This window comes from Rattus rattus, chromosome 6, assembly GCF_011064425.1.
Source record: "Rattus rattus isolate New Zealand chromosome 6, Rrattus_CSIRO_v1, whole genome shotgun sequence".
NCBI classification, from domain to species: domain Eukaryota; kingdom Metazoa; phylum Chordata; class Mammalia; order Rodentia; family Muridae; genus Rattus; species Rattus rattus.
The window spans coordinates 25,247,513-25,389,648 of record NC_046159.1 but is presented as its reverse complement, the minus strand read 5'-3'; the positions used below and the strand labels follow the sequence as shown (position 1 = coordinate 25,389,648).

General features: G+C 49.7%; 2 protein-coding genes across 2 annotated transcripts; one reads left to right on the top strand and one right to left on the bottom strand.

Moving 5' to 3' along the window:
- Window positions 1–1,600: 1,600 nt before the first annotated feature.
- On the top strand, window positions 1,601–19,515 carry Slc6a12 (solute carrier family 6 member 12). The gene is made up of 15 exons (XM_032905751.1): window positions 1,601–1,626; window positions 2,225–2,454; window positions 6,337–6,470; window positions 7,776–7,938; window positions 8,682–8,769; window positions 10,043–10,175; window positions 11,643–11,777; window positions 12,928–13,031; window positions 13,434–13,558; window positions 14,617–14,729; window positions 15,147–15,284; window positions 16,024–16,126; window positions 17,628–17,728; window positions 18,100–18,270; window positions 18,995–19,515. Exons 1-15 carry the CDS (start codon window positions 1,601–1,603, stop codon window positions 19,136–19,138), a joined length of 1,908 nt encoding a protein of 635 aa, XP_032761642.1. The 3' UTR covers window positions 19,139–19,515.
- Window positions 19,516–28,249: 8,734 nt separating this feature from the next.
- On the bottom strand, window positions 28,250–123,673 carry Iqsec3 (IQ motif and Sec7 domain ArfGEF 3). The gene is made up of 14 exons (XM_032905750.1): window positions 123,048–123,673; window positions 95,435–95,518; window positions 80,736–81,006; window positions 64,141–65,246; window positions 62,139–62,300; window positions 45,176–45,298; window positions 44,637–44,803; window positions 41,447–41,586; window positions 40,300–40,425; window positions 37,970–38,069; window positions 37,688–37,849; window positions 35,359–35,451; window positions 33,568–33,617; window positions 28,250–30,073 (listed from the first exon to the last, which is right to left on the bottom strand). The coding sequence occupies exons 1-14, from the start codon at window positions 123,581–123,583 to the stop codon at window positions 29,609–29,611; spliced, it is 3,585 nt and encodes a 1,194-aa protein (XP_032761641.1). The 5' UTR covers window positions 123,584–123,673; the 3' UTR covers window positions 28,250–29,608.
- Between the last annotated feature and the right edge of the window lie 18,463 nt (window positions 123,674–142,136).

The window sequence follows — 142,136 nt, the reverse complement described above, 5'->3', positions numbered from 1 at the left end:
GACTTCAGAGGCCGTTAGAATGGGATTTGATAGGGGATATTAAGAGCTTGGTGTCTTTAGTCCCACACGAACTCTAAAGTTGACCTTTCATGGTTGTAACTAGCAAGTCTGTGTGAACTTGACTTCCTGTCTCGTGCGGTGTTTTCAGCTCATTCATTATGTCTTTTTTTTTTTTTTTTTTTTTTTTGCTTGTCATTTATCGTTTGGAGATGATTCAGGGGCCACTCTGCAGGGTGCCAACAGTTTCAGTCTGGGTTCAGGCTTCACTGACTGCTCCCGGCCCTGAGCATCTGTGGGCTATAGGGGGGTTCTGCAGTCTGGAGCCCCTGTCTCCCTGCCTCTTTTCTCCCTCGTGTCTGAGAGGCTGGAGCCTGGAGTTTGCACCAGCCACCTTCCTATGCTTTTCCTGCACAGAGCTGGCAGTAAGAAGCTGAAAAAAAAATCCCAATGCCAGGACCTCACCCTGCTGTGCCTTTTCATTCCTGGGATAGCCTGCACCTTCCAAATCACCTTCAAAATTTTCCACAACCGTAGCTGGCTCCTGCCCACGCCTTTCTAACGGACTTGGGCTTGGGCTGTTGCCTGGGTTAAAAGGACCAACAAATAAACATAGAGTCTTCCTTCATTAAAAGACTCCCTTGTGTCCTGGAGGAGTGTGGAGTACACGGTAGGCCCTGAGTGTCCCTGGAGCAAGGGCCAATGGACAGAGCTTTCCTGGCAGTCTAGGCACCTCCTTCTTGGCACTTCTCTGGGAGTAAGGTCCTTAGTGCCATCAAGATGATCAGCTGTATGGAGGCAGGGAGGGGAAGGCAAGCGTAGTGGCTTCCAGATGCAATTGACCTCCTGGCGATTGACAGGCAATAGGGACAGAACACAGAATGGACAGTGGCCCGTGGAAGCTTGGGGAGTGCTGAACATTTTAAAGGGCGGGGGGAAGGGAATGGCAGCAGCCACAGTGGGCGGCTCCTGACAAGCTGTTCTTGTAAGAGATGGGCGCTCAGCATCTTGAGGTCATCTTGAAATGATCACCACCCATGTGACCTCTCCTGGCCCTAGGATCTCCTACGTTTCTCGGGACAGACAGACATAGAAACAGCCTCCCTTGAAGGTCTACAGCTGGACCTGATATCAATCCTGTCCTTGGCTGGCCTTACTTAGAGGCCCCACCTTCTCCCTCCCTCCCAATCAGAGCCCACACTGAGCCAGCTCCCATGTTTACCAGGCCTCCATCGATCACAATTGCTCAGGAAAGGTCCGTGAGCCACCTCGGCCACACCTGCCCTTTAACCCAGCTGCTCTGGCAGCCTATGAGCACTTCTGGTCTGGAGGCCAGAGGCCAGGTTTCTGTTATTCACAGTGTACTGGAGATCTGGACAGAAGGGCCAGCTGGAGTGGTGGCCGGCTGTAGAGATCAAAAGGGATCTGAGCTATAATGGGGTTCTAATCACAGCTCTACCCCTGGGTGGTGTTGTGCAAGTCTCTGACCCCTGAAAGCCTGCTCTGTCTGTTGCTTTGTCTGCCGAAGACTTGGCAAGCTAGGATCTGCTCCCTGTTGGCTCAGCCTCATAACTCTGAGAGCAGACTGTCACTTTAGATAGAAATGTCATCGGGAGCTTGGGAAGAAAGGTAATATGCCAACAGAAAGGACTGGGCGGGAAAAAAATCAGGGTGAAGGGAGTTGGGTGTGCAGGGTGTGTTAGTATGTGTGCATGTCTGAGTATGTGCGTGTGAATGAGTGTGTGTCTCTGTGTGAATGAGTATAAGTATGTGTGTGCGTACTGTGAGTGTGTGTGTCTGTGTGTGAACGAGTATGAGTGTGTGTGTGTCTGTGTGTGAATGAGTATGAGTGTGTGTGTGCATTATGTGTGTCTGTGTGTGAATGAGTATGAGTGTGTGTGAGTATTGTGTGTGTCTGTGTGTGAATGAGTATGAGTGTGTGTGAGTATTGTGTGTGTCTGTGTGTGAATGAGTATGAGTGTGTGTGAGTATTGTGTGTGTCTCTGTGTGAATGAGTATGAGTGTGTGTGTACGTACTGTGAGTGTGTGTGTCTGTGTGTGAATGAGTATGAGTGTGTGTGTGTGAGTATTGTGTGTGTCTGTGTGTGAATGAGTATGAGTGTATGTGTGTGTGTGTGTGTGTGTGTGTGTGTGTGTGTGTGTGTGTAACAGTCCTCTTCTTCCCTCACCAGGTTTTTACCTCTCACTGTCCTGCCTTACCTTACAGGGTCTCCCTCTCCAGTATGGACAGAAAGGTTACAGTCCATGAAGATGGGTGTCCTGTGGTCTCTTGGGTCCCTGAGGAGGGAGAGATGATGGACCAGAAAGACAAGGACCAGGTGAAGGATCGAGGCCAATGGACCAACAAGATGGAGTTTGTGCTGTCAGTGGCTGGGGAGATCATTGGGCTAGGCAATGTCTGGAGGTTTCCCTATCTCTGCTACAAGAATGGAGGTGGTGAGTTCATGCTCAGGCAGTGTGGTGGGAAGTACGGTGCCAGCTGGGCTACTCCTTCCTTGGAAGTGTGGTCAGATGGAAGGGGGCGCAGCCATAAATCTGGAAGACTCCTGTTGGGGCCCACCTCCTTCTGTCGTCTCGTTTCCTTCCTTCTGGACTGGGGTGATACAATATCCAGGACTAGGTGAGATTTAAGTGAGGCAGTGAGCAGAAGCACGAGGCCTGGGTGTTTCAGCTTCTGTATCACTCCCTGTGGATGATAACGGCTAGTGGGGTTCATTCATTGGTCCATCCATTCAGCTCTCGTGACCGCAGGCCTCTCGTGAGCCATGGCTCTGTTCTACATGCAAGCCAGAACTCGGTCTGTGCTGCATCCTGATGAAGGCTGCAGATCACAGGCTAGAAACACACATGGCGTGGTGTGGGGATGAGTGGAGTGACAGAGAGGAAAGGGAATGGGTCTCCTGGGCAGCATCTAAGCGGACATGAGACTGTGGAAGTGTCACTGGTGGGATTCATTCTTGGGTCTGGAAGCTGGTTCTTCCTGCACAAATGACTTATTGTTATTATAAATGTCAGCACCTGCTCCAGGAAGAGAAAACACACTTAGAGACAACCAGCGTTTAGAAAAACCTTCTAAACCCCTTTTTAAAAAATTTAAGCTGATAAATATCCAGTAGGTATGTCCAACCTTTTGGCATGGGTTTGCCATTGGTGGAGGCAACCTCTTGTGAATCAAAAATATTTTTTAAAAGAAGTTGCATCTGCATTAAGAGTTACGTGGCCTTTTCAGACCACTCCCTTGACAGGATGGTCTAACGTGTTAACGTGAGCTGAAAGTTGGGGCTGGGTCCTGTAACTAGAACTGTCCTTTTTTATGCGAGAGGCTTGAACGCTGTGGGTTTTGACATCAAAATGATTCTGGAAGTGTTCTCCCAAGGCTACCAGGGGCTGACTATGACTGGGAAGATGGGCTTTCGCCTCAACCCTTTCCTCTCCTCTTTAACCCTTTCATCTCCTCTTTAACAAGAGAGGCTACTCAAGGCCTGGGCTCCCACCTTGGAGTCACTGGTTTTAGGGATTCTAGAAAAAATAACAAGAAGGACCAGGGGTTAGTTCTTCACTTATTCCAGACAAGCTGGGAATAGATTTATATGAGAACGTGACGTCATAGGTGAACCCAAATGTCATTGTTTTGCTTTAGGCTAGAAGAGTTCTAACTCCTTGTGATAACAGGATCCACCTCCCTCTGACTGCTGGCCTTACTTGATAAGAGTTCATGCTTTATTAAAATATGTAGACAGATTCATTGATTATTCGTTAATGAACACAGCCCTACAGAAAGAATAGCCTTTCGAAAGAGTAGAAAAATAAGAGGGAATTAGTATGAGGTCATCTCTGGCTGTGAGAAAGTGGAGTCCCTTAACTGAAGCATCCTTAAGAAATGCTTCATCCCAGACAGAGCCTCCTGTACATCTTATTGCTGCCTCTGAGGTCCAGGGGAGAGCCAGCAGCCAGGCCATTGGCTAAAGCAGGCCGGAGCAGAGGAAGGGAGAGTCTGAAATAGCCTCATGCTGAGTCCCCAGTGGCTAAGGTCACCACGGACAGTGTCAGGCAGCCTCTGCACACGGCTGGATACACGGCATGAGCTGTGGCCAGGCGCTGTTCCCAGGCTAGTGTTAGATCAGCCCGTGTGAAGCAGGACATTTGTAGCGCTGATGTGTCGGAAGCTCAACAGAAAGCCATGTGCCAGGGATTCCCTGTCCCATACTCAGAACCAGCCTCCGTCCAGCCCCAGAGGGAAGGGCCTGTGAGCCACGTGCCCCCATGGACTTCCTGTGATGGGCCCTCCTTCAAAGAGTGGAATCTGTACACAAGGGGCATTAGTGAGTCTTCGTTTATTTAAACATTTTCTTTCAACTTTATTTTATTTTATACGAGTGACTATTTACCTGCATGTGTGTATATGCACTCCCTACGTGCCTGGTACACATGGAGGTCAGAAGAGGGTGTCCCTGGAAATGAACTCATGGATAGTCGTGATCTGCCCTGTGGGTGCTGAGAACTGAACCCAGATCCTCCGTGAGAGCGGCGTATCTTTTAACAGCCGAGCCACCTCTCTCCAGCCCCGTTAGTTAGCCTTGAAAAGGGAATCATGATGCTGGCTATGGCACGAGTGAATATGAAGGTACAACCAATGAAGCAAGTGTAACAGGATAAATGTTATGGTTCCGTTCACGTATTACATGTGAGATGCCCAGAGTAGGCGATTCAGAGAGACAGGAAGTAGGATGTCATCCACGGGGGCAGAAGAGGCAGAGCTCATCTTTAATGCATGCGGAGTTTCAGCTTAGGATGACGATAAAGCTCTGGAGGCAGACGCACAGCACCGGAAACACTTTAGTGCTATGGGAGCGTCCACTTATGAAAAATGTATAGACTTACACTGTGTAGACTTTAACATGTACATATACACCAGGAAACGAGGAATTCCTCAGCAATTATGCCTAACGAAATCTGTACGGAGGAGCGAAATTGGAAAAGTGTGTTAGGAAGAGGGCATTTATCACCATAACAAACAAAACTAAGCACAAATCTGAAAGTCCAGTGTTAAAATACCAACAAAATACTGTCCCCCGCACTAGAACATTCTACGGGTGCTGAAATGGTGTCACGTATTTGTCGACATGAAGAGGCTTGTGATATGAATTTTAAAGCGGTGGTTGAATAACATATTGTAATTTTTGTGAAGAAGAAATGTGTGTGCTCACAAGGAATCTATAGAGAGGGGGCCGGCCTGTAATCCCAGTACTTGGGTCGCTGAGGCAGGAACACCATAGGATCAGGGCCAGATGGACGACATAGTGAGATCTTAGCTAACGATAGAACCAAGCAGATTCTGAAGAAAGCACTGGGGTACAGTTCCATGGCTGAGCACTTGCCCGCTGTGCACTGGAGACCCTGGGTTGTCATCCTACTGTCAACCTGCAAAAGATGGGGAGGGTGTGAGGGAGGGATGGATGGAGGGAAACAGGCAGGCCAGCAGGCAGGGAAGCTTCTGGAAGGATATACCTACTCTGTGCTTTCTTCCCCTTTGGGCTCCCTGGTTTTCCTCCTCAGTGTGAGCGATGACATCAGAGTCACTATGGTGTAGCCATACGTAATAGTCAGGAGTGAGTGAAGCCTCAGGGTTAGGATACCTGGTATGGTGTGTTTGTTTCCACATCTATACCTTTGTTCTTGTGTTTTCAACCTGGCCTCAGTTTCTTTATCTGTAAAGGGGGATGAGAACAGTATCTCCTCTGTGGGAGGTTGACCTGTGAGGTGAAGCTCAGAAGAGGGTCCCGCACAGAAAGCACCAACAAAGTGCCAAGCTGCAAAAGAAACCTCTCCCCAGGAGGGACCTCGGCAGCTCCAGCTCGGCAGGGTCTTGTAGGATTTGCTGCAGGGCGGGCAGACCAGACAGCCCAGGGATTGGAAAGTAACAGTCAGTGAGAAAAGAATGCTCTTAAGCTGGCTTTGTCTGTTTGCTTCTAAAATGTAGCCATCTTGATAATTTAATAAGCATATGGAATTATGCAGAGCACAATGCTTCCCTTTAAGACTAATACATGATTTGATTTGTAAAGCACAGTAAATAGTTCGTTTATTTGAGCTTCCGTCTCAAGTGTCATTTCTTTTCCTCCAATGACTTTGCCTGACTTTTTGGGGGCCCGTGTCAGGATCTTCTGCTGGGCACCCCTGCTAGCATAGGCGGGGCAGAGGGAGACCCTGTAGGTCTTGGGTGAGGCAAGAAATGAGGGCTGAGGGCAGAGATGCTGGAGGGGGGTTCACAGTCTGGGAGCAGCTGTGGCTCAGACTGTGCCTTTCTTTCCCTCTCAGGAGCCTTCTTCATCCCCTACTTCATCTTCTTCTTCAGCTGTGGCATCCCAGTGTTCTTCCTGGAGGTGGCACTGGGTCAGTATAGCAGCCAGGGGAGTGTTACTGCTTGGAGGAAGATCTGTCCCTCCTCCAAGGTGAGTGCCACCTCCCCCTTTCTGCCCTTGGACCTACCGTGCTGCCTACCTCTACTCATCGTCAATGTTCTTGCTTTCCTGTTCCTAGGCTCACTGTCCATGCAGACTCACTCGCCAGACTCCCCTGCCCTGTGCTATGTGAAATCAGCCTCTTGAGGCTAAAATTTAGATGCCCAGGGAGAAGGGCGTGTCAAGAGAAACAGTATAGAATTCTAGGTACCAAACTAGACATGGCTGTTGGAAGATACAGCCAGGAATTTGAACCTTAACCTTCATCTGGTCCAAGGAAAGTAATGTCTCTCGTCTGACTCTATATCGTGACCCAAACAGACCTCCAAAGACTTCACGGGCACAAGAATGCTGTTGCTGATGAGAGCCAGCATCTGTGGAACCTGGCTGTGTCAGTGTTCATGTGTGCACTTTGTGAGCATGCCATGACCCCGGCCTCCATGCCTCCCATGACCTCATTCCACAGATAAAGAAGGCTATTCACGGACAGTTTAAACCAGGGCTCCCTGAGCTCCTTTCTTCTTGCCTCTATTAGGGACAGCTTACTCTTCTCTGTAGATCTGTAGTGTGGACACAAGCAGCCGAGGTATCTTTTACCAGCTTCCCTTAGTGGCTTAGCCAGTTCCGGGGCTGCAATAGAGGGCCCAAGGGGTTCCTTGGCTCTGAGAAACCCCTTACACCTCGGATGCAGAGAGGGCTCATTCTTCATGCTAGTCTGTAAAGGACTACCAGGGACCAGGCTGCCTGGGTTATTTGTCCAGAAAGGAAGCAAACTGAGTGTACCTTACAAGAACTGGGTACCCTGGCTACCTGATCAAAGACTGGGGAACGGCAAGGCTATTTGCAAACTATATCTCATGGGCCCGTAGCTGGCCTCTCATAGTATCCGGGAGCCCTCTAATAGGGCTACAGCCCAGCATAGCACTGCGGCTAAGGTCACTGTGAGGATTTCCCCAGCATGTTTCCACCGATGAGACCAGGTTCTAGCCACAGCCCCCGCGGCTTCCAATGCTCTTGCCCTGCTCCCTCTTGCTTTGCCACATTTCAATTTACAAGTGATGTATGATGGTGACAGTCAGGCAGGAGATGCTGGAGCTAGAGCTGGAGACGGGGATAGTGACAGACACAGAGGGGGAGGGGAGAAGCAAATGTTAGCCCTGAAATGGGACCATATGTAAGATAATGAATTTACTCCATTTTCCTCGAGAAGATGAAAGGGACTTTGGTGTAGGGGCACATGTGACCGACTCGCAGACCCTCTGTGAAATCCTTCTTTGCTTATGCTGATCTCTTTAGCCCTCTCTCTCTGCTCCCGCAGGCATTGGCATAGCATCTGTGGTCATTGAGTCTTATTTGAACATCTACTACATCATCATCCTTGCCTGGGCTCTCTTCTACCTGTTCAGCTCCTTCACCTGGGAGCTTCCCTGGACAACCTGTACCAACTCCTGGAACACAGGTATCTGTGTGTCAGCCCTGCTCATGAGGTTGGTCCATGGTGGCTGGGGCCAGAGCTCATCGCAGTCCGTGCCTTATAGCTGAACCCTGTGGGTTGTGCTTTCAGTTCTATGGGCTGGCCCTTCTGGGTCGCCGTAGAGCAGCCATTCTTGGAAGCAGTGGGGCTGTCACATAGCTACAGCAGGCCTCCGTTTAGTAAATGTTCCAGGGCACCTGTCACGTGTCAAATGCTGTCAATACTAGGTAAGGGCAGAAAGGACCCCACACTGTCTGGCTTGGCTGTGGTAGAAGTTGATGAATCAATGATGGGTAGAGAGAAGCGGTACGGTAATTACAGAGTGACTGGAGAAGAATGAGTCCATCTTGAGAACAGTATGAGGGAAGTTCAGTGCAAGGTCTAGGTTCTTTGTCCAGAGGTTGAAAAACCAGAGTGGCACAATGGGCAGGCCAGAGGCAGGCTACTGATGGGAGCTGCCCATGTGGGCTGCGCTTGTCTGCGGTCCATACTGGTCTAGAGGACTTCAGTGTATTCATAGGAATGGTCGGACTCACCGGGAACAAGAGCAGGGGACACAGGCTATACAGGGAGGAGGAGCGGGTCCCACTGATCTCCTGACTCCTGAGGAATCTCTTGGGCCTAGAAATGGTGAGATGGTCTGGTTGATAGGTCAGAGGGTGAGGGCAAAGGCATCTTTCCTCATCTGGTCCCTAACTGATAGACATTCCCTACCCTGTCCCCTACAGAACATTGCGTGGACTTTCTGAACCACTCATCGACCAGAGCCGGGAGCTACTCTGAGAACTTCACCTCACCAGTCATGGAATTCTGGGAGTAGGTCCTGGGCCTGGTTGTCATGTGCCAGGGGCCCTAAGAGCAGAGATGTCTGGATTATGCAAACTTGAACATCAGTGGTGCATGCTTAAGACTCTGCATTCTTTCTACAACTACCTCTGCCCACTGGACCGATATCACTTAGGGATCAGGGAGCCTTCACACTCAGCCTTGATTACTACCCATACCTTCATACTCATCCCAAGCCTTCACATGTCTGCTTCCACTCTGCATCCACTCATTTTCATGGCTGTCTTCTTACGCCATCTGCATACCCCACTGCACCCACACATCTGGTCCTCCGTCCACAGAGTCACAGAAAACACCTCTATTATCTTCTGGCGGCTGGCTGTGTGTCGCTCTTCTAAACCGTGTTCATTGGTATCCAGTTCATAGCTTGACACTGACTAGCATCTGCACCCCGCAGATGGGCTCACTATTCACTCTTCTGCATGATGATGTACACCGCCATGCCTACAGGCCGTGTATACTGCCTGCTTTTCCTTGCGGTCTACTGTGTCCTCACACCGATTTACTCTGCACACATTCAGTACTCTCCTATCTGCCCACGCCCTGTCCCCTCCCCCATTCTGGGTTATCTGAGCTCTCTCCTAGGCAAACACATCTCCACCCTCATTTTTAGATGGTAGCACACTTCCATCCCGTCCCTCTGGTCCTGTGTCATCTCTGACTTCCCTCCACATGCTTACATTTCCTCCTCCTCCTCTTTTTCTCCTCCTCCTCTTCTCCTCCTCCTTCCTTCCTCCTCCTCCTCCTCCTTCTCCTCCTCCTCCTTTTCTTCTTCTCCTCTGTCTGTCCTCTGTCCTCTCTCTCTGTCTCTCTGTCTCTGTCCTCTGTCTCTGTCTTCTCCTCTGTCTGTCTCTCTCTCTCTCTCTCTCTCTCTCTCTCTCTCTGTCTCTCTGTCTCTGTACAACAGAGAGACCTGGGGGTTGTTTAGCTCAGTGGTCCCTTGCCTCTCTCTCCTCTGTTCTCTCTGTATCTCCTTTAAAAAACAAAAAAAAAAACAGAGAGACCTGATGAGTTAGACACAGATACCTGTGGGATTACAGTGGTTTAGTCTTTTAACAGCCAGGGGCACTCAGACCACAGGTGGGAGCACGGCATGACCATGGAGAGGTTGGGGAGGGCAGAGATGGGACAGCCCTAGAGAGTGTTATCTGTTGGGTCAGCTCTGAAACAGGAGATTTGGTGACAGAGGCAGATTGTCCCCTTTGGGTTTTTGACTGGTTACTTATTTTTCCCAATCCCTTAGGAGACGGGTTTTGGGTATTACGTCAGGCATCCATGACCTGGGGTCCCTGCGCTGGGAGCTGGCCCTGTGCCTCCTGCTTGCCTGGATCATCTGCTACTTCTGCATCTGGAAGGGGGTCAAGTCCACGGGCAAGGTAAGGTATCCTGTGTCCTTGTGAGTACTTACGGTCACTCTTGAAAGGCCCTCTGGGAGTACAGAAAGAGCAGTTAGGAGATATATATTTATATAAGAGCAGGTGAAGTTGCAGGAACATGGGGATTTAGCTCAAAACAAGGGGAGACTCCCCCTCCACCCCAAGAGATTTCAAAAGATCTGTTTAATCTAAGTACTATTTAGAGCAAAATAAACTATAAGAGTCCCACTTTAGGAGATCATTGGTTTCCAAGCCATTAGCAATATGGGGGTGGGGGTGTTTCCTACTCTTCTTTGCATGTTTGTATCTGTGTATCTGTCTCCATAATGTATGACAGGGTCACATATTCTTATGACATGCCTGTTGTATTTAAATGGGTCATGACGAAGAGTTTCCATACAAATTAGCAAAGAGAACTGTCTTTGGGTGGTAAGTGCCAATCAGTGAAGGGGCTTAAGTCAAGAATGGGCAGCACTGGGCTTGCTCTGTAGTGAGATTTCAGACCTGAGCTTCATTTCCAGTCTGGAGATGATCCAGGAATGATGTCTCCTACTTCTCAAAGACAAGATTGGTGGCCCCGAGTGTTCTGATTTAGCTAAGCACCTAAGGGAGGAGAGGTTGATTTCAGCGTGGCGTTCCAGGGAGTGTAGTCACGGTGGCGAGTGTGGATCATGACTATGGTGGTAGGAACTTGCTGCTGCCGGTCATTACATGATGGTGACCAGGAGGCAGAGAGTTTGGGTGGGAAGCAGAGCTGGGCTGAAACAATCTCCATCCTTGTCCAGAACTCCCACAACTTCCCAGCTTAGCACCACTAGCTAGGAACTAAATGTTCAACATGTGACCATGTTGGGGACATTTCACAACTCAATGGTGATACTCCTTCTTCCCTGGGCTGTGGTTCAAAGAGGCCACAAAAGTAGAGATAAGAGTGATGGAGGTGGTAGATACAACAGACAGACACAACGTGGTCAGGACAGCAGGGGATCCCTTTTCAGTCTCCAGGATGCTCACAGGCCACTGCTGCTGCCTCAATTACAATCTGGATTGCCCACACATTGCCAGCAAACCTGGCCACCTCCCTCCTGGAGAGGCACCCACTCTCAGGGGCTTAGGGAACGGCACCCAGGATGGTGGATGGAAGGGACCAGGTTCTGGACTTAAAGTCCTCTTTGAAAAGTTGTGGGCTGGGAGCTTCGTCCCCTCTCTGTCTTCTCCACTTGCCCTCTCCCCCTCCTCCCCTCCCTGCTGATGTGTATCGCACTCCGCTGGGGAGTAAGACCCGCTGGAATGTGTAACAGGAGGTGTGGAAAGTTTCATATGCTCACCATCAGCTGACTGTATGAGCTCCCCGTTGGATGTGGGACAGGCAGGGGCAGGGCAGGATGACCACTGGAGACTCCCTAGCTCCCCGCTGCTGCCTCCGTGCACCCATGCCAGAGGTGGCTTTGCCTGCTTGTCTTCCAGGTTGTTTACTTCACAGCCACTTTTCCCTACCTGATGCTGATTATTCTCCTGATCCGGGGTGTTACCCTTCCTGGAGCCTACCAGGGCATCGTCTTCTACCTGAAGCCAGACTTGCTCCGCCTCAAGGACCCCCAGGTGGGCACCACAAGGGGATTGTTAACGGCTACAAGTGCTTCTCAGACTATACAGAACTTTCAAAGCCTTCAATTGCTTTTCCTTTGGTTTAAGAGAAATAGATGTTAGCTGGTAAAGAACTGGGTATTAGAAGGACTGTTTGAAACACGAATGGAAGTCGTTTGAAATCCCACCACGCCATTAGCATATTAGTTTACTTCCTCTCCTCTCCCTCCCCACACCAGGCAGTGTGCATATATTAACACAACTGAGGTAATTTCATTTAGAAAAGCAGATCCTTTTGACGTAAATTATATTATGCACTTTTCCTTGCTATTAAATTCATCTTTAAATGTCATCTCAGTGCCTGTGTAATCTTCCCGCCAAACCTAATTTATTCAACAAAAATATCCCGAGGGCCTCTTCAGAGCTAGGTACTGCCTGGTGCTGGGGCCTAGCACAGTGGAGAAAATGAACCATCTCCCTGCCCTGCTGAACCCTGAGCCCCAGCCTCCGACACTGAGGTGATGTCCACTTTTAAATATACATAGTATCTGGGGGGGATTGTCAGGACACCATACCTACGGGCTCTCAGGTCTCTCCTTAGAAATGGATCAGTCTTTGTGTCTGACCCAAGCTCCTCTTACTACCAGGTTCACTAAAGCATCTCTAGATTGCTTATACCTGCCACCAACATCAGGGTTTTCTTTTGTTTTTGTTTTTTAAACAAATAGTTGTTCTATTGTGTCCACACAGGGGGCAGTGCTAAGGAAAAAGTCGGTCATTGTTAGCACAGGTACAATATTTGTGTTCTGAATATTAGTCATCTGAGGAATTGGTTCAGCACCCCATCTCCCACCCCAGTTCCCCATCCCCAGTGTGTCCCTCACCAGCCTGGGACTTAGGCCAGAGAGCTCCTAGATCCACAGTGGGAATGAAATAGCCCACGGGCACTTGATACTTCCTGAGTATCCCCAGAGCCAAAGCAGAAACGGGTCCTGCCTATGGGAAGGTGGCATCAGAGAAGGGGGACAAGTTACAGGGCAGTAGGATGCAGGCACGATCTTGTGCGGGACATTAAGAGGTGGGCTGTGCTGTAGGGAGGAGTTGCGTTCTGTTAGCCACAGCTCTAGGCCTGGTTGCCTCTACCACTTTCTCGGGCCTCATGTAGGTGTGGATGGATGCGGGCACCCAGATCTTCTTCTCCTTTGCCATCTGCCAGGGGTGCCTCACGGCCCTGGGCAGCTACAACAAGTACCACAACAACTGCTACAGGTAAGAGCTGCCTGTGTGGCGCGGGAGAGAAACCCCGCCTCTGCGGGAGCAACCAACCCCGCCTCCACGGGAGCTACCAACCCTGCCTCCACGGGAGCTACCAACCCCGCCTCCACGGGAGCTGAGCAGGGCTCTGTGGACAACTTCCCAAGACTTGGCTTCTCTCCCTGGCTTTGCTGGTCTCTCTCCTCTTGCCCTGACATCTGGTGTTTGTTTCGCTGGGGCCATATCACGCTCCCTGCTTCCTCATCTTTCTTTCCTGTCTTTCCATTTCTCTACCCCGTCTTCCTCCTTTACCCTCCTTTACCTCCATCTTGGATTTGATCGCTCCTTCTTGGGTTGCCCTTTCTCTTCTCCTCTCTCTCTTTTCTTCCCCATCTCTGACCTCACGTATCCCCACAGGGACTCCATCGCCCTCTGCTTCCTGAACAGTGCCACCAGCTTCGTGGCTGGTTTTGTTGTCTTCTCCATCCTGGGCTTCATGTCTCAGGAGCAGGGCGTGCCCATTTCTGAAGTGGCTGAGTCAGGTAAGGGACACCCTCCACATGCCGCTTGGGACTCTAGGGAAGGAGGGTCAGAGAACAGACCCCTCCTGAAGAGAGGGGAGAGTCTCCAAAACAGAGCTAGGGACCTTTTTTTATTTTTTTAGCTTGGGGTATGTGTATGGGAAGTTGTGGGGCATAAACAAAGCTTTTAGAACCGTGAGAGAGCAGAGAGGGAGGAGAGAGAAGTAAGCAGAAGATGGGAAAGAGGAGAGGATCAGATGAGAGAGAGAGAGAGAGAGAGAGAGAGAGAGAGAGAGAGAGAGAGAAGAGAGAGAGAGAGAGAGAGAATGTCCAAGTAATCCTAAGGAAGAGCACAGAGTTGTACTTGTTCCTTTTAAACAGCTCCATCCACTGACATGCCTACACACATAGGCACACAGAAGTGCTCACAAACATATACTCATGTGAACACTCAAAAATGCTCAACACCCACACAGATGTTCACAGACACACAGACATAGATACACACAGAAGATCATGGAAGTCCATGCTCAGATGTTCACCAGCACACACAGATGCTCACAGAAGCACATGGATGAATTTAGCCATTTACAAAGAATCATATGTATAAACACACACACACTCAGACATTAGTAAATGAACACAGAAGCACATAAAAATCACAGAAATCCACATTCACAGGTGCTCACGGATACACACAGATCCTCACATAAACTCAGGGCACATGTAGATGCTGACAGGCGCAGAATCTCATAGACCCCACAGATGTTCACAGACACAGGTGCCGACATAGACACCTGTAGACAGAGGCTCACAGCTGCACACAAACACTCACAGAAGGTCACAAGTGCTCTCGGACAATAGCAGACACACATAGACATACATACACAGACGCTCGCAGATACACATTGATGCTGGCAGCACACAGACCCTTGCAAACACTTATGGCACTCACAGGCATGTCAAGACGCCCACAGATGTCCCCAGGCACTCCTGGGTGCACATGGTGCTAAGGAGAGGGCTCCTTTTCAGGTAGTGAGTGGTCTGGAGTCCACCCAGCTGTGTTGTGTGCCCGGCAGGTCCTGGACTGGCTTTCATTGCCTTCCCCAAAGCAGTGACGATGATGCCTTTGTCCCAGCTGTGGTCCTGCCTCTTCTTCCTCATGCTCCTATTTCTAGGGCTGGACAGTCAGGTATGGCAATCTTGTCTGTGGTCCCTCTCGCAGCTTCTGCTCCTCTTGGTGGCACTTTTCCTCACGCGTCTTCTCCCTGACCATGGATCAGAGGCCTCACTCTGGTTCAAGCCTTTTGCCTGGTGGGTGTGAAAGGGCTACCACCATGCTCCACAGATGCTCGTCCCCAGCCTCATGGTCCAGCCCCATTCTTCCTAGCCCTGGGGTGCAGAACCTCCCCCTCTTTCAACCTTCCCTCCTGGGATTCCTTGATGTGAAGTTGCAGCTGAGGGCAGAACTGGCTTGCCACTACCTCTGCTCCCCAGCATCAACACAGACAAATAGGCCAGTGCACAGCAGGGTCATGTAGGGGCAGTGCCAGGCAAGCCCTGTGCCCTGACTGCACAGCTCTCTTTCCCCTACTCTCTTGGCCCACAGTTCGTCTGTATGGAGTGCCTGGTCACTGCTTCCATGGATATGTTTCCTCAGCAGCTCCGAAAGAGAGGCCGGCGGGAGCTGCTGATCCTCGCAGTTGCTATCGTGTGCTACCTGATGGGGCTCCTTCTGGTCACTGAGGTGAGAGGACAGCGTGGGGACCATTCTTTCCATCCGCCCAAGGGCTTACGTCCTCTGTGCTCTTCTAGTAGTGAGGTTGAAGGTCCCGCTCACTGGAACACTGGAATCAAGTATTGTAATGAAGCACACACACACACACACACACACACACACACACACACACACACACACACACACACTTAAGCACAAGGGGGGACTCAATGGGTTAGGTGACAGCTGTGTCTAAGCTATCTATTTCGGTTTCTGTGAAACGCGTGAATCTGCCTGTAACATCGCTGGGCACGTTACTTCCTGTGTCCCTTTCCTCAGGCCAATTGGCCCCTAGGCACATTTCCTTCTGTGACAGCAAGGAAGGCTGTTTCTGGTGCCTTTCCCAATTCAGCCAATCAGGCTTTTTCTTGAGTTGGACAGACAGGTATTCAGGCTAAGACCCTTCCTTAGGCTTACAATATTAGAGAGGATTAACACAACCCAAAAGGAATGGAGTGAGGGTACTAGTTCCACCAAGAGGGGATACTGGGCAATAAATAATACACTATCATAGGTCTCGTACCCCCAGAACTTCGAGAGTATTAGAGATTATTGTGAGGCTGATGATAGTTCCTGATGGCAGAACCAGGCTGCATGGACTCCTGGTAATTGTAAAACCTCTCTTCTGGGCAGAGCAGGGCAGGGTGGGGCCGGGCAGGGCAGGTCCAGGCAGGTGCTAGCCCAAGCTCAGCTCCCTTCTCCTCCGCAGGGTGGGATGTACATTTTCCAGCTCTTTGACTACTACGCCTCCAGCGGAATATGCCTACTCTTCCTCTCCTTGTTTGAGGTCATCTGCATCGGCTGGGTGTACGGTGAGTGGCTACGGAACAAGGTGCCCCAGGGCTGCTGAGGGCAGGCTCTGTCCAGGATGGGTGTCTTGGTTGGGATGGCCTGATTCCTTTTCCTAGGACTGTCAGACATACCCGGAGGCTCAATGTCTCTCTTAGACTTAAGTCAAGGGCAAAACAGGCTTCCTCCATCAGTGACATTCCAGTCAGAGGGGACCTTTAGGGCCATTTGGCCTGACATTTTCCCCATGTCCACCCTCAGATTCCTTCATTGTCTTTCCAACAGCCAAGCCACTTGTGCCAGCTTTGTTGAACACTGAGCGCTCCATGGACAGTCCTTGTGCCTTCAAAACAGTTGTCCCTGTTGCTATTATTATAAGTGGCTTTCTTGCAGGGAGGTGATTCTGTCGTGTCTGGACTTCCAGGGATGGCTTAGGTCCCTCAACACTGATCCCTAAGTTGCAATCCCAGTGCCCCAATGTCTAAGCCATTGTCATAATTAGCAACAGCTGGGGGGGGGGCAGGCACTGCACTGTGCAGGTCACATGGCATTTCAAGATCTACACATTGGCCTTATGCAGTGAAAAGGCAGACTCAGAACAGACACTCTTCAGCCTATGCTTGCACAGCTACTAAATGGAGGTGCTATTTCCTGCCCAGGTCTGCAGGCTCCTCGGCAACAGGTGGGGGCACAATGCTAATGTCACAAGGCCCAGAGCAGAGAGAATAAGTAGATGCCCATATTAGGGTCACAGAGGAAGCCTGATCAGGAAGGGTCTTACTTCACGACCTTGGTGTTCCTTTCCTGTCCTTGGAGCTGACTCTTCTTCCCACCCCAAGCATTAGATATCTGTCTAACTCTCTTGTTCTCAAAGGCCCGCATAAATTCATCAAGGAGGCAGACATTCTCCTGACAGTATTGGTCTTGGAGCTTGGGCCTTTAGAAGTCAAAGCTGTAGCCCCTTGAGGTTGGCATTCAAGTGTCAGTGGTCACTGGGCAGGCAGTGAGCATGGGTTAGAGGAATCCCCCATTCGTGACCACCAGTGAATGGTTCTTCACATCCACGGAGACTGGTTCTGCCTGAAAGAGGGCCAGTGTGAACGTTGACATAAGCAAAGCCAGTCGACGCCTTCACTAAGCGAAACCCAACCTGGCAGTGCCCAGTGTGAGGAATCCACAGCCCTGGAATCAGGAGCACTGTTCTTTCTATTCCTGGTACTTTTCTGGCTTTTCTCCCCTCTGCCATACAGGTCAGTAAAGATTTGCCAGGGCTGGCTCTTTAGGCCTGGATACTCCTGTGAGCATAGAACAGATGCTATTCACCCTTAGACCGGACAGCAGAGGCTGTTTCAGCAGCCTGTGGGGAGGTAGTAGCTTTTGCCACCGCTGCTGCTGCTGCTCCTCTGAGGCCAGGATGCACTCCTTCGTTCACCATGATACCCTTTCTGTCACGGCTGGGACCCGGGGGAGGAGTGGGAGTCTTTCCCTCTGGTTCTCACCTTTTCTCTCACTCTGCTGGCTCAGGGGCGGATCGTTTCTATGACAACGTGGAGGACATGATTGGCTATCGGCCATGGCCCTTGGTGAAGATCTCTTGGCTCTTCCTGACCCCTGGTCTTTGCCTGGTACGCACTTACCCACTGCGATGTCTCCCTCTTGTCTGCAGAAGGCTTGGTCTCTGAGAGCTCTTTGCAGCCTAAGCAGAGGAGCTGGTCCCAAACTCTTCCTTTTCTACTGGGCCTCTCATCCATCCACATCCTGCTGCAGCCCTCTCTCACAGCCCCACTTATTCCGGCAGGCCTCTTCCTGTCTGTCTTGAGCTTCTTAAACCTATGCTCGCCACCCGCCTCAGACCCTGTGACCGATGGCTCAACAGAACCGTCCTGTCTCAGATGCCCCTCAGTGTGGTTGGGTGCTCCTCTGTCCTTGGCTGTTGGTGCAACCAGGGAGGGACTCGGGGTGGCTCCTGTCTCACATCTGCCCCTCTCCCTTTTAGGCCACCTTCTTCTTCTCCTTGAGCAAGTATACACCTCTCAAATACAACAATGTCTACATATACCCTTCTTGGGGATACTCCATTGGATGGCTCTTGGCTTTTTCCTCCATGGCCTGTGTACCGCTCTTTATTATCATCACCCTCCTGAAGACCCAGGGCTCCTTCAAGAAGGTAGGTGGCCATGGATGTGGAGGGGACCCAGTGAAGAAGGCCCCCGAGGGAGTCTTAGGCCAGGATCATGTCAGCTGTCTAGATAAGGAAGCCCTGGGGTTGTATGGAGATCTTTGGGGCCTTTAAAGACCAGGCCTTTGGAATCTTAGGTTCATAGAATCTGACATCAGGTTGACCTTGAAGGCCAGCTAGCCAAGAGTAAAGTGCTTAATGGTTAATGTCATGTCTCATGGTCATGCGGTCATGGTGAGGTCAAGATTCCCAGTGCCCATCACCACAGCTACATTCAAGGCAGGAAAGGGGAGGGAGTTGACACACCAAAAACTAACATAATGATGTGACACTTAGATGACTGAGAAGATACTTAAAGGGGCATATAATAATAGTAATTAGAAGGGTAGTAATGAGAATCATAATGTTAACTTATCACTTGCCCTGTGCCAAGAACTGTGTCATAAGGTGTCTCATTACCTCCATTTTACAAATGAGGAGAGTGAGGGGACAGAGGGATGGAATTGCTACTCGAGTTACCTGGGATCGCCTAGGTTGTCTTAGTCAGATCTGGAGCTCAAGTTCATACTCCTAATTACGTCTCATTGTCTGTTCTTATCTCACCCACCCCGAGGTTAGCCCTGAGTGTCTGACTTTGTTTCTGGGGACATACCACAGAGAGCCTCCTCCTGCCCACCCCAGTACTTACACTCCCTGCCTCTCTCACCCTTAGCGCCTTCAAAGACTCATCACACCAGATCCCAGTCTGCCCCAGCCAGGGAGGCGTTCACCTCAGGATGGCTCCTCTGCTCAAAACTGTTCCACCGCTCCAGTCAAGCAAGAACTCATTGCCTGGGAGAAGGAGACACATTTGTAGGGAGTGCCAGAGGCCAGGCGACTCCAGAGCCAGGAACCTGGTCAAGGCTAGCTCCTCCCAGGGAGAACCTCTCTTCCACCCTGCTGAGACCTCCCAGGTCTCTGGACACCCCTGCCAGTCTTCGTTTGGCTGGGACAGCCTGTCACCTACCAGTCCTTTCCAGGTGTGCTCCAGGAATCTGTTTGCCAAGACTTTTGAACTCAATGTCCTGACTTTTTGGACTTAAAAAATGAAGAATCAGAAAGGCAAAGTGATATTTTCAAGGTCATGCAGCCTCTCAGAGCCCAAGACCTTCCTTGGACTTGCTGCTCTCTGCTGAGGAGAACCTCCAGCCTCACCCCTGCAGCAGTTAACAAGCCTGTGTGGATCACCCGCTACTACACGAGTGCCTCTTCCTTGTCTCACTCCACTTCAGCTGTTGTGTGGGTGGGAGGTCACCTCATGCAGGCGCTTGGGACTGGGAACATACCTTGTTAAGTTCCCATCTAGCCTCTACCTACCAAACTTCTCTCGGATCTCTACCTTCTTTTCCTGGGTGGTAGGTCTGTAGGCAGGAGTATCATCATCATCATCATCATCATCATCATCATCTTCTTCTTCTTCTTCTTCTTCTTCTTCTTCTTCTTCTTCTTCTTTTCTTCTTCTTCTTCTTCTTCTTCTTTTCTTCTTTTCCCTCCCTCTCCCTCTTTTCTCCCTCTTTTCTCCCTCTTCTTCTCCCTCTTCTCCCTCTTCTCCTTCTCCTTCTCCTTCTTCTTCTCCTTCTCCTTCCCCTTCCCCTTCCCCTTCCTCTTCCTCTTCCTCTTCCTCTCCTCCTCCTTCTATTCCTCCTCTTCTCTTTTCTTCTTCTTCCTCGCTCTTCCTCTCCCCCTCCTCTCTCCCCTCTCTCTTTCTGCCTCTCCTCTTCTCCCTCCACCCCTTCTCTCCTCTCCTTCATCCCTCTCTCTCCCCCTCTCTCTCTGTTTCTTCCCCTCTCCTTTCATCTCTCTCTCTCTCTCTCTCTCTCTCTCTCTCTCTCTCTCTCTCTCTCACACACACACACACACACACACACAGACACACATTTCATTCTTTTCCTTCCCTGTTTTTTTTTTTTTTTCTGGTCCCTTCCCAACCATTCCTTCCCACTTGCTAAATCTTACAGCATAGCCTCTGGGTTCTGAGGATTTCAGGAAAGCAGGCTTTGGATGAGTTCATGGTAGGCTTCCAGAAGAGAAGGAAGGTGAGGGAATAGGGTCCCTAAGACTCCGTCCTGGGTACAGAACATTACTCCCAAGAAAGAACGCATAGATAAACATCACCCAGAGTCCAGTTAGAGTGACGATCCATGGCCAGCCTCACCCGTGTGAGCTCCATTCAGGTTGCCTCTGAGCCTTCACCTTCTTCTCTTGAGAAGGTGCATCTGTGGACTCCATGTACTTCAGTTGCTCTGGCTCCTGGCAGCCCTTCCTGTCTCCTTCTAGACTGTTATGTATACCTTGCTAATCCTCATTGGATCAGCTAGTGAGGAAAATAAGAGATCCAAGAGAGGAATTCTTAGAAACCCTGCCATTGAAGCTGGGTGCTGTGTTAAGAGTCCAGGCTCCTGCTTTGGGGTCAGTACAGAGCTCTTTTCTGCCCCCTTGTGGCAGAGGAAAGCAGAACTCCTTTTTAGAAAAACATATTTATTTATTTATTTATTTATTTATTTATTTATTTATTTATTCATTCATTTATTTATTCATTTCTGACAAAGCCTAGAGAGCACCCTGGAAATCAGGTTTGGTGCCTCATTGGCGTCTGGACCATGGAAGGTAACGTCTGTGTGGACACTGGCTCATTTGTCCTCTTCCGGTCTGTCCTTGGCCTCTCCTTTGTCTTCCCCTTCTTGGGTGCCTCCAGGGCTCTCTGACTCACTTGCTGTCACCTCACTTTGAGGGACCGACAACCTTTGCTTCTGCCACTCTCTCTGCTCACATATCTAGCTCCCTGGTGACCGAATTCACATTGCTTCTTTGTTGATTTAGCTGCTCACTGAAGTAATGCGGGCCGATTGGATCTGACAAGAATGAAAAGCTTGTTAACCACCCATGGAGAGAGGTCAGGAAGGACACATGAGCTCAGGAAACAAATGTAATCGGCAAAGCAGGTCTGGCAGGTCATGTAGGGGCTGGGACGAGCTGATGCCCCAGGGCCAGTGTTCTGGTTCCACCTCCTGTGATAAGTGGGGTTGGGTCTCCCACCTGGTCTGAGGAGTCTGTCTGTAGGTCACACAGGAAAGCGCAGAGTTGCCCCAGACAGACTGGAGGCCAAAGCCTGAGTCAGGTCTATCTGCAAGAGCAGTGTTCAGTTCCATTGCTGTGACAAGAGTCTGCCAGGACTGAGGCAGACACATTCTGAGACTTGCTCTGTCCATTTCAATCTCAGGAGCCTGGCCCTGAGGCCAGACCCCATAATCACTCCTCATGACTGAGGCAGACCTGTCCATCCTGGCAGGATGTTCATCCATGGGGGTAAACAAAGGGACCTCATGCTTTCCTGGCTGAGTTAGGGCTCTACTGGAGGGGTAGCATTTGTTCGGCTGCGGAGAGAAAGGACTCAGGGGACACAGGAGCTGTCAGGACAGCCCGGGAGCAGCCAGCCATCAAGAGATCTGAGTTCTCTGCCTTTTTGTGGCTTCAATTTCATTCTTTTGGGTTTTTCACACAGACAAGTGAGCTGTCTGGAACTAGTCACCATGTTTTCCCCATCAAGGCTCCTAATTTCTTTCTCCTGTCTTCCATCACTGGGTGCCTGGAAGTGGTGGCAAGGCAGAATCCTGCCTCCTTCCCAGTTTTGACAAAAATCTTAACGTCTCACCACTGAGTGAGACTGTTGGTACAGATGTTTGATGGATAGTTTTTATTAAGTGATGGCGTTTCATTGGCTCCAATGTCGTCTTATTTATAAGTAATAATAATAAGTGTTGGGCTGGGTGTGGAGGGTGCAGGAATGAGGATGCTGAGGTAGGAGGATTGTGAGTTCAAGGCCCGTGGGGCTGCAGGTGAGAGCATGTCTCAAAGATCAAACACTGAAAGAAAACAGGAGAAGAAGAGATGAATTTGACTTGCTTCTTTTTCTGCATCTGTTAGATGAACCTTTACTCTGTTGACATGCTGAAATATACAGATGGATTGTTCTAACATTGAGCCATTTTTCTGTTCTTGGGACGAACCCAGCTTGGTCACAGAATGCTGGTTTTTGGCCACTCAATATAATTTTTGTATGTAGGCTCATCATATAAGGCTCTATACTCTCCTTTTCGAATTTTGCTCATGGGCAGTGAGGAGAAGAGTCTTTTTGTTCTTAAGGGTGTGTTGGGCTTATAAATAAGGAAGCTGGGGCTAGTTTTGTCTTTTCTTAAGGGGTTTGTGTGAGATTAGCGCTCTCTGCTCCCTGGGTATCCATGGAAGGCAGTCACTCACCAGGGAGAACTTTGGGGACTATGTACACTGACTTTTAAAAAACGCACTGTCATCTGTCTCAATATGTATTTCCCCCTTTCTTTAGGGTTTAAAACAAACAAAAACTCTGGCAAGTTTTATTAAAGAAAAAAATGTCTCCTACTTACCTTTCTCCAGTGTGTGCTGGCTTCTAATAATATCAGGAGCCCCCAGATCAATGGCAGCCAGTGTGTGCGTGCTATAGAATTTTCTTCATGCTGTGCCCAATTCAATATTATTGCCGCCGTGTTGACGGGCAATACCTCTGATCAATCACTGTGTTAGCTTTCCTCTAAGCTGGACAGTTGGTGAGCATGAACCTCTGTCCTTTGACCTCCCTGATCATCTTCAGAGGCTGTTCATAGCCCAGCATGTACTTTGTGCTGCTAATTAGTTGGAGCCTAGGGTTGATCACCTCCAGAGCTTGTTTCTTTTGGCCGCCATCTTTCTGCCTTACGTGTAGAACGGCCCCCAACCAAGATGGCTGGCGTGTGAGAAAAACTTTTGGTTTTCTGAGAAAGGGTCTTACTAGGTAGCCCAGGCTGTCCTTGAACTCACAGATCTCTTGCTTCAGCCTTCCAAGAGGTGCAGGGATTGAAGGCATGCACTACCATACTCAGCTTTCTTTGGTCTTACATTTTGCTAAGACCTTTTGGTAGTTATGAGTTTACAGTTTCTTTATAGCGTTTGTTTGCAGCTCTGACTTCCGTACTCGCTCACTGACTCAGCCATGATCCATTTTAGATGTCTGTCAGCTTCATTGGCCATCAAATGACCTTCCAGATCTTTCTATTGCCTAATATTTTCTACTTCACCGCTGCTTCTGTCTTTTTTGTGCATTTCCTTCTACTTATTTTGGATGATCCTGATGTTCCTTTTCTGATGTATCCACAAGAAGGAGAGCTAGGCAGGCATGGCGGCTTGCACCCTTAATCCCAGCATTTGGGAGGCAGAGGCAGGTGGATTTCTGTGAGTTCCAGGCCAGCCTGGTCTAAACAGTGAGTTCTAGGACAGCCAGGGCTATGCAGAGAAACCTTGTCTTCAAATAGAAAAACAAGGATAGCTAACCCAGTTAGTTAAAGTAAGTATCCCTGAAGATCCTGTGTGAAAGAGGACACAGCTCTCTCACCCCTTTTCTTCTTCCCAAGGGCAACTGCTCACAGCGCAGATGTCTTGTAGGCAAAGGAGATAAGGTTTCTAGGAAAGGAGACTAAGGCATGTCTGCCCAGGAGGCTTGAAACACGGGGGTGGGGGTAGGGGGTAGGTGGGTGGGGTGGGAGTAGGGGTAGGTGGGTGGGGTGGGAGTAGGGGGTAGGTGGGTGGAGTGGGAGTGGGGTAGTCAGGTCTCTAGCCTTCCCTGCATCTAGCCATGGTTTTCCTAGAATCTAGTGAGCCCAAGGTCACTCAATCTTGAGGTTGTGAGAGCAGGAAGCCCTGAGTTGCAAGGCGTTGGCTGGCTCTCTAGGGAGCAAAGCCCATGACCTGTTGGAGGGGGGTTGGTGGGGGTAGGGCTTGGAAAAGCTTCTGTCCTTCCTGCTTATGTCTGGTGCCTGTATTCTCTGGCCTAATTCAGGATGGAGTTTTCCTGCTGGGAACAGTTCCGAACTTGCCCCTGTTCCCAGTCCAGATCATTTAACCTTTTTGCTTCAAGAGGCCTAGCTCTGGGCCTGGTTGCCTACCTAGGAAGAAAAGGGGGACAGTAAAGAGCTTTGGTTCTTATGCCCTGTCCTGGGGCCCCAGTGCTCCCCGAGGCGATAGCTCTCCACCCTCCAAAGGATCTGCTCGGAGGGATGGTGCATGGACCTTGCTTCAGAGAGTCACATGTGTGTACCCTGAGATGGGCTGTTCTCACAGTGTCCCCTCACTCATCCACAGCTGGGGCCTCTGTGGTCGTAAGAGCCTGTGGGTCAGAGAAAGGAGTTGGTGGGAGGTGAATGAAGAAGGCCAACGGGCAAGGTTCTTGACAGGCTGACAGAACATATGTTTGCCCAGAAAGAATGACTGTGGATACCTGAGGGTCAGGGCACTAGGGAGCTTCTTTCATGAGGGTTCTCTGTTAGCAGGCATCCGATTCATGGAAATGTATCCTGCCCTGGCTAGGCCTCACCTCATCAATGTCTGCCTTCCAGCTCCACAGGGCAGTCCGAGTCCCACAGCAGGCTCATTCCCCAGCTTCGCCTCCTCCGAGCTATCTGCCCACCCACCTTCAGGCCCTTCTTCCTTTGGTCCGGACTTCTGCCAATCATCTGATCTGGATATTCTAAAAGGCCAATTCTATGATTTCCTAAGAGGGTGTTTTTGTTTTTATCTTTGTTGTTGTTTGTTTTGTTTTGTTTCATGTTTACACCCTAGTGGAATTTTTTTCAATGTAGGTAAGTTTATATGTCAACATAGATCCTTTGGCAGATAACCTTGGTTTCGACCTCCAAAGGATGCGTCTACTCTTCCCTGTAGATGTAGTTTCAGATTGCTTCGTTGACCTTGACCTGGATGAGTTGTCCTCTTTGGACAGTCTCTACCCACTTTAACACCCATCTCCACCACCCCTCCTGTGTCACCATGCTGTTGGATACAGTTGGACGTTTCTTGTTCCCGTGGACTTGGCCTGGTGTGGCCTTGAGAGCAGAGGGTTGGCGGTAGTGATGTGTGTTCCTCCCAGCCTGTCAGCTGTCAACAAGTTTACTGTTTAATTCACCAACTGGGGAACCAGCATCTTATTCACTCTAAGTCAGAAACCCATAAATTCCTGGACCCCTGGAAGGTTTCTACATCAATCACCAATGAGTGAGTCCTCCATGTACAAAGTGTCATCAAAGACACTGGCCTAGGACAGACGAACCCAGAGACTCCATTAGAACATTCTGGAGGGTATCTTTTCTCCTGGACCACACTGCAGGGGCCAGAATGTCGGGAGAGTGGAGCTGCCTGCTAGCCTGCTTGCATCATTGGTCTTGAATCCTCTTGGCCTCAGGCCCTCTCCCAGGCCTAACCTTAGCTGAACCCCTCCAGGATGCTCTCAAGGGGCCTTCTTCTGCTTTCTGGGTCAGAGAATTCTCAGGATGGGAGAGGTCCAGGCTGGTATCTGCTGCTTCTGGAATTTCCCATTTCCTGGGAAAGGGGGAACTTATGTTTCTGAAGGTTTTAACAGAAGTTTGTGGAAATTACCTATGGGGCTGTATAGATGTCTGGGTCTTCAGAATTCAGGGCATTTTGCAGGTACCAATCACTTTCTGCCTCAGAAAAGATTCTTTGATGCATGGCTGAGGCCCTTTCTTACCAGAGAAATCACCCCCAGTGATCTCTTGCCTTGTCCTAGGAGCTGAGCTATGCAACATCCCTGGCTATGAACACGCATGTAAACCGTCCCCTGCTAGGCTTTTACTCTAGCCTCCTTGACATATCTTTTGTTTATGTCTTGATACCATACCTTGGTATATATTCCTAGGTGGATGGGACTCACTATGTATCTCAGGGAGGTCTCAAATTTGTGATCCTCCTGCCTCAGCCTCCTGTGTGCTGGGCTTATAAGAGTTAGCTACAGTGTTCATCTCTGAATCCACCTCATAGCCATTTGACTGTTGTCTTCTTCCCAGAACCTTGGATTCTTGTTCAGCTCCCAGTGGGAGACTTGGCACATGGAAGGGCTTTGGAAATATTGTCTCACTTGTACTTAGTGACTCTTGTTCAACAGTGTCCCACAATTCCTTTCACCCAAGCCCGTTATCCTGGCTTTGTTAATCTATCCTTTAGATTAGTGTCAGACTTTGGGCGTGAGTGTCGGTGAAAATCAGAAGCAGATGGTCAGGCCTTGCTCCCCACTGGATGCACACCTGTATTAGTTGGGATAGAGGTGGGCTGTGCTTACAGAGCAATTTCTAGCCTCTCGAAGCTCGCCTTGGTACCCACCCACTAGCCAGTACCCCATAAAAGTGAAAGAAACAACGGACACAAGTTTGCTCAAGTGACACAGTTCAATAGAATCTCTAAAACTCTAGGAATTGAACAGATAAAATACCTCTGGGCTATTTTGTTACAAAATATTTGCCATTTGGATTAGTTACTGAGTGCGGCCACCCTGCCTGTCCCCAGAGAGCTGTCACTCCATCTGGTGAGGGGTAAGCAGGGAGGAGAGGTACCTCTGGAAAATGGACAGCTGATGCAGGGACGGACAGATGGATGACATCAGGAACCTCTACTGGGTAACAGAGACATCCTGGCACACTTTGGACATTGGGGTGGGGGAATCAAAGACCCAGGACTAATACATATTTGTGGGAGCAAGACATCTTTGCAGACGAAAAGACAGACAGGCCAGCTCCCGGGAAAGGCTGCCAAGACAGGACTACTTTAGGTGGGATTGCCTAAAAGGAGGTAAGGAATCTGGTTTCATCTCCCACTTGATTCTGGAGTTGGGGCCAAATGGATAAACCGGAAGAGGGGCCCAGGCTCCCCAATAAGGCCTAGAGAGTTGACAGACCGGGGCATCTTAGGGCGCTTGGATCTGGGAGCTTAGCTAGCACTCCACTGCTCCCTTAATTGTGAGACAACTGGAGTCTCAAAAGCCTCTTTCTGGGCCTCTACCAAAAAATGGAGGCCCTGCCATGGCGGGTGGGAGGATTCTTCTCCCAGGTCTCTAGGGACTAAGATACAGGTGAATCCCACCATTTGAAGGTTGGCTGATGCAACACACACGAGGGCTCTAACTTCGCCTGACCAGTAAGGTGGGCCAGTTCCTTCCTGCTCTGGGCTATTGGGGCTCAAAACCCTGACAACTCAGGGCTGCTCCATGCTAGGACCCCAAGCAGCGTGGCTTCCTGTGCAGGACTTTGCTCTGCCTAGCAGGGAGTGGGTGAACTACTGTAGCAACCCTAGCGAGGTAAGCCTCTGCCTGGAGGAAAAGTACACAGTGCTGAGACTCTGGGTTCTCAGAGCCTGCACAGGTGGGCCAGCCCCCAAACCTCTGCTGATGCTGGAGCTCATCTGAGAGCTCATCTGAAAAGTCGGGCTTCAGCTGAGGTGGGAGGGACAGAGGGCACTGTTAGCAGGAAGCCAGGTGTGAGCAGGGAGCAGGGCTTGGCAATGGGAACTGGGCTATCCAGGGCTACGTCCCTTTTATCAGCCCTTGACACCATGGCCTCTACTCCAGAAACACGCTTAGACACATCTATAACTCACACTCCTTCACACCCCACGTCCTTCATATTAGCCATGAATTCCCCTCTATTTCAGTGCCCTCCAATCACAATCAAAGCTTTGTGCTTTACCTAGTCTCGAACCTTTGTTCTCCGGCCCAGATGGGTGAGGTGTCTAAGCAGGGCACCTATCTGTCAGCTGTTCCAGTCTGACGGATTCTGATGATTTTCTGAAATATGGGTGCTCCAGGAGGGCCCAAGGCAGCCAACTCAGAAAAATACAGGCAGGGAGCCTCTGAGGAAATAGTATATTGGCCACGAGTTACAGGAATAGGACAGAAACATCCTGGGTGTCATCATAATGACCTCTGGGTGAAAACGCACACGCACGCACATTCACTCACATGCATGCACATACATGCATGCATGTGAAATGGGGACATTTGGCCCCTCTAAAAGCCTCCTATCTGATTCAGAGTACTGAATCTTGGGGTAGATAGTAGGGACCAGGAAAAGTCAATTTACTTTTGACTATGGCCACGTTCACTGTGCCTCTAGCCTCTTGGGAAACTTTAAAAACAGGCTTTGAGGAGGAGGACATCTTGAGAATGGTCAGAGATTGCTGTTGGCACAGGACAAAGGAGGCTGGCCTGACTTGTGACAGGTGGTCCCTGAAAACAGCATGAAGGTGACAGCCCATGATGTCACCCCTGAAGTCTGACTCTGGGGCTGCCTCATCTGTCTGGGGCTCTGTAGGGCCAGGGCTACCTGTGCTAGCAGACCTGGCAAGCCGACAAGCTCTCCCTGCTCAGCTCTGTCTGCAGTTTGGAAGATCCAGGAAGTCTAGGCCACCCCTGCTGGAAGCCAGCGTACATTTTCCAGGGAGGAAATGTTTCAAGGGTAGGGCAACAGGGGTGGCAGAGTGACTCTGGAACCCCACTGCTTTGCCTTGTCTGTGTACACAGAGGCCGCAGAGTCAGACACCAGGAAGTCCTGACCCCAGGCCCAGTCACACCTCTGCTGGCCAAACCAGCATGCCATTTCCTTTGCTTCTGGTTCCACAAGGAAGTCATCAACCTGGTTCTCACATGTGTTTATGGATAACTGCCTGTGTACACTCAGTACTGGCCAAGTGTTTAAGGCTAGAGAACCAAGAAATGTTCTTAAAAAGTGCACTTTGCAGACATTACCTCATCGTCCCAGGGCCATGTTGAACTGACCCAGATAAACCTGAATACCCCAATTCCTTCTCTTTCTTGGATCTTTCCTGGGTCTAGGGGAGGCAGGAGAGCAGACATGGTTAAGGGAGCCAACGTCCCTGGGGAGCTAAGAACGAGTTTCCTGACTGTAGGTTTGGATAACAGGACACAGCAGACAAAGCTCCCTTCTCCTACTATGTTTAGACCTCTCCAGGGAGCCAGGGATAGCATTCCTTGATTCAGCTTGGTCATAGATACACCTTATGCTGGGGTAGCCTGCCCTGTCCTAGGGTGTGCTGCTGGCAGGTCCAGCCTTTTGCTCTTGTCCACTGGCCCAAGACATGGACACTAGTAGACCAAGATGGTCAGCCCATCAGCCCCACAGGCCCCTTGGCTCCTTCCATGTACAATCTAATTAGGGGAGCATGGTGAACACAGAGGAGAAGGCCCATCTGGCCATGTGGCACCCCTGGAGAGAGTGAGAAAGTGGTATGTTTGTGGTGAGGTACTCAAATCACATAGTGAAGGATGGTTGGGTCAAGCAAACCATCTTGCCAGGGCATTCTCTTTCCACGACAGTGACCAGTGGACAGGAAGGCATTTTGCCAAGATGTGAGGAGTGCCAAGGAGCAGCCCAGATTCCTGAAGGACAGCCCACTGGAACATCGGGGTGCTAAGGGTCTACACCAGGCTCCTGGAGCCACTGGAGTAGCGGCGCCGGAGTAGCAGAGAGCCTGGTGGGCAGAACTGGTGAGGGTGGTTGTATGGGGGTGGGGGTGGGGGCAGTGGAGGCTGGTGGATGACCTTAACTGGGGAGCCCGGACCACGCAAGGGTGTGGAGCCACAGGAGTCTGAGGAGGATGAGGCATAGCAGGACAGAGCCTGGCTCAGCAGGGGCTCCATGCGGGCCAAGCAGGGTTTATCCAGGACAATGACCTTGACAATTTGCTGGCACTGTACCAGGGTGCCTGGGGGTGTGGGTGGTGGCAGTGGCAGTGGCGGGGGCTGCTCCCTCAGGGGACTAGGCTGTGGGTCTGGTGGCAACGGTGGTGGTGGTGATGTTGGTGGTGATGGTGCTGGCGCTCCCCTCTCGACCCCCAACTTGGGGCTGTGCTGGAACGTTTGAAGCCTGTTGTGAATTGACACCTAGTTTAGAAACAGCCAGAGAAGCATGAAATGTTACCACTAATTCCCAGCTGCTGGGGCTGGCCACCCAAGCCTCCCAGAACCTCCCTTCAGACCTCTCCTGCTCTTCCCGGCTTTGACCCCGCCCCACCCCCCATCTCCCATCCCCATGCTGGTCTCTTCACAGGGAAATGGCTTCTCAGACCACTCTTTTGTGGTAGCATGGAGAATACCAACCACCATACTACAATTTCACCTCCTGTGAGATGATTCTGCAGGGCAAAGTCCTCCCTATGTACTCCCTCTACCCGCTGCACCTGAGAAGCAGGACCATTCCCCTTGTGTCTCAGGGTGTGATTAAGGAGGAAGCCTCATCACTACCATTAAGGTGCCCAGAATGCCAGGGAACCTTGAAGGGGGTCCTGTGGACCTAACCTGCCCTGTCCTACTATAGTCCCTGAGGCCTTTGCATTTGAGAGATGCTGAGATAGTCAAGGGCAGAGTCAAGTCCCCATTACCTTCCTGCCCCCCTTAAGCTGAGAGATGGAGAGCTCCTATCTTGATCCCCATGGGTCAGGAGCAGGTGGTCAGGGCAGACTCATCGTAAGAACATCATGTTAGAATTGCTGCCCGGGCTAAAACTACTGCAGTGGCAGCCTTTTCCTTCCCACAGACACTGAGGGGCATTGCGTCCTCAGGGCATTGCTTCCGAGTCTCCAGCTAACAGGCTTCCGGGTGCCAGAGATTCTCACCCAGAGAAATGCATTAGCATCAAGGTGGGTATTGGTGCTAACACATCCTGACTCCCACCTGTGAATCAGAGAGCCTGCTGGCAGGCCCATGATTCTTCAGACACTTCTAAGAAGACCCTTCTACCATGCTGGCCCTGATTCCTCTCGTTAGACCCCTGTTTGTGGTCTGTCGCTGGTGCCGGGGCCTCTCCTTAGAGCCATGCCATGTTCTTGTCTGTCTGTCTGTCTGTCTGTCTGTCTGTCTGTTGGTCTGTTTGTCTGTCTGTGTCCAGGATGTTAATAACTCTTCTAATAAACTCCTTATCCCACAGCAGTCTGTCCCTCTTGAACCTGCATCTGAGACCCATCATGTAGGCCTAGAAGTATGAACACATCTAGCGCCCTCTTGCTAGCAGAAGAGGCAGAGGAAATGGACCCGAGGGGATGAGAATGACGTAATTCTTCATCCTCATCCTTCTGTCTCCCTAGCTGGTAGCTAGCTGTGAGACACCACCATCTCTCCAGACACATGGGCCTTGCAGGCACAGTTGGGATCCTTCTCTCTGGAGATGCTTTTTCCTGGACCTGTCTATCCTCAGGTTCCACCTTGTAGGGCCAACTTCTCAGGCACAGAGGGGTGGGCTGAAGCTGCAGGGGAGAAGTCCTTACTCCAAGCCTGGGCCAGAACAGCTCACACTCTCTCAGAACCCCAGAGCAGCATTTACCAGTCCTGTTTACTGTCTAAAACTGTAATTTCAGAGACTTGCCCCCTCCTTTCCTAGACGTGTGAAGTCTCCCGTGAGGCTTGCTAAGTCGTCACTAAGATCCTTAAGCCCCAGCTCCAAAAGCAGTCAGTTACAAGGCTTTCTTCTCCCTCTTCTCCCTCCTCCTGGGCAGCATTCCCCAGGCTGGAAATCACCCTAGATGTTCAGAGTTCTTTGCTGTTGAGACACACAGCCAGCAGAGGGCATGGCCGGCATCTCTGTCCTCTCAGGGGATGTCATAGGCAGAAGGGCACGTTACCACTGCTAATGCAGGGCACAGGCTAATCTTATATCTACCAGGATTCTGAATAAGTCTCCAGGAGAAATGGCCAGAGACCACCTGACCAAGCTCATCCCACCCCCACCTCACAGCACCCCTGTGCCTAGTGCACCAATGTTGGGCTACGCAGCCCAGGCCAGTGAGCCTTCCTTCTCCCTCATCCATCCATGCCGCCCACAGCCTTGGCCTGCAGACAATTTCCATTTCCTCCAAATGAGTGACAGTCCCACCCCAGCTCAGATCCTTTAAGATTCAGTAAGTGAAAAGTCTGAGAGAGAGGGAGAGAGAGTGGGGGGGGGGGGAGGGAGAGAGAGAGAGAGAGAGAATGAACATGAGTAGCAGTCACAATAGCTCAGAGAAGATGGAGGAGCGCCTGCCACAGGGGCTTGGCCAAGCAATGCCAGAGGAGAGGGAGCTAGGGCCAAGCCGAGAGGCCATGGGGTGGCCAGATTGCCCTCTGTTTAAGGAAGCAGAGGCTGGCAGGATCCCTGGAGCTAGCTGGAGGGGCAAGGCAGCCTTGCAGATAGCCATGTGGCCCCTTTGGGCAGCTAGGAGGGAAGGGGGGTACCATATGGCTGGTCCTCCCTGGGTAGCCCCAAGAGGATGAACTGGAGGGCTGGTGACTAGGGTTATCTGCAAGGCTGAGAATGGGCAGCTGCAGGAAGATGCGGGCGCAGGGCAGGGGATGGAATACCCACCCTGGGGGCTGTTCAGCTGCCGGGGCGGGAAGCTCCTCCGGGTAAAGGTGCCTCCTCCAGAAACACGTGGGGGGTAGGGTGCAGGGACAGAGAGAAACTGAACTCCCAGGTATCCTGTGGCTCCCCAGGGCTTGGCAGGCTGCTGGGTGGGTATCTCCCTTACATGTAGGGGAGCCCTCCCGCTGGGGGGCATGAGAGAGGACTGTCTATGAGCAGCTGGTGGTCCTGAAGGCCTGGCAGCCGAGGAGAGGGTCTATATGGGAGGCAGTGTATGCTGCCTTTAGGGGCTGCTAGAAGCCAGCTGTTACTTCTAGGTTCCTGTCCCTTGTGGCTTGGAGATGGCATCCTCTCCTCCAGTGAGGAGGGTCTTTAGCTTGACCAGCTCATCCCCCAGGAAAACCCAGGTATCCTACCTCTGCTTGGCCTCCTTTTCTCCTGTGCTCACCCCACCCCAGGGCCAGCTTTCCAGAGACTAGCTGTTCCAGGGAGAAACTCCTTCTCACTGTCTCAACCCCGGTCCTCCAGTTTCCCCAGGAGGAATCCAGATGTCCCTAGGAATGATCATGGAGAACTTGGCTTTGGGATGACTTTGGGAGGGAGCGGGGCTCCCTGTTTAAGGAATGGGAGGACCTAGAAAGGGACCAGTGAGTTTCTGACACGGCACGTATTTGGGGAATAGCGAGCAGTGTGTTGGGGTGGAGGGGCAGTAGGTGTGCAAAGAGCGTGGAAGGGAGGGCCGCTAGTGTTCGTGGGTTTATCTCCCCGGGCTGGGCTGGGGGTTTGGCCCTGGAGGGCAGTGGGCCGGGTCGGCTGGCTGGCTGGCTGGGGAGCAGTTGGGCAGTGCTTGTGGCTTAACTAGGCGCTGGAAGAGTGTTACCCATGCTAGCAGTAACTTTTAATTGTATCTCTTGAAATTGGTAAAATGGTGAGTCGGGCTGGGGAGGCATTGATTAATACCTGAGAAGAGAAACAACAGAGATGTGAGAAGAGGGACAGGGGGTCACAGGGTCACTCACCTGGATGCCACCAGGCCTCCACTTACCTCCCCCGAGCTCTCCGTCGCTTTCTCTCCTGCCATCGCTTCCCTCTTGGCTTTGAATGCAAACAGCACAGGACTCATTCTCCACCAGTCCTGCCTGGAACCCTTGGCCCTCTTCCTCCCCATCCGGCATCTCTGCCCCTCTGGCAGGCATGGGTATCAAGACTGTAGGTGCCACGCACACTCCACTGGGGAACCGCCTGGCATAGCAGGCGGGGTATCAGGAGCCTCACCTAGGAGCTGTGTAATTTTGGGTAGGGTGCTGTACCTCTCTGGGCCTCCACAGACTAACAGGTCCCTGAGATTCTTTCTGACATTTGTACAGGGGAGTCATTTTCTCCCGGTCAAATCCTTGCCAGTATGATCTGGGAAAGGTGGGCTTTGAGTGGGCCCTGAGTGGGCGCCATATCAATCTGCTTCCTTTCCCCCATAGGTCCCTTGAAGGAGGGGCTATCATTCACTATGGTCACTGTGACTTAGTGGTATTGTAGAGTTTTGAGGATCTACGGACCCATGGCACATCCACCATGGCTCTTGCCAGCCAGAGTGGCTAATGGCCTGTAATTATGCCTACAGCTTCTCACCACTGGGTATGCATCAGGGACCCTGTGGGCCCCCAGGAATGGCTTGATGATGCTTCCTGGCTAGGGTCTGCTTAACCTGAGCTCCTTGAGTTTCTTACTCCCCATCCCCCGGATGGCACTTTTCAGCCCTCTGCTTCCCGAAGTGCACGGGAAAGCTGCACAGTCAAGGATGCCATTGGCAAGTCCCTGGAGAGCTCCATCCCGATCTGACAGGGGCTTGCAGCTCCCACTAGAGAAGTTGGAGGGATGAGTAATCTCAGCTGAGGACGGATGGTAAAATCCTGGCAGCCCTGAAGGTGAGTGGTGACCCATATCCCGTGCCCTTAGAAAGTGAAGGGGGCTATAGGATTAGGTGGGTGGTATTCAGTTCTGGCGACGTAAGATGCATATGGATGACATCTCAGAGAGATGCTTTCCATAGCAGAGAGCCCGGAGCCTTGCTGGGAAAGGGAATGGTATTTGTTGGCTGGTCCCTGGGATGCTGTCTATCCCTACTCTGGCAATGGGACCAGCGGAGAGATACTTGGGACTGTAGGACCACTGGGTTCTTAGCTTAAGCAGCTCTTCTGTGCCTGCGGATGCTCAGGCTGCTCGCTCTGTGACATGGGTGTTGGATGCTAAACTGAACGTATAGGCTAATGCACGAGATGTGCATGAGGTTTCTGAATATCTCCTGTTTCTCTTCTGATTTCTCCGTATTTGGGGTTATGCGGTGTGTGTGTGTGTGCACACGCGTGCAGAGCCCACCTCCCACACTCTCTACCATGGGTAAGACTGAGGTAGCTGGCAGAAAGGACAGAGTCAGGCAAGGCTGAGCAGGCTTCAGGGGCTGAACAAAAGGAATACTAAATCCTAAGTTCTCTCTGACTCCACTTGGCTAGAGAGGAAATTTAATCTGAAGAAACCACTTTAAATAGACTTTGAGGCTCGTCTGGATTGAAGCCAGGCTCTTGGCCTGACTCCAGGAGGCAAGTAGTGACATTTTATATACAGTCCTGCACTTTGGGACAATTTACAAAGTGGATACATTTCTCTGTCACCTTCTCCCACACCGAGCTAAGAACTACAGGGTAAGGACACAAGTCTGGAACTTCTCCATGGAAAGAAATAGGGGGAGAAACAGCGCAGCCCCTCCCAAAGCCCCCCAGAGCCAGGTGTGGGACTGTGGTGACCTCTTCGTGGACTGGGTAAGGGAATAACCCAGGCTCACCTGTGGGTGATCCTTGCTTCGACTGTGGGTCCCCCTGGGCTCCAGCAGACCTTGCAGAGAGTGTCTTTGTTCCCTGCTGCCTCTCCAGTTCCCCTAAGGAAGGGAGAAACATGAACAGAGGCAGCATCACAGCCTGGCCCTGGTGAGCAAGGGGATGTGGGGAGAGCAAGAGGAGGTGAGGAGAGGCCTTCCACTCTTACAGCAGCTTTGGGAACACTGAGAACCAGTTAAACCTTTCTGGCACCTCTATCTGTGAGAGACGATGATGGCCAGATTTGCTTGACTGAGGGGTCACGAAAGACTGGTGCGGGACAGGAGGTGGATTGCTGGGATTGGCGCCCCTACCGATGGTTCTTAGGGAGGTTCCTTAGCCTTTTTAGTCCTCACACGAGGAGACAGATGGGCTCACTGTCCAATGCCATTAGGAAGATGTCCTGAGGTGAAACTGAGGAGTCCTTACTTGGACAAGTTTCCATGCATTGGTATTAGGACTGTGGGAGACAGTGTAACATAGTCCCTAGACACAGTTGGTAACATCTAGTCTGTCCACCCACAAGTAGCCGGCTCGTCGCCCCTCCCCACAGCTGCTGAACTTCCTGCAGGATGTAGTTCAGTGCTTCCCCAGGAAGTAGATTCCATAACCCGTGTGGCTGGGACACTGGAGCCTCTCCATACCAGTAGCTATCCAGTTTATTCCCCCAGTGGCTCTAGGGAAAGGTTAGCTGCCATCCGTGTTGATTTGACAGGAATTATTAAAGCATTCTCTCAGCTTCTTGGTTCCATGGGACATGATTCAAGTTTCCTTTATTAAAAGTATCCACTTGGGTTCCATTTGCTGTTTCTCTGGCTGTTGAGAATCCGGGGACACTGAGTGGTAAGTGCCCACACCAGCAGTTTGCCCGCGTTCCCTGACCACACCATCCCCCACGTGCGTGCTGTCTTACTCAGCTCAGCGTTAGTTGCTTGCTGGTCCCCAGGGCCCTCCTGGCTTTGGGGGAATTTGTGCTCTAATTACACCCGAGTCCAGGGGGCCTGGACATGTTGTTCTCTGTCACTCACTGTGAGAACTTGGACTCCCCTTTTCAGCTTTGCTGGCCTCAGTTTCCTTGCTTGTACCAGGAAGGGAACAATATGCGTACCTGGGAAGTTGTAGGAATTACATAATGGGTCCTGTTGCCTGCCCAGGGCCAGTCAGGCAGCAGGTACTGAAAGGGCAGTGTCTGTGGTTCCTGTTTACCTCCTCACTGACTCATCTTCTCTCCTGCCTTCCTCCATGGCAGGCCCTCTTCTGTCATCTGCAGTCACCCCACTTTCCTTCATTTAAGGACCAAAGGCCAGCCCTCTGCTCAGGCCCCTCTGGCTTCCTTGTCCCCCAGTCAGCTGCAGAGGCTGTTTTCTCCCCCACCCGTTGCTGCAATGGATTCTGACTGGATCTGCTCTGAGCATGAACTTCTGAGCTGCTGCCAGGACAGAAGGACAATGCTTCCCTCAGCAGACCCGAGGCCAGGTGGGCAGTGGCTCCCGAAGTAGTTTGGAGCCATTTGTGATGTTCTGACCCGGAGAAAAGTAAATCCAGTTCAAGATACACCTTTAAGAATGTTCAAGGATGAATAGCCAAACCGGGTCCTGTATGTAGCTCGCCCATCCCTTGAATAGAATTTGTTTGGGACACCTCTAAGTCCAAGAAAACCAATGTTGTACAAAGCCGGCATACATTCAGTGCACCCCGGGCCCCAAGTGGCAACTCCTTCCTGATGGGTTTCATTTTAGCCCAATTTTGAGTGTTTTCTTCGGAGATTATGCACAGAACCTCCTACTTCAGTCTCATAGTAGAAAGACCATGGGCTAAGCCACAAACTCAGCTTTAGATGCCACTTCTGCCTGCCTGCTAGCACTGGGTACTGTCTCTGGGCCTCAGCCCTCAAAGGGGACAAAACAGCTCCCTCCTAGGCTACAATGAATATAGGCAGAATCTCTCTGAAGCGTCTCACGCCTGGAACTGGGTTCGCTCTGCCTGGATCAGCTCCTTTGGCTGTCCCTTGGCCAACACAGAAATGTTGTGGGTGAGAAAAGCCCGTGTGCGCCCAGTAGCAGCTAGCAGATGTGCGTGCACATGTATGTGCTCTGGGAGGTGGGGTCACTTCAGCTGTGAAGCCATCCCACGATGGGACGGGATGTTGCAGTGGGCTTAGGAGTGCAGGGGAAGGGAGTGGGGCTCATGTTGGGGCAGTGCAGACACCACAGTTCCCAGGAGGCAAGGGTGGATGTGTTTCCAGGCTGCCTTTGAGGACCCCATCTCCCTGCCTGGGGAGTCGGGGACCATCCTTACATTCTATCCGAATCTGCTCCAGCTCTGTCACCTCGGCGATGGACTCCTTCAGGTCTTCCACGAACTTCTGCATCTCGTCGGAGCCCAGGGCGCAGAAGTGCAGCACCTGCTTCTTCTCGGAGCCCGAGAGTGGGGTCGCCACGGTGATACCGTGAGAGTAATCTGGAACCCAGTGATAGGCCACCAGTGAGCTCCCTGCATCAGGGAGGCTCGGGCAGCTAGGTGCAGGGAGGGCTGGTGTTTGGGGGGGGGAGTTCCCATCCTCCAGGCCCCAGGACTCACACTCATTCTCAAAGAGTTGGAACCGCATGCCTAACAGGCCGACCGCCTTGCAGAAGGTGTATGTGAAGGAGCTCTTCTTCTTTGGACACAGCTTGAGAATCTGCCCGGGGGGAGAGACAGACACAGGTGAGTGGGCTCCTGTAAATGCTCGTACATAGGCAGGCCACAACACCCAGAGCGAACATTGCCAGTAAACAAAGACGCACACCCATTCGCATCAGAACATCCCCCCTGGGAGGTGCATACACAGGGGCCGTCACTGATTAAAACCCACTGGAATCCATTAACTTCTGCATTGGAAGTCCCGGCCTGTTAGTCCTCTCAGATCCAGCCTTTACCCCACGTTGGCTTTATGCTGGCCTCCCAGTGTCCTCCATTTGTAGCTTGAAGCAGCCCAGCTCAGTCCTATGACAGCCATTCCCCTTCTGCGGCTCTCCCTGCAGCTTTCTGCACAGCCAGATTCTGCTCCTTATTTAAGTTAACCCAGCTGCTCCTTAGAGAGGGCTTCCTTTCAAGATCCCATTAAACCCACAAACTAAGAGCAAGCCCCAAGTCTCCTCTGCCGCCCCGTCACTCTGTCCCACCACCATTTTACAGATTTCATAGCACCCCTCCCATCCGATATGGTTCCATTTGTTTTCTTTCTGTCCTTTCCTTTCTTTAAAAAAAAAAAATTGTTTCTGCCTAAAATGAAAGATCCTCTCACCAGCTGCTCAATATGTAAACCTATATGTTATTTAGTACCTCTTATGTGCTGGGCCCTGCGGATGCAGAGGGATGGACGTGAAAGAGCTCTGTCCTTGAGGGGCCCATTGGATGGCAGAGGAAGATAGCTAAGAACAAAGTCCCTCTGCCCACCCAGCAAAAGCAAAGCAAGGCACAAATGAGGTAATTTCAGAAACTTGGATGTGTTTTGATGAAAGTAAGATAAAATTAGAAATCTAAAGTTCTCCGGGCAGACTGCCTTGCTTGGGCAAGAGGCCACCTGGGAAGGCCACATTCAATTAAAGACCTGCTTGAAGGGGAGGGAGGGAGGGAGCAGAGGTCTGGGCAGCGGGCAGCAGCTCCTGGGGTCAGGTGTTAGGGCGATCCAGGGGTGTGCGGCAAATGAGCTCAGAGACCTCTGAGGTTGGGGGAGCCTGGGGCAGAGATGGGGCTTCTTATCCTGCTGAAGCCTGGTAGAGGGTAGGCCCTGATGTGCACACCAGAAAGGTACCGCTGCTGTGTGGAAGTGGCAGGAGGGAGACAGGAGGGACTGAGAGGAGCACTTTAACATCCTGAGTAATACAGACCATTTGTACTCCATATTGCAAAGACAGAAAGCAGTGTGCATGAGTGTGTGTGTGTGTGTGCGCGCGCGCGCGCTGGTTATTATCATCACTGGCTGTCCACACACACTGTCAGTGATTTGCTTATTCTGGGTTAAGCCCCTCCCCCTAGACCCAATGCTCCTGCGGGAGTAAAGGGCTACTTAATACAAACAGTATCAAGTGTCACTAAGGAGCATCGCTGACTAGCATAACTAGACTCAGGGCTTCAGTAAGGGCCTGAACACAAACTTCCACAGCATGACAGAAGAGGGCAAGGGGGAATGAACAAATCCTCTGAATGACTGCCTGACTGAGGGGCAAAACTGAGCTCCAGACACTGCCTGTGTCCCCAACCCCCACATAACCTGCTGTGAGGGGATGGATGCTAATCCTGTCTTCTCAGATTGTTCCCTCTGAGTAGGGCTCAGTTTTCACCCCTTCCTAATGGCTTTGGTGACTGACTACAGAAGGAGGACTTGGGCCAGATCGGCAGGATGGGAAGAGTGAGAGGTGCCTCTGTGGGATCCTGCATAGGTTTCCCTGTGACTCATTTATGGAGAAGGGCCGAGAGGACAGCTCTAAGGAACTCATTCACCTCATTTACCATCCCTGCACAGTGGGATGGATGACTGATTTACTAATGGAACACCTGCTTTCAGAGAGAAACACACCACACATACATATACTATCCAGCCTCTCCCTGGATAGTATGGGACAATGGCCTTCGGACGACCTCCAAGGCAGGACTGTGGCACCAATGATGAATGCCTCACTCCAGATTTTTGGTATCAAGAGAGGCAGGTTGTCTAGGGTCTGGTTCACTTTCACATTGAGCTGTCTCTGTGCCTCAAGTTCACGGTGTATCACATAGGAACCAGCGTATCCCATATCCACAATTGTAGTCTTGGTCCACCCCGCCCAGTGCGTCCCTGCTTAGCCTTGTCCTGCTCAGTCCCAGTAGGCAGGGATTCAGGAGAGCACCAGCTTCACTTGTCCCCTGCCCTGGCCTGTACTGCTCACCACCAGCAGATCATTGAAGAGGAACACTTCTCTCTGGTGGGCGGCTTGTTTCTGTAACTTGTTCACATCGGTCACCTCGAAGAGCCGGCTACAGCAGACCAGGCGGCGGTGTGGCATGGACAGCACCTGGAACCCAGATAGGGCTCTACAGTGAAGCCCCCAGACACCCCAGGGCCCTCTTCCCGGCTAAGAGCACTATTTTCTAGGGAGCAGGCGTGGGCTCTGCTCCTGCGAGAAGGACAACACTTGACCCTGGACCCCTCATCTGGGGGCCGCTATCCCCTTCATAACGCCTCTGGGACAGCATCGGAGAAAGGATTTGTTATGCTCGTGTAATGAGATCGAGGGATGAAGAACAGACATTGAAATAAGCCTTCAGAGTGCTCAAAATCTACCACCAGCCTTTCCCGGGCTGTGACTACGCATGCACGAAATCCTCACCCGTCTCTTTACTGCACACCCATGTGCGAGCGTGCAAGGGAGAGGGGAGTAAGGACTCTGGGATCTGCTCCAGCAGCTGAAATATCAACTGTCAGCCCTGGCTGTAGAGGCTGTGCAGGGATAGCCTTCCCTGCAGGGCAGGAGGGCCTTCACAGGCGGCTCACAGCCCCCCACCCCCGGGGAAGGTCATGAAGCTCCCCTGACTTGCCTGCACTCACTGTAAGGTGCCAGCAGCAGAGAGAGCCACTGGGGATGCTTAAAACGCACTGCACACTAGAACACGTGTCCTGGGCCCGGGTTGCCGCAACCCACAGTCTACGCAGGTCATTTCCTGCCTGTCTTCTCATCTGGACCATGCAGGCATTTGTACTATCCACAGCCTCTTAGGAAGGGTTTCCTAAACTTCTGACTGGCCATCTACGTGCTTCAACCTTACATCACTGGCCAGTGACCTCGCCCTAACAGCAGCGAGGGCAAAAGGAATGAGGAAATTACACAAAGGGGAAAGGGCTGAGTGCCCGACACACAGCGCAAGCTCACTCCACGGCTAATGGAGAGGAGACTTCGAAAGGGGAGGGAGAGGTTGGGGCGGGGGGAGATTTCAGGAAGAAAGACAGGGCATGAAGTGAAGATGGCTGGCTGGGTAGCTCACCACAGGAGAGGCGGTCAAGAGCTCCAGGGAGTGCTGCTTTATGTGGGCACTTACCGTCTTCATGCCCACGATGGACTTCTCCACCTTGGTGACATATGTGACATGGTCCTCATTGGACTTGAGCTCCTTCTGCTGGATCCTTTCATAGATGCCTACCACCAGCTCCCTGGGGATGTCAGCGCCGTCATCCACACCTATCAACATGGACGGGCCAGAGCCTCAGACAAGAGGGACACGGTTTCCCACCACAGTGAAGCACTAGGGAGGTGACGGCTTTGATTGTGTTTTGTCTCCGACCTTTACCAACTGGCTCCGTACTCCCACCAAGGGAAAGATACACTTTGTAGCCACGTCTGCTAATGTCCTCTGCACCAGGCTCCTAGGCCTCTTTCCTGTTTGCTCCAGGCTCCTGCTAAGGTCTTTGCTTCTGCTCTTCTATCGTCCTCTGTGTATTTGCCTTGACCTCCCCCTGTGTCTCCCCTCGAGCATGAAGAGCACGTTTTAGCCTCTTTGGGATGTTTTTCTCTCTGGGTTTTCGCCTTGCCTTTAGCAGGGGACATGGTGCCAAGGGGCTTGTGGAATGGGTGACAGGAATCTTCCCTCAATGGGAGCTTAAGAGCAGGAAGCAAGCGGGGCCAATGCCTGGCGGTAGCACAGACAGGAGACCCTCCCCTGTCCTGCTTCCCAGTGTTTAGGCTGCTAACCTTTGGCGAGCCAAAGAGATACTGAATGGAAATAAAGAGTGGGCCGACGGAGTAAGGAGCAGGAAGAAGATGTGAAAGGTAAGGCTGAACATCTTCCAGAAGGAAAAAAATATGGCGGTGTAGAAAACTGCTATAAACAGTCAATGAAACAGGATTCTGACACCCAAGTTACAGGAGTTAGGGGAGTGGTAAGAGCATGGAGAAGTCACGTGATCAGTGCAGCTCACTGGTGGCTTCTGTATCCATAGCCTTTCTTCAACCAATTGTCAATGAAAAGCATTCCAAGACCTGCATTTGTCCCAAATATGGGCAGATGTGTTTCTCTTGTCTTTATCCCCTAAAGTGTTTACACATTTACGTGGTGTTGGGCTTTATGACTCATCCAGAGATGACAGAGTATAAAGGAAGGTGTGTGAGGGATATATGCCAGAGTGCACACACACATGCACACACACAAACATACACACACGTGCACACACACGAAAATATGCACACACACAAGCATGAAACCTGAGCACCCAACAGGGTCCTAGAGACAACTCCTTGGAGATGTGGAAGGATAGCCATATATCAGAAAACTTCACATAGCTGGACATGTGTTTCTAGACTAAAATGATTGACTCCGAACTACAGTGGATGAAAAAGCCATACCACTGCGAAAACTCTATACGAAGACAAACAGCAGAAGAACCTATAAGCTTTCCGACGTGGAGGACAAATAACCTTTCAGAGGCCAGGATGGCAGAAGAGCAGTTCTGGTAATGCAGAGCGGGGTGGAGCTCACGTCTAACCTACATATTTCCAGGTTGGATTCTATTCCAGTTAGCTCTTAATAACCCATGAAGGCAGAAGAAGGCAGATGCAGAATTTCGGTGGCCAGTTTGTCTCTGATGTGTCCTTTGGGGAATAGCTAGGGAATGAGAAAGCTGAGATGTCCAGGGACCAGGCAGGCAGTACAGGAGATGCCAGGGTGACCCAGGCACGGAGAAGAAACACCCCGGGGCACAGCCCAGATGTGAAGCACTGACACTCAGGGTCTGACAGGTGTTTTAGTGGTGGAAACATAGGAGCCAAATTGAAAACAAAGGGAAACATCAATCCAAGGAAGACAGAAAACGGTAGCCATGGTACTCTGAAGTGTCCGCTTTGGGCTGTGTTTACTCAAGCATTCCTATCCCGCACTGGTTATAGTGGCAGTGGATAAGAAACATGGTTAAAAAAAACCCTACAAAATAGAAAATTTAAACAATGCTTAAAATAAAAATTTATTAAGTAAAAATCCTCAAACATTACAGTATATGCACTGTGTGAGTCCATTTCTGTACCTCAGGGAACGAGAAGGCTACTGGACGTCACCAGCGGGCATGACCGTGGTAAGCTCAGACAAGTGTCTTAGGCGAGATGGGCTGAGAGAGAAGGTTCTGGGGTGATGGATATGGCTAGTTAGCACACGCAGGAGTGACCACACGGTGTCTGAGATAGAAACTGTCATATTTATACATCTTATATGGTCTTTGTTTATAACGAGGGATTGGAAGACAGAAACACCATGTCATTTATTGACGTGGAAGGAACACTAAACACATAGCCAACAGGCTGGGCACATAGCTCAGCGGAAGGGGGCTTGTCTAGCATTCCTGAAGTCCCTGTCTTCTATCCCAGCACCGTAAATAAATCAATAAACGACTGAAAACAATTGAAAGTGCGGCTCGAGGGAATGGCAGGTGACAGGAGCAGTAGCAAATCTTTTTCAGTAATAAACCTTGTAGAATGATTTTACTTTATTAAATACACACATGCATAACTTTGATTTTTTTTTTGTTTCATCTTTTGGAGACCAAGCATCATACTCTAGTCCAGGCTGGCCTTAAACTCACTCTGTAGCCTAGGCCAGCCTCTAACAAGCAGCAATCCTCCTGCTTCAGCCTCTCATGTGCCAAGGATTACAGGCGCTTGGCACCACACCCAGAACTTTTGAATTGTTTTCTTAATGCCCAGAGCTCTCAGTGTTACATGCATCATACGCCGATAGGTTTGGTCTGGTGCCTGTGAGAGATGCCTGGTATTGATTAGAAAGGTTGCTGGATGCTATCAAGTAACTGCAAGGCTGAATTGAAAAAACAAAACAAAACAAAAAAAAAACAAAACAAAAACAAAAAACAAAAAACAAAAAAACACCTCAGAACCCGGAAGCTTTATTCGCAATCCTTTCTCACTTATGTCACGAGGTGAGAAGGGCTGGTCCCACTCAGACACCAGGCTAGTACCAATGACCCTGAGGTCACCCGGTGGGGATGGGCCGCAGTACACAAAAGGCAGACGGTGTTGCTATAGGGCCCTGTTGCTTTGAGTAGGGCTATGGTACCTAGAGACTCTGTTTGCTGGAAAGTAGGCAACTTTCCCAGCCTGCTAGGGGCGACTGGGTCCTCAGGGACAAATAACACCTGCAGTTAGAGCTCATATTCACGGGATTAACAGGAACAGGACTGGACTGCTCTGTGCAGCGCCCTCACCCCACCCACCCAGCCCAGCCTCCTTACCTCGGAGGTTCCGGATAAAATCTTCCAGCATCATCTTCCGGTCAGGCTTGATGTTGGGGCTGTACATGTCGGTGTTGAGGAGGATGATGGCGAAGGCCAGGATGAAGATAGTGTCTGGGTTGTGGAATTGTTGCACCACCTCAGGATTGCACATGCAGTAGCGCTGGCTGGCGGGGGATGGGGAGGGCAGAACCATGAGTTCCCTTGTCACAGCTCTTGAAGGATTTTGGTATCAGGGATGCCACTGGCTGTCCACCCTCCAACACCCACCTCCCACTTGTGCTTAGTAAAATAGGCTGTGTGTAGGTAACCAAGGAGCATCCACTGGGAGGGTCCCATGTGGCTTCCAGCTTGGAGGAAGCCTCATTAGAGGTTTCTGTTTCTCTGTTCTATTCAGCCCAGCTTCCTGCCTATAGGAGAAGGGCTTCACCGAGCCGTATCTCTGGGCCCAGACTCCTGGCAGCTTTTCTTCACTACTTGTTTCCCAGGAATCAGGGATGCTTGCAGGATGGGGAGAGGAGCTGGAAAAGGGCTCTCACCTGAAAGCTTCTATGAGTCGCTCTACCTTCTGGGCTTCCCCTTGCACACGGATGTGCGCTTGAAACTTCCTCAGGGCTTCATCCAGCTCCATGTTGGAAAAGTCCATCTCATCCACCACGCAGCTGAGGGCAAGTGGAAGAGGGTTGTGAGTGAGTCGGTCCCTGTCAACTCCTCTGGAGCTGGGGTGAGGTGAGACCATTCTGAGGGGTGGGGAGACCTGGCCTGTTTCTAGCCAGAGATGAACAGAGGAAGAATCTTAGAGCCTTGCTTACCCCTCTGGGGTCTCCTCCTAATAAGCCAGGGGATGTCTTTCTCTGCCACCTCGCATCTCATGCAGCAGCCTGAGGAAGTGAGCCGTTGTCTGCCACATCTGCCCCACAGACAAATACCTGCTGCCCAGAGTGATGAGCGGTTCCCTTGCACCACCAAGGGCAGGGGAAGCTGAGCTCAGACATTTCTGTTCTGGATCCAGGTTCTCCCTGAGCCCAGGAGGATCTCAGGGTTAAAAACCACTTGTAACTGGAATGAGCTAGGCATGGTGGCTCATACGGTCCTAGCTACTAAAAATGTTGCAGCAGAAGGATCTCCTGGGTACCATGATTCTACCTCAAAAAAACAAAAACAAAAACAAAACAAAACAAAAACCCAAAACCAAAATAAAAAACCAAAAAACAACAAAAAAAACCCAAAACAAACAAACAAACAAATGGGGTGGAGATAAATATTATATATCATGTATCTTACTAAGATGGATGGGAAGTCCCTTCCTCCCCATCAGAGTCTCTGCATGGGTGAGTCTTTCCTGGATCCCCTTTGTGATGGTTTGAATTTGCTTGGCCCAGGGAGTGGCACTATTTGGAAGTGGGGCCTTGTTAGAGGAAGTGTGTCCCTGTGGGTATGGGCTTTGAGAGCCAGTCTCCTGCTGTTTGCCTTTGGAACAAGATGTTGAACTCCCAGCAACTCCTGTGCCATGCCTGCCTGGGCTCTGCCATCCTCCTGCCTTGATAACAGACTAAACCTCTGAACCTGTAAGCCAGTCCCAGTTAAATGTTGTCCTGATAAGAGTTGCCTTGGTCATGGTGTCTCTTCACAGCAATGTAAATCTTATCTAACACATCCGTTTCTTAGGCTGCCGGGAAAGGACAATGCCTGCAGAGTGTTCTCCCTGTTTGATCAACCCCCATCCTTCTGCCCCAGTGTCTTCTTGGGTGTTCTATTCCCAGGGTCTTGTATGGGGTGGCAGGAATCTGGGCGTGGTCATGTTGCAGACATGATACTTCCATCATTAGACCTTCCAGCCTAGAGAAGCTTATCACAATATGGCTGCCACGTGCCCACAGGCTTCCAGAGCTGACATCTGTCATCTCTGTCACACCCCATCCTAGTTACCTCCCTATTGGCTCCTTCACAGCCTGCCCCTTATCTGCTCAGCCCACTTGGCAGAGAGCATCCCAGAACGATGTGGGCATAAGTCACCTTGTCCTTCAAGGCTGCTCCCAGCGGTGAGCCAAGCATATAGCCCAGTAACCAGGACTTATCAGGTATCTACAAAGTGGCCACCCGAGGTGTAGACAGGCTCTGAGCAGGACTCTTCTCTTTCATGATCTTGGAAGACCCAAAGTTCTTCAACTCCGTTGCCAGTTGTCAGGAAAAAACTAAGAACTACGCCATAAAGCAGAGATCGGGGCATGAAGCTGCGTGGACTCTGCCATCCCACTGCAGAAGTAGGGAGAGAGATCAGGCCAAGAGACTGCAAAGAAGCAGTGGTGGTGGTGGTGGGGAGCAGGAGGAAGCAGGACCCTTCTTCTTTTCTCTCCCTGCCTTAGGTAGCCATCCATAGCCACCCTTGGCTGAGCTTGCTGGGTTCCTCTCAGGCTTGTCTCAAGCTCGTCAGGGTGGGTGGGTGGACGGAGCAACAAGTGCATGGGGACAGGAGGTTTGCCAAGCCTGAAAATCAGTCTGTGCTGGAGAAGGCTGCCTGGATGGCAGAGCCTCCGAGTCTGCCCAGGTAGGGACCACTCTGCTTTCTCAGTGGAAACCTGAGTGTCTGCTTCTGCACTGAACTTTCCTTAGCTTGGTGTGAACAGCAATGGAGCATCACAGGGTCAGTGGGTGCCCATGGCTAAGCCCGGGCAGGAGCCAGGCATCGAGCCATAGAGTGTTGCTATCCTGAAGAAGGAAACAGCCCTAGCAGGATCACAGAGGCAGAGGAGAGACAGAGCTCGTGTGATATAGATACAGAACCGAGGCCAGAGCCAGACATGGGAGGAGACAGCCTTTGTAGCATGAGTCTTGCAGCCGGAGCCACAGAGAGGGGGGCCAGGGAAAGCCAACCGAGAACTGGGTAGAGACAAAGAAGCAAAGAGGTGATGGAAGAAGAGTGAAGAGAGCAAGAAAGCAGACAAGAGAAGAAAGGGGAGACTGAGGAAGGTGGAGAGGAAGAGACAGAAGTCAGGTAGGCTCCATGTACTGGGTGAGCGGCCTGAGCGTGCAGGAGCAGAGAGAGTGAACACATTGTACCCTCTTACTGCAGAGCTGTGAACCCTTATAAGGACAAGGAGGAGGTCTGTGGGCTCAGCTGGGCCAACACTGACTACAGGTCCTCTGAGGCCCAGGCTGGCCCTTAGCCATAATGAGCTGATATCTGGTGGCTTCCCAGGCCTGGCCCACAGGTCCATCTCTACCCTTCTTTCCTCTCTTTCTGCTGTGGTCTCCTGAACACTCTCTTCCCCTCCTATGTCTCTGCAGAAGCCTCTCTCCATGTTCCTCTGCCCCCAGAGCTCCAAACCAGGCTTGTATCCTGCATGATGGAAGCGGCTGCTGGAATCAGGGCTATATGGGGGAGACAGGGAGGAGGTGGCAGCCAAGGGGTTGGGATCTGCCCAGCAGAGCACAATGGCCTACTTTCCAGTTCTCTACGCAGGTGATCTACAGCCTGCTAGCTCACCGGTTCACTGGCTCAGGGGCTGTGACTCCAGTAATGAGCTGAGGGTCTAAACTGTCCTTGCTCAGGAGAAGCAGTCAAATGAAACATGGCTCCCAGACCAAGACAGGGGTGGGAAGACTGCCATGGAGCCAGAATGCCTCTAATTCAGAATCTTCTAGGCTGTTCTGAGAGCCCTGAGTTGTGAGGAGAGGGTATTGGTTAAAAGGCAGCTCTCTGGACCCTCTCCAGATCCACCGAGTTAGAACATTTGGAGGCTGGCCTGAGGATCTGCATTCTTCAGTCAGCTCTCTGAGTGATGCTTAAAATGGGGGAAACCAGGGACTGAACTGAAGCAAAGGGTAAGAGGAAGCTCAGCCCATTGGGAGCTTTTGAAATGTGACTCTAGCCACTGCCGAGCCCCAGGGACCAGACCTTCAGGGGAAGGTGCTTTCATCCTCCAAGGCTATCAAGATTACTCTGTGGGGTTGGTAAGGGACAGAGGGCTAGGATTTAAAATAGGTGCAGCATCACCCACTCTCAAGACACCGTGCAACATCAGTGGTTTATGTTTCAGATGTATGAGTGTTTTGTCTGCAAGTATATACACATGACATATTTATGCAGTTCCATAAGAGACCAGAAGAGGGCGTCAGATCCCCCTGGAGCTGGAGTTACAAGGCAGTTATGAGCTGACGTGGGTGCTGGGAACTGAACCCAGGTCCTCTGCAAGAGCAGCAAGGTCACTTAACTACAGCATGGCGGTTTGATAGTAGGTGCACTCCTGGAACCCCTTACAACCTGGGGAGAAAGCCTACTATTTTCTGGCTGCAAAGCCCTGCGGGGAGGGAAGAGAATGGGCTGAGCCATGAGAAAGCCCTCGCTCCTCCCCAATGGTCACACAGCCATGAGTTAGCCACGCTGAACGCGTAGGACCTGCCCCATCTCAACTCTGGCATTCCCTGAGCAGGACACAGAGCTTACAGCCCACCACGATAGCACAGTTCAATACCACAGATGCTCCCAACAGCAGCAGACAAGGACACGGCACTCTGGCTGACATGGAACTTGTCTCCCTGTGATGAGCAGTGGCTATCCCACCTGCAATTCAGGAAGTCGTTCTGTGCTTTCCCGGTGGGGTCTGTGTCCCCATCTGTCCGCTCCAGTAGACACTCATCCTCAGGTCCGTCACCCGTAACCCTAACGGCATGGGTTCCTTCAGTGTGGATTTTGCCTGGCACCTCCTTACCTTTCCCTTTCCTCACTTTCTTCTCAATGCTTCTGTTCTGTATCATCTGCCAGTGCTTAAAATCCCCCATCCTGTCTTTCTCTCCTGGAATCGATAAAGGAAGCAGACTATTGATCAGTTTGCCAAATCTTATTGCTGCTGGGACCAAGGGCAGTAATCTTGCATCCCTAGAGTCCCAACAGTCTCCTTGTCTCTTCTCATCTCCTAATCTTACACAAAGCACCTCTCCGGTCACCTAGAGGCTTGCCCTGCACTTACAGAACTAGGGGAGCAGGCTTCCCTGTGGTTCTGGGAGGCTCCTGCCTGCTGGGGCTTCCTGGTGTGAACATGGGGCAGTAGCCAGGAGGCTCCCTTTGGAGCCCTGCCTATTGGACGTTATTTCATGGCTTGTTGTATGTTGAATATGAGACGTTTTCCTCAATCCCATGTGCCTGAGTGCCTGGGTCCCATCTGGTGGCCCTGTTTTGGAGGTTATGGAACCTTCAGAGCTTGGGACGTAGTTGGCAGAAGGAAGTCTCTGGCAACCTTCTGGTTACATCTCTATTCCCTGCTCCCCAAGACATTAGGGGCTATTGTCTCACACTTGGCGCTACTGTGGGTGGGCCTGCCCCAGCCACCATGGCTTCCCAGCTTTGATGAACTGAAGTATGTGTCTCCCCGAAGTTACTTCTGTGAAGTATTTTACTAAGCGATAAGATAAGTGACTAATGTCTCTGAAAGAACATAACAAGCCAGTCCTCTGGGTTTTATGAGATATTAACCATTACCTGCAAGTTTTGTAACACTTTCAGAGAAGAGACTGGCCCCACGGGGGACTGTACAGACTCTGAGAACACTCCTGGGTAAGCCTGGTTACCTTCCCCATCTCCCTAGTGTTCCCTGCTTCTCAGTGACTGGTGCTAATTGACTCTCCCTGAGGGATTCTATCTCCCTGAGACCCACAGTGGAGGTCTGGGAGGTGCCTTGGAGAACATCCGGACACATCCAGTCAGTAACCACGGATATGTGAGGAGACTCTTGATTGTCAGAAGTTATCAGGGAGGTGGCATGGTTCCTACCTTCCACTTCAGAGCCCACTTGGGACGATCCCAAGAGAAAGCTCGAACTCCTGGCTTCTTATCCCCACTTCACACCCCCCAGACCTTCCCAATGCTCTGGGCCTGGCTAGCTGGTTGTCTTGCTTTCAACCCATGCACTAAATAAATAGCGCCTAAGTACAAGGCTGGGCCAAGGACCTACTGAGAGTGGCTGGCAATGCAAACGATTGTACTGTGCTGTTCTGGGGTGAGGCACTGGGTAGTTTTACGTCAACTGTCATTTGGAAGGAGGGAACCCCAAGTGAAAAAATTCTCCTACCAGACTGGCCTGTGGGCAAGTCTGTAATGCAGTTTCTTAATTGATGATTATTATGGGAAGGACCAGTTCACTGTGCGTGGGACCATCCTTGGATGCTATAAGAAAGTAGGCTGAGTAAGCCATGGGGAGCAAGCCAGTAAGCAGCGCTCCTCCATGGGCTTCGCAACAATTCCTGCCTCTAGATTCCTGCCTCGTTTGAGTTCCTGCCCTGACTTTTCACAGTGATGATCTGTAAATTGGAACTGTAAGCCAAAATAAAACCTTCTCCTCCACAGATGGTTTCGTGTGTGTGTGTGTGTGTGTGTGTGTGTGTGTGTGTGTGCGCGCGCTCGCACACATGCGTGTGTGTGTGTTTGGCGTTTATCGCAGCAGTAGAAACCCTGACAATGAAATGACAGGGAACCACACTGTGAAAGCAGAATCAGAACTATTTCTTTGTAGCTAAGTGTAGTGGTGAGCACCTATAATCTCAGGACTTGGAGGCTGGGTGGGAGGATCACATGATCAAGGGCAGCTGGGCTCTCCCCTTCCGTCCTCTGAAATCCTTCATACCTATGACAGGTCCTATGCAGAGAAAGGACAAGTTCTACAAAGACAAAGAAGATACATCTTGCATCGCTTTGGCCATAAAGAACTCTTAGGGGACGTGCAACTTCAGCTGAGATCTGAAAGATGAGTTGTGTTGTTGAGGTGAAGTAGGTAGGCTGAGGAGACCAAGGAGGCCGATGAAGACACCAAGGTTGTGGCAGACAAGGTTGGGGAGTGTGCAAAGCAGAGAGGAGGGGAACCCGGAGGACACAGAGGCTTGGGGTGAATGGGATTTTCACCTGCCAGTTAGGAGGAGTCTAGAGTTTATTCTGAGCACTGCAAGATTTCATGATTTCTCTGGTTGCTGGGGGCAGGGGCAGGGAGAAACGAGAGGGAGGGAGCAGTGAGCAAGATGGGGCAGGGAGCAAGAGGGGGGAAGGGAGCCCAGTAAAGATGCTACTTCCCAGCTAGAAGTGCTAGGGCTGAGTCTAGGGTGAAGCTGAGGGTGGTGGGGGTGAATTGTTCAGAGGAATCTGGGACAGAAGGGTGGAGAGGATGGCGGAGCTATGCACAGGGAGCCCAGGATGAGTCCCATAAATCAGCAACTGAAGGTGAGCAGGAGGCTAGACTGAGGCGTTAGCTCGGGACACTAAGCTAAGGAGGTTGTGTTGAATTGTATTTCTCTTTTCCTTCTGCCCCCCTTTCCATCCTTCCTTCTCTTTTTTCTTTCTTTTTTTGTTCGCTCTTTCCTTTTGCCAAAGCCAGGAGTAGATCTACAGACTTATACACAACTCTACCACTGAGCCTCACCATAGCCCGGCAAACCCTCATGAAGACCCACTGCGTGTCTCTTTTAGTGTACAGATAAAAGCCTGTGCGGCTGGCTTCCTGTTGCCCGGTCTCTCCCTTTGCCTCTGCTTTTGTTTGGAGCCAAACTTCAAGAAGACATCCGTGTTCATGCTGTCTTGTGTCCTGGCCTCTCTTCGCGTTCTAATCCAGTGTATGTTCTCATCAGCCTGTTACCTATCTCTTGTCAAGGCCACCACTGGTCACCCTGTCACCAAGTCCAGTGGACTCCATTTGTCATGCCCTCAGATATGGGGAGCATTGCCTCCTTCTGGGGGTGATTCCTTTCTCTTTCGAGGTACTCATCCTCTACCTGACTTCTGTCTTAGAGGTGGCCCCCAGGCCTTTCTCCCTGTATTTCTCTAGGAGACCTTGCCAAGCCCAGTGGTTTCTACCGCTTCCTGTAGCTCAGAGTTGATTAGGTTGTCTCTTACACTGAGTCCCCTTATTGCTGGGTCTCCAATGCTCATCTCCATTGTTTATAAGAGTCGATGACAGTGCTACCAAGCTGGGGGCAACTGACTCACCATCGCCTCTACATCCCAGTGGAGCATCAGTGGTACCCTTTTTTCTGGTTGACTCATCTGAGGTCTGAATGGGTGACAGTCATGAGGATGCAGGATGTCCCAACTTCTCTTGAATAGATGACAGGCTGTGCATCTTTTGTTTTACCTGATATTTGACAGTTTGATTTGCTTAAGCAAATATTTGGCAATGCCAAGTTTGATCCGTTCTGCAGATGAGATGTCCTAGGTGCAGCATGCCCTTCCACTTTAAACCGCAGCGACACGTGCGTGCATCAGGAACTCTCTGCACCAATCCTATGAGCCCGGCACGGACACAGTTAGTTCCATGCAAAGATGAGTGTCCTGAATTCTCACCCACTCAGGTGGCCACTCAAGGTAACACAGCTCTCTGCTTTCCTCCCACACCTGCTACAGCTAGAGCTGTGGCTAGTGACCTGGCCTTTTCTTACTCCCTGCCCCAGGCCATCCTGGAGAAACATCCTCCCGGGACACTTGCCCGGTCTTCACAGGCTCCTGTTTGCCTTCCTTCACAACCTTCCACATCCCTTGTATGACGTTTCCCAGCAGAGCATGCCCTTAGCATCCTGCTCCTCCTGCCTCCTTCCTTCAGACTTGCCTTCATGCTGCCTCACCCCAACCTTGTGGGTCTGTGGTCTCCCCAGTTTCCATGGTTCTCTGGACTTGTCTTGTGTCTACTTTAAAACTTCCTTGCATGGTTAGATCATGTGACCTCTCGGCTGTGCTTCAGGATAGGCGAGCTGGTCCCATCTTTGCTTCTCTATCGGATATACGAGGCAATAACCTTTCTGGATGATCGTATGGGAGAGCGGGAATCAGTTGGAAGAAGCAGGATCCTGTGCTGTTGAACGTTAGCTGGAGAAGAAGCTCAAGAACCCTTGAAAACTCCGCCCAGGGGCCTAGGGTCTCTTAGTATTCTCTGCCAAGATGATCTGGAATTGACCCCAGACCTCTGCCAGGGAGATGTCCTGGAGGGTTGCTGGTGCTGGCCAGTGATGAAGCAGCGTGGGTCACATGCATTTCTTGCCTCCCCCCAGCCGCAGAAGCAGCTGAGGGTGTGATGAGAACTGGAGTGTGTGGACACGCACTGATTGGACGGCTTTCAAGAGAGTCTGGACCTGCTCAAGAGGGCTGTGGATGAATCAGCCAGTGAATCGGGGTGGGGGTGGGGAGAGAGCTTTGCTTGGGCTTCCTTCTTGCCTGTGTGTTTTGTGGGTGTGGGGTTTGGGGAGGGGTGGCGTGAGGGCTGCAGCAAACAGCTCAGGAGGGCTTGGACGCAGACGGCCAGCTGTTCTTGCATCTGTATGAACAGTACACTCTTGCATCAAATTGCTTGTTAACACTGATCTGTTCACGCAATCAATTCGCGTTGCGGGAAATGAAGCATCCTACACAACTGTGATCAAAACGGATTGCGTCATCTCAGGACTCTTTTTTTTTTTTTTTTTTTTTTTTTTTAAAGGAGAGCAAGACAGTGTCTGGCAGACAAAGGAACTGGATGGGAGCTGAAAATAGGTAACAGCAACAGCAGGGATTTTTTAATTGGCCAGAAGAGATGGTAAAGATATTGTCAGTGAGGCCCGGCTGAGGCCTGGGAGGAGGCAAGTAGCTGCGCTTCAGGCAAAAGGCCGCAAGACGCACAAGCCCTCCTTTTCTTCTGCAGTGCTCGCTTACACAATTTAATTAAAAACATCCTCATCCGCTAGAGGGTTATTATTTTTTTTTCCTGGTCAAAACTCATAACATGCTCTGTAAAGGCCTTTTAGAAAAGAGAACAGGGCCAAGAAAACAGAATGAGAGGATGCTGACTCAGGGACCAACCAGTGTTCCCGTGATGGCGCTGGGGCATGAAGAGCTTCCAAAAGAATGGCTGCCAGGTACACAGGCAGGAATCAAGAGCTCTCCGCGGTAGCCACCAGACAAATCGGCAGTCACTGTGGATGCCAGAACTGATTTTTCTCCTGCTGAACTTGGCAGCATCCTGGTGGGCAGAGGTCATGAGTCCCAAACATGTCTTAGAATCCCCCTGGTGCTCATACCAAGCCTGATTTACCGGGCCCCTGAGTTTCTCATTCAGTGGACCTGGAGCAGAGACAGAGTTTGCATCTCCAGTAGGCTTCCAGGTGATACTGATGTTGCCAGTTCTGGCGCCACATTTTGAGAAGTAAGACTGTGTACTGTAACAATGTGGGGCGTGGAAAGAGGTCAGGCCCTTGGGTTGGAGTCTGGTTTCTGCTGTGCAGCAGCCTGGCTCAAGCTACTAAGTGTCAATGTGCCTTACTTCCCTCACTTACAGAATGAACACAACACCCATATGGCCTGTCTTCTGGGCAGGGCTGGTATGAGTTTTAAGATGATGACGTTCACAAAGGTCCAGGCATAGCAGGACTTCGTAAGTAATGGCTTACACTGTGTTTCTTCAGATCGAGCCTGTGTTGACATGTTGACAAGTGAATGGTTTAAAGCTCCTTTTAGCTGAGGTGCTGAGAAAAACCCCTTTGGATACCAGCAGCTAACTGCCTGAAACGGCACCGTCAGCCAGCTATCTGCGGGCATTTTAAAACGCACACCAAGCAGGAGAAACTGGATCTAGTGCAGGCCTCGTGAGACTTGGGAATCACACTCTCTGCTCTGCTCTTTCCCAGATGAAAGGATCAGAGCATAGCAAATGCAGCAGAGAAGAGGGATGGAATTTGTGCCTGATTCTGGTCAATTTCCACTGGCCAGCGGGCAAGTCAATTCTTCTCTCTGGGTCTGTTCTACCTGGGCGAGATGAGAGGACTAAGCTATAGCTGAACCCCCACGGGCTCTCTGGTGCTGCGATTCAGAAGCAGGAAGTCACAAGAACCATGAATGTCTCACATCATGCTTCTTGTGGAGTGGGGCACAGACATTGGTGTGTTGTGGGATTATGGGATCGTTCTGTCTGGCTGCAGGCCTTAGCTATCTGTAAGCTGTGCAACTGAGGGGAAACTCCCTAACCTCTCTGTTCCTTGGCTCCTGAATTATTAGAAATGGGCACTCCCACTGCTGCCACTGAGATGTAAGGATGGAATGGGAGATTTCTGGAGCTGTGCCCACCTTCAGCGCATCCTGAATACTGTGCGTCACAGATATTCCTGTAGAAATCGTTAGAATAGGATGACTCCCTAGAAGTCTCATGGCAGAGTGGTTGGTAGGAGCCGCCAATAGAATGTTGCCCAGAGGGTGGGAATGGTCCCTCCTGTGTTGCTTTATGAGAGACTGGGCTGGAGACATCCATGTGTAAAATCTCAATCCATATGCCGTATGTCTGGATTTGTTCACCCTATCTTTGGGGTCCACAAAGTCTCCAATTCAGGGAGTAAGGGGGTCCTCAACTTTACTTTCATGACTATTACTGTTCAAGAGAGTTCTTATCTACCCATGTCAAGGAGAGAGTAGGGTGCCCACAGAGGTGCAATGTCAAAGATTTAAATCTGGAAGGACACCACTGTTTCCCTTCCCTTCCTTCCTTCCTTTCCCTTCCCTTCCCCTTCCTTCCCTTCCTTCCCTTCCCTTCCTTCCCTTCCCTTCCTTCCTTCCTTCCCTTCCCTTCCTTGCCTTGCCTTGCCTTTTCCCTTCCTTTCTCTTCTCTTCCCTTCTTTCTTTCCTTCCTTCCTTCCTTCCTTCCTTCCTTCCTTCCTTCCTTCCTTCTTTCTTTGACAGTGGCTGAACTTGAACCTGGGGCTTTATGCATGCTAAGTTGTGCCTTATCACCATGGTGTAAATCATCCCAAGACAACACTTTTAAAAGACACCTCTCTTGCCCCTCTGGGTGGTAGAAGAGAACTTTTCAAAGCTGTGGAAATAGCACTAAGACCTTTTCCTACGTGGTTCTTTCCCTGCCCTCCCCTAGACCCTTGAAGGGTCTCCCTGAGCCAAGGCCTAAACTTCCTCTCCACAAGGGAATTCCTCAGGCAAAGGTTCTGAGCTGAAAGTACAGCAATGAGTGGGCAAGATGTTCTCAAAATATTTCTTGCTAGCCAGAAAGGCCACAGACTTCCAGACTGTTGGGTATTGACAGGCAATCTGTCATTTTAAAAAAGTCCCAAGAAGAACAAGTCTGTTACATTCTGGCCAACAGACGCATGCTGGTGGAAATGAAGTCATGAAAATCTGACTCCAAACATCAAATGCTAATTAGTATGTACCGGAACTTCACACAGGACCCCAGAAGTCTGGTGGAAGGAAGGAACATGCCGGAAACTTCCTGCTGGTGGCGATACCCTAAAGCTGCCCTTAGAGCATTCTCACTGAAATGGTAGGCACGGGTGTTCTCCTCTCACATGTGATTCACATCGGAAGGAATCATCCACGCTAGAAGAGAGACTGCTCATAGCCGGCTCAGAACATTCTCCCATCCGCTGGCCTTCAAGCCCGCTGAAGCGGACACTTCAGGAAGGAAATAGAGCGGAGCTAAATTCCCAGCCACACGAAAACTGTGGGTGGGTGGAGCGGTGGGCAATGCTTGCCCTAAAAGATCCCAGCCCTGCCTGGCTCCTATATATACCTGGGCTCCCAAGGTGTCTCTTTTGTACACCCAGAAGGAATGTTTTCAGGATCCAGGGTAGTCCCCAGAAGGAGCCAGTCCCATCCTGTTCTTTCCCGTGCGTGTCTCCCTGGCAAATTCTAGCAACTTCTCATCTGATGAGTAGATCTGAATCAAACCAGAACTGGCACACTCAAGCTCTTTTGCTCTGAAACAGCAGTAGGAAGGTTCTAATGTGTCTCGGTTTTAGGTAGGAAAAATAAAAATGGAAACAGCTAACATTTATAGAAATCCTCCAGAGTCTCAGGCGGTTCAGCACGTCACATGCGCTTAAAAAAGACATAGTTCAGCAGATTACTATGATTTTTATGTAACAAACATGGATGTCAAAAACAAACAGCCAGTGCCTTAGAGTGGGCATGGCCCTTTGATAGCTTTATTCTTATTTGATTATAAGCCTACTAGAATTCAGTCTAGGTTGGTCGATTTTCTTGCATGTGGGCAAATACCTGACAAGAAGCAACTTAAAGGAGGGAGGATTTACCTTGTCTCGCAGTTTGGGGGAACACAGTCCACCACAGTAGGGAGAGGTAGCAGGCAGCTTGGTGATGGTGGGAGCTTCAGGCAACTTATTCACATCTTAGTGGATCAGGAGGCAGAGAGCTTGGGTTGGAACCAGGACCTATAACCAACTAGCTCTGCCCTTAGAGCCCTGTGTCTTCCAGTTAGGCCCCAAGTCCAAGAGGTTTTACAGTCTCCCAAAAGGGCACTGTGAGCTGGGAACCGAGTGTTCAAACACACGAGCCGGTGGGAGACGTTTCACGCTCTGACCATCCTACCCCACCTCTAGCCCCTAGTAAGCGCCTTCTCAAAATACTAAATGCATCCAGTATAACCAACCACAAAAGTCACCCAAGTCACACTGTCCCAACAGTGTTCAAAATTCCAAATTCTAAAACCTCTTCTGTGGTCCAAGACAGTCTCTTAACTGTGAACCCCTGTGAAGTCCAAAGACAAGCCACGTGTTTCCGGCAAGGAAGGGTGGGGACAACATGACACCGAGGCTAAACACAGCAAATGCCAGCCCTGGCCACCTCCACATCTAGCACGCAGGGTTCACAGAGACCTCAGGACAGTGTCGGTCACATTTGCAGTGAGTCAGAACTGTGACAGACTCCTTTAATGCTGTGCTGCCTCGAAACCGGGGTCCATTACTTCTAAATCCAGTCTCACTAAAAAGCGCGGAATCTGGGTAGGACCCAGCCAGATGCTTTGACAGACGTAACATCTGGTTCTAGTCCAGGCCCTGGGAGAGTTTTGATCGCTTCTGCAGCCTCAGGCGCTGGACTTGTCGTCCGCTGTGTTTCAATCAGCCTTTTGTTCTCTCAAACAATAACTGTGATAGCTCACAGGTTCTACCTACGGCCTTTAGAGGCTTCTCTAACCCAAAGCTCTGAACGCTTCCATGTTCTCTTCCTGTAACCAGGTCTTAAGGCCCAGTAGTCACATGGTCAGCCCTATTAGAGTCACGACCCCACTGCTCAGAACCAATTTTCTGGAATAGCTATTTTTCTCATTGCCGTGATCAAACACCCAACAGGAAATAGCCTAAGTGAGAATGGATTTGCTCTAGCTCATGTTGTCTTGTTCATGGTTTGAGGGGATACGGTTCAGGATGGTGGGAAAAGCTTGGTCAGGAAGCTTAAAGACGGAGAGTGTTGGGACATTAGCTCACATCTCAGCGGACCAGAAGTCAGAGAGATAGGGTTAGACTCAGGGCAGGGTTTTATAAGCTTCTCCCCTCTTCACCCTGTGTCTACAAACCAGGCAGATACTAAAAGAGTCTACAACCCTCTACGACAACAATGCCAGCTTGGGATCAGGTACATGAGCTTGTGGCACTTCCCATTCAAATGCAATGTGACTTCTGGGAAAATGAGTCCAGAGCCCAGAACCATCAGCCATCGAGAACGCCAAGGGCAGCACTCTGGGATCAGAGCCCATGATGGTATGCTCGGGCTTGGGCAAGCATCCGAGGCAGCTCCTGCTCTGGTTTCCCAGCCTTTCCTTTTCCCTCACAGCTCTGAATGCTGCCTCTGAAATAAGAATTTCTCCCTCTGAGAGTCATTCCAACTCCATCTTCTCTCCCACTGCCGCCAGGTGGGGAACTCCGTGGCTTGGCACGTCTCGGTCTCTGGGGACATGGGCAATTTATGTCCTTTTGTTTGGCAAACATCTATGTATGGAATAGATGTGATTGGCTGAGTGCCTTCATGCAGGGCAGGGTAGGGCAGGGCTGTAGACTAGCCCCTGAAGCTTTTCCAGCTTGGGCAAAGCCACACCAGACAGCTGTTACTTCCTGTGCTCCGTCCAGGGGGAGTGAGGAGGGAACAGCCATTTATTTAATGTTTCCAGGTAGTGGGCTGGGAGTGGCAGGGAGAGACCAATGCTCCCATTGTCCTGGCTTTTAATGCTGACACCTGACTGACTCTCTTTGTTTCTCTGTGTCCTGCTGGCTTTTTATAGGAAGATGCTAGTATATCTCGGGCATGAACTGGGGAGTTATGAACTTGGGCTGTAGGGCTCTTTTCTGTGGGGTTGAGTCAGTCCAGAGGCTGAGAGGGTCAGAAGTTCAGATTCTGGGGGAGGATTTAGGATATTTGTGGGCACAGCACCATGTCTCTCCTCTTACTCCACTCTTCTCCCCACACCCAGGATGCCAGCAGAAAAGCCCCTGGCTTCTCATCCCTCCCCATCCATGTTTAGGTGTGTAAGTTTCCTGAGACCGTGAGCCATGCTTATTCCCACATACAAATGCAGAATGCCAGCCCAGGTCTATTCTTAACACAGAATAGGCACCCAATGTTTGTTAAACAAACAATAAATAATAAATGGTCGTCTCTTTCTTTCCTGCAGCCCCAGCTCTGCCCTCAAGCCTAAAGCCTGAGACTTTGACAGGATGACGAAGCGTGGTCCCCACATTTAGGGCAGAGAATCATCTGCCCTAATGCATCAGCGGATGCTCTGAGGGACGGGAACGATGACAGCTTTCACAGAACCCGGGGGACTTCTGAGATCGCACAGCCCAACTTTTTCATCTTACAGATAAGGAAACAGGACTTTCGCAAGCACCTTCCCCAACCTACCTAGCACCCAGAACCAGAGACAGCTGTTTCTTAAAACCTACCTACCGGCCCCCTCTCCCCAGAGGGTGCCAGCCTACTCCCTAGCCTGGTCTACTCCCTAGCCTGGTCTACTCCCTAGCCCGGTCTACTCCCTAGCCCGGTCTACTCCCTAGCCTGGTCTACTCCCTAGCCTGGTCTACTCCAGCACAAGCCACAGCAGCAGGCCCAGGTCTGAAGCTCTTATCCCCCACCGACTCACCCATCTCTACCATGCCATCTCCGGGGAAGGGCGTCAATTAGTTTTCACGGCATTGTTCAGCACAAATCCTGTGTCCTGCACATCCCAGACCAAATGTGGGCTCGGCACTAGATTGCAGGCCAAGTTGCATGATGGACGAGGCATGGCAGAAAAGACAGACAAACAACCAAACCAGAGGAAGCCATGAGGGGAGCAGGGTCACTCTCGTCTCCCAGAGGAGAGAGACAATCAAAGTCTCCTGGGAGTGTGGGCCAGTTGGACAGAAGGAAGTTAGTGGAAAGAAAAGGGACAGAAGGCCAAAGACAGAACAAGGGCTTAGGGTGGGCAGGAAGAGGTTGGAAGTGTGGTCTTTCTCCTCTGGTTGGTTGGCATGTTCTGGGTCCCTGCATGGGTTCATGGGCATCCTTTTGGGACACACCGCCTAACAGAGCTGGCAGGACAGGGAAAGTGGAGCTTGAGGGAGGAGAAGGAAGGAGCAAATGGGAACTGCTAGAGTTTATCAGCTCTCATTACTCTTCTAGTGTGAAACTGCAAGGTCAGGCCGCAGTTCCCAGGGAGGCAGGGGCAAAGCATTGGTTCTGCCCGGCCAACACCATCCAAGGAGGCCAAGATTTTCCAGCCAGGGCTCAGCCCTTGCTGTCCTACATGCATTGAGACGACACTCCCCCGTCACCACCAGTGACTCCAGAGCATGCAAGGAGCTGCCACCTGGCCCTCTAAGTCTTTTCAGACCATGAGGTGTGCTAGGATACCTAACCTCATTCTCAGGGAACAACTGTTCATCCACAGGGCCAAATCCTCCCATCTTCACAGGCTGGGGCACAGAGGACCTGTGCCATGTCTACTTCACAAGAGTGCTGTGACTACTCTATGAAGACACCTCCTAGATCATCTGCCCAGCACTTGCCAGAAACACTCACAGTGACCCTCCAAGCTCCCAACCCTATAGCCCTCTCGATGTAGCCCTTGCAGCAGCAAGAACAAGAAGACACGCTTTCCCAGGGGCACAGAGCAGAACCCATGGGCCCTCCTCACCTTTCCCAGGGGAGAGGAGCCTCCGAGGCTCTGTTCTTCAGCCAGAGAAGTGCTACCCTGCCCTCTGAGCAGCTCAGAGACCAGCATAGCTGAGGTGTCCCTTAGCCCTCAACCCAGCCATTTCCTGGAGTTTGAGGCATAGGCTCTTTGAGGGGTGATTTTGTCGGTTGATTCATCTTTATGGAGTCTTAGTATTCCCCTGTTTAAACAGCCCTCAGTTTAGCCCCCTTTGTCCACATCTTGTGTCTACCAATATAAAAGTGAGCCTTGGCAAGGGTGTCCCATGATTGCTGGGGCAGATGAGAGAGAAGGTTGGCTAAGGAGCTGTCGCCAAGCAACGGACCTGAACTGCACAACGCATTAACTGCTGTTATGCCCCCCTCCCATTCCTGTTTCTCATGCCCTACTGTGTCCCTGGAGCGCCCAAAGGTTCCAGGCTCACCCTACCATCGAATGAATGACCGCACCCAGAGTTACACAGGAAGCCAGAGCAAGGATTCCCACCTCCCAAGAAATAATGATAATCCTTGGGTCCAGGGCATGAATGAAAGGTGGGAGGGGCAGGGGCAGCATCGTGGTCACTCACTCTAGCACGTCCCGGTTGAACTGCTTCTTGCTATTGCCCAGAAACTCTCCTATCATCTGGCGGCTGAGGCCTTTGCGCTGGAGGAGGAAGTGGGCCACACCGATGGGGGTGTCGGGGATGAAGCCGCGGGAGATCAGGAACTGGATGCCCTTGTCCGGGTTTCTGCAGAAGGGTTGGCGTTGGGAGGAGAAAGGAAGTCAAGGTTGCTTGGGGCTGCTGATTTGTACCCCATAAACCCTTCGAGATCTACTTCCCAGGCCTATCCTGGAGGCTCCCCCATGGGAACAACTGTTACCAGAACATCTCAGAGAGGTGGGATGGAGGTGCTAAGGAAGTGTAGGGAGTGGGGTTGGGGGTGAGGTGGGGGCTGGGGACAGGTATGTGGTTTGAATTGAGAAGAGGAGGTCTAACTCAATGAGAACCCAGAACAAGTAGAGAAGCTGTCCCTGCCCTCTACTTGCCCCAGGGACAGCTGTTCTCTGTCCCAGTCTTGCTCTGCATAGCCTCTATAGTCCCCAGGTGGCTCCTCTTCTAGCCTGCACCTCAGCAGCTCCTGATGCTGGCATTCACTGGGTCGGAGGAGATAAGTAATCACGAGGAACCTTTCCTCCAATGTTTGACATTTTCAGGACACCCAAGCCTGTGACTTTTCTCCTAGCAATTCATTTGTATTGTGTTTTGCAAAGGCACCATCTTCCCATCTGTAGGGGGAGGGGATACAGCTGGTTCTTCACTAGGTTGGGAGTCATAGTCTTGAAGGATAAGGGCATCTGATTTCACACGCACGAAGAAGTGATGAGGGGAGGGTCGCAGTGGTGTGCTAGGGTGGGGCTGTGCCCACGGGGGGGGCAGCCTAGTCTGCAAAAGGATGACTGGCTGGCTCTGACCTCGCCGAGCTTTACCTCTTGCTAACAGTTGAACAGTGTGCAGCCTTCTACCCTCCTGTGAGACTGTTTGCTATTCTGTGAAATAGGAGGATGTTCACTGTCTCTAGATGCTGCTGGGAGGACCGCAGGTGAACTGCAGTGAGCATCGTGAGGCCAGGAGCTGTGTCTCACTCGTCTGTGTGGTATGGGCCTGGCAGTTATGAATGAGTGAGCTCAGGAAAGGATTCCTGCTCTGGGCCGGTTGCTCCGAGGGAGGGAAGGTTAATGAGTATCTCACAGGGATAGAAGTGCTCACTTCCTCAGTGTGGCCCTGCCTGTGTTCTTGCTATACAGCCTTGTTTGGGTCTCTGAGTTACAGCAGGAATTAACTTCTCTCCTATTTCCTAATCCCTTTTCTATCCCCTTGGTTCTCTCTGTAGTTCCTCTCTGCTTTTCTCTCCTCTTACCTGTTCCACTACTTTATAAGCTTTCTTTTTTTTTTTTTTTTTTTTTTTTTTCTTTTTTTTTTGAGCTGGGGACCCGGGACCCAGGGCCTTTATAAGGCAAACCACTGAGCTAAATCCCCAACCCCTGATTATTTTCAAATAGATTGTTATTGTGGGGAGAGGGAATGGCCTTCGGAGGAGATCACATGTCAACCGTGTGGGGTCATCTTTCACCTTCCACATTTATGTCTGTTCTGGGGACACAGCTCAGGCTTGCCGACTGAGCCCTCTCCGCGGGGACTCTATCTTATTTTACTCCATCTCTCCAGTCTCCGCCATTTCCTCATTTTGTGACCCCAGTGAAATAGCACCGTTTCCCTAACATCATTTTCGTCCTCAGTGATTCCCGCTCAGTCTCCGTATTGCCTGTGCTCAACTCTGTATTTTCCCATTTGCCAAACCACCACTTCACCTTTGGAAGCAATAGTTGTGAAAAACCTATGTTTAGTGTGCTGGTCATCTGGAAAACATATACTGTGTATTTCTTAAATACTGCCTGGGGGCTCAGGCGAGGGGCATCCAACGAGACACAAACTGCCTGGCAGGACCCTGGGAAGATGGGACGTGGTACCCTCCGAGACCCCCAGGATTCCCCCCTCCCGTCCTTCCCTGGACTCCACGCCCACTCACATGTTGAAGAGGTTGAGGCCGATGCGGTACAGCCGCTTGCGCAGGGTGTCTGTGGAGAGCGTGGGGGACCTGCAGCTGGCTGGGTTCTCGCAGTGGTAGCGAGGCAAGCTCAGGATCACCGCCTGCAGGGCCTCCTTGGAGGCAGCGGCAGAAACCTCTGAGCCAGATTTGGCGGACTTGGTGGATGCGCTGCTGCTGCTCAGTTGCTCGGAGTTGTCGCCCACCTCAGCCTCCGCCCCTTTCCCTGCCTGCCCGGCCCCTTCCTCTTCCTCCTCTGCTTCTGTAGCCACTGCCTCCTCCACCACGGCCTCGGCCACCGTGGGTTCCTGTGCGCTCTGGGCGCGGCTCTCCGCCGCCTCTGAGTCCTCACCGGGTGGGTCCATCAGTTCCGAGGCTGGGACTTCCGAGACCTCCTGAGTCGCAGCGTCCCCTTGTTCGGTTTGAACCGCTGCAGGCTCCGCTGTGGCCTGGGCGGTCTGCGCGCCCAGACAGTTGGCCACAGACAGGGCGGTGGAGGAGGAAACAGAGATGTTCTGGTTAGCGATCTGCACCGTGACGTCCCGGAAAGCCATCATGAGGGTACCGCTGTGACCCTGAGGCAGGCCACCGGCCTCATCTCCTGACCCTGGGCCGCTGTCCGGCTCCCGCGCCGCCTCGGTCTCCAGACCTGGCTGCCCGGCACTCGGGTGCAGCGTCTGGTGGAGCTGGTACGCGCCACTCTCCTGCAGCGAGCACATGGTCTTGAGGCTCCAGGTGCTGAGGGCGTCGTCTATGGACTTGGCCAGGGACTGCACCTGCTCGGTAAAGGAGTCCTCCAGCTCGGTGAGAGAGCCTGCGAAGGTGGGTGGTAGGGAGGGCGAGCGCCCCAGCGGGAGCCCCAGGAGCCCACAGCTCTCCAGGAGTGCCTTCTCGGCCACCAGGCTTTCCGCTGTGGGCGCCCTCACCTTGCGCAGCGAGATCCGCCGAGGCAGGCGGCTCTCCAGGAGCGAGTTACGGATCTTCTCAAAGTTCTTGCTGAGCTGGTACTGGCGAAAAGCGGTTTGGATGGTGCACGCGGCGCGTCGGGATACCAGGTGGCCCCCGTATTTGTGTTCTAGCATTTCAATCTGCAGCAGGGACAGAGAGAAGGGCTCAGTTAGGGAGGATGGAGGTAGCGTTGGTTAGATCAGTACCGCCCACCACGGGACCCAGGTTCTGGGTCCCCAGTGCACAAGGGCACAGATTTATTGGGAGCCTGTATCCAAAGACCCCACACCCAATATTCCTGAGATGCCAAGCCCTTAGCCAGACTCCTGGGGGGCAAAATCGAAGATTCCACTCAGGATTTTGTGATGTCCCCTGTGGCGGTGGACAGAGGTGTTAGGATGGAAGCCCCATTTAGCTAATCTCCTGATTATTATAGAATGCTTACACCAGAGACGCATGCAGCACTCATGAGTAAAATACTTATCTTGAATTTGTATTAAAATACAGTAAAATATACTAGCTAGCGTGATATTAATATTAATATTAATAAAACATTAATAAAGACGGTTGGAGCTTGGTGATGGCTGTATGAGAGTTTATTACACTATTGTTTCTGCCTTGATGCACACTTAAAAATAATTAAAAATGAAAAATTAAACACTGATGTCAAGATGAATCAATCAAGCAAATAAAACCCCTACCGTGAGTCCTGCTCACCCCCACAGCACCCTCAGCGCGATCACTTCACTGCATGGGATGCTTATGTTTCCTTGGGGGACACTAACAGCTGGGCACCAGGGGATGACTGTCTTTGCATCACCAGCCCCCAGTCCAGATTATGGTACATGGGAAGTGCTCAATAAATGTGACTATCATGAGATGGCCCACGAGTGGGATTCCCTCCAGGACAGCACGATTCACATCACCTTTGTTTATATCAATAGGAGCTGCGCAGCCAGGGCCGGCGTTGGTGAGAGCATCCAGCCTGAGCAGAGCCCCCACAGCATCCTTGTGGTCATTTCCTTCAGCTCTGTTCTCTGTCCCTAAGTTTCTGTTTTTCTCTGTGCTGAGTTCTTGCTTTCCCTATTTTATCAAAACTTCTCAAGAAAGGACTAGGGACATCGCTTGTTGGAGAGCCAGCCCCTGACACTATTAATGATTCTCTGCTATGCTTGCAGATAGGGGTCTAGCCGAGCTGCCTTCTGAGAGGCTTCACCCAGCAGCAGATGGAGGCAGATGCAGAGGCTCACAGACAGACATCAGGCGGAGCCTTGTGGAAGAGCGGGGAGTGGGGGTGGGTGGGTGGGGGGAGGTGGGGGAGTGAGAGTAGGGGTGGGGGAGTGGGGGAGTAGAATTGAATAAACTGGAGAGGTCAACCACACCACAAGAAGACCTACAGAGTCAACTAACCTGGGCCCATGGGGCTCACAGAGACGGAACCACCAACTAAAAATCATGCAGGAGGACCTAGGCCCCCTTACACATTGTAGCAGATTATAGCTTGGTCTTCCTGTGGGTTCCCTAACAATTGGAGCAGAGGCGGTCTTTGACTCTGTTGCTTGCATTAAATCCCGATCCCCTAACTGGACTGCCTAGATGGGCCTCAGTATGAGAGGATGCCCTTAGTCCTACTGTGACTGGATATCCCAGGGTGGGGTGGTACCCAAGGTGCAAGGGGGGCTTCCCCGATCTGAGGAGAGCAGGGAGGGATTTCTGAGGAAAGGCTAGGAGGAGAGACAGGAGGGTGCAATTGGGATGCAAAGTAAATAAATATATTTTTAAAAGACATTCCCCCTTGCACCTTGCCCCCAGAAGCAACTGACCATTCAGCTATGCCCCTTGGAGGGCTTTGCATTTAAATTAAGGAGTAGGCTAGAACTAAGGAAATAGGCTTAATCAGAATTGTAGACGCCTCCAGTATGCTCCTTGAATCCTTTGTGAATGAGAAGGCAAACCTGGACTCTGAAATTATTCTCTGCTCATCCTTGCCCTCCACTTACACACTGTGTCCTTTTTCTAAAGGTCTAGATGAGCGGGCTTGAGGGTCACGCCAGCACTGCCATCCCAACGTTCTCCAGGAATCAGGATGGGGAGGGGCACAGGTAGATTTGCTATCCGCAAAGCAGATGGAAAGGCACGTCCATCCCTCTGTATGGCATTCTTGCCTGCTTTCCGATCTACTCAACCCATCAAAGGCTGTGTCTGGGATGACCGGTACAAGGCTCTAAGCATCACGAGGAATCACTACAGTGGTGTTATATCTGTGTGTTACAGAGGAGTCTTTAAGGTGATATTGAAAGCATTCTAGCATGAGTTTGGAGACATAGCTTAGTAACAGAGGCCTTGCCTAACACGTGTAAGGCCACGGGTTTCATTCCCAACACTGCTTTAAAAATAATCCTACCAGGCATGCTGTCTATCAAATTACTAAACACTTAGCAGCTTAAAATAACATAATTTATATTCTCAGGTTCTTTACATCAATAGTCTGGACACAGTTCAACTGGGTCCTCCATGTAGGGCAGTGTCTTTGGAGGACTTTGCCATCTGAGCCAAGGCTGCATCTCCATTCTAAGCCTCAGTGGACATGCTAGAGTTCCGCACTGAGAGTCAACCAAGCTATAATTCTTCTTTTCTCTCGAGAATAATGTCTGCAAGAGCAGGAACAGATGTCTTGAGGCAGAAAGCCGGGTTTCTTAGAGGTACATGAAGAGCGACATAGAGAAACCAAGTAGGCTGGTCTCCAGTCGAGTAGTAGATAGACTGCCAAGATGATCCCAATGAGTCTCACCCTGTTGAGTTTATCCTATGTGATTTCCTCCCTTTGATTTTGAGCTGGCCTAATTAATGTGATGGCATTATTCCTGTGAGTTTCCAGTATATTAGAAACATGATTCCGATCTACTGACTTTCAGTTAACTAAAACGAAAATCATCCTGGTGGTCTGACGCAATTGGGCGAGCCTTCTAAAATAAGGTAAAACCTAGGGTGGTTGATTTCCTGCGTGCCTCAAGCTGCCATGTTGTGGAGAGTAAGAGGAACAACACCTCCTTTACCGCCATCGTTTTATCCCTTCTCAAGGACCATGAGGTGTCACTCAAGGCCTGAATTTCACATCTCTTTCCCATTTCTAATTCCTGGGGAAACCAAGACCCAAGAGAATCTTGACAGGCGATAGGATTCCACAAGCAACTGAAGGAAGCTGTGGAAGCCCATCACCTAACATGGCTTGAATATGGTATAGAATCTCTTTGCTTAATATGGTATTGTATTAGTTAGGTGATTTTGTTGTTGTTTCTTTTTGTTTTTCAACTTGACACAGTCTAGGGTCATCTGGGAAAGGGAAAACCTTAATTTAGAAGATGTCTTCTTCAGATTGGTCTATAGGCAAGCCTTTAGGGTGTGTTTTTGATTAGTGATTGATTGGTTTGAGAGGGCCTAGCCCACTCTGATAGTGCCACACCCCTGGGGAGATGGTCCTGAGTTTTCTTTAAGAAACTAGTCTGAGCAAACTGAAAAGGAAAGCCAGTGAGTCATATTCTTCCATGGCCTCGGTTTCAGTTCCTACCCTGAGTTTCTGTCTTGGCTTCTCTCAATGATGGACCGTGACCTCTAAGCCCAACAAACCCTTTCTTTCCCAAGTTGCCTTTGGTCAAGATGCTTATTATCGCAATTGAAAGCAAACTAGGATAGTCTTTGTCACAGTTAGAGGCAGAAGACTGGGCAAGATGACTCTCAGGGAGCCCAGCTTCAGGTTCAATGTCTGTGCTGTTTGAAAAAGCCAAACTTTAGATTCCTGTCCCTGTCCTACCAAGTCATTCCGACACTTCGATCCTCTATGCTTCAAATCTGAAGTGTCTCCTAGTAGCCCATGTTAAGGTCAAGGTAAGATGTTAAGGCCTAGGTAACCGTTACCTGGCTAGCCTGCCATTATAAGGAAACTATTGTATGTTTCTGTTGTCACTAGGAAACTTTTAATGCCAAGTTGACTACATATTCTGTGATGTTCCGTGCTCTTGGAAACCAATCCTGATAGCAGTCAGTAGAACTCCTTTGCACAGTTAGTTACTCACAGGGAGCTTGGACCGAACCAACCACCCAACAGCCCTTCTTGCACCTGTGTATAAGCTTTTATGGTATTTGCCTTTATAAGCTGCCGCTGGGTTGGACACCAGCATAAGAGATAGAAGAAACTATTTAAAGTAAGACTTCCAGTTTGAGTAGAGGTTAAGTAAAGTTAAGTCCTTAAGACCTCCCTGGGAACTGACATCCTACTTGGCAGAAAGAGGCATGTGTGTGGGCAACTGACAGCCTGGTAGACAAGTTAAGACATGAATGTCAGACAAGGCACGTCCCCTGCCACAGTTGAATACCCCAGCCAATGGGAGCAGGATACAACACAGACATGTTCCTAAGGAAATCCCCCTCTCCCCAAATCCTGATTGGGAGAATAACCTGGCACAGATATTTGTACATGTCAGGCTTAGAAAGCCCTGTAGGATCTCAACTCGGGGTCGTGGCTCAGTTCCAGAATCTGGACCGTGTCCCTGATAAATCAGTCTTGGGGTATGGCATTCAACAAACCATCCCTATTTGACTGACGTCAGTGTCTGAGTGGTTTGTGCAGCAATTCCTGGACCCCAACATTGTACTTGGAATGCTTATTTCCCAGTTGGTAGCACTGTGTTTTGGGAGAGTTTGGAGCATTTTAAAGGGGTGAGGGTCTGCCTGGTGGGAATAGGTAGGAAAAGACAGGTTACAGCCAGCCTTCCTATCAGTTTCTGTTTTCTGATGACGTGAACAGCCCTTACCAATATGAGCTGAGATGGTATGCCATGTTTTCTCTGCAATGGTGGACCAAACATCCTCAAACTGTTAGCCAAAATACATCTTTTTTTTTTCTTTAAGTTGTTTATGTTTGGTGTTGTGGTCACTGTAACACTAACTAGTTCAGAAAACCAGTGCCACAGAAGAGGTTGTTACTCGAGAGGTTCTGAGGCCTTTCGAGCTAGTTCGTAGGAAGAAGTTGGAAGGGTTTGGAGAGAGGAGTTTCAGAACCCCTAGGATGCTGCAAGCAGAGGCTGATCAGCTGAAGCTTGGGAGGGTAGAATGGTGATAAGAATGTGGGCAGTAAAGGCTGGACTCATGAGCTTTCAGATGGGAACAAGAACTCTATTGGGAACTGGATACAGCCATTTGGACCCTGTCTGGAAACAGTTTGGTTGCATTCTGCCTGTACACTGAAATTTTAAGTGAGACAGAATTAAAAAGTAACTTCAAGACAGCATAGCGTTCAAGCTGTGATGTTTTTGTTGCAGGCTTTCAGCCAGGTATGTAGTCACAATTTAGAACAAAAGCCACACAGAATGAAATAAAAATGTTGTTTGCTCACAATAGCAGATACGCTGGATAGTTTTATGTCAATGCCACAAGCTAGGGTCATCTGAGAGGAGGGAAACTCAATTGGCAAAATCCATAAGGTCAGGCTGTAGGCAAGCCTGTAGGGCATTTTGTAATTTGTGATTGATGGGGGAGGGCTCAGTCCATTGTGAGTGGTGCCATCCCTGGGCTGGTGGTCCTGGGTTCTATGAGAAAGCAGGCTGAGCAAGCCAGCGGAAGCAAACCAGTAAACAGCATTCCTCTATGGCTTCTCTATCAGCTCCCATTTCAGGGTTCCTACCCTGTGTGAGTTCCTGCCCTCACTGCTTTTGATGATGAACTGTTCTATGGAACTGTGAGTGAAATAAACCCTTCCCTCCCCAAGTTGCTTTTGGTTGTGGTGTTTCATCACAGCCATAGTAACCCTAAGACAGCAGCACATTTAAAGTGGCAAGACCGCCCGCTGGAGACTCTGGGGTGTACAACTGCAAACTCATTCAAAAGACTTACCTTTGAAAAGAGAGTGCCACTGGGGCATTCCGCTTATAAAGGATTGCCTAGGGAAGTATTTTCCCAGGTTTAACCATTCAGGCACCAAGCAGCTGTTGTAGCTGTGGTCTGCAAAGTCTGGCTACTACTGGAGCTCTGGGCAGTACTTGGCATCATCTATATGGTGCTGGTTTTGTAGGCACCCAGAATACCAGAGTTACAAGGTCACAGAGGCTTGGACCCATATTTTTAAGGAAGGGCTGGGAGGTCAATGGGACCATATCCCCACTTCAGGGATTCCCTGACAGAGAGATGTGTGAAACTTTGAGGGTAAAAACATGAGATACAATAAGACATCCAGATGCTTGAGATGCTGGGGATACAGAATGTCTGCCGAGAAGACACGTGGGCATTGGTGGAATAAGCCCAAGAAAGAGGTCCTGTGGACCATAAACGGCAGGAGTGCCCAAGCTTGGTGGTGTTCAAATGATGTCACAACCACCAGTTCTCAGGGACAGAGGGAGAAAACTCGACATTTCCCTGCCAAATTTTGGTTTTGCAGTAGTTTTTCCTACCTTTTGTTTCTATGTTTTCATTTTGACTTGTTTTGGAATTGGAATACTTACTTTGTACCATTGCATATTAGAAGTATATAACTCATTATTTTTTAAACAGAAGCTCACAATTAAGAGATTGCTGTGAGTCTTTATAAGACCCTGCAGTTTAGATCCCCCCTCCAACTTTTGGTGGAATAAATGTATTATTCATAGCATTCAGTTTAATAAAGACAGTTGTTTTCTAGTATATCATGTGTAGTTTGACATATTTGCTTCTACTCTTTCCTCTCTTTTGTTCCCACTCCCCTGAGACTTGGGCTTACGAATGGTGTTGGGGTTGTTAAGACTTAGATATGCTTATATTTAAACTAAATGCATTTTGTACTATGGTAGCCACAGATGGAGTGTTTTGACCAGAATGTAAGATGTCCCCATTGGTTCATATTGGTTATCATCACGGAACATTTTAGAGGTGGAGCCTCACTGGTTTCTTTGAGGGTCTGGTTTTTGTCACGGTCACTGGTTCCTGGTCTACAGTGTTGCAAAGAGCCCTAGCACATGCCGGCACCACTGTGGACTAAGCTGTTGCTCCGTGCCTTGCTTGCTGGGATGGAACTGAAACTATGAAACTCCTCTTCTCCCTGAGTTGTCTCTGAGAGTCAGGTGGTCCCAGTGATGCAGACAGAATGGAAACAAAGTCGCAGGAAGACAAAGGCTTTGCTTGTCATTTTAACTGCCTCATCCCCAGTCCTTGGACAGCACCCAGGCCACAGTCAGCATCCTACGTAGTGAAGAAATGGGTTATCCATCTGACCAAAGCAAAGGATTCCACAGCCTCTGTTCCTAAGGATGTTCCCTCCTCCTGTTCTTACCCGCATTTCAGCTTCTAGCCTTCTATCTGCTGCTTGTCTCCTGCTTTCTGACCCTCTCCCTGTTCTCAGAAGACTAAAATATGGCTCCACTCGACTCTCCTGTCCACAAGGCAGGAGCTTGCTTTCTTTCTGTTTTCTGTGGAACCTTTGGGAAGACTAGTCTACACTCTCTGACAGACAGTCAGACTCCCGAGGAGTTACCTCCTGATCCTTGTTCACTTGCTCTACACATCCTACAACTTTGAGGTCCTCTGCAGTGATGCTCAAGAGGACCAGCTCTGCGGCTCACCAGCACAGGCCCTCTCTCACCTTCCCTCTTTGCTCCTTTCTGCAGCGCTCGATGTGTCTCCCGTGAAACCCCTCGACACTTAGAGCCCTTGCCCCCAGCTAGACTATCAACCCTAGACTCCAGCTATAGAATCCCATGCAAGCCAGTCACAAATGCAGTTTGGGACCATTTCTAAATCTCTCCATACATTTTTCCTTTTTTCCCTATCCACTTCAGAGCATCTTCCATGTTTTCTATGTTGGGAATCTAAGGGAGCAGCATTCGATGGCGGATAGTCAGTAACTAATGAAGATGGGCAAGCATCTCAGGGAGAGCCTTTCTCAGGACTCCAAATATATCCCCCAGTGACTGTCTTCCTGTCTTGGCCACTATCAAAATATCACCTGGTAACTTGATGAGAAACCATCACAAAAGAAAATAGCACCTTTCCGAGTTGCTTCTTCTGGGCTGGTGGACCTTGGGCATGTTTTAAACATCTCTTATCCACTAAATGAGGCCAATTTTGATGACCCTGAGGCTTGCGAAGCTTAAATGAGACTGTGAGGCTCCCAACACGTGGCGTGTGCTTAGTGAATGGTAATTATTTGAACACGACAACAATAGACATATGTGTAAGTCTCAGATCCATCTCTACTCCAACCCACGATCCTAGAGCCATGTGCTCAACAGCCTTACTCGTATCAATGCAAGATACAACAAAGCCACTGTCCTACCTCACCTCACCCCAACCAGCTCTGCCTTCTTTGTTTGCCTCTTAGAACTTTGCTTCTCACGCCATCCAGTCTGGGCATGTTGTGTTTGTCCCTGTGTCCTACTTCGCCCTGTCCTCTGAGTTGCTTGCCAGACTGAAGCCCTCACTTCACCTTTTTTTTTTTTTACAATCACGCCTGATCTTTCTGCGACAATGTCACTACAAGGAGCTGCATGTGGCTTAGTTGGGTCACCCTAAGAACGTCTGGGCAGGGTCATTTCTGCTTCTGTCCCTTCTTCATTCTGATACTTTATGAGCCCAATCTACCTTTTTTAAAAAAGAATTATTTATTTTATGTATGTGAGTACACTGTCACTCTCTTTAGATGCACCAGTAGAGGTCATCAGATCCCTTTCCAGATGGTTGTGAGCCACCATGTGGTTGCTGGGAATTGAACTCAGGACCTCTGGAAGAGCCATCAGTGGTCTTAGCTGCTGAGCCATCTCTCCACCCCCTTCCCCCTTTTAAAAATGAGATGGAAACATGAGTTTTCTGTTGCTTTAGAACTGACACTCACAGCAAATGGAAACTCTTCTCCCCCGCTTTCCAACCCAGTGGGTCAGGCCGGGTCACCTGCTGCTCTTCTGTGAAGCTTATATGGCAGCCAGCCCCACCACTAACTCTCCCTGCCACACAAACCCCTTTCCTGGGCCCCAGCTCAGCCCCTCTTCTCCAGATACATAAGTTCCCCTTTCTCCAAGTCTTGTCTCAAACGTGTCTCTCTTTTCCAGAAGGCTGTCTTAACGAGCCAGCCAGCCAGTACGGAATGTTATTCAAACTGGTCTTAACTGGTCTTTGGTGCTCTCTTTCTCTGAGAATGTGGGGGTCTATTTAGACTACCTACCCCTCTCCTTGTCTACTCTTCTCACCCCAGACTCAACGGGGCATCGGTTACTGGAGACATTCGCTCTGCTTCCGTTGCCCTGGATGCTCAGGCAGTGCCTAGCACAGAGAGGCTGTTCATGGAAAGCACAGAAATTCATTATTACTTCATCGCCCCCTGCTCCAGTCATTCTACACAGCCACCCCCTGCTGGCTCCAGCTGTCTGCAGTCCTGCCTTCTGTCCGTCCTCTACAGCCACCTGTGATGTTTGTGCCTCTGCTTGGCTCTGAGCTCTCAGCACTCCCATGCTGCCCCTCAAAGCCATCCCTTGTGCCTGGTGCTGGGCCAGACCCATGGCTGGAGTTTAGTAAATGAGTGTGGCCCTGAGCTAAATGAGCTTTTTCCTATGCTTGGGAGAAATAAAAACCCAGACTTTCTCTTTGGTCTAGGCTGAGAGCCAAATTCACTCCTCCTCCCTCCTCCTCCTCCTCCTCCTCCTCCTCCTCCTCCTCCTCCTTCTCTCCCTCATCCTCCTCTTCCTCCTCCCCCTCCTCCTCCTCCTCCTCTTCCCCTTCTTCCTCCTCCTCCTCCCCTCCTTCCTCCTCCTCCTCCTTCCCCCTCCTTCTTCCTCCTCCTCCTCTTCCTCCTCCTCTTCCCCCTCTTCCTCCTCCTCTTCCTCCTCCTCCTCCTCTTCTTCCTCCTCCTCTTCCTCTTCCTCTCCTCCTCCTCTTCCTCTTCCTCCTCCTCCTCCTCCTCTTCCTCCTCCTCCTCCTCCTCCTCCTCTTCCTCTTCCTCTTCCTCCTCCTCCTCTTCCTCTTCTTCCTCCTCTTCCTCCTCCTCCTCTTCCTCCTCCTCTTCCTCCTCCTCTTCCTTCTCCTCTTCCTCCTCCATATTTCTAGACAGAGTCTCAGAGGACTGAGGATCTCTGCAGTGCCCAAGGTCAGGCCTACCCAGTCATTTTAATCTTTCCTTAACATGGTCATGTGGAGATCTAAGAGGTGATGTAGCAGCCTGGAGAGTCCAGGAAAGGGTCAGGGGGTGGCTGGATCCACTGGCCAAGGAGCAGGTGTTTTCACTTCTCGCTGAGTCCATGATTCATAGGTAATAAATTGTGACCTCGCCTGCTTCCAGGAGAATGCTCTCCCACCTTCTGCCAGCAGCAGCAGTGAGAGGCTCTCGGTGTCCTTAGAATATGCTCCCTCTTTTCAGAGGTCAGGCCAGCAGAGCCTAATGAGGACCCCGAGAGAAGGCAGCAAGTGTTGCTGGCTGGGGGAGGGGCGCAATACTGAGGAGCCTGGGTTGGATGGGGTGGGTTCAAAATGAGGGTGGGTTTCCTCTGGCTGAATTTCTCCATGGAGAACATTAAAGCCATGCTCTGAGTTTCTGGACCTTGCAAAGCAAAACTCAAACATCAGGCCGAGAGTAAGAGACCCCAGGTGCCAAGCTGCTCCACTTTGAGCAGCAGGTTAGGCTGAGTGCATGGACCTGTGGAGCCTACACAAGTAGTTTACTCTGATGACCAGAGATGGGAAGGAACCAGGTTAACACTATGGACTGTGTCTTACTTAGTCTTCCCATCCATGGTATGGTACAGTAACAAGAGCCAGATCTGAGACACAATGTAGGGCAAAGGCTTTGCACTACGCCTAACAGCCGGTTCTCAGGTAGCCCTAGGTGGCACCTAGATGTAACTGTTTATCACAGGAAGACTAATTCTGTGGCAAAAGGGATTGCATGTTTTGCATTATGCTGTCACCAGTTCTCTCAGTGAGCTGAAAGGGGCAGGGTAACACCCTCTCTGTGAACGAGGCCAAGTGGGGGGTACCACTTCTGCATAGTTTTGTCTTCACCTCACCCTCTACAGCCTGGTCCTCCGGCTCCTTTCCTACCCACGGTAAAAATCTCACCTTCCTTCAGAGTAAAATGAGCCTTGGGATGCTTCAGCCCAGCAACCAGAGTTCACAAATGAGGAAACAGGCTCAGAGAGGAGAGGCGGTTTGGAAACATCGCCAACCACTTCTTGGCAAGCAAGGTGCCTCAGGGTAAGGCTGGACTATGAAGCCTGGGGTCTAGAAGATTTGCCAAAGGAGGGGACCAAATGTCACATCTATGGATCTTGGGTTGGGGAACAATTTCTGCATGCTGCTGAGCACAGCTCTATGGCCCTGAGGGTTGGCAAGATCAGGGAGCTCTGCAATCCGGACAGCCGGCCAAGACAGCTTCTTTGGCAATAATGAGCCGTAACAGAGAGCAGGGTGCAAACTCCTTGGAGAGCTGCAGGACTTGGGAATCACATCAGGCCCTGTGTAGTACAGAGGGCATAGCTGCCTTCTTAAAGGGTATGTGGGACATACATGTTTACTCTTTCTGTCTCTCTGTCCCCTAGATTGTAGCCCCAAGCATCATTGCAAGAGGAAGTGAACAGACCAGGGCAAAAGGGATAAAGGCTGTTGGAGTAGAGTAAGAAGCCCTCTTCCTGGGGCAGGATCTTGGGGAAGGGGTCAGTGAGGTGGAGGGAAGCTTGGAGCAGATGTCTTTCACTCGCTCATTCCAGGCTGAGTATTCCCCTGGAATCCAGGGACTATGCTGAGTGCAGGAGAACTGGGGCCGAGAGCAGAGAAGCAGTGTACCACTCTGGGACCACAAGCTATCCATGTAGATTGTACTATGAAGTACAACCTCTGCCCCACCCCCACCCCACTCCCACTTCCACCCCACCCCCACGCCGTGAGTGTTCAAAGGATAACCCACTCAGCTTTGCAAGAACCAGAGAACAGAACGGTCCTTTTCTGCGTGAGTGGGACGACTCCCAGACAGCCACGTAAGCGCCACAGGCACTCTTTACACGTGCTCACCCAGCTTGGAGCCTCTGGACGGACCTAAGTGTAAACTGAGACCACCTGAGACGCACAGTGGAACCAGATTAGGTTCAGCACTTCCAGTGGTAGAAGTAGCCAGTATGAAGAACCAGAGGCCAAGGCCAGCCAGGGGATTCAGGGACTGTGAAAAGGAACAGTAGGGACCCTGGAGTGGGCTCGGGCCTGTGGCAAGGGGGGTTGGTGCAGAGAAGCTTTTGTGCTGCACATAAAGGCAGCCATCAAGGGTTTCAAGCAGAGAGCAGCGTGATCACAAGTGCACTTTGCAGAGATGACTCAGCCGGGCTGTGGAGGCCAGGGAGGAGAGGCACAGCTGAAGCTGGGGCTGGCAGGAGGTGACCCAGGGCTGCAGGCGAGAGGCCCAGCCTTAAGTGGGGTGGGGGAAAGGGTGGGATTTGCAGAGAAGTTAGAGGCGATCTCAGTAAGGGCTAAGGATGGAGACGATCTGGGGTAACAAGGAGTCAGAGAAATGTTTCTAGGGCTTGACTGGCTGACAGGGAAACCTGGGTTGGGAAGACCTGGGAGGTTATGGTTACCCACAACCCCAAGCCTGAGAACTGCTGGATTCCCATGTGATTGTGGGGAACAGCAGGGTCAGAATACTAATCCCTCTCTCTCAAAGAATTATAAGCAGTTAGGACCCGGCTTGGGCTTCAGGCCAATCCCCATCTCTCTTTGTTACAACGTCATTCTTTCTCCTTTTCAATCTCAGAACATCTTTGTATTTTTTTTCCTGATATCGCTGATATTTTCATACATTTTTTAAAAATTAACTTTTAGGTTGACCTAAAAGCGATATTTATTATGGCATTTCATGCTTTGTTTTCCTTCTATAATGACTAGGGTTTTGTTAATTGTAAGAGGTCCCTCCCCATGGTTTAATTTCACCTCCCTGTGGTGCTGGGTATAAAGCCCAGGGCCCCATAAGCTTCAAGAATGTTCTACCACAGAACATCTTTTTATACCGGATGCTGAGCTGGCACTTGGGGGTAATGCTGAGAGGCCAGACAAGCTTCCGGAGAGGTGAGGAAACACCTCCGACAAGCTGGAAATTGGGAGGCCAAGGGCAGGAGCATTGGGAAGAGGAGGAATTTCAAAGACAGAGGAGGCAAAGGGGGCAGCACACAAAGCCTCAGGCACATTTGAGATAGCTGAGGCCCAGAGAAGGCAAACACCTTGATCAAGGCCACACAGCTCTTTAGCAGAGAATGGGGGGATTCCGTCTACTGTAACTGTGGGCCATGCTTCAACTGGCTTGTTCCGGCCTCCTCAATGCACCTTTGCCCACCTCTCCTCCTACCTGCCCTACCTATGGTTGGTCTAGAAAGATACAAAATTCAGGGGAGGCCAGCTGTTTCTCGGGATGGATTCACGTGAAATACTGACTCCGTCCCAGTGGCCCGAAATGTAACCAATCCCATCCATTAGAATCAGGCTCACCACTAACAAGCCACCAGTCACATTCGAACCTGCCACAATTCCCCATCTCCCAGCATGTCAGCCAGCACTTCACCTGACTTCTGCTCAAGCCAGGCCTTCTTGGGTTTGGTTGATGGGACTCTAAGTGTGAATGCGATCCCTGCGGGGCTGGGGAAGACGCCTGACGTTTCTCCTTGATGCCTGAATCCTGGTTGCTTCATGTATCGTAGTTACTAAAAACAATCCCCACTCCTACCAGTACTTACTACACCCGAGACACTTTGCTGGATGCTGGGGGTGGGTGAAGGGAGGGCACAAAAGATGGCTCCTGTCCCAGAGGGGCAGAGAGAATGATGGAGTGTGTCCACAGCTTGCCCATGCCCCAGGCCACATTGTCCTGATCCTCACAGCGCTTCATCCATCGAGAGAGAGAGAGAGAGAGAGAGAGAGAGAGAGAGAGAGGGAGAGAAAGAGAGAGAGCGCCCAGGACCTCACAGGCCAGGCATTTGTATCTAATCCCTAGGCTAAAACGCTCTCCACCCTCACTGTTCATACGTCAGCACCACTGTATGTTCCTGGAAGGATAGAAAAACGCATCTCCTTGCTTTTTCATACCTCAGCCATTCCATACTCCAACCTTGTCTTCCAGTCTATGGTTTCCTCGTGTGACCATAACCTAGTCTGTTTTCCTTCTCCAGGACTTTCAGAGTACTCATTTTGCATCCAGAAAGCAGAGGAACCAAAGGAGGATGGGGTCTAGGACTGCTGGCTGGCCAACCCACTGTCCTGCAGCCCTAAGGGCCTAAGTTCCTCAGAAGGCGCCGTGAGTGTTGTGTGCTTCAACCTCACTGACAGCGGAAGTCTGTGAGCTCACACTCAACCAAAGCCCTGTGCTCCTGCTCCAAGGAGCTTGCTCTCACCTCACACAGAAGAGCGACGCTTTGGGCATTGCAAGACTACAAGCAGAAATTTAGAATTCTTCCTACTTTTTCTGACTTATTTTTATTTGAAGCATCTTTCCCTTCATTAAATAAGGAAACAAATCCTGGGTTCAGTTATTAATGCTCTTTCCACTGTTCTTCAGCCTTGCCTTGTCGGAATGCTCGATAACTATAACTTTCATATTTTTATCCAGCGCCTTCTCAAAATGGGGGACCAGGCAGAACCATGGATAGTGGTCACATTCCCTGAATGCTGACCGGATGGAAAATGCTCATGGTTTGGGATTTTGTTTCTGTTTCACAAGTTTCTACTTTTGAAAAACCCACCTGTCTGTGTTGTCATCTAATCCATACAATCCTGTCTTGTCACATAGATAACAAGCGGGATTTTGCCAAAATGCTTTAGTAAAAGTCAGGCTCATTGCCCACTGCTGGTCCCTACCCAGGATGATAGCTTGCATCAACGTCCCCCCATAGGAATGAAGACAGTTTGGCTTTACTCAGTCTTCCTGGCTTACAGAGATTTGCCTTGTTCTCTGGCCAACACTGTGTTCTTCAGGGCCGACACATTACAAGCTGGCCGGGCCATTGGCAGTAACTGACAGCCTAGTTCCCAATCTCGCTGGTGAGAAAAGCATCAGCCAGAGTGGTTCCAGGGCATCCCTGAAGGAACCATGAGGACTGGATCCCGTATCTACCGCTCCAAGTTCAAATCTGTTTCCCGATAGACTCCAACAGTTGCATGGCCCTCCAAGCCTGTGTCCCTCTCCCAGGAGGGAGGTTCTGAATGCCTGCAACTGGATCGGCCTCGGAAATCCTGTCAACCTATACGCAGCCACGGACTTTGCACCTTCTTTGGCTAGTGTATGCCTTAGAATTGGGCTTTCCCCTGGAAGGCCTGGAACTAAAGCTATGTCTTCTGGGTAAAGCAGAAGTGAGGACTCCTCTGATGACAGCCACGTGTTTAGAGGCTTGCATCTTGTAAGGGGCAGAGACCCTGGATATACTAGCTACGAGCTTTGTGGTGCAGGATGCGAACCTTGCCCCATAAAGGACAGGATGGGAGCTAAGCATGGCCTCCTGAGGAACTGGTCTCTAGGGAAGGGCAGTTAGGTAGCTCAGCTGGGGAGAAACAGAGCAAGTGTACCTGCGGGTCCCTGGCACCCTGGACAGTCCCCAAAAGACAGGGCCCTTCAACCACCCTCCCCACCCCCCCTGGGAGGCCCTGGGTACCTGTTTATTCTTTAGGTCAAGGGAGAGTTCGTACTCGGAGGCAGCAGGAGTGTGGGAGCAGAGCGCCGTCGCCAGGGCAGGCTGCTGCTGGCCAGGGGAGGCCGCGCGGAGGGGGCCAGCCCGTGGGGAGCCCACCGCCCCTGGCCGCTCCTCCTCCTGCTGTAGCTCCGGGGCTTGAGCCTTCGGGGCATGGGCACTGGGTCTGCCGGCTGCCACCGCTGCCACCACGGAGTCCTCCATGCCCCCACCGGCCTGGGCACAGGAGCCATCACTGTGAACAGAAGGCAACGGTGCTCGGTTGGGGGAGAGGGGGATGGTGCATGTGGCCTGACCTGCCTGGTGCTAGTCCGTTCCAATGGGAGGGGCTAATGGGATATCTGCTGCCGCTCCTCTAGGGAAGGGCTCCAATGGCTGGAAAGAGCCGCAGGCAAGGGTAAACCTGAGCTTGGGAGGGTTCTCCTGGTAGAGAGAGCACCTGCGGCTAGGAGTCAGAACAGGAGCAGAATGGTGAAGAGTGAAGGGGCCCACATCTGGGATCTTCGTCTTAGCATCTCGGCTACCCTGGCAGGTAACTTAATGACCCAGCCCCTGTTCGAAGTCTGGAAACGACCATGTTAACTGTGCAGGCTTCATGGGAAGTGGAAAGGTGTAGTTACTGCACATCTTCAAACGGCCTGGCTTGTGAACACAGCGCTAACCACTGCGGTAGTCACTGGACTGGCTTCATGGCCATCACTTGGAAGGTTTACTGGGGACTTGCTATATCTTTAGGCGGCTTTTAGGGAGTGATATTAGAGGCCAGGCTTGGGGCTGGGCCTATAGAGAGGAAGCAGTTTGCTCTGCTGGGTTTAGAGAGGCCTCTGTTCTTGCTCTGCTGGGCTTAGAGAGGCCTCTGTTCTTTGCTGGCTCCTCTTTCCTCCCATGGAACCCTCAGCTGGGTGAGCTATGACTGCCTTCCTCTCGCCTACCCTAAGAAGATACAGAGTCAATAATTTGGGCTTCTTCTTTCTCCACTAGCCTCCAAGCTGTGCCCTACTTCAAGGCCCTTCTTTAAGAGGCTCCTTGGGATGACCGTAGCAATCCTGCTCTGTCTTAGAACACGAGCGCTGTCCTCAGAGAGTCGTCAGATACTGCACAGTAGAGAACAGTGGTGTAGTTAACAGGCAGCTCCAGTCCCTGACTGTGTGGCACTGGTCACGTTGCTTTGCCTCTGAGGCTGGGGTTCCTTATCTGCGTAACCAGGGTTAATACTGACTTTAGTGAGTTACAGTAAGGAACACAGGAGTCTGTGGACATAAGGTCAATTCTGACCTCAGCGAGTTACAGTGAGGATCACGGGGGTCTAATATATAAGAGAGTTAGCACGGGCTCCATGCTGAGCGAACTCTTCTTTCTACACGGGCCCTTCCTAGAGGCCAAGACCTGGACCTATTTGATTCTTATTTCCCCGCTGAGAGCTGAGCGGATGATAAATGCACACAGTTACTGATGTATGACATGAAGCAAACCGAGGGTCTGGAGAATGTCTACAGCAGACAGCAATAGAAGGTCAGGTTTGGAGGAGACCTTAGGGTCATTCAACTGTGATGGAGGAGGAGCAGGCGGTCAGTGAGGGAGGTGGTGCTGGCACTGGAGAGCTGGGAAACCTCAGGAGTTAGTTCTTCCAAGACTGCTCCCTCCCTCAAAGGTGCGCTAAACTGTGCTAGAAGGCCCTTTCCCATGCTTTCCCTGACCTTAGGGAACAGAGAATGTCCTAACCCCCAGAGTTGGGATGAACAACCCTCTCGTCCCCATCTCTACCAGCTGTCCCAGCCCTTCTTACTCGCCACAGATGAAGAACTCATGGGCGTGCCTCAGCCACAAGGAGCATCACTTCACAACAGAGCACTCCAGTCTACCACTTCCTGTGTGGCCACTGGACAAGCCCCATGGTGCGATGTGGCAACCTAGACATCTTCCGTGTTTTCTCACTATAGTCACCAGGATGTTCTTTTTGCCATCCCACTTCAACTCCTCTTGCTATAGCATATATCTCTTCTTCCTCCTAAGTGCTTGGAAATGGCCCTCACCCACAAATAGGTCCCCTTGCCTCCAGGGCTAGGCAGAAGCACAGTCTCACCCTTCTTTTCTCCAGCCTGTCCTTGCCTCTTGGTCCTGACACCCACAGCTACTTGATCCTCTGGAAACTGGGCACTGCTCAGGGCACACAGAGGTTTGTTTTCTTTGGTTGTTGACATGTGCCTGTCAAGAGGCTTCATGGAGCTGTCGTCCTTTGACGGCCATGTTCTGCTCATGACACTGTAGGTTGGTGGATAAATCTTGGCTTTGCCTTCCTTCCCTGGGCTCACCTATAAGCAACATGATGGGAAGTGGCCATGAGCCCCCTGAACTGCTCTCTGCAGTGTGGTCAAGATTAGATAGCGGAGAGAGATAATCATGGCTTCACTATTAGGAAGCATGAATTAAAATTCTGCTCTGCTCTACCTTCTTCGCAACTTTATCTGTTCATCTACAGAATGGATAAGTACCTTGCAAGGCTTTGCCATAGAAACAGATAAGGCATATACCTAGTGCCTAGCTCACACTTGGGCCTTAAAAAAATAGAAGGGGATGGTTTATTTCTGAACCAGAATTACACAGCTTGAAGTATTTTGAACTAGAAGGCATCTTCCCACCTTTGGTCTTCTGTTAGCCTCCACAAAACTGAATGACAAGGTTCTCTATGTAACATATGGCCTTTGCCAGCCCTCCAGATAGACTGGCTTCCTTGATGCTTACCTATTCTGTGCACAGAAAAGAGGTCCTGGTTCTGAGTGTTATCACTTGTGGGGTTGTTGGCTGCTCTCTGCTTACTGCCTCCATGCAGACTCCTTGGTGGTGCCTACCACCATGTGACCTTCCCTGGAGAGGTATTGTCTAGAGTCCATTGTTTAAACCTATGAATCGGACCCTTGACCATGGAGCAGAAGAGTTCTCCATGCTCATAAGTTTTATTTTGTTGAGTCTAAGCACCAACAGAATGGGCCTATGCCCTGTTTAGATGGGTATTTGAAGAAATGTTGGGATTTCATTTTGGAGCCATTCTTGTTAAACTATCGCAGATGGAGGACTGCCTACTCCAACCTAGATGTCTTAAGTGCACATTGCCTTGTATTTGAACCCATAGCAATGATTCTTCCAGGACATAGGCTGTGTCTCTGAAGCTCCTTAATGGGTCAAGTTCTAGGCAGCCTAGCCTTAACATGAGTTCTGTTAATGGAGTCATTCACTCATTCTGCAGATAAAATAGCTTCCTTACAGTTTTGCCTCTGAGAGTGTAGAGGGTATCTAGGTGATCTCAACTCCCTTGGCCCCAGGGACGATGCACTTACCCTGGACACTGCTAGCGTGTGAGCAGAACTGTTCCTTGGTCCTGGGCATTCACTTGAAAAGGTCAAAAAGTAAAATGTGGGTGGCACTGAAAGTAAGGGCTCTGAAGAGGCTTAGATTCTGCCCATGTGACTTTAGGCCCATATGTCTACAAGGGCCCAGGCACCACTAAAGGCTCGCCCCTACTTGAGAGTACAGTAATTTGCATATGGGAAGTGAAGGTCTTCGGGAGACTGAGGAACAGTGCGTTGCTCAGAGGACCATCACATGGGACCAGCAGCAGATGACCCACATGTCAGAACTAAACATCACATATGAAGAAGGTCACTTAGATGGGAATTGACCTGTGGTTTGAGGGTCACTAGACGCCTGTTGTGCATGCCCCATCCTGGCCTATGTCAGCATAGATAAGTCTTTCCTTGAACCCAAAGAAACTTGGGTTTGTAACTTCTCCATTCTGCCCACTGTGTCCACTGTCAGAGTCACCTTCTTGAAATGGAATCCTCTGCCTGGAATCCCTTCCCCCTCTGGGGGAAGATGTCCATTACAATTAGCCCTCTGAATGACCTCTCCACTCCTCCACTCCGTCACCAAGTCTGCCAAGCCCTCTCAGATCACCGTGCATCTCACAGGATCCCTTGCTTCCTGTACAACCTTTCTACACACTCTGTTCTCCTTGTGAACTCTTTCAGGACTCATTTAGTGCCTGTGGGAGGAGCTGATCCTCCTTCTACGTCCTCCTTCTTACCTTGGACGGGTAAGTTTTGACACTTGATTCTCTTTCAGTAGTGACATTCTAATTATTTATCAGTGTACCTCTATTCTCCTTTAGACTTCCACACGCGCCCCCGCCTTTAAATCGCAGGTACTTATTACATGGGGATGGCTCATAAGATGTGTATAATAAATGTTAATGGATGGGTGAATGGACAGGTGGGTAGATATATGTTGCTTAATCTTTACTATTTTCCCAAGGGAAGAAACACTGGCGTATGCTTCAGTATATGCTATAGGATTGGTTTCTTGCCCATATACTGAGAGTGCTGTGAGAGATTCTCTTTGGCTATGGGTACTATCATCCCTACCACAAACTACATCAGCAATAGAGAGCTATCTGTCCCCAAGTCATCCTCCTCAGGAAGGCCCACATGACCAACTAAAACAGAGTTATTGAAAGTCCATTGAGACCCACTGGGACTCCCTCTCCACCCAATGCTTATAACATTGTCTAAGACTGGTGGACGTCCTGCACTTACTTGGACTTTGCTTCTGCTCTGTCCCTCATGTCCCTATGGAGGTCGCCCAATTGCAGTGCAAGTAAAAAGTCGACACATGGAGGTCACAGTGTGCTGCCTGAACTCATAGTGGAGGCCCAGCTTGCTGCTTCTCCGCTTTTCTGGATGACTAGGATTATCTTTGCCTTTTGATCTCAGACCTATAGATCATTTCCAAGACCCAAGTGCCTTAGCTAAAATCTCTGGGAAATGCCTACAGCCTCACATCCAGCATGTTGCGCTGTACGTACCCAAGTAAGAACACTTGTTCGGAACAATGGGGACTGGGCAGTGGTCATGGGGAAGTTTCTGTGCCAAGGGTCACAGGTAAACCGTGTCTATAAAGCTCTCTCAGGGAGCTGACTCCCCTTTTGGGACTGTCCCCTTTTGGCTCCTTAGGGGTCTCTAGTAGATCCTACTTTGCAGTTTCAGGAGCTGGAGGAGACAGGGGTTACTTGAAAACAGGAGAGGGATGGGGGCTTTGTTTGGAGAGGAGACCACCTTTCCCAAGCAGAGGCTAGCTTGCCTGGCAGCGCTGTACACTGAGGTCAGGTGATGAGGAAACATGCAGACCCCAGGGCTCGGTGGCCTCTGCAAGGGCCAGATGTGCATATTTTTGTACCACTGCAGTAGCTATAACAATAATTACCAGGGACCTTGCTGAAAGGGTTTTGAAAGCTGAAGGACTCCCCTCTCATGTCGAGGCTCCTCCTGAGGGCCTGGACACCCACACTAGATCACTCCCGACTCTGCCACTCATTCTCAAAGCTCTTCTGGGACAAAGAAACAAAGCATTTTCTAGACAAAAGCTAACAACACACTTCACATCCCCTCAAGATTTTTCATCCTTTACTAAAACACATTTCTTTCTTCCCCTTTCTTTGAATCAATGGAGTGGTTTTAGATGGTAGGAAGGAGCGTAGGAAGCCAAGTGTCTTTTCAGGCCCCAGATGGGACCAGGGAAGGGCTGAGATTAGAGAAGGCCAGTGTTAGTGACAGACAAGAACCAAGTTGGGGAGAAGGCTGAAAAATCCTACACAAAGTGGGCAGAACAATGTGGGACTGATCGCTCCTCCTTCTGTGCTCTCTGGCACTGGGGCACCTCCCTTAGTGGACTCTGCTTCCTCACTGTGTGGCAGTATTTTAGACAAGACATCTCAATATCTGGAAGGGAAGAGAAGCTGGCTTTCCAGTTTCTGAGCCTTGTGCACCACCGGAAGCCATACTCTTCCTGCCCCGCTCTTTCTCACAACCCTCAGCCCACCCCAGATTCCTATGCAGAAGCCTCCCATGTCTTCCTGAGAGCATTTAACATAAGCTTCCCTGGTCCACAGCTCCTTGACCACCTTGATCCAATCTGGAAGCTAGGTTTGGGACATAGCTCCTTTGCAGTGAAAGCCTTGTTCCACCAGCTCCCTAGAGCCCTAGTAGAGATGTTCTTTGGTTTTTCTGTTGGCCTCATGGAAGCTTTGGCCTATTGGCTGCCTAACAAGGGGCTGCTGAGTTTTGTTTTGTCCCCAGGGCTTCCTGTTAAAGTGAGAGTAGCTTCGTGTTTGAGCGCCATCCCTCACTCTATCTTGCCGAGGTCACAGAGGTGGTCATAGATGGCTGGCCTTGGTGGAGATCTGGCAGCTCCTGCTGTATCCATGCAACAAGAGCCATCAGCCATCTGCCAGCTCCCAGGACACTCCAGGCAACTTGTCTCAACATCTCCTATGGACAATGTCTCTCTTAGACCTCAACCCCAACCTAATTGCCTTGTATATGAAATCTTCATGTTGCCAAGCTTGTCATGTTCCCACAAGCATGATGAAGTTCTGGTATTAAAATTGAGTTCTGAGACCCTTCTCTGCCCTTTGCCACTACACAACACAGTTTCAGGAGCTCGTATTTCTCGAATCCTGTTAGACAGCCGAGGAGCACGGCGAACCACTGGAATTGTCTTGCTTCATTTGCTAGCCAGTCCTCCAGGAAGCTCCTGTCTTCTGACACCTTTGCCTCCCTCAGCCGTATGAGGAGCCTCCAGAACTTTCCCTGAACATACACACACCCTAATGGAATGGCACAGCTGGTCCAGGCAGCACTTAGGATTTCCAGCCACACATGCCCTGTGCGTGATCCCAGCATTTTGAGGCTGAAGATTCAATTGTCCATCCACAAGGAACCCTCCCTCCTAGGGCTTGTTAGAGTGACTGCCCAAACCTTGCGCATGTGACTTATCCGTGAGACAGGGCGGGGTTGCGTCTTCCCTCCTGTAGCATCCCATCCTTGTGCTTTCCTCCTGCTCCAACCCTGGCCACCCACCTTGCTTCTTCGTCTTTGTCCCTGAGCTAGCTCTAAGGAAGGAAACTGTTCACAGGCTCTGTGCAATCATATGCTACAGGAAGATCTTTCCTCACAGGGAGACATGGAGTAGGGACTTGTGGTCCATGAGCCTGGTACCAGACTCATGGTTTGAGGTCTCAGCCCTCGGCCGGTGGTACTGTTTTGGGAGCCGTGGTGGTCTGTTAATCTCCCTTGTCAATGGAGTGATATCTAAAGTCACCTGGGAGATGGGACTTCTGGGCAGGACTGTTGGAAATGATTTTGTTAGAGCAACTGAGGTGGGAAGGTCCGCTCACTGCTCTCTGGACTGGAGTTCAAGACTGTATGAAATGGGGAAAGTGAGCTGAACACACACTTGGCTTCTCTGCTCCTCAACTGTGGCTGCAACATGGCTGCCGCCTCAAACTTCCTGCTGCTGTGATTTGCCTGCTTTGACAGAGCTTAACCTCAAATTAGGAGCCTAACTTCTTCCTTGAGTTGCTCTTGTCAGGGTACTTTGTCAGAAGAGCAGTCAAAGTAACCAAGGTGGGAGGTTTTGGATCCTGGGAGAGCCAGGATCCAGCCTGAAGAAGAGAATCACTAGGAGCAGGGTTTTGGAGGTTATACCCAGCCCCTGCTTCCTGCTTCTTTCTCTGTTTCCTCACCCTCCATAATTTGCACAACCCCTACCACAAGCTCTCACTGCCGTGAAGTTGTTCAGTTGACCTCCATCATGGACTGAAACCTTTGGAAGCCTGAAGCGTTTCTATCGGGTACTGTGGTCCTTATGAAAGGTAACCACTGCAGGACTGGGTATGGCAGCATCACCAGTAGAGTGAATGTTGCTTCAGTCTCAGTAACTGTGGGGCAAGACTCCTTACTGCATTCCTGGTGCCCCTCTCAGCTTCCCTCCCACGAGGCTGTTCTAGAGTCCTGCCTGGTTTTCCTTGCTCCGATAGAAAACAAGGTATGATAGCCAACTGGCTCCACTATTTCCCGCAGTCCTAGTTGAGAGGAATGCCAGCCTGCCACAGTATGAGATGAGGGGCACTGTCCAGAGCCTCTCCACTGCATATTGACTTTGGGAGGAAGCCTCGGAGAGCCCAGCTTGCTCAGCAGCTTGGGGGCAGGACTGAGCCATAAACCCTTCACTCTTGAGATTAAATTCATTTCTCCTCTCCAAGGAGCAGACAGGCAAGCTCTGCGCTAGCAAGGAGACTTTTCTGATACAATGCTTGTCTCTCTCTATTATCACGGCCTCCACAGTGACATCCCAGGTCTGCTATAACCTCTCCATCTCCTGCCCGATGTCTAGAAAATCCCCCCAAATCTGTTGCTCTGGTTGCGTGGCATTCAACGGAGACAATCCCTTTATGACTGCTGCCTTAAGTAAGACCGTCCACTCGGAGTCTGTCTTGAATGTCAGGCTCTTTTCAGCCACTGCTGTATTTGTCCCAGGTGAGAACAGACCTCTTTGGATGAGGGTCCCTCCTGGTGAGCCCACCATTTCCATGCTAAACAAAAAGGACCTCTCTGAGGGGTCTAGCACAGTTACTGTTGGAATTTAGACCGTGTTTCGGTTGCTAATTTGTGGGACTACTAAGAAGCAGAGGGACACTTAGGAATGAGGTCTGGTGGGAAGACGTCAGGGCACTCTTTAGAGGGATAGTGATACCCCAACCCTTTCTCTTCTTCTCTGTTCTCTTTCTTCCCTGTGAACCCCTCTCCTTCCATCTCACTCCTTCCTGGCTGCCATGAAATAGAAACTTCCACCATCACGTGTTCCCTCCACAATATGTGGTATTCCCGGGGGCCCTGAAACAATGGAAGCACAAGACCATTGACTGTAGCCCTTGAAACTGAGAGCCAAAATATTCCTTAATATGTTAAGTTGTCTTCTGCTGGTCCCCCTAGCTATTGATTTAAACACTTCTCAAAATCTTGCTCCCCAACCCCTTGAGTGTATCTGTGTGTGTGTGTGTGTGTGTGTGTGTGTGTGTGTGTGCATGTGTGTGCATGAGTGTGCAAGAGCAGAAGTGAAGGTTTTAAGTGTTCTATGTAAGTACTCTATCATCAAGCTTTCAAGAAGCTAGCAGCCACTGAGTTCTTAGGACATGTCAGGCACCTTCCCAACTCATCATCATATTTAATGCCCCACAAACATCGCAAAGGCGAGAGCTATTGCTTGTCCCTGCCTCACATTGGTGAAGGTGAGACCCATTAAGTCACTTCACCAAGGTTAAGTTTGTAGGCACCGTGCCTAGATTTGAGCTTGAATTTGAATTGCTCTGGTCGTCACTGTCACCTGCTCCACATTGGACTGTCATGAAGTCTCCCTGCATCCGTCTTCTACAGACAAGCACTTCACTACTCCCTTGCCTCTGGAGGGCACCAAAACCCTCTGGGGAGCATCCTTTGACCCCTGGAGAGGAAAGGGGACTCATGTTTTTAGTAATATACAAATAGAATGTTGCTCACTGAGGTGATTTTCCATGATGAACTAGACATTGTGGAAATGATAAATTATTTTTATGGCTGGATGATAGGTTAGATGATAAGTAACTAGTAAAAGTGCCTTTCAGAAGGGAAATAATACAAAGCTCGGGAAGGTGTGAGTTAGAAAATCTTCAGGCCTTCGAGGAGAGGATGGTGCTCACGGGAGGCAGAAAAGAACATCGCAAGGATTCACCTTAGACAGTTTCAGTAAATAAAACTAAAACAGCTTCACCAGAAAACTGGGTCATCTGCGCTGATGACGACCGCTGCAGGAACCCCAAGGTACTCCTGGGGTGTGGTTCATTCTGCTCTGGAGCTCTGTGAATGGGCTTTTGATGGGACCGAAAGAGAGAGCCTGACCTGGTGCTCCTCACCCCTCGACATGGCTCCAGACTCGGATGGACACTGTCTGTCTCTAGGCTACTCAGAAGTCCCAGTGAGGAGCAAGGCTAGACTTCCCTGTTCAATCCCCCTTTTCTCTGTCCTGCAGTTTATATTGGGGAGGTTTAAGTTTCCACCTAAGGACTAGTGGGTCAGCTATGCCATGCCAGGGCAGGATACTGCAGGATCCCTGAAGGAGGGCTCCTTTTTTTTTGGTCTTCTCTGACATACATTGCCTCCGTGGTGTGAGGACACTGAGGATCCAGAGCCAGAGGCCTGGCAAGTTAGGGGGCTACCCCAGGTATCTTGAAGGTTATCATGGGAAGATGCCCCAGCAGTGTGGCCTGGATGATCTCTTTGGCTGGTTTAAATCGGTGGGTAAGGTGGGTTTCAGGCAGCCTCTGGGCCTCAGTGACTACAGGAACAGGCATGAGAGAACTGTAATTGTTTAGTAAACACAAGCTGGTCTATTGATCTGCTTCAGGCCCATTACAGCCAGCTAGGTGAAGGCTGGAGGTGGATGAATTAGGGCTTTCCCCAGGCCAGTGCAGGATCTCTGCCTCCCAGAATGATCCCGCCTTGAGGGTACTAAGTAGGTTCAGCATCCTGCGGATCTCTAGGACTTGTTTGTAGGCATCACTGGTCAGCTGGTTACCAGGTAAGGCATGTAAGTCACTACCCAAGGCAGGAATGGTTTTTCCTGGAGGCCCTGGAAAAACTACAATGCTGCATACCAGAGGAGGATGCAGGCTACTCTCCCTCCCTCCCTCCCTCCCTCCCTCCCTCTCTCCCTTCCTTCCTTCCTTCCTTCCTTCCTTCCTTCCTTCCTTCCTTCCTTCCTCCCCCTCTCCCTCTCCCTCTCCCTCTCCGTCTCTCTCCTTCTTCCTCTCCTTCTCCGTCTCTCTCTCCCTCTCCTTCTATGTGGGAAAACATAAAACCCAAGGCATAGAGAAACAGAATAGTAGAAGGCTGTCCACTCAAATATTATCAGTAGTTAAGGCTGTATGATCGGAGAGCATTTCCATTTTTCTTTTTGCATCCACTAGACTTTCAAAAGGAAATATATGTGACCTCAGATCAAATGAAATGGCTACATGGGTTTTCCCTGAGCTCTAGAGGTGGGGAAATAATCTCAGCATTAGCATCCAGGGAAAGTTAGGCCTTGGGGTTGAATCAGGCTCTGCCATATTTCACTGGTCACTGTCCTTTTGCCACGAGTCCTTGTGTGCACTTGGACATCACATCTGTCTTGCAGACATGGGTATGCTGAATGACTGCTTGGAAAAGGGGGTGAGACAACAGGGATGGAGTAGGCACTAAGGGAGAGCTCTCCTCTGGATGCTGGGGCCCCTGGCTTCCCAGCTGTGGGTTCCTCTTCCTCCTGCTGGGTTTCCTCTGCCACATGCCAATCCTGCCACCCACCTCCCATTCCTCTAATGGAAGCCAACTGTCCTCACCTCGGTCCTATTACCACCCACGGAGAGAAGTGGGCTGCAATTCTGAGAGCTGCTGGGAGGCGGCTGGCCAGCTCTTGGGTCATCCATTGTTCTGAATGTCACTGGTAGCTGCAATTACAAGCCTATTCAGCTCCCAGAGCACAGCCCTGGTTTCACAGTGGAGGAAGGGAAGGAGGGGGCCAGCACCAGGTCCCCAGCCAGTGTTGGGAAGAGAGGGAGAAGCTGGCACATGGCTGCCGTTTCCTGCCTGGTCACAGGGATGTGATGTGAGGCAATGATGTGCAGTGAGGCTCCTCTAGCTCCCCAAGCTCCCACTTGAGGGTTCACTTCCCTGGCTAGCAGGCAGAGGCAGTTTGCCTGAGCTGTGTGGGAGTCAGTCTTATTGGTGCCCACTGCAATGCTGCCTCTTCATCCTGCCTCAGCACCCTCTGCCAGTCCACAAGGGCTCCTTTGCACCTGGCTCCCTGGTGCCTGTCCCTGCCTCCCTTTCACAGACAAGCTTTCAGATTTCCTCATTTTCAGCTCCTCCCTCTCCAACAAGCAGCACTCTCTGGCAGGTTCCAGGTCTAGAGAGAGTCATTCCTGACACAGCTGCCAGCTGGGGACCCGGGGAAGCTGTCCTTTCTTTCCTATGACTGGGCTTCTTTGCCTCTTTGGGAGCCAGTGTGGGTCCCTCTAGACCCCTGCGACTTTCTGTCTACAGCGTTGGCCTCACGATAACACAGTGGAACAGACAGGTAAACTCTTGCATCCCCTAAGAGAAGAGCCCAAGGATTAAGAAACAGGTAGGTCTCTAACTCAGCCCCGCAATGAGAGAATTGAGATGCTACAAACATTTGCTGACCTTGACCTCAGCTGGAAAGCAGAGGAAAAAGAGGAGGAACTTCCAGAGTTGGATAAAAGATCTTACTGGCTGGTTTTTTGGAGTCTTTGTCACTCAAAGTCTTCTGTGGAGACCAGTTAAGCTTACCTCCAGAAGTCCTCTGTCTGGAGACTGACAGAGATGGTAGGAAACTGCTCTGGCCATGACAAGGAGTTTACAGGTAGGCCAGAGGCTCTAGCATGCCTGTGCTAGCCTCTTAATCTGGCCTTTGGCCTTGACACAGTCTTCTTGATGAGCATTGGGGAAGTTTAGTCTATTGTCTCTGGAGGTGGAATGCCTGGTCCAAGGAAAGGGACAAAGGGGCCGTGGAAGGCTCAGGAGCAGATGTTGGGATTCTAATGGGAGAAAATTTGTCTAAGTTTGGAGTGTTCCCAGAAACCAAAAGACACATAGTTGTTGAGCAGTTCCTCCCAAAGTATCCAAGAAGCTGACATCAGGCCAATAGATAAAACAGACTAGAAAACTATAAACCAGACAGACAGGACTTTAGCTGAAATCTGGAGACAGGCCACTGAGCCGGGATGTCTGCCTGTCTCTAGCAGAAATGACCCTCTGTCCATGTGGGGGCCTGACAGGCCTCCTGAGAGCCTCCCACCTCTTGTCCTCCTCCTCCAGCACTTCCAGTCTTGAAGCCTATGGCCTGAACCTCTGGTAGAGGCACAGCAAACCTTTGGGAAGTATGAGAAGGGGTTTCCTACCATCCACTCCAAGCCTTGAAAACCTTCACCCTTGCAGGGTACTGCACTCCTTCCTGATACTGCTGGATACAGTGGGTCCAGGGCAGTCATACAGTAGGACACAGAAGACTGTGAGGGTGGCAGAGAAGCAAGGAAAGAGTGTGCCCCACCCAGGCCTAGCATCCCTGCTTACCCTTCCCAAAGGACTCTGATGCTTAGGCAGTACCAGCACAATGTTCGTCGAAGATGGCACTGACTGCTTGGGAACTCCTCTCCTCTCTCCTCCCCTCCTCTCCTCTGTGCCTTCCATTGCTCTTCTTCCTAACTTTCTGATGAGCAGTTTTCACTTTGGTGTTATCCCTGGTCCCTACAAGATGGGAGCACAGAGCTCCTCAAGGGGCCAAGTGAGACGTGTGTGTCTTATACCCCAAACTTGGGAGAGCCCACATGAAATGGAGCACACCTAACCCTTCCATTTTGTCTCTCCTTCTCCATCCTGGCCAGCTCCAGGGAACCCCCACCTCTTCCTAAGCCTTGGATTTAAGAACCTGGACTATGTGTCCCTCTGTTGGGCTCTAGTGTCTACCTCAGAGTCCTATTTTTGCTATTACTCCTCTTAAGGACATCTGAGTAGCAGTGCCTTTTGGTGTATGTGTGTGTGCATATGTGTGTGTGTATGGATGGTGTATATGTGTGCTTTTTTAAAAATATTCCTCATTGTTTTCCAAGGAGTAAAAGGGGACACAATTATAGAGTCATGGAATCTCAAATATGAAAATGGTAAATATTGAGACTTCAAGATCCCAAGTTCAAGCCCATGTGTCGGTATTGACTACATATGACTGGACTGTCTGTGACTCAACTTCCCTTTCCACCCACGCACGGCAGGGAGGATCACCTGCCTGCTCTGCCTCACTGGGCTACTCAGAGATCAGTGACATTGCGTGTAAACACTACTTTCTAGACAGACCCAACCCTCTACTCACTATACAGAAGAGGAATCTGAGGGCCAGGGACGTTAAAGAATTAATGTAATTTCCATATCTGGAGATTCGAGATGGGGCCAGAATACATGTGATGTGAAGCTGGCCGGGATGGAGAAGGAGAGACGGAATGGAAGGGAAACGTGAGAGATTGGCAGAGACTGAGAGGACGGAGATGATAGCAATGTGGGTGAGGAGGAGGAGGGCCGCTAAAAGCACAAAGCAGGGAGGAAGAGACGCACAGAGGGGTGTGTGTGTGTGTGTGTGTGTGTGTGTGTGTGTGTGTGTGGCAACAGGACCACAAGCAAAGGTGACTGAGGCAAGAGGGAGCATGATTAGCCTAGACAGAATGAGGACAGCACAGGGCAGTGACACCAAGCCCGGCCGTGTCTACACTGCCCTTCCTCTCCAGGTTGTCAGCCAGCCCAGTGAGGGTTGAGAAATCCTTACAATTAAAGCCAGTCTCCTTGGCCCCTTTTTGGAAGGAGAAAGATTGGTAGGAAAGCGGAATCTGCCACAGGAAGGCCAGACGGAGTGCATGAGTTGAGCACCATTGAGTCCAGCCTCCTGGTCACAAGGAATACCCGTGTGTGTAAAGTCAAAATCATCTCTCTTGTGTGCCAAATCCATAATTTACACAAGCCGACCAGACGGAAGCAACATGGCTGGGTATAGAGTAATGGAGTATAATGACCTTGAAGAATGGGCATCGCTCACAAAGGGCCAGAGGAAGGAAAGAGGAATGGGAGGGTGGGAAGGCAGAGGAAGGCGAACAGACCACACAAGACTAACAGGAGGCCAAAGCAGCGAGTGTTGGATGCTGGGTTCAGACAGGAAGGAAGGTGGCAGGGAGTGGAGGAAGGTCCAGTTCGCACCTTTGGGAAGCCAGGTCAGAGCAAGCAGGCTTCTGCTCAGTGTCAGCGGCGGGGCAGCAGAATTGGTGTAGCACGGTCTCATTCCTGCAGACAGAGACAGGGAGAAGGTCAGAGTGTAAGGCAGGCTGAGCCCAGCTCTGAAGACCCCTGGGCATCTTCCCCCCTCAGCATCTTTCCCTACCTGAGCCCCGCGCCTGCCACCCCCTGCAACCAAACATTGCCCTGGAAGAGTGTGCACAACACATTGTTCATCCAGGTTTTCCCAGTCATTCCTGGGCCAATGCAAACATGGGCCCTTTAGCATAGTCTCCCTGGTCTCCCGCTCTTAGACTGCCGTGCTTATCTCTGCAGGAGGCTCCCACACGATTCTCTGTTCACAGAGCACTCTTTTATTCTAGCGCTCTACGATTCTGTTCCTTAGAAGTTCTGAAAGGCAGAACAAGGTCTAAACACGAGGACTCGCATCTGTGAACTGCTGTAAAGCCCATGGCACGGAAAGCGTCGGAGCACGCAGACAGTACTCCACAGCGCCTCCTCCTGGAAGTTCGGGGTGTGCTGCATGGTGAGAGGTGTCCGCAAGATGCCTGGTGAAGGTGAGAGAGTGGGTTCTCACTGGGAACTCTGGATGGCCTGCCTCTTTGGGCCTCCGTTTATCTTCTCTATTGAGACAACTTGTACTTTTACTGAGATCAGCAAGTTGAACTGGAGAAGTGGTTCTCAATCCTAGCTGCCTATTAGAGCCACCAGATTTTAAAATATACCAGTGCCTAGGTTCTGTACCTCAGGGACTCTGATCATGTGGTCAGACAGGAGTTCAAATTCCAGGTCCCTTTATAAATTGCAGGCTGCCAAGTTTCCCTCCCTGCTAACACACTGTGATTCTGGTACCTGTTTTGAGCCAACTTGGAGCTAATAAATACACTTGTTGGGTGAAGCTACTTGTCCTGTTGTCAACTCTCCTTTTTTAAGTCTAGACATGACAGTCTATCCAGATGGATCCTGGGTCATGTGAAAGAGGGTTTCAGACCTCCTTTAGGTCCAAAGTACCTTATCTAATCCAACACTTAACTTAAAGCACATTTTGTAGAACAACGAAGTGCAAACAGTTATGTCTCCAGGGAGCAGAAATTTTGTGCCACTTTGCAGACACCCCCCACCAACCCAAATTTGGAATCTGCCACCCAGGTACCTCTTAAGAGTCCCTAAGTTATGAGATCAGAGATCTATGTAGGGTGCAACATTCAGCTACATCCATGGAAGAAAGAAACAATGGAACCTACCTTGCATAGAGAGACATAATAACACAGAAAGTATATGTTTAAGCAAAAAAAAAAATCATAAGGAAACAACCAGAGCTTATGCCATAGGGAGATGTTTTTGAACAAAAGAGAAGACAAAGACGCCATTTCGAAAAAGATATGCTGGCATTGTGGTGTATTGGAAACTCAGTTTGAGGCTGGCCTGAGCCATTTGACAGGTTCAAAGCTAGCTAGTACTGTACAGTGAAGCCCAGTTGTTATAAAACAATGCTATTACAGGTCAAAGGCAGTAGACTGGGAAGGCGGTTTGCACCATGAAGAGAAGAAGTTATTAGGACATCGGTCTGATGTTTCCCGTATTTGATCACTTGGTCTAACTGGTGGTGCTGTTTGGGAAGGCTGCTGAACCTTTAGGATAAGAGGCCTGGCTGATAGAGGTGGGTAGGGAGCCCTTTCTGGTCCTGTCTCTTGCTTCCTGAGCTTCTAGCATATGAATAAACCCACACTACAAATCGACACCATCACAGAACAGTGGTTCCCACCACCATGGTTGAAGCTGCTCTGGTCCCCATGTCTTCCTTGCCATGCTGAGCTGTGACTTCTAAAACTGCCAAGACAAACCTCTTGTGTCTTACGTTGCTTCTCTCGGCTATTCTGTCAAGTTAGTAGTCTTTTTACACCGAGCTCTAATTCATCCACAAGGAAAAGGCAAAGCCAGGAGAGAAAAGTGAGAAACTAGTTCTTGGAAGAAGAGAAAAATCTAAGGCGCCAATAGATACATGAAGAGATGTTCCACAAAGCTTGTAACCGGCAAAATGCAAATTAAGCTAGCACTGAGGTACCATAGCCTATCCATCAGATGAGCAAACATTAACAAGATTGCTAACTCCCAGTGTTATAAAGCTGAGGGAGATGGGGCTCTCGGCTCTGCCTGAGTAGGTATGAATTCTTATAGCTGCTTGGGGGAATTAGAAAGGACGTGTCTTCCCATCCAGAAATACCACTTCTGGGATTTTATACTTGCGAGGACTCAAATATTTCTCAGAAAGGTATTTATTCCAAATTTTTAGGGGAGCATTGCTTTGTGGGAAGAAAGAACAGCTAGAAACAATACTCCAGGCAGCAAGGTGATAAACCTGTAGGACCTTCGTCCATACCTTGTAATTGCATGCCTGTCCAAAAGAACGAGCACTTTATCTCTTGGTCTGTGAATAGATGTCCACACTTAGGGCTAAATTGGAAAACCCGGAGAAATCTGGGAACCTCAATTGAGAAAATGCTTGCATCAGATTGACCTGTAGAGAAGTCTGTGGGGGGCATTTTCTTGATTAATCACTAACACAGGAGGGCCCAGGCTACGGGGGGAAGTACCACTCCTGGGCAGGATCCTGTGTTGTATAGAGAAGCAAGCTGAGCAGGCCACAGGACGCAAGATGGTACTCCCTGGCTCCTGCCTCCGGGGTCCTTTCTGAGTTCCTGCTCTGACTTCCCTCAATGATGAACCATTACATTGAAGTGTAAGCCAAATAAATGGTTTCTTTCTCAAGTTGCCTCTGGTCATGGTGGTTATCATAGCAATAGAATGTAAACTAGGACGTCCCCAAATGTGAATTCTACGTGTGTGCACTCCATGTTTTATGCGCAGACAAAGATGTTAACTTTGGGTCCTGCAACAGATGAAGCTGAGGAAAAAAAAAGAAGAAGAAGAAGAAGAAGAAGAAGAAGAAGAAGAAGAAGGAGAAGAAGAAGAAGAAGAAGAGGAGAAGGAGGAGGAGGAGGAAGGAGGAAGAAGGAAGAAGAGGAGGGGGAGGAGGAGGAGGAGGAGGAGGAGGAGGAAGAGGGGGAGGAGGAGGAAAAGCAGTACTTTGTGTGACAGTGACCACAAAAAACACCCAACTATAAATTCATGTTTATGTTATTACTGTAAATACAGTAAAACTGAATATATACTTGGATGGGAACAGAGAGTGTCAGAAACCAACACAAATACAGATGTCACTTCAGGAGTCACGTATGGGTTTTATCTGGAATCTTCTAGTTTAAAGGATTGTCAACTATAGTTTAAGATATAGCCCATGATTATAGATTTGTTAATTTGTTATTCAACTAATATGGCATTATGAAAGGGCAAGGGCTGAGGGCACAGCTCAATGAGAGAATGGAGGCTTAGCATGTCTAAGAGCATGAGTCCAACGTCTAATATGGCCAAAGAATAAATAAAAGGGAAACAGAGAAAATAATTGGGGCTGGGATGGTGGCTCAGGAGTTAGGTGCTTATCACCCAAACATGAGGTCCTGAGTTCCAGCACCTGGCTAGCACCCCAGCTGTTGGGGCACAGAGATAGGAGGATCCCCAGAAACCCCCCGGCCATCCAACCAATGTTCAATCAGAATTTGCTCCCAATGTCCCCTCGAAAATCTGCTTCTAACTACCCACAAAAAAAAAAAAAAACAAAAACAAAAGAAAAATCCATGGAGGAAGATATCCAGTGTCAACTTTGACTTCTGCATGCACAGGAACATGTGACATGTGAACATGTTACCCCCTACGGAGAGAGGGATGAGGAGAACAAATAATAATAATGAGGAGAAGGAGGAGGAGGAGGGAGGGAGAGAAGGGAGAAGAGGAAGAGGAGGGAGAGGAGGAGGGAGAAGAGGAAAACTAAATGGTTCTAACCACTCATCTACAGATGAGAACTGAGGCCCAGGATATAAAGACAATGTCTCTAGAATTGTCCTATGATCAGTCTTCTAGCTTCCCCCACTTTCTCCTTCAGCTTTGGCTTTCTGGGATAAATCAGAAACTTTATAGAAAACTGTCTGGAGCTGAAAGATATTGTAATAATATACAGAACTTCCTGGCTTGAGAAGGGGAGTTGAAGGAAGGCGTCTTACAGGAAGCAGATGGGCTCAGAGTCCCAACAATGGGAGGTGAGACTTGTAAACCAAGTGTTCAGGTAAACCCCTGCCTACACTTCCAGTCCCAGTCCACCAGCTTCTCCTATGTCCACGGGAGCCTTAGAGTTCCTGGCAGGGCCATCAAGCACATAGGCAGACAAGCAGCCCATGGCCCAGTCAGGGGATGGAATTTTAGGAATGAGAATTTACCAAGCCTCAGTTACCAGCTGACACAGGGTGCCTGAGGGGACTGCCTATCTCTAAGGCAGGCTGTGAGTTGCTCTGCTGTCCAGTCATGGAAGGCAGACCCCAAAGGGACCCAGACCCTTGGTTTTCAAACTGCACTGACACAAACCATGGCTGATACAAGCCTAATGTCTGGGAAGCCTTCCATTCTCCAGGTTTGACTAGTTGGCAATGCTGTTGGGGTTCAGTCTTTGTTTTCAGTCAATGCTTTGTGGTCCCTTGGAAATTGAGGTTTCCACCCCCCTTCCCACTGTCCCTCCATCCACTTCCCTTGAGCCTCCCCAACTACTCCCAAAGCTTCCTTCCTTGACTGAGGTTTTAGCCCAGGTTGAGCTGCAGGTTCAGATCCCTTTCCCTGCCCAAGGTCATGTTCCAAGTCCCCTGACCTGATCAGGCCTTAGCTTCCATGGGCTAAATGTTACCTAGAGCCTTTGCAGACTGCCCTTCCCCCTACCCTGAGGTAGAGTGTTAAGAAGGGATCCAAAGAGCCAACTCATTCTCATTATAGATGAAATGGGATCTACCAGGGGAAAGGTGCTTCCCCTGTGACCCCCATTCTCTGGAACTAATAGCCTGGGTGTGATCATGAGAAACACAGATGATTTAGGTTCTAAAATAGGGATACTCTACTAATACCTCTCCCAAACCTCTGAGAACATATAAACCACAGGAGATGGAATTCGACCCAGAGGACACAGAGGAGACAAGGGAACTGCATGTGATGTATCAGGAGTACTGGTCCTGGACAACAAAAGAGACATCAGTGGAAAAACAGGAAGAGCATAGGTATTGTTTCAGGTCTGAGTGATCAGGACGGAAGATAGATGACTGATAAGTGACAGGCGACAGATAAATGATAGTTAAATGTGGAAGAAAATACCACTAACAGTGTTTTATCACTTTATACTGTTCCTAAGTTTTTACACATACGATTGTTCATCTTTACAAAACCCCAACCCCCAACAAGACCCCCGCAGTAGAAAAAGAAACAGAGGGGCCTTGTGTTTGCGAACTGCTAATGGTATGTCAAGTTTACACGTGCTTACCTTTCTCCTCATGGTAACTCTTCATGGTGTGCACTGCCAGCCCCTTTTGTACAAAACAGAAAGGGCTAAGAGACTTGCCCAAACTTATGGCAGCACTAAACTCTCAGGGCCATGTGCTTGATCTCTTGGTTCCCAGCTAGTGACCATGGTGTTCTGGAAGTCTGTGGACCCTTTAGACATGAAGTCCAGCTTGTGAAGAGTCCACTCAGTTCTGGTTTGAACCAGAGATTACTGCTTCCAGGTCTGGCTACCATGCTAGGAGCCCAACCACACACTCCTGCTGGCACTGACTGAACTGACCCAGCCATTGCATCCTCCCACCTAAGTGATGGACCAACCCCTCCTTCACTGAAAATGTTAGTCAAAGTAAACACTTCCTCTCATAGGTAGTTTGCATCAGTGCTGGGTGAGGGCAACAGGAAAGGTGGTTAATACAGTCATGAGGCTGGCTGGTAGTTAAGGCACAGTGACAGCTCGACAGGCTGTTGCAGGGATTGTGCCCTGGCTCTACTGGGAAACTGAGATCACTGGGACAAGGCTGGATCTAAGTGCGTTGGCATAGGCCAAGGCTCCATTGTGGTTGCAACTGGGAGGAAGCCATGAGTAAGCTAAATTATAGCCTCATGTGATCTCCTCTGCTCAAGTCTGATGCTTACCCTGACGTTGTACCTGGTTCCCTAATCAATAGGTCACAGCTTCTCTTTTCTCTTTCTCTTTTCCTCCTTCTCTTCCCATCCTTCTGGAGAACCATACCCACCTGAGGGAACTGCGTTCCAGCGGCTGTGAGGGAACCCAAGAGACAGGAGGAAAGGAATAGCAGGTTTGCTCCTGGGGTTTCTAGGGTGGTACCAGCCCAAGGCTGTTTTAGGGCAGACCACTACAGCCTGTCCACGTGAATGGTCAGTGTTCCCGAGTATAGTCCGTATGTCCACAGAGTGCAAATGAAGCATTTCTTCTTGACCCAAGGTCTTGCCGTCATCCTATCCCAGGCTGGCTTGTGGTACAGCTGCAAGGCATTGTAAGTCCCCAGACATGGTCCCAATCCCAGTGTGTTCCTGAGTCACTTATCTGTTCTCGCTAATTTTACCAGGCCAACAGCAGCATCTGGCCTCGCAGGGCTTTCAAGAGGAACAGGTACAGCAGTGAACAGAAAGGCACACCATGAGGGGAAGGCCATGTAGGTGAGCCTTTCATTCCTGACCACAGCGTCGCCATGGCTGTATAGTTCTGGAAGTTCCACACTTGCAGTGGGAAGGCAAAAAGGCAGTCTGGCTGTCTCCTATAAAGTTAAATACACTCTTGCCGTATGCCTCCGCAACTGTGTTTACTCAAGATAAAAACACATAGGGACACAAAACTATTCATAGCAGCAGAGACACATAGTAGGGGAAAAGGGACAGCTTAAATGCCCATTTATCTGCTAAAGGGACAAGCAAGTTGTAACATAATTGTATAGCAGAATATATGACATGTAAAGGCGAACCAGCCCCAATATGGATGGATTTCCAATGTGTTCCAGTAAACCAAGGCCAGTCTAGAAAAGGCGGAGGGTCTGTTTCCGCCACACAGGAAAGGCCTGATTCAGAGGGAACACGGGTCATCTGGGGCCGTGGAAATGCTCTACATCTTGATAATGACAGCAGTTACACAGCGGCGGACGTCTGTCGGATCATATCAGTCCATGCCCTTAGAGTGAGTGGATTTCATTGTATATAATCGCACCCGAATAGAACTGATTTTAAAAGAGAAAAAGACCAAATCTGTGTCCCCCCCTTCTTACTTTTTCCAGAGGCTATTAAGCCGTTTCATCTTTAAATCCTCCCTCTACCCACAACCCCAGGTCACTTGAGTATTAACCTCCTTCCCAGCTGCGGGAGGAGATGCTGTATTTCCTGCTTCTTCCTGCTAGATTGCTTTTGCAGAGACCAGATGGCTCATCACTGAGCTGGAGGAGAGCAGGGGCAAGGAATGGGACAACAAGAAACCTAGAGGTGGGATAGTTGGATGGGAGAAACTAGGGAGCTAGGCCCGAGGCCCGAGAGTTCCTGGGATGTGTGGCAGAAATTACCTGAGCCGAAGACGGACGCCTGTGTGCACCCACAGCTCACTCTGGGACACATTGCATGGGATGCAATGATAGTTGTCGTAAATGAGGCTCCTGGTACCAAAATGTTTGTTTCGCTGAGTGGTGGGGATTTGACTCTGGGTGGGAAGTCACCACAAGAGAAAGTTAAGCCCTGTATAGAGCCAGGCTCTTTTAATGACTACCACTACTGTTAGTCTCTGCTCCAGGGACTGGCGGTCATAGCTCGCTGTAGACGTCGCTGTAGATGTCCTCTGCTTAGTGGCACTCTGACAGTGACATAGAAAGGTATGGAAGATCTCAGTATGGCGAGGGCTGACGGCACAGAAAGCAGTTTTAGTCTTCTCAGGGCCAGCCAGCTTCAGGGCCTTCCAGACCTTTCCAGGGGCTCTACCTCGAGCCCCTGTTGCTTTCTCACTTACTTTTCTTTGGGGTAAAACCTTCTCAGATCTTCCCACTCCTCGAATCAGGGGAAAGATGGCCAACAGAGTCCTAGGTAGTGGGCATCTGACTGTCCCCTTCAGCCAGACCTTTCTTGAGAGCACGCTGCAGTGCTCAGATATCGTCAGGAAGAAGAGACTGGTCTTGTGGTAACCCACCAGCCGCTCCAGGAACATCACAGTTAAGAGGAAAGTGGAGAAGGAAGACCATAAGCCTTCTACTTCGTGGAAGTATGATATGGTCTGTTTATGCATTAAAGCTGCTTACCCGGTTTAATTTAGGGGAGAGAAGTTTCTTTCATGGGGCAGCAACAAAAACAAAAGCAACTTGGGAGGCTTATACCTGAAATCTGAACACTGCAGACCAGCGTTTCTCAACCTTCCTGATGCTGCGACCCTTAACACATGTCTTCATGTTGTGGTGACCCCAACTGTAAAATTATTTAACTATAAATTTGCTACTGTTGTGAATCGTAATGTAAATATCTGATATGCAGGCTATCTGATATGCGATCCCCCAAAGGGGCCATGATCCACAGGTAGAAAAACCACTGCGTATAGAAGATGAGGTAAGAGAATTGCCGTGGGCTCATGGTCACTGTGAAGTAAGTAGCAGCCTCCTGGCCCGGTGAGCTGCAGAGCAACACTCTGTCAAAAGCCAACTCTACTTCCGCAAGCAAAACACGGAAACATTCTAATCCGAGGTCTCTGATCATCACTGAGAGACCTAGCCCCATCTCATTCAGCCCTGCCCTTGCAGAGAGGGGCTGCCTGCAGTGTCTCCTGGCAACCCACCCCACCTCACAGCTCTCTGCATACAGGGAGCCTTGATGAATATTCAGTCCTTCCTAATGCCTGGACTTCGAGGCAATTTCCTCTTGGTGGAAGGAACTAGTAAGGGATGTGTGGTTACCTCAGTCTGTTTTCTGTTAGTGTCACCAAATTCCTGATGTTGCATGTATAAAAAAAAAAAATGACTGGCTCAGGATTTTAGAAGTTGGGAAGTCCAAGTAATATGGCTAGGACTAGCTGTACCTAAACATGGCAGCTGGCACAAGATGTTGTGCGGTGTATGTGTGGAGAGAGGAGAGAGAGAGGGGGGGAGGGAGGAGGAGGGAGAGAGAGAGAGAGAGAGAGAGAGAGAGAGAGAGAGAGAGAGAGAGAGAAGAGAGAGGCAGGCTGAGCTAAGTTATGGCAGGCCACCCTTGCGGGACCTAAGCTGCCCTTGTGGGAATTAATCTATTGCTCAGAGACCAGCATTAATCCCTTGAAGTTCATGACCCAATCACTTCCTATTAAGTTCCACCTACTAAAGGTCACACCACCTTCAGATTTTATATATTGAGATATATTAGGAGTCAAGCTTCAGCACAAATTCTGACAGGGACAAACTACATCCGAACCTGTCGCCGAAACTGGACTTCATTTAGGAGTGGTATGGAGTGGAAAACGGGTTCAAACGCAAAGCATCTGAATGCGTGCTAGCTTAATCGATGGCGGCTGCTATCAGCATGTGCAACTTAGCCATTGTTTCCCTTCTCCATGTGGCCCTGAGTAACAGGGCCTCTCTATTCCCCCATCCTCTCTCCATCTCCTCCTGGCCTTCAAGCTGTTCGTTTCACAGGCTGTTTTGTTTTGGTGCAAACACTTGCTTACATCTCCAGTCACAACCCCAGGATTTCTCTTCTAGTTAACTCTCCTTTCCTCCCTGGCGAGCTCCCAGAAGGGTCAATGCTAAAGGATCCTCCCTTCCCTTTGCTCTCTTGTCCACCTGCTGGAATCTGAGCTCTTCCTCAGACCCTCAGCAGTACCTTCCCGTGGGCAGTCCCACTGATTTCATTGCCAAAATGAGGGAATTTTCCAGTTCCCAGTGGACTCAGTGCTAGCAGTCGTCAGTGCTCAGAACCTCCTAAAAGGACCCTCCATTCATGGTTTCTCTCCTTGGCAGAGGAGTGAGCTATTTTGCTTCCTGATCCTTTTTTTAAAAAATGGTAATAACAGGTAACCAGCACTGGGAGGAAGTCCAAACAGCTGCTCCAGAAAGACTCATGAGAAAAGGAACCTCTACCCAGCCTCAGCTGTCACCCTAAAGATGAGTCTTGCGACCCCCAGCCAGGGATCCCTTGTTCCGGCTCCACAGAACAGAAAAGAACTGTCTCCATTAAACATGTTGAGGTTTTCTTTAAAGTAGAGACTCCATTGCATGCTGAGTTTGGGGCTTGGTTTTGAGACACCGGTCTCACAGCGTGGTGTGGCTGTGTGCCTCTAGTCATGTGATACTGAGAGGGCGCCACCCATTCATGGGCAAAGAGATTTCACAGAGGCCTTGTCTCAAATCGCAGCAGAAGGCCTGGTTTCCAGAACAGCAGTAGGCTGTAGCTTTGCGAGACCTGCCTTCAGATGTAGTCTTCTTACTGAGATGGCTTTGGGTTCGAGAGTGGCTTCTCTGACCTCTTTCAGCCCGAGTTGCTCAGCTGTTAAAGAGACGCCCTGAAGCACGTACCTGTGAGCTCTCAGAGGCTCTCCTGATGACTGACTGGCTGCAACATCTGGCTTCGTTCCTGGTGCACATACCTGTGAGCTCTCAGAGGCTCTCCTGATGACTGACTGGCTGCAACATCCGGCTTCGTTCCTGGTGCATTGCCGAGGTTTATATGCATCGCACGGCTCCCTACACTAGAACGAGCTTTCCAGAGCCACTCCTGTGGCCAACTCATTTCTACATCCAATGCAGGACATGGCCGGGCACATAATAGAGCAGTCGCTACTTGTCACAGAATCCATAAATAAATCCTGGCTCCTGAGGGACTGGAAGCAATGGGGGAATCAATCGAGTGTACACACACACACACACACACACACACACACACACACACACACACACACACACCATGCACCAGTGAAATGCCGTAGACATATGAACTTATTCATCATTGCACTACAGGCTCAAGGCATATAATCCTTTTCCATATATCACCTCAGTGTGACCCTTGGGGAGATCCATTCAGAACAGAAAGTCAGTTTGCAAGTTGAGTGAGCCGAGCAAGTCTCAACTACCTTTCCTTCTCCCCTCTAGCAACCTCCCCTAGCCCCAGAAGGCCAGGGCTCATGCTACCTTCTCTGCTTCTACTTCGCAAGCCCGGGCACTTAGCTGTCCGGCTCGAAGTCTGGTTTAATCGGAGCCCCAGGAGCGAGGTGGCCTCTGGGCGCTAGGCTGGCAGCACCACATGAGTTACAGAGCTGAGCCTTCACCACATCCTGCCAGCTTCCCTCAAAGGATACCTCTTCATTACTTGGAAGAGATTGGAGCCAGGCTGCCGAGCAAAGATGACTCAATAGGGTGGATCGGGGCCATGGAGCCGGTGGCAGCTTCAGAGGCTGCCTTGCCGTGAGCCCTGCAGCTCAGCACCAGAGTTGCAGAAACCTAAAATTCACCTTCCTGCACCCTCAGGAATGGGGAAGTCAGGCCAATGACGAGACCTGTGTTTGTGCAGTGTTCTTGCCTCAGTAATGTCCTAAGAAGAGCTCTGCGCCTAATACATTCTTAATAGTACAGCCTGGTTAATACATTATGCTAATAACTATAATTACGCACTGGTGTCATTTGGATGATGGGAAACCAGAGTTAAGAGAGGGCTGATGACCTCTCCAGGACCCACGGCTAAGACTTCAGCTGTGCCTCTTGCCTAACTTCACACTGCCCCTGGTGTCCCCAGTATTCCACTCCTCTACTCCAGGCCTCTGTGGGGGGTGGGAGATGGGGGATGGCTTCTGGGCTGTGAATGGAAAAGCCTTGATTATGTCTTCCATAGAAAAATCTCTACAATTAGACAAAAACATTGGACCTCACCCAGCCAATCACCTGTCTCATAGCTTTAACCGACCTGTAAGTGCTAACTCTGCTCACAGTACACATCTAACTCGTAGGTTCATGGAATACCTACTTTCTTCTGATAAATCAGTCAGAATGTAACACTCAACATATTTGTGCACACCCGCTTTGGTGAGCAAAGACACACACACACACACACACTCACACACACACCCCTCTCTTGGTGCCAGCATGCCCATATCCACATTCCTAACTCCATGCACACACTCAGAGCCCTCATAAAAATGCAGAGTTCTCACCCAAACTTTTAGCCCCTCAAACATATTCTTGCACAGTCTTGCACACAGAAGCACATCTATACACACAAACACACTCACTCTCGGATATGTAGCCTCACACATCCAGACTTGCACGCACAGGATTGCATGTACATACGCGTTACCTGTTGGCACGTATACCAAGATCAAACCAAGGACGTTTTATCGCCTACATGAACCTTGACCATACACACCATGGACATAATCAATGTCCTGTGACGACCTGTAAGCCATCACCCTGTGGCTACATGTGGGTAACATTCACCAGTCCTGCCTGGCATGACAGAGATAAGCTGGCCAACGGCCAAGTTCACAGCTATGACAACATGAACAACTGTCATATGGGCATGGTGCCATTAGCCTTTTTGTCCCTAAACCCTGGTTTATATACCAGACTAGGCTTTGCTTGGGGGAGAGGGACTCTTCCCTAAGACTGAGGCAGCCAGGTCAGGATTTAACAGACTACAGAGCTTGTGTGCAGGGCTCTTCCTTTTTCCTCTATGGCCTTGGATAGGTCACTCTAATTTCTCTGTTCGTCAAACTCTGCCTCTGTGGAATACGGATAGTGATACATCACCACCGGAGCCATGTGGATAAACGAAGTAATAAATGCCCATAAATGCCATGCACAACAGAAATTAAATACTTCAGGACTGAATATGGAACGGCAGTGAGTGACCTCTCTTTTTGGCTCTCGGCCCTTCAGCTTTTTAATGTGCTACTGAATGACATCATTCCTCTGCTCAGCGACCCCTTGACTTCCCATGAGTCGTCCACCCAAAAGCTACTCTGGAAATCCCTTTCCGACCCTGGCTCCATTCATCCTTCCTGATGTTCCCTATCTAGGTCTCTATCCTCTCCTTCCTTTCTTGTTTCCTTAGAGCACACGACTGTCTTATAGCCCAGGGTCTTTGCACGGACATCTTTCCTATAGAGAGGTGTTTGTGCAGATTCAAGCCCGGGCGTTCTAATGTGTTCTAATGTGTTCTAATGCGTTCTAATGCTGGCAGCCGAGCTCGGCACCTGCTTTTTATTGTAGGTTTTAATTTTTCTCTGCTCAAATGTCACCTCCCCAGGGGGTCTTGCCTAACAGCACGCTCTCCCCCAACCCCCCACCCTTTAATTCTCTTTCCATTCTTATGAGCTTAGATGGCACATTCACAAGTTGCCTTGTGGTACTTATTGCTCATCTCCTCACCATGAGGAGATACGTACATGCACAATGGCCAGCCCTTTCATCTGCCGCTGAGTCTCCCGTGACAATGATGGCAGCACAGCCTGGTATGCCAGAGGCACTCAACAGATACTGTCTACCTGGGTAGACACTTGACTCCTCCCTGGGGAACATAACAAAATTGTCCATCCCCAGCAGAAATGCCCTCTGTTCCTTCTCTCCACTCCCTCTCCCTATCCAGCAATGCACTGGGTTTCTAGTCTTGTTCCATTCACGAAATTAGGGAGTCCGTGTTGGCAAATGAACGTATTGGGCTGACCTAGCCTAATGGTTTGTAAGCAGGGAGGGGCAGCAGAATCCCGGGGCTTAATTTGAATGCATTCCCTTGTGACCAAGTCCAGGGCGGATACCCAGACAGGTGCATGCTGTAAAACCTTCTCGGGGGAAGCTTGGATGTTTGCGACTGTACTCATCCACAGGAGGCAGGGGAGAAGAGAGGCTCTCCTGACCAGAGCTGCTGCCTGGGTTTCAATCCGAAGAGCAACCCCATGGGGCTGGGATTGTGGAATGGAGCAGACTCATTATGTTTTACTAGGACATATTGAAAGTCTGTAGGGCATTTATACAGCGCCCACCCCGTGGTAAGTGCAAGCTCACATTTCCTGTGCACTTACAGTGATTAAACAATTACTTTCCTCCGGGATTCGCTGATTGCTTTGCAGTGCTTAGGAGTTTTCCTGCAGTGGGTGGCCAGTACATGGAGCTGGCTGCCACGCTGCTGAATGGAGCATGCTCTCCTCCACTGTAAAGAGCAGTACCTCCAGTCACCCCAGTATTCACAACTCTTTACAACGAAAATTCATCAAAGAGATCACTTCACACGCTCTATGCAATCCTCTACACCCTGTCTTCCTGTTGCGCTCCTTCCCCGGGAAACTTCAAACACCGAGGGCTAATAATCTTCATCCCTGTATTTTGGTGGAATATTTTTTTCCCTTAAAACAAAAACCCCAGAAATAACATCATTTTATTCCGCCTGCATTTCTAACAGGTGAGAACTTTTAAAAGGTATAATAACAGTATCATTATCACACCTACTTAAATTAATGGTAATTCTCTAATCTCTGCTAATACCCTGTCTGCATGTAAATTTCCCTGGTTGCCTTGAAAATGTCTCTTTCCAGTTGCTTTCATTTAAATCAGGATGAAACTAGGCCCCCACATTGCATCAGGCTTGCTTTTTCTCTTAAGTCACTCTCCCTTCCCTCTGGAGCTCACCCCAATCATGCTTGCCCTCGCTCTCCCCTTTTCAAGGTCACAGCTGCTTAAATATTGCTGAAGGCATTGGTCGGTTCCTCCTCTCCTGCTAGGCATGGACATGTCAGCGGCGACAGCCTCTGCTGCGATTCCTGGGGCTTGCCAAGGTTTCTCACCCACATTCGTCAACTGTCTCTCAGCTCCTCCCCATTTCCCAGCCCTGGTATGTGCCAGGGTTCTGCCCTTGGTCCTCTTTACCCCCTCCCCTTCTCATTTAGTTATCCGTATTGTTCAGTCTGGAAGACTTAAAAGCCGACTCAGGTTTCTGTGTCTAGACCACCCAGAGGCCCAGTCGATATCGCCCCTGCAAGGGTCTGCTGGACCTCTCGATCTTCACCTGTCTGAACTTCAATACCAGCCTTTCTGATGACTTTGGCTGGACCTTTGAACTCATTCCCAACCTCCGTCTCTCTCAGGTGCATGCTGTAAGGTTAGGTTTAAGAAGGGCACAGAGCTGCATTGCCATTTGGGGTAAGAGAGTAGGGAATTACTAATGTCATATATGGACAGGCAGCCCTTGCAGGGTCCTGAAGAGCTTTCAGTCTCTCCAGACCAAGTGAGGTTTCTTTCTCAAGGTTTCTAAGGACCCAGTGCCACATAGCAAGTATCCAACTGACTTAAGTACCTACAATTCTGGTTTGTCTGGGATTCCTTTTTCTCCTCAGAGAGTCCATTGTGACTGACCACAGCCCACAGCCCACAAGCCCACAAGCCCACAAGCCCACAGCAAGTGGTCTGTCAAATGAGTGCCTGGAGAGGGTCTGGCTGCAGGGGTTGTGGCCTGGTCTGTGAGACAGTAGTTTCTGATCTAAACCACATTCGTCTACTTACTGGACAGCTCAGCACCACACTGACTGCCACTGCCTCAGTTCTGGCTACCACCGTGCTCTTCTTGGATTTTTGCAACCCTCCTACCTAAATTCTGTTTCTGTCTTCTCTCCAGTGTCTTCTCAACTCAATATCCAAAGTTCTCTATAAGGATTCTTTTCTCAAAATTATCCTAGGGGTCCGTTTTTCACAACAACAAGAAGTATTGGTATTGTTGGCAGAGGTCTTCATTATGGAGGCTGCATGGGGCACCTCAGCAAGCTCCACAGCATCCTGTGAGGGATGCATCCCAAGTGGGCCTTGACCCACTAAAGGTTGGCAGAGACATTATCTCCCAACAAGTCTGTCAGCCACTTAGAGTTCTGGGATGTCCATCTGCATTTCCAAAACTGACTGGAAAGGAGCAGAATCTCAGTTGAGAATCTCTTGCCAGATCTGCTACACCCTTCATGCTCCCTGTGATGATTGGTTTTGTCAACTTGGTACAGTCTTGATTCACGTGGGAGGGTAGTTTCAGTGAGAGATTGTCTAGATCAGATTGGTTTGTGAGGGATTATCTTGATTTCCTTAATTGAGGTGGGGGGGAGAGATCCACTGTTGGGTGGCACCATTCCCTAGGCAGAGGATCTTGAACTCTGTAAGACTGGACAAGGTGAGCTTAGCACACGGATACAATGTATCGATTCATTCCTGTCTGCTCCTTGACTGTGGATATAATGTGAAGAGCTGCTTCCTGCTGTCTGAACTTCCCACAAGGATGGAGTGTAACCAGAATGTGTGAGTTAAAAGAAACTCTAAAAAAAATTAAACAAACAAACAAACCCTTTCTCTCCTAAGTTGCTTTTGCCAGGGTATTTATATTACAATATCAGAACTAAGATAGCCACCAAGTTCTCTGGTTTTGCCTCAGACTATGGTCCCTGAAAGCTTAGGCTCTTGTCTAGCTGTACCTCAGAAGCTACCCCCTTCCTCCAGCTCTCGGTGTAGAGACTACCTTGCCTCTGTGTGTGTGGGGGGGCGGCTTCCCAACATCTGTTCATATCCCACATTTCTTACTTCCAGTCTTCTCTACTTACCCTTTCTCTAGGGCAGCTAACTCACCAGATACACTGAGTTTCATCATTTTATTGGGGGGCACTTCTGCAACCCTGAGAGCAAAGGGAGCCCCAAAGAACAAAAGCAGAGTCTTCTTTTCACCCAAGAAACAGTCTCCCAGGATCTTCAACTGCAATTTACCAATGTTCATAGTATGGTGTGTGTGTGTGTGTGTGTGTGTGTGTGTGTGTGTGTGTGTGTGTGTGTGTGTGTGTTTCAAATGGAGGCCCTCAGTAATGGCTGCCTGTCTCTCACCCCTCTTGCTAACAGGAAAGCATACACCAAATGACCACAAGCTGTCCAGAACGTGGCCTTCCCAAACTACCAGCAGGTTCTGAGGAGCCGAGATGCATGGCTATGCCGTGAACTCAGTAACTATTGAGGTGGTTCTTTTGATAACAAATGTGTGTGGGGGGACTAAGTACAGAACAGCAGCTCGTTACTACAATCTGTATAAGAACAACTATGTATGTATGTATGTGTGTGCATGTATGAGCTGAGAAAACTGCTCATACTGGTTTCTGTGAGATGGGGGTAAGTGTGTGTGTGTGTGTGTGTGTGTGTGTGTGTGTGTGTGTGTGTGTGTGTGTGTGTGTGTGTGTGAAAGAGAAAGGGAAAAGAAAGGGAGAGGAAGAGGGAGAGAGATTGGGGTGGGGGGAGTATCGGACTTTGGCAAAACCATCTAAGACCACTTCATGCTGCATCTGCCTTTTCTTCCCTTTGTCCAAAGAGGATCCCCAGGCAGACCTGGGTTAGACCTCAGAAGGCCAAGGCAAGGGCACCCTCAGCACCAGGTGACCAGCCCTGCCAATTCTGAGGAGGTGCAGACCACCATGCTGTGATGGAGGGGATGGGTTGTGAAGGGATGGAGAGCGAGTGAGGGGAGGGGTGAGGGTAGAGGTTGGTGGGGGAGGGAGAGAAGGCTGGCTGGCGAGCCTGGGGAGGCTGGAAAGTATGGAGGGGCACCCGGACAGTTGAAAGCCTGGCAAGGGGCCGGGGATGGGTGGAGGGGGCGGGTCCGCACCGGTGAAGACTGCTCTTCCCCTACGCGTGTGACTCAGCAGCGGGCACGCGCGGGGAGGCGGGGGCGAGCGGCTTCCCCGCGCCTGGGGTACCCGCCCCCGCGAGGGAGCGTGATGCGGGTGCGCAGAGGGGGCGCGTGGGCCGGGAGATCCTCGTCAGTAAGCCAGCCGCCCACACTCTCAGGCCCTGCCTCCGCTCTCGCCCCCAGCCGGGAGTCCCAGGAGTGGGTGGAGGAGGAAAGGTTTTCCTGGATTTGTCCGTGGCTTGGGGACCAGGCAGCCTATGGGGGTCTGGCGAGTAGTGTGGGTGGGCATCTCTAGGCTCAGGAGGGAGGCCGGCTGGCTGGCTGCAGAGTCCCCTCCTGCTGCTCTTTAGCCTTGATGACCACAGGGAACCCAATGGAAATTTCCAGGGTTCTTTGCTCTGGAAGCCTCTTCAGGATTCCCCTTCATTCCACCCTCCAGAGGTTCACCTGCCACAGTTCCCCTACTCCCAGAAAGAGAGCGTTTAGTCGGGCTACCTTCCCAAGGTCTTGCCTTGAATTGTCTTTCACACCAAAGGCTCTGCTTCCTTATTCTTCGTGAGCTGAAGGTACAGGCCGAGGAAGGAAATGATTGGCTCAGTGGAGTAGGGCAGAAATCATGGCCCAGGCAAGCGGAGGATTTGCTGCAAGGCTGCAACTGGGTCTGTGAGGGTAGACTGGTATCTTGGAGGCAGGGTCAGAATCCGGATGTGTCAAAGGATAGTGTTGTCAGCCCTCGGAGGTGGTGTGTGTGTGTGTGTGTGTGTGTGTGTGTGTGTGTGCGCGTGTGTGTGTGTGTGTGTGTGTGTGTGTGTGTGTGTGTGTGTGTGTGTTACTGAATAGCATGAAATAGTCAAAGCTGCTGAGTAGGGCCTCTTGTATGCGGTGGCTCTGCAAGGGAAATCCTGATGCTAGACCCAATGAAACAATTCCCAAATGCTTCGCAGAGTTTTCGCTTCTATTGTTTTTTTAAATAATCATTGTGTTAAATTTTAGGACTGATTGAAAATTGTGGTAGATTGGAACCATTCATCAAGGCAGAGATTGCGGAGTTCCCTGCCTGTGCCAGGGATGGGAGCGCATTCCTGACTGCTGGAAGCAGGAGGCTGGTTTGACCTGGCAAGTTAAAAGAGAGGCGGCTAGTTAGTGCCAGCCCCTGGCCGCCAGACAAGTGGGGAGAATCTGCAGAGAAAACAGGTTTCTCTCTAATGTATTCCGCTGTACTGTAACATTCGAGCTCTGTATCCCTATACAGAGAACTCCTGGGCACAGCTCAGCTGCGGCAGCACTGCCCACTTTCTAGGGGGCCTTCCTCGGGGATTGGGGGTGTCTAGGAATCCTGCCTTTCCCAGATAGAATACTAGTGACAGGAGGATGGGTGTGGAGGTCCGGTTTTGCAGAGGATTACAGAGGTGAGGTGGCTAGCTGGGGATGTGGGGGTGAGGAAGGAGAGGGAGGGGGAGGGAAGAAGCTTGTCATGAAGACGGCTTTCTGATAGTACCGAATTGACCAGACTTGGGGACCTGGAGGGGAGGATGGGGGGCAGTGGATAGAGAGGTGACAGCTGACTCTGCTGGGCCCGCACAACCCTTCACCTTCAAGCACATTTCAGTAACGCACTCACCGAGCCTCACAAACAGCCCCCCTCCCAACCATGTGAAAGTCCACCATTGGGATCTTAACGTCACCTAGGAGATGTTCCAAGGAATGCTTGGCGGAGGAGCAGGACTAGAGGGTTCCTATCATGTCCCAGGCAGAGGGTGACTCCCCAACTCATCCTCCATGTCTGTTTCTCCTCTGCCTTCCTCCCTCTTCCTGGGGTGAAGAAGGATGGAACCTAGAGCTTCCTGTGCGCTCTCTACCACCAGCCACATCCCAGTCTTTTCTTCTCCCAGAGAAAAGGACTCCATCCTGTAGACATTTTCTATTGCTCTTTCCCCTTCCAAAGGGTATGTGTGTGATTAAGACAGTCATTAGCACCTTTTCTCATGCTTGGTTGCTGGTGCATTCTCTAGGCTAGGAGGCTAGTCAGAGGCTAGGAATGAAGGGAGAGGTGAACTCCCTTTGGTCATAGACAGGAACAGTGGGATCCATTACAGACACAGGTGCTGCCTACCGTACACTTCGCTTGTATACCAGCCCGGAGTGCTGAACCCCCAGATCTGCTCTTTGCACATGCTCAGATGAGGGGTAGTAAGCTCAGTGCTGTTGGGCTAGTTGTGAGCTACAGGGAGAGGGGTTTGCCTTCTGATCCGCTCTTCCTCAAACCTGATACCATCCCCTTTCTCTCCATCCACCCCAGAAGCCAAGAACCCACTTGGCTGTGTGGACACTGGCTTTTTTTTAAACCAACTTCCTTTTATCGGGGACTGGCTCAGTGCTGAACCCTGTGTCCTACATCTTCGGTTTCATGGCCCATCAACCCCTGCTTGCTGCTTGTCCATACTTCCTGCTCTGTAGCAATACCTAACACCGCCACGGGACATTTTGCCATCCCTAACATCATCTCAAGATCCTTGAAAAGAGCTTTTCCAGCACCCTGATGCTGCTTCAGTCCTTCCTTTGTGGCTTTTGTGGCAGAGGTGAGGCTCACAAGGGAGTCTGTCCTCGATAACCCACATATAACAAAATCACCCCTGTGAGCAAGACTTGTGCTTTCCCTCTTCCCCTCAAGGGGTTTCAACTCTTACAACACATTAGTGGACTTCAGATATGCTTAGGTCCTCAGCAGCCTCTTTATGGCCCTTTATGTCTCTGAGCCTCCTGCCTTGGCCTTCAGGTAACCAGGACCTTCATGTAGCTTCCTCTCAGGTTAGCACTGCCCTGGGAATTGTCCACATCACACTTCGATGTGGAAGCGGAGAGACCGATAAAGCTGCAAGGATAGTCTTTATCTTGTCCTAGCAGGGGCATTTTAACAAAAGAGAGACTCTGGGAGTGCTCAAAACAGTCTCTGTGGTGTTGTGGCATGGAGGGGTGGGGATTCTGTAGAGCAGCCGTGAACCTCCCACAGCCCATGAACCCCGGAAAGTAGCTACAAGTTTGTTTCTGAGCCCCCATGGGACCATGAAGATGTCCCATCTGTCATCATGAAAAACCAGAGGAACAGGATGAAGAGTTAAGGGAGGGGGTAGTTAGAGATGGGACTTGCAGGAAGGTGGGGGTCTGCAATTGGAATGGAAGGTTAATTAATAAATAAATTAGTGAAAAAAAGAGTGAGCTCTAAACCCAGTCCTGCAGCTAACTAGTTTGGAAGCACCAGACATTTCCCCTCTGACTTTCATTTTCTCGTTTGTGGAGGAAGCCTGGACCAGGTGGCCTTAGAGCATCCTTCTAGTGCTGACATTTGCTTGATTCCCCAGAGGGCCCCATGACGTCCTTTAGTCCTTGTAGCTCTGGACGAGATGAAATAACGTGACGGCAGCACAGAGCACGGGACCTTCTCAGGGAACAGACTCTGCATACCCTCTGTCCATAGCAGTCTGCCACGGGGGAGGGACAGGTACCACGCAGCAACACAGCATTGGCCTTAGTTACATAACCCTCCTGATCCCAGCAAAGAACAACAACAAAACAGCCTGTTCCCAGATCACCGAGAAACACACACACACACACACACACACACACACACACACACACACACACACTTGTCATTAGGGGCTTTGTAGCCACAAGCATCTGTAAGAGAATCTGAGAATCTTTCAAGTGTGTGTGTGTGTGTGTGTGTGTGTGTGTGTGTGTGTGTTTCCTAGAAGTATCTCCTTTAAGAAAACTATTTGAGAGACGTCTCATATCCTTTAGTTGTGATGGGAGAGGTTAGGGTCCCCACAGTACCGTCACGTCATTTAGCGTCAAAAGGGCCTCTTGTCTTTTTGGTCTCTCTCCCTGCTTTCTCTCCACCTCTGTGCGGGTTCCATAGTGAAGATCTAACCTCCATCCCCAGTAGGAGCAGAAGGGACTCAGTGATCCTGCTTTTTTCTGGACATGGAAGAATCTCCCAGGCTCTATCCCTGAGGGTCATTGTTCTCCCTGGCAGGTCACTTTGCCTTTCCTTGAGGAGACTGTGGCTTCCCATTTTAGGAAAAATGGCAGAGTTCCTTCTTCTCACCAGAGGGCATGGTGATGGCCGACGTGTCTTTGATATCCTAAGGGAAGGGCAGACAATCTTAAAGTGCTGCAGGAGAGCTTGCGGCGGGCATAAGATGCATTTTCAAGCTGTGAAGTTGTCACCTCTCATAGAGATCACAGACCATGGTGGCTTTGTCCTGCCTGGCTGTTTGACAAGGTCGAGCCGATAGTCACAGCTCTGAACTACTCTGGGTGCCTATTGTTCATTGGTAGAGGAATAAAAGAACAAGGGACACATGTCCAATGGTGACCTAATAGAGCAGAAGGAACCTGAGTGTGGATCTGGTCTATTCATGTTATCTGAGAGTAGACGATGCATTCTTCCTTCCTTGGTCTTTGTACATTGAAATACTGTGCTGTATTAAGTACTTAATAAGAGCCCCCAAATAGTGTTAAGTAAGTAATAATTAGGAGTTCTTAAGGACTGAAAGAAGAAAGTGGGATGAGGTGAGGTCTCCCAGCGATAAGACTGGACTCCTGCCTGTGTGTGCCTCTGAGATCCCACGTTCTCGGGTGCTTAGACCCTAAGTGTTCTGGGCTTCAGGGGTTCCCCAGCTTTCCAGCTGAGAGCTCCAGCTTGTCTCCTCACTGCACTCCTGTCTTTTTCTTTCCGCAAAGGCTTTCGGAGCTGGAAATGAAGCCCATCTGTCCCCTTCCAGCACAGCAAGGAGAAGCCCTTTGCAGCTTCTGTAGAGACTGGCACTTGGTGCTTTTCCAGAGTGAAGCAGAGAGTTGCTGCAGTGTCCTGAGCTTGGAAGCCTGCCAGAATTCTCCTGGTTGAGAACCTGCCAGTGTAATGAGTGTCCCCAGAACCTCTTATGAAGCTGCTGCCACACTGTGTCCTGGACCATGGAGTTTATGTCTGGACCCACCCGTATGGGGGAAAAAATGTTCTGGCTTCCCACTAAGGGAAGTTAGTATAAAAATCTTTAAGTGGAGTTTAAATTCAAGAGTTAGGTTTCCTTTTAGACCTTGGCCCCAGCTATGGGTCCTAGCTTGCTCTTCTATTTCATATCCTAACTCCTCTCCTTCCCTCCCCACCCGCTCCTAACCCAATCTCTCTCTCTCTCTCTCTCTCTCTCTCTCTCTCTCTCTCTCTCTCTCTCTCTCTCTCTCTCTCTCTCCTTAGGAAGTAACCTTTGGGAATTCAGGCCGCCCAGATTCTTGCTGAATCAGCAGTACCAACTGCTGTGCCTCTTGCTTGGGTTGGGGCCAAGAGGGACCTGTGCCAGGATGGCTCTGTGGGGCCCTGTGTTGTTGCCCACACAATATGGGAAGAAATGGGGGCAGGAAAGGGTGCATGGGGTGGGGTATGGCTTGAGTCTTGAAAAGCGTGGGGTCTCGTTGCTTGCTTGCTTGTTTGTTTCTGGATTGAAAGGCAGAGGGAGGATCGGTTTGGACCATTGCAAAGGTCTGGCGTGCACATTTTATAAAGATCTGCTCGGTACCAGATTCCAGGAATGCACAAAAGGTTTCACTCCCTCCTCGAGTGAGCCTTCCTCCAGCCCCACTTTCTAGCTAGTTTGGTTGGAAGCCTCTGCCTGTTGATGGCAGAAGATGGACGGGATGTGTGGTTAGACAAAGGTGTGAGCTTTGGCAACAAGGCTTGTCTAGGCTCAAGACATGCTGAGGCTGCCCCTACTCACTGACATGGCTCAGGCAGGGACACTCTGTCAGAGAAAGGAGTGATGTCTGCATGTAACACAGATTTATCCCAGGGCTGAATCTGATAGATGGCTTCCTTTCTGGCTATCTTTGGCTCTTACTATTTTCTGACACAAACCTTCACCTCTAGCCAAGAAACCTTTCCATCTGGTTCCAAATTTCTCTGTATGCCCAGTATTTTTGCTCTATAACATTCAGAGAGAAGAGGGCTCTAGGCAGCTGCAGAATGCTTACCCTTGCTTAAACATCTCGATGTGTCTCGTTATATGTCGTGTGAGGACCACTTGCTTCCTGTCTTTCCACAGCACAGAATTCAGGCTTTTAAGCAGACTGAACACCTGATACATTTAGCTCACGGATAGAACTCCACACTCCGGAGAGCTTTCAGGGTGAGCCAGCCAGACACTTGCCACCTTCAGGAAGACCACCCTCACTCAACAGTAGAAATATTTGCTCCAGTCAGCATCCTAGGCAACTCCAGCTAAAAGGCATATGCATAAATCATTGAGCTGTTCCCAGGCCCTAGGCTGCATGATACTAAGGAGCTCTAGAGATGACTGATGATGTGTTTAATGTGGTGCTGGGGGGGGAGCTCAATGCTAGAACATGTGCTTAGCATGTACAAAACCGTGGGCACGATCTCCAGTAGGAGAAAAAAAAAGTGAACAGAGGAAGAAAGGAGAGGGAGAGGGAGGGAGAGGGAGAGGGAGAGGGAGAGGGAGGGAGAGGGAGAGGAGAGGGAGAGGAGAGAGAGAGAGAGAGAGAGAGAGAGAGAGAGAGAGCATTCAAGAAGAAGAGGGGAGGAAAAGAATAGGAAAGGGAGGAAAGTAATGAAGAAGGGAAAGGTGCTCCAGGAGGGGGAGGGCTGAAGAGACAAAGCCACAGTAAGTACTAAGGGGACTTGGACTTTCACATTGAGTCAGGGAGCTTGGAGGAAAAGCTGAATTTGAAGCACAATGCCCAAACCTTACCTCCATGTGAGTAATCCACCTGCCTCTGGGACTGGAGACACAGGCAAGCCCTGGGATCCCAACTGAGCGTGTGATTGAGTGAGTGGGCAAGTGTGCTGTAATAGAAGCCATGGCCACAAAGGCAGCACAGGGCCATATGCGTCCATGGCAAGGGGTCTTTTCCAGGTCAGGCTGAGACCTGGCTCCAGCCAGGAAAAAGATAATAATCAATTTTGTAGATGCTGTGAGCCTTGATTGAAAAAAAAAAACAAAGAGGAAGAAGCTATGTTTTCGGCCTCCATTAAATAGCAGAAACAGTGGGGGCTTGCACTAGCAGGAGCGGGAAGCAGACGGAGAAAGGATGCTAACCCCTAGGGCTTCTGTAATATGACTGTAGTCACCCGCCTCCACACTGCTGCTTTCTTAGCTTGCATCCCAAGGCCAACCCCTTTGTGTGTCCCCCAGCTGAAGGAGGGAGAGAGGCCAGGCTGCACACTAATCCCTATAGATGGTCACTGACTGATCCATCATTTCCCAGCTCCTGAGCTCCTGAGCTCTTTCCCAGTGTTGGGCAGGAAGAGGAATTAAAGAGAGAACAGACTATGTGGCCGGTTTGTGTGTGTGTGTGTGTGTGTGTGTGTGTGTGTGTGTGTGTGTGTGTGTGTGTGTGTGTGTAGATAGTATCTAACAATGTCTCACACTTTGGACCTTTTACCCATCTGTATCACCTAGGTAGACCCACATTCTCCTGTAATGAGGACAGAGAGGAATAAGCAAAGCTTTGCAGAAAACTTGTGATCTGAATATCTTCCTCTCCCGTTTCTTCCCCCTCTGCACAGCAGAGAACTGACTTAGCAGAAGCATGAGATAGAGACCAGGTGGGGCTTGGGGGCACAACTGCTGGTTCTGGTCCCTTCCCTCACCCTATACTTGGAGGTCTCTCTCTACCTGCTGGCTCCATCTAGCCATGCCCTGTGGAATAAGTGATGCACAAAGGATAAACATCCACGGGGACATGGATTGAGGACAGAGTGAGCTAAATACTTAATGAGCCACAGTGATTCATTCCAGAGTTCTATGGGGGAAATGTCTGTTGAAGCCAGGCAAAAACATGGGAGAGAAATAGTATTCCAGGGGCCTCCATCCATCCAAGGTATGCTTTACTTCACAAAGAAGGGAAGAAAGTTGCAGGGGAGTGAAGTAACTATGCTCTTACTCTTGATGTTTCTGGGTATCTAGGCCTGGTGAGAAGCTATGGAGAAGCTAATGGTATGATGAACCTCTTCATTGCCTGACACAAGTTTCCTAGTCAAATGTTCCCAGCAGCTTCCGCTGCCCTTCGCCATGCTGGTTGGCTCTTATTTTTGCTCCATGGGAAGCAGAAGCAGGGTAGAGAACACAGAGCGACAAGGATGTCACATGGTATTGACATGTCAGGCTGGAGAGGAATCCAGGTGATTCCTCAACCTCTGGACTCTATATTCCTCAGTTTCTATAGAAAGCATCAGCTCTCTAGGACCCTTTGGGGGCCACAGAGAAGTCCTTCTTCCAAGATCAAGATCTGACATCAGCTCTTATCAATCACAGCTTCCCAACAAGTTGCAAAGATACTGAGGCTGTAACAGGAGAGAAAGAGGACAGCAGATATCATCAGGAGAGACTTTAAGAGAAGAATTCTAAGTACCAGACCTCTACGGCTGCCCCCGTTCTCTCTGTTGGGGGGAAAAGACCATATAATATCTTGGAAGAATGTTGCCTTTAGCTGAGATGTGAGCATTGAGGAGAACCTGATTCTCTGGTTTTCAGGCCAGAAAAGAAAAAAGAGAAAGCCATAAAACTGAAAGGCAAATAAACCACAGAGCATTTTCTTGGGTCTTGATTCAGATGCTTCAGGTCTCTCAAGCCAGATCATCCTAGACCTCCACCCCTGAGCACTTACGCTTCTGGCCAAACCTACTCTGTGATCAAGCATGCTTGGTTTACCTTTTCAACTCCACCTAGATGGGAAAGGATAGTGAGGTAGGGGCAGAGAAGAGGCGAGCTTTTAAGTAACGCAGCCAATCTTCACAAGTGTCTTCCAGACATAAAGCACATGTGAGTAGAGATGAGGCACTCGGCTCTCCTCACTTGCCCCTCCCTCTCCTGTAGCATCACATCATCAAGGCCAGGGCTGACCAGGTACTGATGGCCACAGGGCTGTTCTTCCCTCACTCGTCTAAAAAGAAGCAATACTGACAGACCACCAAGCTCTCCCAACACAGAGGAGAAAACAGTCCAGCCCCCTTCATCTCTTCTTCCCATGTTCCTATACCATGGACCTCACAAGTGAAATCTCGAGGCCCTAGACTCTGCATGGGGACAATTAGCATTCTCCTGGAATCCAAGATGAGGTTTCCTAATAACCAAAGGGAAAGGGCTTGCCATAAGAGGCCACAGCAGAGATTTAGAGAGGCATTGCATTCAAGAAATTGCTTTCCAGCTGTCTCTGATCTCATTGTTCTCTTCCCACTACCTGAACCCAGATGAGCCTCTGAGTCAGTGGAGAGCTCCAGCCAGGTGAGCCCTCAAGCTGTAACAGAGACATCCAGGAGTCTGGAGGTTGTTTCTGTGTAGCCTTCGGCACCGTAGGGACTCAGCATAAAGATGTTCACTTGGGTCAGAAGGGAGAAGGCTTCCCCAAGTGAGCCGCTCCTGGCTCTGACTGCCACTGCATCAGATAAAGAGACAGCTCCTTCCCCTGGGCAGTGCTATCTCCCACCATTCCTCTTCCTGAATCCTGCTCCCCTGCCTCTTCTCATCCCCTCCCGTTCTTTGCTTTATCCTACCCACTCTAATCCTTGCTGCTGGACCCCAGCTCCTATAAAGCCCTTAAACCTGATCAAGCCTATCTTCGCTCTTTATTTAAACAGTTGTACTATGCAAACTCCCTTTCGAATTTTTCCTGGCTTAAATCTTTCAATGGTCCCCTGTTTGGCTTAATTTCCCCCCCAACTTCCTTCCAATTTTTATTTTCTTTAGTTCCTGGACATTAGCAATATCCCCACCAGTTAAAGCCCATTCCTCTCATTCTTTGCCCCAAAGATGGTCCATATACTTCCTTTTGCTCCAGCCACCACAAACCTCCCAGAGCGGATCCCAAGCCCTCCTTTGCGGGACTCTCCTTGACACATTTTTAACCAAGGCATTTTGCCCGCTTCACTTCACAGTACTCAAGTCCTTCACTCTTACACGCAGATTTTCCCTATTTCCTCACACCCACTTGCTTCTCCCACCTCCTCGTCCCCACTCACTCGGGTCTCCTGCTCAGGACGCCCTTGCCGAGGGCGGCGGGGGATGCGTGCTGAAGCAGGGCTCCCGCGGCAGCACAACAACTCGAGGGACGCTCCTTCTCCTTGTCAGCTACGGCCCCGGGTGCCACCGGGTGCTGGTGGGGCGACTGGGGAGTCTGAACCCTGCTGCTGGGGGCCGGCTGGGGCTGTGCCAGGAGCTGTCCGTGGTGCTGAAGCGGCGGCTCCGGCGTGGCGGGTATGAGCTGTCCGTGGTCCTGAAGCGGTTCCTGGGCCGCAGTGGCGGCCGGAGCAGTGGCTGCAGAAGCCGGCAGTGGGGCAGACGGCGGGGGAACCAGCCCAGGCGGAGGCTGGGCTTGCAGCAGCTGCTGGTGTTCCCACAGGCTGCGGTTCTCCGCGCTCAGCTCGTCTAGACGCCGCTCCAGCTCATCGATGCGCTGGCGCTGGGTATGGATGAGGCTTTGCTGGTTCTGCACGATGGCCGTGAGCTCCTTAAGGTAGAGCACGGCGCGCACCGGGTTCTCCAGCAGGCTCTCCATGCCGCCCGCCGCCGCCTGCGCCCTGCCTGCGCCTAGGCGGGCGGCGGGGAGCGTGAGCGCGCAGGAGCCCAGCAGCCCAGCAGCTCTGTCGGTCGGTGGCCTCCCTCCCTCTCTCTCTCCCTCCCCTTCCCGCCGTCGCCTGCGCGTCACCGCCACACAGGCATTCGCACACGCACTAAGGGGCGGACCGGCGCCAGGGCCCACCTCCCACCTCTGGGCTTCCTGAGGAATTCTGCTTCCCGCGGGGGCGTAGGGGAGGCGGGGGCGAAGGGAGAGCAAAGGGGAAGAGGTTCGGTCGAGCAAGATACTCTGTGAGATTCCAGGATGGAGATCAGTTCTACCGGCCAACCCGAGCAGAAGAGCTGGGAAAGTGCTAGGGAACTAAGACAAAAAGGAAGCCTTCTGAGAAAAAGGAAGAATAAGGAGGGGGGGGGGGGGAGGCTGGTACTGACGAAGAGAGGCATATAGGCACCCAGCTCGAAAAGGTCACAATCACATTTTCCTGTATCTAACTGGAGGCAGGGCCCATTTTTAAGACCTTCTGAGGAGGACATACCTGCCTTTTTGATGCTCAACAATTTGCTTTGTGGGGTGTCTGTGAACAGTTAATAGACTCTAGAAAACAATGCGTGTGTCTGTTGCTTAGTTCTGGCAGGGGTAAGTTAAGGCAGGAAGGCTGCTCATGCAGTGATTTTCTCTGGAAATGAGAGCTCATGGCTCTTTGGACAGTTAGCAGAAACAGAAACAGAACAGGGCGTCTGAGGCTTCCGCTTCCAGAACCTTCTGAAGCAACCACTGTGTTTGACATCTAGAAAGTGCATGTAATTAAAAAACACTGGACTAGGTGATGGTATAATAAAAACTATTAGGATTGGTTTGTTGGCTTCTTGTAGCTTACAAGCAGTGGTCAAAAGACTTAATACTTAATTTCGAAAGGTGGTAGTAAGACAGAGTGGTGACCAGAGTGTGGTAGGAGTCACCAGTCTGGGGATCTGGGAATGCTTCTTAGAAGAATTCACATTTGAGGAGGGAAGGGTTTTCCTGGAAGCTCAGAGACACGAATCAACATGGAATTATCTGCTCATTTCTGCAGTATTTGCATGGAACCTCTACCGAATGCAGCATTAGAATAGGTCAGCCAGCAGGAAAATTAAGGCAGGAAGTCTGCTAGTGCTGGGTTTTCTCTAAAAATGAGGTCTCGGGGCATTTGGCGTAATAATTCATATGCAACAATCTGTATTCATTCTTACTACACAGCTCCGTGGATTTTGACAGTATATAACCAATCACTCATCACCACAAACACAACTGTTAGATGTAATTAGCACCCCTCTGCTCTGCTCAACTTCTTGTCCCTGGCCCCAGCTAAGCACGCATCTGCTTCCCCTAAACACACATTAGGTTCGCCTGTGGTGGAATTTAATATTAATAAAGTCGCATAACGTATGCTTGCTTGTGTCTGATGTGTCTGTAGTCCGTCCATTCTGTTACAAGTATCGTTAGTTTCTTTTTATTTCAGAGTGGAGTCAACAACAGACACAGCATAGTTTTTTTACCTCGTCCTCTTGCTGATGCTGCTGGTGGACGTTTGTGTGGTTTGGCACTTCTCGTTTTGCAGGTGCAAGCTGACAAGTGACTCACTTGTTCTGAAACTGAGCTCAGAGGCAGCTTCAGGTTCTCTCTCTCTCTCTCCTCCCTCTCTCCCCCCCTCCCTCCTCCCCCCCTCCCCCCTCTCTCCCTCTCTCCTCTCTCTCTCTCTCTCTCTCCCTCTCCCCTCTCTCTCTCTCTCCCCTCTCTCTCTCTCTCTCTCTCTCTCTCTCTCTCTCTCTCTCTCTCTCTCTCTCTCTCTCTCTCTCAGCTTAGCCTTTTATTGGTTACTCACTTCCTTGTTATACAATAACACATGATCAAAAGCCTTTTTATCATTTTCCTCAGACTCATTATTTTCCCTAAAACCCCCATATAACTATCTTCTCCAGAAAGCACGATGTGCACATAAACTCACACTTCAGCATCTGCAAAAGTAAGTTATACGTTAACTTTTAACACTCAGAAAAAGGAAAAAAAAAAAAAAAGGGAAAACCTCCAAATCACAGGTCACCCAGGCATGAACTTGCGGTTACAGCATTACATGAGAGCAGAAAAGTAGCGCTTTTATTTTAAGGAAGAAAAGTTCACCGAGTTCATGGCACGGGGGAAACGGTCTGGGTAGTAATAAAAACGTGGCTATCAACAGTGGTCCTCTCTGAGTGTGTAGAATGAGCTGCTATCGCTATGACCCAGGCTGGGTCAGAGTAAAAAACCCAGAATTGGAGTTCTGGGTTGTTTGAAACGCATGTTTTACTTTGGACGAAACTCCCTAGTGACCTTTGCATGGTGGCTGTGCTTCGGTTCCTGGCAGCAGCGCGGAGGCCTCCGGTTTGTCCCCTTGCTGAGGCTTCTTTTCTCCGGGTTAGTTCTCCGCAGACTTTTGCACAAGCCCAGTTCCTGGGTCCTTGGCTTGCATTTTCCGCCAGGAAGTCTGTGACCATTCTGACTCCTGTCATGACTCCAAAGAAGGAGAAAAGCAGAAACACTGTGAGTGTGAGTGATGATGGGGAGTGGAATGCACAGGCACTGTCTGGAGACAGCTGCTGTAAATACATTTAAGGGCTTAAAGATATATATGAACACAATGGGGCAAGAAATGTGATTTAAAAAAAAAATAGCTAAATGGAATTTCTAAGCAGTGTTTCACCCCCTAGGAATGTAATATCTGAAATGAAATTTGTACTGGCTGCGATTCCCAGCAGATCTATATTGCAGAAGTTTTAAGCATCAGTGAGAGCAAACATAACTACCTAGATTGGCTGATGTTTCTCTATAGGTCATTGAGTCTCTGGTGTCATTTTCTCCATTTTCTTTTTTTAATTTTCTATGTTACAGTTTGAAGATTCAAGTGTCTAAGTTTCATCTATTTCTGTTTTCTAAAAAATGTTCTTCCAACTTCTTTCTCTGCTGTGGTCATTTTTTCATATTTTGGGTTTTCCTTTTCCTGTCCCTTTACATAGGTGGTAAACTTTTGACATTTTGATTGTGATTTCACTAAGTCCACATCGTGTTATTTTTTCCTTTAAGAGCACTGTCTGTTCTCCTAGAAAGTAGATATGTTTCTGGGGTGGTGTATTGTTTTGAGCTTTGGTAAGTCAAGTCTAGGATGATGGCCACTCTAGAACTGATTCATCTTTCCTACTAACGGCTGATCTCTCTGCCACTTCTTCCTGTGTGTGTGAGTTTAACGTGTTCGGCTCACAGCCCAGCAGTGCTCAGGGTGGTCCCACTGAGCGCTGTGTTATGGAGTCCCACTGTGTGCATTTCAGGCTAGTAAACGTGAGATGGGATAGAAAGATAGAACATAAGTTGGGAAAGGAGCTCCTCACCTGGGAGCCTTGTTGAAGCCTTTTATCAACCGAGAAACAAGGATTCCAACCCAAGGAGTGACATTTCATAAAGGCTTTTGTCTCTTTCCAGATAAAAATTTGAAAATTTGTAGAAATCTTGTCAGAAATCCCCTCTATAGTTAAGTGGTGTCTTCCAAACTGGTGCAATTCCAGTGACCCCTAATTCACTCTCACCGGATTATAACCCCATCTAAGAAACTTCCAAAGCCACCCCATAATTTTACTTACCAAAAAGGTAGCCCTTCCTTTAAGATGTAGCTTGAGAGTTACGAACATGGTATATACGGTTAATTTTAAGACAATTATGACTTCTGTAGTGGAATACAATATCAGGATAAAACATTAGAGGGAAATAATTGTTTTCCACTATAGGCTTCTCTTTTGAAGCCCATGCCCACACTTGAGTATGTCTTCTTCTTTCCCCCAGAGAAAATGTTTCATTCTCTTAGCCACTGTGCTTAGAATCTAAGGCTAAAAACAGTCTTTTAGTAAACTGTAACCTTCCCCTAAGAAGTCCATACCATGCTTTCGCCACACCTGTGCTCTCAGCACACACACAGGCTCTCACCACACCCATGCTCTCTCGCCACACCCATGCTTTCTCAGGTGTATTCTATTCTTTTCCTGAGCATCTTAGGGTGTTTGTTTGTTTGTTTGTTTCAATGAACTCACTCTGCCTCATCCTGGTTTGTCCTGAAATTCTCTTCTACATCTAAACAAGGATCAGTTTATTTGAGCTGAGCTCCCTACAACAGCTAATGACCTCCTCTGGCTTCTGTGAGTTACAGCGTGGAGCTGTGTCTCTCTCCTTGGTGCTGTTGACATTTGTCAGCCGATTCAAAGCGGGGGGGGATGCTTCAATTTCTGGAGGTCTTTCTTTACTACTATCCTAGCTTGCTTTATATTGATGAGATAAACACCAGGACCTCCCCAGAAGTATCTCCCCAGAGCGCCTCAGGACCACACGCAGCTTGTGGAGGTAAGGGTTTAGTTCAGTTTACAGTTATGGCATATGAAAGGAAGTGAGGACAGGAACTCACGGCAGGAACCCGGAGTCAAGAAAGAAGCAAAGGCCACAGAGCCATGCTGTTTGCTGGCTTGCTCTCTATCTATTTCCTTATATAAGCCAGGACTACCTGCCCAGGGGCAGCGCTACCCACATTGGGTTGGGTCCTCCTACACCAATGATTAATCAAGAAAGTGTCTCACAGACCTACCCTACAGGCCAGACTAATGGGGACATTTTCTCAATTGAGGTCTCTTCATCACAGATAACATTAATTTTTTTCAAGTTGACAAAAATACTAAACAGTACACCCAGTTCTCTTTTCACTCGTGCTTGATGGTACATTTCCGTGAGTTCTCTATCCTGCACATACCCCATGACGTGCCATGTCTTCTTAGCCCTGAGAGACCCATGTGTCCTACTTTAGTTTGCTCCATCATTACAGCCTCATTACAGAACCATTAATGGTTCTCCAACCAGACAATCAAGGTGGCAAGGGGACCACCTACTCTGCTTGGCTTTTTCAGAAAACATACATGGTTTTTAAACGTATGTGCATACTAGAGATGTTTTTCTAGTAGTTAATAGCAGAAGGACAAGTACAGTCTCGGGACTTGGCTTCTCAGCAATGTATTAGCACGCTCCCACCTTCATGCTCTAAGTGGGACTGGTGAAGGAGTATTAGCTCTCCTTCTTAGGATACTATGTATGTATGTATGTATGTATGTATGTATGTATGTATGTTTGTATGTATGTATGTTTATGTATTTAACAGTGCCAGGAATAGGACCCAGGGCCTGATGCACACTCAGCAAGTGCTCTCTCACTGAGCCACATTCTCATCCTGGATATAGCATTTGAGTCCCAAGGTAGTGTTGACTTTCACAGGCAAGGCAGCAGTGTGGGAACTGGATCTCAAGGCTTTAGAATCTAATGTTCAGGATCCTTCCTAGATCACTGTGAGGAGTGGAGAACCCTGGATTCTCGGTTATGAACTTGGGATCCCTAGGCATTCTGTGAAGGGTGGCTCCTGGATGTTCTGCTGCTTTCTTTTGTTCTCTGCCTTACTTTAAACTTCTTTCAGCATTGTAGAAGTCTAGTCTTTCTCCTAGTGATTCCAACCCAATGGTCTAACTGTTCAAAATTGGGCCTTTTACTCTTTCCCAAAGTCAACCACATCTTCTATCTTTCCAGTGTTTCCCACTCTGTACAAAGTGCTCTTTCTTACCTTGAGTCCTTGCATGTTCAAATCCTGTCAGGTCAGGGCTCTGTTCCAAAGCCCCTTTGCCATCCGTGGGTAGCTTCCAATGCCTCTTCTTCTCAGGGTTCCCATGTCAGCTGGCTCTAGCTCTCTCTGTTCTCTCTGTTGCATAGTTAACTGTGACACTGTCTTCCCCTGTAAGACTGTAAACTCTTTATGAATGTCTCGTGAATATGGGTACCCACTTATTACTCCATCCTGTGCAAGTCCAAGGTTTTGGGCACAATAGATGCTCAAATAATATGTTCAATAACTTTATGAGGTAGTAAGTGGCTGAGATGAAAAGACAAAAGAAAATAAACAATCTCTTTTGGTTGTGGGTAAGAATGCAGCCATATGAAATCGCACTCCAGGCTGTGGGCTGGATGTCTCACTCACTAAAATAGCATTATAAAGACAGAAAGTGTATTTAAATGCTGGTCATCTTGCATATCATACAAGAGACCCTGGACTCCATCTCCAGGATGGGAAAATGAATAAATAAGAAAAAATAAAATTATAATTGTATTTGAATAGATCATGTGTGTTAATATATACATATCTCATGTGTATATATAGGTTTCACATATATTACATCCACAGAAATTTGCACTTCATATTTTACACACACACATACTCACACACACACAAAATGGACAATAAAATATTTCAAAATCAAGAACTATTTGACTAGATAGGTCATAGGCTCTAAGAGAGAACCCACCACTAGGATTCTGCATCCAGCGTCTAATGAGTTATTGTTATATCTCTAGATTATTGCTTCTCCTCTTATCAGAGGAGCTTCTGTTTGCAGTGAATGGTGACTAACCCAGAGAGTCTACCATTGGTTACCGTGCAGTAAAGCTCTAATTTTCTACGTCTCTACTGTGGAATTCCTGGCCCTAAATGGGACATTTACATCACACTCTGTCCTCCCAAGGCTCAGGGATGTCTGCAGAGGAGGAGCAGAAATAGAGTAAGACAGGGTGGCAGGTGACTACAGTGAAACGGTCTTGCTGATGCAGAAGGCAGTTGCACACATGACCTTACAGGGTTGTGGCTGCACGCACGGGACCTGTGAAAGCTCCGGCCAGACACGATCTCAGCATGGACAGAGGAGACTGGTGTGAAGTCCCACCTCTGCTGAGGAGCTACTGGCGAGTGATAACTGCTGAGAGATTAAGAAACAATTTCTCTGAGAATGCATCTCCTTATGAGTTGAACATGTTGCGGTGGAAAGCCACACATCCAAGAAGTCTGGATTGAATCTGATGGGTATAGGAGGGGGAGGCGAGGGGATAAAAAATGGTGGATCGGTAGGGGAGGGGTGGGCTTGGGAGGGGTTGGAGTAGGGGTGGAGACGGTGCAAACAGATTGTATGAGATGCTAAGAGCACTAATTTTCAAAAATGAGATTGTAGAACAGGTCATGTCTAGGCTGCCTCTTAGCTGTGATGCATACATGCTGTGTTTGTTAATGTTAACTGTGAGCTTGATTGGATTTAGAATCAGCCAGGAGATGTGCATGCGTGACTGGCAATAAGATGTCTCAAACGTTGCCCTCGAGGGATTATCTCCATTAGGTTGGTTAAAGTAGGAAGACCACAAGGAGTATCAGCAACACCACTGCCCAGACTGGGGTCCTGGGCTGAATAAAAGGAGAAAGCAAACCAACCACTGCCCTCCAGCACTCCCTGCTTCCTGCACATGGACCGGGGACCACGCCTGAAGGTTCTGTCTTCAAGACTTCCCTGCTAAGATGATCAATATCTTTGAACAGAGAGACAATAGAAACCCTTCTTCCTTAAGTTGCTTCCTTAAGTTGGTATTTTATCCAAACAACCGGAAAGTAACAAATATGCATATTAAAAGTGATAATTCTGCAGTGATTTGATAGTACAACAGGGGCACTGTGACGACTTAGATGGGTAAAGACCACATGCCCTTTGGTCATCCTGGTCCATTGTACTGAGTATCAACCATCTGTCCCCTCCTCTCCCTGTGGCCAGCTCACCCACAGGCCGCCATCTAAGTAAGTGTTCTCATGGTAGCACAGACGGCCCTGGGATTCTCACCTGGATCGATTCAGCTGTAGGCGAGCAGGTGCAGCTGTGGAGGAAACATTGGCAGCATCTGCTCCAGCTCGGAAGATCTGATGGAGGCTAGACAGCTAGAATGGGTGACCAGGGGTCATTTCTTTTAGTCTCCAGCCTCTGGGAAAGCATCAGCTAATCCCTCTCCCCCTGAAACACAACCAGAACTTCTGGATCACATGGCTTCATAAAGATTCTCTTGCTTAAGATGAAACTAATGAGGCTGTAGCTTTGGGAAAATAAACCAGGCAGCTTTTCCTGGGAGTGGCCGGGTCTGCTCTCTGTGGGCATCTGCTCCACTGGCACGTAATAATAAGGCCACTGGTCTCAGTTAGTGTTTTTATTTCATCTCAAGACTCAATCAGCTCTGGTTTCCTTGATGGTGAAACGGGCATGATGACCTGAGTTCACGTGAGTTCTCAAGTCATCGTGAGAGTAAAGGAACCGTGGGTATCAGATGCTGTCATAGCCATTGGCTTCTCGGTGAGCCCCAAGCAAGCCGTGTTCTGTCCCACTTCTGTTTTTCAGAAGTGTTAAACGAGGCTCAAAAGCAATTTCTTAAGTTTCACAGCCAAAAATGAGAAAAGGCAATAAACAGAATTATTTAAACAAAACAAAACAACAAACACAACGAAACCAAAACAAAAACAAAAGCAGAAAAACAACAACAACAAAAACAACACCTGAATCCCAGTGTCCAATTCTTAGCCTTTGCTTTTCTTGCTCCCCACCACATATTATATACGGAAAGGATAACAGCTTGGAGCGTGAAGCGATTCTAAGCCCCCTGCGTTGTTCAAAGCTTGGTCCTCAGCCTATGGCACCATCGTGAGGTAGTGGAACATTTTAGAAATGGGGCCTGGGGAAAGAAGTTAGGTCCCTGGGGGCATGCCCATGAAAGAGGTGTTAGAACTTTGGCCCCCTCCTCTTCCTTTCTCATATATTGGGGTGAAGCTGTTTTGACCATATGCTCCCATCATGATGTGCTAGACACAGCCAGAGCCAATCAATCATGGATAGGAACTTCTGCACCTTACAGAGTTAGAATAAGGGTGTAGCTCATGCTTGTCATACCAGCACTCAGGAGGCTGAGGTAAGAGGGTCCTAACATAGAAGGGAAGGGAGAGAGAGAGAGAGAGAGAGAGAGAGAGAGAGAGAGAGAGAGAGAGAGGAGGGGAGGGAGGGAGGGAGGAGGAGGAGGGAGGGAGGGAGAAGCAAATAAGAAACCTCTCTTCTTTATGTCCTAATTAACTTCTGGTATTTATTATAACAATAGAATCTAACGCAGAGAATCTGGGAGAGGATAGCAATACCTTTAAAATTATTGAGTGATCACGAATGCGAAGCACTTGGAAGAACCTCTAATGGAGTGTGGAGCAGGCAGAGAACAGTTCCACTGCTGAGCGGGTGATGCTGTCCCGATGGAGGACGATACAGGTTCTGCGAAGGCAGATGGGTTTGGATTCTCACTCTTCCTTCCCAGTAATGTGCCCTCCCAGACATGCACCTCCTTCATTCTTCACCCAAAGTCCATGGAATATCATCGTCAATCCCACTGGACAGAAAGGGCACCAGAGGTAGAGGGGGAAATAATGACTCACCTGGAGCTCAAGCATAGCCTAGCCAGAAACCCCACTCCGCCCTCCTTTCTCTCAGCCACAGCCTAGGGAGGGAGCTTTCTGCTGCATCTCCTGTAGGGGGAGGATGCATTTCACAGCATGGGCCTTGGAGGAGGGCTCTAGGCTACACCATGCCAGTGCATCTCACTGGGAAGCCTTGCTCACTCCTAATTGCCTGCTGGATGGATCAATGCAACCTTGCCTGGCTCAGGTCCTCTCCTCATCTTGAAGCAGCCAGGCTCCTGTGGCTTGAGTATAACACTCACGCACCCTGCCACTTGTCATTTCTTTGGTGTTTCTCTGAGTTTGGGGGTAGAATAGAATCATGGGAAATAATATGAGTTCTGTGTAAGGCGGATGGGTTTCAATTCTCACTCTTTCTCCCCAGTCGTGTAACTTCTCTCAGGGTCCTGTCTTGGACAATGGTGTCACAGGGTTGCTGGGAGCATACAACAGGTGTGTAATGGCCTCATCTTTGCAGGAGTAGGAAGATTTACTGCGGTAGGAAGGCCAAGTATACCCTGCAGTTGTAGAACCTGGAGTTCACACATCCTAGCCTCTGAAAACATCAGGAAATATGTTGGAATCCCTTTGTCTCCCATCTGTGTCTGTTCTACATGAACAGGAACATGGTAAACAAATGATTTGGAAAGTGCGCCCAGATCCAAACAGAACCTTCAGACCAGTGAGAGGTAGGAATATCCATTGCCCACTGTACCCACAGCTTCCGCCCCAGCAGGTAGCCTGTATTGACTTTGCAGAAGGCTGGAAGCCTCTGAGAAGGACACACTGAAAGCTCAGCAGGCCTGGCAGGAACAGCATGGGAAGACTTTCCCATCCTCTCTAATGCTGAGCTTGGAAGGGGATCTGTGGAGTGGCATTAGATATGCTTGGGGAACTTTTAGCTGGAGCCCCAGGTTGGACAGAGAACCCATGTTAATTGACTTGACCTCTGACCTCATAGTTATGTGTGCTGGAATCAAGATAGGCCTCTTCTTGGCCTAAGGAATTCCACTGTGGAGTCCAGTGTGGGTGTATCACAGAACCTAGGTGGAAAAAGCAAAAGACGTTGCCTCTTCATTTATTTGTGTGTGTGTGTGTGTGTGTGTGTATACGTACATATATATTTGTGATTAGTCACTCCCATTGCCTTTTCTTATCCTCCTGCTCCCTCCCTAAATCCCTTCCTCCCCCAAAATAGCTCTCCTCCTACTTTCATGTCTTGTCCTTTTGTTTTGTTTGTTTTTTACTGGCTGTGTTTCATTTAGGGCTGTTTATATGAGTTTGGGTGAGAAGCTGGAATATAGGTAATTTACCAGTGGTTATACTACTGAAGAAAATGGCACCCCAACCCCATCAATAGCTCCCAGGATGGGATAGGGCTCCATGGTGAAATGTTGAAGGTCCCAGTCTTGTGCAGGTCTTGTATGGGTACCCTCAGCTGTGGCGTGTTCTTGATTATGATGATCTTGTCATAACCAGTGGGCTGTATTTCATAGCACTTCTTCCTATCCTCTGCTTAGTATATTTTTTAGTTCCCCCTCTTATGTGATGTTTCCTGGACTGGGGTGGAGACTGAGTATTCAACAGTCTTCCTCCTCCTCCTCCCCCTCCTCTTCTTCTTCCTCCTCCCTCTTCTTCCTCTTCCTCCTCTCTCTTTTCCTCCTCCTCCTCTTCCTCCTCTTCCTTTTCCTCCTCCCCTTCCCTCCTCCTCTCCTCTTCTTCCTTTTCCTCCTCTTCCCTTTCCTCCTCCTCTTTCTCCTCATTCTTCTTTTCTTCCCCTCTCCTTCCCCACTCAGAAAGTGGTTGGCTATACCTCAAACAGCCATGCTACTATAGCACCCTCTTGCCTGACAGGGCAATATTATAGAATGCTGGATTTATTGCTGGGTAAGACTGTTGAGTCTTTCTTCCCCAGCAGCCCTCATGGGACCTTTCTGAACTAAGAACATTAACATTACAGAGGGAACTTTCGACTTAGTTCCAGGTTGATTTCTGTGTCCTATAACTAAAGAGGGTGGTATCTTTGGCAGTAATTCTTAGCTCAACTCACCATCGGTGACCAAGAATAATAGCAATGGCAGGTATTGCTTTGAAATCTACTCAGGCCCACAACTCAAGGGAAGCTATCCCACACCTGGCATTGAGATTTAAAAAACCAAACCAAACCAAACCAAACAACCATGACTTCTGGGAGCAGCATTATTCCACCATGCTGGAGTCCAAGAAACTATCTCCTCTTGTGTATTCTCCCAGGCGCAGGTGACCACTCAAGAGTTGTTAACCCTGGTTAGCAGACACTGCTCATAACCTCTCAGGGCAAACAAATGTTTGCCTTATGCATGACAATCAGACTTGAGGGCAACAAACAGTAAGCTGACCTTTTATCTTTACACTGAGGTGTTACTACCTTTTCACTTCTGCTCCCTGCTGTACCCAGTTCAGTTCTCTGAGGTCTCATCAAACCACCTCTCTATCTCTGCCTTCTGAGAAAGAAAGAGTTATGATGAGTTAGGGAAGGGAGGAGGAAGCCGGATCCAGCTGCCTGAACATCTCATATCTTGTCTGTCTGCACACGGAATCTGTGGGCTGCTATGTTTGACAAGTACGTCTAAAATATTCTCTTGTTCTGAGTGCTACCTACGCTTCCTCACCTATACCCACAGAAACTACCCTAAGGGTGACCCAGGAGGTTGGAAGCAGCTCCAGCATCCCACCTCAGGGACTGCTCCACTTTCAGTAGTAAAATTGAATGGTTGTCTACATTCCTTTATGTTTTAGTCACTGCTAGGTAAACTTACATGGAACTCCACTGGAAGGATGGATGGTTAAGTTAATGGATAAGCAAATTAAACAGTAGCATAGGTAAGGGAGCGTACAGACTATATGGGTTCAAACCTCTCCTAGACTGTTTACTAGGCATATTACCCAGAATAAGTCACATAATCTCTTTCCTCACCTGAAAATAGGCAGTTTAAGGCCATCCTGTAGGAACATTGTAACTGCTGCTAGGGCTGATATGCACGAAGGGCGAAGGTTACTCTTATAGCTGCGAGTGCTCTGTGCGTGTCCTACCTACAATGCTACTCTGCTACTAAGTTCTTTCTACTGATGACTGAAGTTGGGAGGATTTTCCCCTACCCAAACTAGTTCAAGTCCTGAGATTCTGACAGTTTTGAGGAACTTAACTTTAGGATAAGGACACTTTCCTCATCTATTTCTACTTGTTTGTTTGTTTGTTTTTATTTGACAAAGCAGACTCTGAGAGCTAGAGACTGGTCATTGCTTAGTAAAGCCATAGAGAGGCATGGCATTGTGAAGAATATCTCGTGAGGAGAGGCGTTCTGATGCATGGCCTTTGTGACTCGCAGAAGACTTTCTGTACCTGCTGAGCAGTGGGCTGGGCATCAAGGTCAGGCACAAGGATTTGGAGCATGCCCAGGAGCCTGAAGAACGGACCTTGGCAGAGCTCATGTACTCTGTCTCCACCAGAAAGGATCTCAAAAGGTACATGCTGATGAGGTAGGATGCCAGTTCTCTTTAAGAGAAGGATGAACGTGGACGAAAGTAGTGAGCTGAGATGCCTAAGTCACACTTAAGTCATGGTATGAAGGGAAAGAGGGGAGGGAATAATGAGAGGTGGGGTATAAGTGGGGAGAGGGATGGGAGAGGAGGGCAGGGGATAGGATAGGTAACACCATGGATGTTTGAGAGTTACATGGAAACCTACTATTTTATAAGCTTTGTCTATCATATCTATCTATCTATCTACCCATCCCAGTCTATATGCATATTTGTTACTTTCCGGTTGTTTGGATAAAATACCAACTTCAGGAAGCAACTTAAGGAAGAAGGGTTTCTATTGTCTCTCTGTTCAAAGACATAGATCATCTTAGCAGGGAAGTCTTGAAGACAGAACCTTCAGGCGTGGTCTCCGGTCCATGTGCAGGAAGCACAGGCTTATGACTGAGTGAGGACCCAGACAACAATGAGGTCACATGTTCCACTATTCTTTCTTCCTTCATTAACCAACATTTTCACAGGAGCATGTCTTGTCATGTAATTGCAGTCAGCCTCCACCTTGTTTTGTAGCTCAGGCTGGCCTGGAGCTTCCAACATAGTGCAGGCTGGCTTTCAACTCACAATTTTGTTTTCACCTCCTAAGCACGGTGATTTGCAGGGGTGTGAAACGACACCCAGCTACATCCTGGTTTCTTATCCTTCCCTAAGAGTGTATTGTACTGTAGCTTCTTTGCATTTACTGTATGGACACTATTTTCCTGGTAGTTCAGATGGTCATAGCATTTTAGTAACAATTTTAAATTAAGATACACACATTCTAAAACATCATTTCAACTGCGTTAATTTTCTATTGCTGGATCAAAATGTCTGAGACAGGGGGCAGGAGATATGGGTTAGTTGTAATAAGACCTCAGTCCAAATAGCATCACAAGCTGGAGATCAAAGCTTCCACACATGAGCCCTTGGGAGACAGTTTAGACCTATAACATGATTGCACACTCAGACTGTGAGACAGTGTAAACATAGCTTTCAGATGCTGTGGGAAACCAGAGACCTGAGGTGGCGTGCTGAATTACTATACCTGCTTTCTTGCAGCGGTCTGGAAACGAACCTGCAATGCCTCCAGGTGTGTCTTTGCTAAAACGATGAGACAATAGATGCGGCAGGGAGAGAAGGCCTCCGGTTCCTTCCCTGTTTGCCCTTCCTTCCTGCTTGGTAACCCAGAGGTGGAAGAGTGGGTGGAATGCATGGGCATCCAGGAATGAAATAAAAGCAGCAGGGTTAGCTTTGGGCAGTGTGTCCACTGTTCTGGAAGAACAAGATGCACATGCATTTATTAGCCATGGAATGTGAATTCTGTGTTTTAGGTGGTTCCACGTGAGTCAGAACCTTCTGTTTCTACTAACAATTTGTCATACCTATCATAAAAAATGACCAGGAAAATAAAGATACTATCATAAGAATGGAGGGAAGGGGAGGAAGGGAAGAAGGGAGAGGGCGTGTGGGGGGGGGGGGAGGAGGAGGAGGAGGAGGAGGAGGGGAGGAGGAGGAGGCAGAAGAAGAAGAAGAAGAAGAAGAAGAAGAAGAAGAAGAAGAAGAAGAAGAAGAAGAAGAAGAAGAAGAAGCAGCAGCAGAAGAAGAAGAAGCAGAAGCAGCTAGATATTTTAGACCCATTGATGCCTCTTTTCCCTTAGTCTTCAAACTCATTTCCTCTTCACTGAGCCCCATAGGTTAGGTATCCATCTGTGGTGGTAGGTATTTAGGTCACACGGTAAACAGGACAGTCCCTCTCTGTCCTGTCATATCTGTCACCTCCGGGTATGTAATCGAGTACTTCTGGTGTATATATTATGACAAGGATTATACAAGAATGATTACAGGGCTCTCTGAGGTCCCTTGATGGTAAAATCTAATCATCTCTCAGGATCAGGGAAGACTTCCCTGAGGAAATGACATCTCAGCTGAGATATGAAGAATAACATGGGATAGTAAGGTGAAGAGGAGGGAAAGAATGTTCCAAGGAGAGGGTACAGCGTGTGCGAAGAGGAAATCCGCATGCGGGAGCAGGCACCAGTCTTATAAACATTAGGAATTAATCCTTATCCTGAAAGTTACTGGAAATCCTCGAGATCTTAAACAGCAGAGCAATGTGATCACGCCTGTGATGTTAGGAGCTCTGACTCTGTTCCAGGTACAGCAGACTGAGGGGAATAAGAGGAGTCAGAACGGTGGTGATTGTGACAATCTCTTTGAAGTTTGATGCTGGCTTTGGCGAAGGCAGGAATAAAGAGTCACATGGGATGAAAGAGGAAGAGAAGTGGATCAGATAGGAAGGGGAGAATGGGGAAGGATCAGAAAGCTCTCGCCAGGGTCTCGTCTGTGCCTCTGTGTGGACAACGGGGCCACAGCTTTAAGTGTGTGTCAGCAGTGGGAGCCTAGCTGACTCCCACTACAGAGACTGAGGGAAGACTGAGTTTGCTCTCCTCTTCAGTCGTGATCCCTTTGAGACATCTAAGGAGGTAGAGAGAATGCCATTGGTGGGTTTGACCAGAACACAGAAGCGGGGAACTGGATAGAGGAAGTAAAGTTGCTAATAAAAACTATAGCCATGCAAGTGGATTAAATGGGCTCTTCACAGAATAGATTATGGAAATGGCCAATAACTACGCAAGTACTCAACTTCATTTGCCAGGAGAGGAATGCAAATTAAAACCGCCACGAGATTCCATTTCACACTAGAATGGATAACGTTTGAAAGGACTGACTCTAAATGTTGGTTAGCATGCAGGAATTCCCAGAGCCCTGGCTGGTTCCTGATGGACAGCCAAGGTTGTACGACCATTCTGGAAAACAGGCAGACAGGTTTTGCAGAAATTAAACATCCTTGCCGCATAGCCCAGCAACGCACTCTTAGACACTTACCCGAGGAAAACAAAAGCACCCACCCCACAAGAGCCCCGTAACATAATATTCACTGCAAATGTCCTTATCATAACTTCCAAATGGAAAACACCGGGACGTGCCTCAATTACGGGTAGAATAACTAATTCTGGTGTGTTCATGCGGCAAAATGCTGTTCTCCAATTAAAAGAAGCAAACTACTGGTACGTGTAACAAGAACGCCATTAGTGTGTTTATGGGCTAAAAACACCAGGTTGTAAAGTACCAGTTTGGCATCATGACTATAGCAATCTTGCCTGTAACTGTCATTCTGCCCTCCGGGTGACCCTGACATGTATCCAAACCTCACAGGACAAATAGAGTTAAGAACATTTGAGCATAGTTTGCCAGAGATTGACAGTGGACCCATCTCTTAACTGGTGCTGTGAATGCTAATGGTTTTGAGAAAGGCCACGTAACTTCTTGTAGGCTACAGCCCACTTCGGTCCAGCTTAGCACAGGAGCTTCCTCCTGTCTTGGGTGTGCACATCCTGTCTGCTGTTCCTTTGGTCTAAAGGCATCCTCTACCCCCAGGTTCCAGTTTTTATGACTCAAGCCTGGTCTGTTCTGATTGTGCATAAAGTTGGATCACGTTCTAGAATGGGCAAAACTAATATCCAGAGATAGAAACCAGGTCAGAGTTTGCCGGAGCAGAGATGGGGTGGGTGGGTTGCAAAAGGTTGAATTTGTTTGGAGTTTTGAGAAGTGTAGCTGCTGCTCTTGCTACTTTGTGAGTTCTTCTTTCCCCACCCTTTTACCCTCCCCCCAATTTTCACCTCCTAACACTAGATAGGAGAGAAAGAAGGATAGATAAGAGGGGGAGAGAGAGGAATTAGGACCCCCCCACTCTAATTTCTTTCCTTTTGTTTCTTCTTTGAGGATGACTACTAGCAAACCACAACCAATCCCACTGAATGATCAACAACCCCCATCCCCACCTCTCAGTTCCCAGAATTCCAAATGTCACACAACCTCAGAAACTATCTGCAGCTGGCAAAACCACACCTTTGCGAGAGCATGAGGCAAATCATAGTCAGCTGCTGCAGATAGTCCAAAGCAGCCCCACATCCACACATCTGGGATTAAAAAAAAAGGAAAGCACATTCTTATAGCATTTCTGTGTTTTTTTTTTTTAAGAAAACCAAAATTCCAGAATCATCATTACAGAGAGTGTTGGGACTGCCCGCACCTTGGTGGGCATGGTTACAAGGCTAGATGTACTTGTCTAAGCCCACAGAGCTGCACGTGGAAATGTGTGAACTTTCCCGGTGATATATTATACCTTAAGGAAATATTCTTTAAGAGATTTATTAAATGACAGGGGGAGAGAACTTGAGGCTGTTAATCTTACCAGCAGGTGCAACATATTGTTACCCCCGTATTATTCTTATATCAACTGCGGGGAAAATTGGGGCTTAGAGACAGGAAGTGACTTCCTCTTGATCTCACAGCTACTGAGAAAAGCTGAGGCAGGGACTCAAAGCCATCTGGTCATAAGGCAATATCAGTTTGAAGTCCCTTCCATCACTCAGGCCTGACCTGTAGCTTTTGTAGGCTGGGTCTGGGTCTGACCAACTCTGTGCTGGGTTCTTGTGTATGAGGATGAGGGTCCTTGGCCCATCAGCCACAGAGGTGCTTTGAGGGTCGAGTATGAATAAGGACTATGGTGCCAGCCACATTTTTTCTCCCCCTCACTCCCCTTATCCAAAGGATTCACCTGCAAAAGGAGGTTCAGCCTTGACTAGGGGTTTGTCCTGGTCTTATCAGACACTAGAGAAACAAAGGTAGATCTGTTTCAAGTGGGGAATCCTGCCTCGGTCCAAGCTTCATGTGCCTTTGTCAAGGCTACAGATGCTTTAGAACTCCAGAAACCCTGAGGACAACTATACCTAAGCCTTTCCCAGTCCCTGCTCTTTTGATCAGCCCCAGCTTGCATTACCTGATTGTTCCCCAGGGCTGCTTCCTCAGACTCAAACCGACTTCCTCTGCCTTCCAGCCAGGTCTTATTCCACATTACCCCAAGACCAGGTGGGAAACCATGCCCACCACGTATTTAGGAGACTGCCAGCACTTCTTGTTCTCCAGGCGGTGCTTTGCAATGTTTGTCAGTAGTGGATGCAGTAGTAAACACCGTGGGAGGGATAAGTTAAAATACCGGAGATAGAAGTCAAAGCAAAGAGCAAAGCATGGGGCTGGGGATTTAGCTCATGGTAGAGCGCTTGCCTAGCAAGCGCAAGGCCCTGTCTGGTCCCCAGCTCAAAAAAAAAAAAAAAAAAAAAAAAAAAAAAAAAGCAGCAAAGCACATCCCCCACGGAGTTCCCCCAGCTTCCCACTCCACCCCCATTATGAGGAGGCGTAACCTCCCTACAACTCTGCAGCCTAAAGGTCCTCAGGTTTCCATACATGCATTGCTGACAGAAACATAATGGGCACTTCTTGCTGTGGATTATGGGAAGGACTGTAAGTCCACAGAATATTGCTATGACAAGCACCAGGTACCTTCCTGCTTTCGGCTGTACCCCTGTGCTGCACATCTTTCATCCTGTCTGCCCAGAGTATCCCTAATTCCCTCCTCATGGGCCCCTTTCTCAGCCTTTGTCTTTCTAGTACCTTCTTGTCACATTGCAGAATCTATTTGGCAAACACCTGTTTGAAACCCTCCGGCTTCTTCCCCAATCAGAGCTCATCACGGAT

Bases quoted from the DNA above. Each gene is read 5' to 3' on its own strand.
- Slc6a12 (XM_032905751.1), top strand. From the start codon at position 1,601: ATGTCATCGGGAGCTTGGGAAGAAAG. The intron at 13,559-14,616 runs GTAAGGGACACC...TGTGCCCGGCAG, and splicing joins TTCTGAAGTGGCTGAGTCAG to GTCCTGGACTGGCTTTCATT. The intron at 14,730-15,146 runs GTATGGCAATCT...CTTGGCCCACAG, and splicing joins TTCTAGGGCTGGACAGTCAG to TTCGTCTGTATGGAGTGCCT.
- Iqsec3 (XM_032905750.1), bottom strand. From the start codon at position 123,583: ATGGAGAGCCTGCTGGAGAACCCGGTGCGCGCCGTGCTCTACCTTAAG. The intron at 37,850-37,969 runs GTGAGTCCTGGG...ACTGGGTTCCAG, and splicing joins CCAACTCTTTGAGAATGAGT to ATTACTCTCACGGTATCACC. The intron at 35,452-37,687 runs GTAAGGATGGTC...TCCCTTCCTTAG, and splicing joins GGAGCAGATTCGGATAGAAT to GGGAACTGGAGAGGCAGCAG.